The following is a 144,179-nucleotide window of genomic DNA, read 5'->3' on the forward strand; positions in this document are numbered from 1 at the left end:
TGCAGATGGTGATTGCAGACATGAAATTAAAAGACACTTGCTCCTTGGAAGGGAAGTTATGACCAACCTAGGCAGTACATTAAAAAGCAGAGACATTACTTCACCAACAAAGGTCCATCTAGTCAAGTGTATGGTTTTTCCAGTGGTCATGTATGGATGTGAAAGTTGGACTAAAGAAAGCTGATTGCAGAAGAATTGATGCTTTTCAACTGTGGTGTTGGAAAAGACTCTTGAGAGTCCCTTGGATTGCAAGGAAATCCAACCAGTCCATCCTAAAGGAGATCTGTCCTGGGTGTTCTTTGGAGGGACTGATGTTGAAGCTGAAACTCCAAAACTTTGGGCACCTGATGTGGAGAGCTGACTCATTGAAAAGACCCTGATGCTGGGAAAGATTGAGGGCAGGAGGAGAAGGGGAAGACAGAGGATGAGATGGTTGGATGGCAACACCGACACAATGGACATGGGTTCGGGTGGACTCCAGGAGTTGGTGATGGACAGGGAGGCCTGGTGTGCTGTGGTTCATGGGGTCTCAAAGATTTGGACACGACTGAGCAAGTGAACTGAACTGATTATTTACTTGAAAATGGTAACTAAAATTACAAAGAACTACTATTACAAACGTACCATATGGCAAAAATGATGATAAGTTGTAACAAATATTAGTAAAGATGTCCAGTAGTGAAGATCCTTATATTCTGCCAGTGAATATAAATGAACCAATATTTTAGAAATGCATTACACCACTTACTAACATTGGCAGTACCCTATGAATTAGCAATGAGACTTTTAGGTGAAGAAATCATCACTCTAAGTGCACCAAGATACATATACAAGAATGTTTAAAATTGTGTTCTTCATAATCAAATCTTCTCAATGCCCATATACAGAGAATATGAGGGTAAAGAAGCTGTAGTATATTCATACCAGAGTACGTTATGCAACAAGGGACATGAGCGTGATAGATGTACAAAAATATTCTAGTCAAAAATTCACAAGAAGTAAAACAGAAAAAAATCAATACTATGTACTTCCAATTATACTAAATTGAAAAATCAACACAACTAAACTATACAGTTTAAGAATGCATGCTTAGGTTGTTGACATATATAGAAAAATTTATAATTACTTTAGCTATTAATATAGAGATTATCTTTAGGAACAGTGAGAGACTGTAATGGTGAAGGAACACAACATAAGACTTGTAAGGAATGAGAAATTGTTTCTTCATCTAGAAGTTATTTTCATGAACTTTATAAAAATTGGTTATTTACCCTCTTCTGTATGAGAATTATATTTCAAAACTCAAAGAAACTATACCTGAACTAGTGGTTATATTACTTTCTTCTAATCACTTGAATCAATGTTTAAATTCTAACTATTTATTCTTATGAAAGGTAAGGTAATTTGCTTGTATTTTCTCTGGAACTGTCAACTCTTACTAATTGACCTATTTCTAATCTTCTATTTTAGAGGCAGAAAATAGTTGCTTGATTATTACACCTTGTTATTGGTCTCTTTAGCTAATTACAGGCTTAAAAAACGTGACTGTCAACCCACAATCATATTATACCCTACATATCTCATTTGAAAATTACTTTTTGGGTATGATGATGTAATTTTATGGTTAATGTTGTTTGTCTTTTCTCATACTCCTTAAGATAAATGAAGCCAGGCATTCTGATGCATATGGAATGTGTTTGGTTTTTTTGTTGTTGATACAGCTAGGTTGATTTTTCTTATTGAGCTTTTCAAATGTATGTGCTTTTTCTAGTATAGTTTATGCACTTTGGCATATTTTTGCACTTCATATTTTGGAATATGGTTCTCCCAATTCCTGCATAATTAATTGGTTATTGTCATCACATTCCATTGCCTTGGTTTCTTTTTAAGGGATATCACAACTTTTATCTTCATTCTGTGCACATTACATGCTATAACCTCTTGGGGAGAATTAATATATTTGCTATTTTACTTCTTCTGAGAAGTGGATGTCTTCGTTAGTTACTCATTATGTACTATGGTTGCCACAGGTTTTTGAAACATTTAATGCTGTAACAGATTTTAAAGTAATTAAGTTTTTGTTACCACATTAAAGACATTTTTGCACATCTGAGATTCACTAACATATTGCTTTATTAATTCCCTCAGCGCATTTTTCCTTTCTTCATATACCTCAGGTTTATTAAAATTTTATTAAAAACTTAGTCCAGGACTTCCCTCACAGTCCAGTGGTTAAGACTCGGCCCTTTTAATACAGGGGGCATGGGTTCAGTCCTTGGTCGAGAGCAAACATTCCAAAGATTCCACATGCTGCTCAGTATCTAACCTACCTGAGGTCAGTTGCAAAAGTACATGATGACACAAGTTCATTCTGCTTTATTCAACAAAATTATCTCTTCCAAAATAATCATCTGCTTCTGCCTCTTAAATGATGTGATTCCTTTCTCTTTCTTTTTCGTTGTTTTTGTAGTGATGTGTTGGGTTATTTCTTTCTTTGACTATGTGTTAGTTTACAACTACATATTCAGATATCTCTCTTTGTTTACTGTGTTTTTCTTAAAAGTTTTTTTATTACCCTAAAGTCTCTTTGTTTGTTGGCTTTGAATACCATTGATCAACAGTAAGAAAATGTCTTAGTTGTTCATTATTCAATGCCATTTTTCTGAAGTTTGAAGAAGCCTCAAGCATTACCTTACTGTTGTTAAAAGCACCAATTAGACACAGTTCCTCTACTCAGGATACTTGCAGCACAAAATTTCTAAATGTAGTAAAAATATATTTGTATATGTGTTCAATGCTAGAACTAAAGCTCTAATTTCAAGCAAATCTCAAATTGGGAAAATTCATTAAAATATTTCTCTCTGGAAGGATGTTTTCTATTTAGATACTGATTGGATTTTTTGACTAAAAAATGTATATTTTTGAATATGCTGAAAGTTTCTATTAGTATTTTTTAATACATGCTTTCTTGTGAAAACTCCTCAGTGTTTATAGACTTTAGTCAGCATCATACAGATTTTATATTTCTGATATTGATATTACTAATCTTACATAGTTTATATATCCATCAGTTATTCAGAGAAAGTAGACAAAAATAGATAAGTAACTTTAAAAAGTAAAAATATTGATTCATAAACAAATATTAGAAAGTGAAACATAACTAGAATTATAGCTTTGAATTGGTTTAGCAACCTGAAAATATTGATATATTTCATGGTGCTTGAAAATTACTGGAAATGAAGTGGTGTTTTCTGCAATTTCGCGGTCAATATGTGCTGCTAGAAGGGAAATTCTAGGCTTAAATAAATAGGACCAAACAAGAGTAACAGAAACAATTTGAAATGTCCGCATAAGAGAGCTTATTCTGTATGTGAATAGCAAACCCAAGATTTTAAGTATTTGAGGATTTGTTAAATTATCAGCATTTGAGCTTTAAAGATTGTTTTCAGTTGTAGATATTTGTTCATGTTGTAACTTCTCACCATATTATAGTTGCTAATTTAGACTAACCTAACATCTCTACAGAAGGAGCCACTAATGATCAGGATGTCTTTTGGAGAAGATCATTTTCAGGACATGGTCACGGATTTGTTTGGTCTTCACTCCATAGACGATTGGGTTGAGAAAAGGTGGAACTAAAAGGTAAATGCTAGATAAAAGGATATGAACATATGGTGGTATGTGAGAACCAAACCTGTGTGTGAAGAAAGAGAAGAAGCCAAGGAGGTAGAACTGCAGGAAGACACAAATATGAGCGATGCATGTATTAAAGGCTTTCACTCTTGCTTCCTTATGGGGTAGTTGAAAGACAGTGACAAAGATCTGAACATAGGACAAAGTGATAAAGCTGATGTCAAATCCTAAGATAGTGAAGGCAACAAACAGACCTAATATCTTGTTGATCCGTATATCTTCAGTAGCCAGCTTCACAATGGCCATGTGCTCACAGTAAGAGTGGGAGACGACTGTGGTTCGGTAGAATTTAAGACGATATTTGATAAGCACTATGCATGGTGCTACAAGAACGACAGCCCTGAGTATCACACCAATTCCAATGTAAGTCAAGAGATTTTGGGAGAAGATACTGCCATGTCTCAAGGGGTTGCAGATGGCCACATAGCGATCTAGGGCCATGGCCAGCAATACACCTGATTCAGTTGCCTGGAATGAGTGAATAAGCCACATTTGTAGAAGACAGACATCAAAGGAAATCTCTGTCAAATGAAACCAAAAGATGCCTAACATTTTGGGGAGAATACAAGTGCTAAGTGCAATGTCTGTGGCCCCCAACATGGCCAGAAAAATGTACATTGGACTATGAAGGCTGTTTTCATATTTGATTATCACTAAAATTAGAGTATTCCCAATCATCGCCATAAGGTACATGAAACAGAATGGAATCCCAATCCAACACTGCACGGACTGCAGGCCAGGAATCCTGATGAGCGTTAGCACAGAGGGCATGAAGACTGAGCCATTGGGTCTGAGCATGGTGATCTGAGTAATGGAATCAAGAAGGACTCCCTCTATGTCATCTTTTAATTCCTGTTAAGACTGCAAAATTAAAAATTCAAATGAATTATTTTGGCAAAATATACTTTAGTTAGATTAGGAGGATACCATCTTCCTTTCTCTGCCCAATGACTGCTCTCTAATTTTCCATCTCTTTCCTCAATGTCTTTAAGTAACCAATCATCAGATTTTGTTTCTGCATGCCTTTATTTTTTTTATTTCAGGCAGAAAAATTAAGTGGACTGTACGGCTTCTTTCTGGTCCACGACTACTGACAGAGATTCCCCTTAGCTTTTGCTTTTGTGCTTGCTAATCATCATTAGTGTTTTTTTTCTTTCTTGGTCACCTACCAATTGGAATTGAGGGAAAAAATCATTTAATTCAAAGTAATGACTTTGAAGACTAGACTGTACCTCGTCTGGCATAAAGGATCTATGTAGTGGTAAATCATTCTGTTTGATCATAATCGGAAAGCAAGTTTGATTAGAATATTTTTCAGTTTTGCAACTCGCTATTTTTTTTTTTCTTAAATTGGTTTCTTCTAGGCCAGATCCCTCTGAAATACACTGTCTCAGAGTGCTTTCAACTAATTATTCAGACCTTCAGTGTTTTCCCAAAATTGAGTCACACATCTTTACCTTCCTCTACTTAAGCTGTCAGAAAATAAATCCATTACTGTTAAATTCATGGGTGTTATCCCTTTAACCTTAGCAGTTCCTTTAATATTTGTTCTCACTGTGCCCTGCTATGTGCACATCACTTGTATTGAATTTCGTGTCAACTTAAGTTTTCTGTTCCTCCCCCTCTTTACCAATAGCCATTAGGTCTGAAAAGCTTGTTTTTTTTTTTTCTTAATTATTTGCGATAACATAAGAACTTGTATTAAATGTAATGTTTCCTTTACTTATAGCCTTATGCATCTAATGGCCACTCAAAATACAATTTCTGTAGTTGACATTTTTCTTTTACACAATTGTATTTCATAGGACCAGATTTATCTCCTTCTTTGTCTCTGCCCTTCACTAGTTAGTTCATTCATACCACTATTTGCTTTCAGAACCTCCTATCAGTGACTTTGTCTTATTATTTTCCAAACTCTTTGGGGTTTTCTCAGGCTGCCAATTCCCTACTATTTCTTCTGTGAATACATGTATACTGATGTGTGGTGTGCTTAACCCCAGGTAAAGCAAAATATTAATTTACTAATTAGTAAATTTTTTGACTAATTATAAAGCTCCTTTTTGGAACCATTAAAGCAAATATAAAACAAAGACTATGAGAAAGTTCTAAAACAGATTCGGAATAAGAAAAATCTCTGTTCATATTCTCTCCATCATCCTTCAAGTTGTCTCCCCTGATAAGCTAAGATTCTCTCACAGACAAAAAGATATATCTATCCTACCTGAGGTCAATTGCAAGAGCATTTGTTGCTTATTTTTCTCAAAATGTATTCCCCTATGAACAAGGCTTTCCTTTTGGACATTCATGTTTAGAAACTCTTTCTGGAGCAAATACACAATATATCAAACAGATGTTTTTCAAATCAGAAATTGACATTTGAGAAGTTTATTTCCTAGTGATTTATTAAATATATATTAATTAAGCATCCACTCTAATCAAAGTACTATTTGCACCAACTGTAGAACAAATATCAATGTATTTACTATATAACTATGAAGTACTTACACTGTGCTGAGTGCTTGAAACTCAAAAAGTACTGTCAACCATTGTTAAATATATATTATATTATTTATCTAAGTTAGTAAATTTTTAATTTTTTTTATTTTCCTCTGATGATTATATTAGCATTACCTTATTTTGTTAATGAAAAGCTGACTTGTTAATTTATAAGTAAATATTTGCTGTTGTCCAGTCGCTAAGTCATGTCTGACTCTTTGCTACCCCGTGAACTGTAGCCCTCCTCTGTCCGTGGAATTTCCCAGGGAAGTTGCACTGGAATGGGTTGCCATTTCCTCCTTCAGGAAATCTTCCAACCCAGGAATCGAACCCTCATCTCCTGCACTGAGACAGATTCTTTGCCAGTGAACCACCAGGGAAGCCCATAAGTAAATGTACTTTGTTCTAAATTATATGGGATATTGATCTAGGTAAAACAAAAAAAGTAATTTATGTCTTCTGAGATTTTACAGCTATAATTCAGTAAATAGGAGGAGATACATTCAGAGTACAGCTAACTCAGCATGGATTGTATTAAAATACACTAAAGGTTTCAATGAGATTTTTCCTCTCAGGATCTAAAAGAAGACAACTCTTAGGTTAGCTTCTTATTTACTAAATAGTTTTACTACATACATTATAGTACATGTTTGTTAGATGCTACTTGTCTGGCATAGGAACCCACTTGGAACATCATGTTATCCACATACTTGCTAACAATCCCTGTGATTTGACTCAAATACATATACTACTCTCTTTATCCAGAATATTTGAGAGATTTAACATGGCTGTATAAGGAATATTTGACCTAGAGAATCCATAAAACATGGAAGCCATAGCTCTAGGTAAGTTAATACTGTGAATAATTGCAGAAAGGTGAGCAAAAGAGAAGAGAGCAGTAAATAAATGAGCAGATACCGAAATAGAACAGTGTGCCTTCAGTGTAAAAGACAATATCGCTTATGAAAAATGCAGTTATCTTTCCAGATGATAGTTTTATATTCCTATTGAGAAAGAAAATTCTTGTTTTATGGAGAAGACAAATAATTTAAACATGAAATCATTTTCTCTGCCCTTTGACCTCTTCTCTCCCCCTAGATTGTAATGTTTATCTGTCTTAAGCGTCAGACCAAACTAACCCATGGGAAGAAATACCTTCTTCATTAGAAAGACATTCTCCTGACACCACAGCTCCTTAAAAGGTAACATTCCCTCTTCACCTTATAAGGGGTTGCAATGACCTGCCACATTGTTCTTGGAGATCTGGAATATAAAGTGTCAATAATACATCATTCCAAGTACACTTTTCTACACCCTAAAATTTATGTAACTGTGGTTTCATATCTAATAGAAAATCTAACAGATTTTTCTGAGATGTTGTTCCTGGATAATAATCTTCCATTTGGCCCAAATAAAATTCTAGATTTGTTTCTTAGATTAACTTTTTCATTGACTCTAACTCTATGAGTTCTAATGACAGTTTTCTTTTGACAGTGTTTCCTGAGCATGGGAGGTTGCTTAGTTGCTGAGTAGTGTCAGATTCCTTGTGACCTCATGGACTATGGCCCCCTAGGTCCTCTGACTACAGGATCTCTCAGGGAAGAATACTGGAGTGGGTTGCCATTGCCTTCTCCAGAGGGTCGGATCTTCCCGACCCAGGGGCTGAGCCTAGGTCTCCCACATTACGGGCAGAGTCTTTACCACTGAGCCTCCAGGGGAGCCCACTACGGTTATAGGTCAGATAAATTTTTGTTTGGGGGTAATTCTCTGCATTGTAGAGGTTTACAACATCCCTGTTTCTTACACATTAGATGTCAGTAGCTCTCTCTCATCTTGGTACTAAAAAGGTATTTGGATATCACCAAAGAGCCCATAGACGTGTAGGGAAAAACACATCACCCTAGTTGCTAAACATTGTTATACAGTTATACAGAAAAAGCACTTTTCAATTAATAAGAATGAATGATTATATTCTTTTAATCAAAATGGGCAGAATAAATTGCCAATGAAGGGGAATAATTTTTTGGTAGAAATTACCAGATAAAAGAGACTGAGACAGGCAGAGTAAGAGAAAATAGTTTGTACAAAAATCACGAGTATGTGAGATATGGTGACATTTTCTCTATATAAACATTTTTCACATACAAAACATTTCATAAGCAGAAATGATGGCTAATAGGAAATAATATCAAATGTTTGAAACCAAATAGTTTTATATTTTTGGTGGAAAGACACTTTCTTTTGAAGGTAAAGAATTCACTCTGTCAGCAGTTTGATGAATGGCTTGTAAGATGTGGCAGCTAAGTGTAAAGAGACCCAGTCAGAATGAATCTTGTGATAGTCCACACATTGCATTATGAAGTGTTATGGTATAGCAAAAGAATAACAAGGAATAAAAAAATCTGTGAGATTCATTGACTTTATGTAGCAGAAATTAAGGAGAGATGAGGCTAAAGGAGTTTTTACCTTGAGAATTTCAGCTATGAATGACAGAAGAAAAGCTGAAAGGAACTCTGTATACAAATGTAAGTAGATTTAGAAGACTGAGGTAAGGTATCTTAAGCTCTTGAAATTCCTAAGCCAGGGTAAATATACATGGATCATCTTTACCGCATAAACCATGAGTTATTAGTGTTACAACTCCAATTTTAATCAGCTGAATTTAAAGATCTAAAATATTTAAGGAATTCAGGGTTCTATCTCCACACTTTCTACAATCTCAGGAATCTTTCCTTATGAACTCTCTGACATTCACCTACCAATCTCTGCCTCAAGTCCTCATGAATGTAGAGGACTGTTTGTTTCTGAGATAGCATGCCATATTTCAGGATAGCTCCAAACTTCAAATAGATATTCTTTATATTGAGGCTTAAGTGGCTTCCCTCTTAATTTCTTCTTAAAGTCCTAAATCTCCAACCCAATGATATATATTAGCCATGGGTCATGACAGTTAACTGCCCAGGATCTGCAGTCAGCCAAGAGAGTTTCAAATCTGGATGCTACTACTTAGGTTTGCCTTCTCTGCACCCAGTTATAAAACTTTGAATTGTATCACTTTCTTTACTTCTAAAACAATGTTCATAGATAGAAACTAATTACCATGTGACTTTGATTATTATTGACAAAATCCATCTAAATAGTTGGAAGGAAACATAAAATGTATTGATCTGTCAATAAATGCCAGTTATTAATCAATGGACAGTAATCTTCTCACAAATAACTTGTGATATTTAATGACCACTTTGTCTGAATAAGTGTTTCTACTGAATTCCTCGAAGGGCAGGTTCTTCCTCCATTTTTTCCGGTGTGAATGTGAAAGTGAAAGTCGCTCAGTCGTGTCTGATTCTTTGTGACCCCATGGACTATACAGTTCATGGAATTCTCCACGCCAGAATACTGGAGTGGGCAGCCTTTCCCTTCTCTAGGGGATCATTCCAACCAAGGGATTGAACCCAGGTCTCCCGCATTGCAGGTGGATTCTTTACCAGTTAGGCCACAAGGGAAGCCCAAGAATACTGGAATGGGTAACCAATCCCTTCTCCAGTGGATCTTCCCAACCCAAGAATTGAACCGGGATCTCCTGCATTGCAGGCGAATTCTTTACCAACTGAGCTATCAGGGAAGGAAACATGTATAACTCCCTGACCTTTTAACAAATAAGTTTTCCATTAGTCTATCGGCACAGACATCAATCTCTAAATATCCTTCTTTTCTCAACCTCATCTTAAAATTTGTTACCAAGTGTGACTTAAATGATTCAGAAATGTCGTGAAAAGCATGAGACACATCTCTCTGGTGACTAAACACTTGGCTACTGTAAGATCGTATTACGTTTTTTTGTTTTGTTTTGTTTTGTTTTACATCCTGGAATTATACTGGATTGTATGACATATACATTCTTTTTGAAACCAGTCCTCCAATTTCCACACTCAGTGCAGAATCCCAAACCCAAAGACTTACCAGGGATCATCTGTGGTAATACAAATAGAAACTATAAAGCAGAAAATTTTCTGACATTTCAGATAGTGAAGGGTGAATGCTTTATACTAGAGGATGCACCTGGGGATTGGTTTTCACCAATCCCTGGTGAGCTTTCAGGTTCACTGGAGACAGGAATGAAAAAAAGACACACTATCATTTAGAGCATGTAAGATTTATCTCTAATAGCTGGTTCTGCATCTAAAAAAATTCTCAAACTTTGGTTTCACTTTAGGTCTGGGAACCAAAATGAACCTCCTGCTAAAAATTCCTAAGAGGACAGTGCTTCAAGACATCACAAAACAAGTCAGTGATACTTATTTACAAAAATAATGAGACAATAAATGTAAAACAAACATCTTGAAATATTCAAAATAATCAGCCAAGACATGCTGACAGAGAAGTAAAAAAAAAATGTTTTTGTAATCTAATTTTAGTCAGAGAAGCACTGACTTCTTGTTTAGTCCCATGGTTGGGGCTGACCTGGGAACATTCTCCTCAGAGCCTGAGTTACCAGTCATTTTCTGAGCTTCTTCTATGTAAACTTTGGGACACAAATCTATACCATATCCAAACCAGATCTCACCAAATTAGCCCAGTTATGTTCAGAATTCTTATGAAAGGATGGTATGTATTTTAAAAAAAATTTAGTGTCTAAATTTATATCAATTTTCACATGAGAGTTATTGACTTGGTTGAAAGAAAGGTTTGTACCTCACAATTGTGTTTTTAAACTTCAGTATCAAGAAGAGAAAGAAATAAACTTTGATTCACTGAAAAGAACAAAAGAGAGTGGCTAATAACCCTGGATTACCAGATGATCACACTTGAAGTCACACTGGTTTTGTCCTGTATCATTGGGTTAGGCTCTATTCATTAGTCCTGTCCCTTTTGAATGAAAAGACTTTCTGACTTTACCCTCTTATTTAACAGCCATAAAATTATCATCATCCTAGAAAAGGCTTCCCTGGTGGCTCAGACTGTACAGAATCTGCCTGCAAAGCAGGAGACCTGATTTCGATCCCCGGGTCTAGAAGATACCCTGGAGAAGGGAATGGCAACCCATTCCAGTACTCTGGCCTGGAGAATCCCATGGACAGAGGAGATTGGTGGGCTTACAGTTCTTGGGGTCGCAGAGTCAGACACAACTGAGCAGCTTCCACTTTCAGAAAAAGCAATGGTATAGGATTGTGAGCAGATAACAAGTAAACCAGCTCAGCCTGTATCAGAGTGTGTACATGCCTTCGCCACTGGGCACTCAGTGATTCACATGAGCAGATTGAAATTAGCTGTAGCTGAGCATCTGCACCAGAAATATAAAACACAAAACCCATACTTATCAGAGTGCCAATAGCCCATTGAAGTAACAGGTGAACCCATGATTAAATGAAATATTTTCAGGAAAATCAAGGTTACTACTTTTCAGATAGTACATGAAGCAGGTGCAGGTGAGGACCACAGATTCTGAAGTCTTTGCATTACTCTTTATATATATTGCAATGGCCAATATAGACCTATTATATGACTCCCTATATACTTTTTGAAAATATGCAGAAAATGTTTGAACCTGAAGCCATCCTAATGATATAGAATGTTAGAGGCATATATATTCTTATATATTACTTAGCTAAAATTTGTTAGTACAGTGGGGGAAAATATGTTTTCTAAATGATGTGATTGTTTTTTTTTTTGTTTTGTGACACATGTATTATACTTCCTTTGCACCCTGAATATCAATACGAAATTTTCCAAACCATTTTTAATAGAAATGCATACCTTTGTGAAATAAAATAAGAAACAGAGCAAATTTTCAGAAAAGGCACTTATTTCCCAATGTTTTAAAAAAACAAGCAAACAGTAAAAACAATTTAAAGGCATAACCAGTTAGAAAGTTAAGTCAAATAGGTTTACTACAGATGGCTAGTAAAACTCATCAAATAAGAAATATGATTAAATGAAATATGAAAACTAAAAATGAGGATATGAACATACCTATAGTTTTATTAGAATTGTCTGACCAAAGATGGCAGTCCTTACCATTCAGAGAGAGAAAGATCATAGAAAAGCTTATTTGGCTAGACATCTGCTTATTTGGTACAGGAGCATATTCAGGCACATCATACAATAGAATATCATTCAAGCAAAAAGGTAAATGACAGGCTTATTTATGTACAACACAAAGGAACCTTGAGAACATTATTCTAAATGTTTTCTTAGTATTATTCTTTCTTTCTTATCTTTAATTATCTTGATAGAACTGTACATTAATTGATAGGTAGATATCTTTCTTATCTTTATTTTTTCTTCTTCATTATTCTTTCTAAGAAGAAAGCCAGACATAGAAGGCCAAATATTGTTTCATTCCACTTAAACAAGATGTCCAGGATAGTAACATCACAGACACAGAAAGTCAGTGAGTAGTTGCCCTGTAATGGGGCAGGAAAATGAGAAGTAGCTGCTAAGGGGAGTGGAATATCTTTATTAAGATGGTAAAAATGTTCTGGAATTTGATAGTAGTGTTGGTTGTGCAATTTTTTGGACATATCAAAAACCAGAGATTTGTACTCTTTAAAGGGTGAGTTACATGGTATGTAAATTGTATCTCAATGAATTAAAAAAAATTTTTTTGAGTCAGTATGTTATAGAAAGAACATACTAGAAAAATTACTAGATGCATGCTTTTAAATTTAGGATACATCAAATAAGTGTGGTGACATGAACTGATGATCAAAAAGGCAGCTAAGCTCAAATGTAATTGTTAAATATTTATTCCCGGAGAAAGGTTATATGGGAACTCTGACTTTTTACCTATTTTTTTTGTAAACTTTAAACTGTTCTAAAGGGTGGCAATGAAAGATAATTTAAGAGTAGGAATAATTATTCTATTACTATGAAACTATTATATGATTAAATTATTTGGGTTTGGAACACCTCTTCTTCCACATATTTTTCAGTGCATGCCTCTTCATTCATTCAGTCACATCCTACTCTTTGCAACCCATTGGACTGCAGACTGCCTAGCTCCTCTTACCATGGAATTTTCTAGGAAATAATACTGGCATGGGTCTATATTTCCTACTCCAGGGAATCTGCCTGACCCAGGGATTGAACCTGCATCTCTTGTATCTCCTGCACTGCCAGGGGCATTCTTTACCACTGTGCCACCTGAGAAGGCTTTGTCCTCTTTAGGAAACCATGCAGATTACCTTACTGTGAAAATAAATTCTCATTATGAAATTTGTGGTAGAATTTTTGTGCATTCATTTTCTAAATGCTCAGCAATATGCATTTATTTATATTTAAAATGTGTTATGTATGTGTAGGTCAGGAGTATACATATACATTACACATGAGATCTATATGAAAAAAGAAGTTACATACAGAGAAAATGTGATACATGCTATTAAAGCTATTAAAAGAGACAGAGACAGAAAAGAAAATGGTCTAAATTCCTTAAAGAAAATGCCTAAGTTCTAAAAGCAGGAGAGCAGTCAGCAGGTAAAAAAACTACACATGTCGATATACATAAGATCAGGAATGAGATACAGATTCATCAAGTACTTTCTGTTGAAAACTCCACAGCATTTGTATGAAAAATGCCAGCAAATAAAAGATGAAAAATATATTACTTTATTCTTTATAGGCTCTTATGTAAGGTTGGAAAATGGAATAAGATCCCCTGGAGGAGGAAATGGCTACCCACACATATGCTCACCTGGAGACTTTCACGGAAAGAGGGAACTAGTAGACCACAATCTAGGGGGTTGCAAATAGTTGGACACAAGTGAACACGCTCACACAATAAAGAGAAGGTAATTTATTTGAGAATTTACTTTCGAAATAATCACTGAGACCTGCCGGGGTCTAGCCCCAGCAGGATCCAGGGGAACCGTCAGGATGAATGGCGCCGGCGAATGAGAGAGAGAGACAGACAAAGCTCGGCGGCTAAGCCTGAAGTTTATTTTTGCACGACCCCTATATACCCTTAACAACATTTTTTGGGGGAAGTGCATATCACTTACACACAGGTCATCTCAAAACATTACAGCAACTTGACCTTTAACAGAAACAGGATGTCACCCACATACTTTTCGTTCACAGGAGTCTTTCTTATCATTTGGCCTTCAGGCCTGCTAACATTTTATGGCTTGCACCTGGTATAACTTAAGCAACTTCAGTAGCCGACCCTGTTTTTCTTATAAGTAATCTATTTTTTTTTTAAATAGGCATCATCTCTATGGGAACTAGATAGGATTACGTTTTTATAGAACAGAGACGCGAAGGACTGCAAAAACAGCAGATATGGCACAAAACAGGTTCCTAGTCTAAAAGCGAACTACCTGTAAGAAGTCGCCAGCTAATCTCTCTCTAAAGTATTTTCTATGAGGCACATTTGTGGCTAAAATATTTGTGGAGCTTTTCTCACCCCGCGAAGGGGCCTATGCTTAATAGTTTCTTTTGTTAGCGTACTGTGCTTAGGATGTTTAGAACAGTCATGAGCATTTTGTGCAATGAGAGCACACATTTATCAAACAAGCCAGAATGCCAGCAAAAGGGATTGAACTGAAGCATTTCCTTCATCCCTGGCCCCTTCATAGGGTACCAGGGTCCAGGAGATTTATTAGTTAGGGTTTTAAGTTGATCTTTATTCAGTGGAAGAGGAGCAGGAGAGCTCCCGGCCGGCAACACAAGAATCCGCAGCAGGGTGAACAAGAACAACAGCAGAAAAGGGGGGAGGATACAGGGTGGGGTAGAGGCCGAGGCCAACCTGGAGGCTCCCTTGTCCTAGACGGCCTTACCTGTCAGGTTTTCTCCTCGTGACCTCGTCATGGATGGGGTCCCGGACGGCCTTGCCTGTCTGGTACTTTCTTCGTGACCTCGTCACGGGCGGGATCTCCCATAACGGCTCCCAGCAGAGATCTGTACATTTTGTAGAACTGAGGACAACAGCAAAAGCAAATGACATTTCTGGCTTGGTTGAGTGAGTAAATAATGGTAACCATTTCTAAATTGAGAATATTTTTCAAAAGTACTTGAGAAAAATACAATTTATCTCGATGTGCAATATTTTTCAAGAATAGTACAATAAACTCCCTTATACAATTTACCCAGGGTCACAAATGATTTTTCCCTTAGCCCTGTTTTGCTTTATCACTCAACAAATTCCTAGATAGATGGACTGATAGGTAGATAATTGGATAGATTATTTTTCTGAAGTTTTTTGAGTCAACAAGAGACATAATATCCCTTTACACCTAATTATTTTGTTATATATTTCCCTAGGAAGAGAATAATCTATTGTATAACTATAGTTAGTTATAGCCAATATCAGGATATTTCACACTAAAGATATACTACAACCTAAATATTAGTCCATATTCTAAGTTTGAAAATAGTTAAAAGACTTCTATACCTTTATTTTCTTGCCCCAAATTCAATTCAGATAAACAGTGCGTTTAATATTCATGTCATTTTAGACTTTTTAACCCATAGCAATTTCTTTGACTTGATAAATTTTCTCCCTTGTTTTGTTTCATTTCTGAAAATTCATTGACTTAATATTTTTAAAGTTTGTGATTAAATCTGGTATATGCACAGAAATATATTGTACAGCTTAAATAATTTTTCACAAAGCAGGCATAAATATGTAACCACCCAGTTGAAGAATACATTACTTGCACCTAGAAGACCCTTTCGGAATTGTTCATTATATCACCATTTCTGCAAGTAAAGGGAAAGATATATGCTCACAATTTCCCTCTTTTATGATTCTTACTCTCATTACCCAGGTAGAGTCCACAATCCTATTAACAGAGAATTGACATGTGCTAATAGGATTCCCTGGTGACTCAGAGGTTAAAAGCATCTGCCTCCAATGCGGGAGACCCGGGTTTGATCCCTGGGCTGGGAAGATCCCCTGGAGAAGGAAATGGTAGCCCACTCGAGTATTCTTGCCTGGAGAATCCCATGGAAGGAGGAGCCTGGTAGGCTACAGTCCACGGGGTCTCAAAGAGTCAGACACGACTGAGTGACTTCACTCACTCACTTACTCACTCAATAGGATCCTAAAACCAGCTATCATGCTGGCAGATTAAAAACAACAACAAATATAACAAACAGAAAATTCAAGAATCTCAAATTGCATGTTCTTTTATTATGTTGTGAAATATTGTTACCATTTATAAAAAGTTAAACAGCAAAGTTTTATTTATGGTGAATTTTACGAACTGAACATTTTTACCATTTGCATACGGATCTGCTTGGTCTTTGCACCATAGACAAGTGGATTGAGAAATGGAGGGACCAGCAAGTAAATGCTAAAAATGAGAATATGGATAAAAGCGGGGATGTGAGAACCAAACCTATGTGCAAAGAAGGAGAAGAAGGCAAGGAAGTAGAACTGGAGGAAGACACAGATGTGAGCGATACAAGTGTTGAATGCTTTCAACCTAGCCTCCTTCTGGGGCAAACGAAAAACTGTGATAAATATCTGTACATAGGACAATGTAATGAAAGAGAGATCAAACACTGCAATGTTGAAAGCCACCAATAAACCGTAGATTTTGTTGACCCGGATATTTCCTGCAGCCAGTTTCACAATGGCCATATGCTCACAGTAGGAGTGGGAGATGACTGTTTTGTGGTAAAATTGCAATTGGAATTTTATCAGTACTAGGCAAGGGGCTACGAGAATGGCAGCCCTGAGTGTTACTGCACTTGCTATTTGAGAAATGAGGTGGGGAGTGAAGATGGCAGCATGTCTGAGTGGATAACAGATGGCTACATAGCGGTCCAGGGCCATAGCCAGCAAGATGCCTGATTCTATGCCCTGAAACGTGTGAATGAGCCACATTTGAAACAAGCAGGAATCAAAATGTATCTCTGACATATGAAACCAGAAGACTCCAAGCATCTTGGGCACAACACTGGTAAGAAGTGCAATATCAGTTACCCCTAGCATCCCTAGGAAAATGTACATGGGCTCATGGAGAGTGGGCTCCAACGTGATGATGATCAAAAGCAAAGAATTTCCGATCATAGCAATGAGATACATAATACAGAATGGAATCCCAATCCAACATTGCACAGACTCTAGGCCTGGGATCCCTATTAGCGTGAACACAGGAAGCATGAAGACTGTGATGTTGGAAATGGACATAGTGTCCTAGGGTCTCCTGATGCGAACAAAAGAATTCCTCAGTCAGTGCTATTTCCTCTTTTAATTCCGATTTGCATCCAAAGCCACAATATTGAATGCATGATACTTGCTAGAACACTAAGATCATGTCATCCACCTCATTCAAATATAGGAGGTAAAAGGAAGATCCAGAATGACACCATTTTTTAAAGACAGACATCCGCAAGTCCTAAAAATGTGATTTGCCACTGCATTCGACAGAACCAGTCCAATTTTCGAGTAAGGGGATCAACTGCTGACTCATCTGTTATTTCACTTCAGACCTGTGGACAAAAATACTATGCTTGTTTGTTTTGTTGGCAGTTACATTTTAGGCAGAGGTTGATAGTTCGCTCCATATTCCACATTCCAATTTCTACTTTAGTGCTCTGTTATTCTGTTGTTTCTCAGTCTAAAACAATCAGTTTGGACTGGCCAAAACTCAGACTTGACCGTCACTAGTGCAGAATGCTATCCAAAAAAGAGAATAGAGCTCGATAATCTTGTCACCTGAAATAAAAATATATTTGTTTACGTAGTGATCTATATTATGTATCTCTATTGAAGACTAGATATCTTTCAGAGGAATGTGAAGCAAGAGTTTTAGAAAAGATCACTCATTGGATTTCAGTGTTGTCTGTTGTGATCTCACCCTTTTCATTTCTTATTTTGTTAATTTGGTTCTTCTCTCTTTGTTTCTTAATGAGTCTTGCTAATGGTTTGTCAATTTTGTTTATTTTTTCAAAAAACCAGCTTTTAGCTTTGTTGATTTTTGCTATGGTCTCTTTAGTTTCTTTTGCATTTATTTCTGCCCTAATTTTTAAGATTTCTTTCCTTCTGCTAACCCTGGGGTTCTTCATTTCTTCCTTCTCTAATTGCTTTAGGTGTAGAGTTAGGTTATTTATTTGGCTTTTTTCTTGTTTCTTGATGTAAGCCTGTAATGCTATGCACCTTCCCCTTAGCACTGCTTTTACAGTGTCCCATAGGTTTTGGGTTGTTGTGCTTTCATTTTCATTCGTTTCTATACATATTTTGATTTCTTTTTTGATTTCTTCTATGGAAAACAGTGTGGAGATTTCTTAAAAAACTGGAAATAGAACTGCCATATGACCCAGCAATACCACTTCTGGGCATACACACTGAGGAATCTAGATCTGAAAGAGACACGTGCACCCCAATGTTCATCGCAGCACTGTTTATAATAGCCAGGACATGGAAACAACCTAGATGCCCATCAGCAGATGAATGGATAAGGAAGCTATGGTACATATACACCATGGAATATTACTCAGCCGTTAAAAAGAATTCATTTGAATCAGTTCTAATGAGATGGATGAAACTGGAGCCCATTATACAGAGTGAGGTGAGCCAGAAAGATAAAGAACATTACAGTATACTAACACATATATACGGAATTTAGAAAGATGGTAACAATGGCCCTATATGCAGGGCAGAAGAAGAGACGCAGAAGTACAGAACAGACTTTTGAACTCTGTGGGAGAAGGGGAGGGTGGGAAGTTTCGAAAGAACAGCATGTATCAAGTGCTCGGGCCTGTTGGGCTGGGAAGATCCAGAGGAATCGGGTGGAGAGGGAGGTGGGATGGGAGACCGGGATGGGGAATTCGTGTAACTCTATGGCTGATTCACATCAATGTATAACAAAACCCACTGAAAAATAAAAAAATTAAAAAAAAAAAGAAAAAAAAGATCACTCAAAGCCAAAGTTTCTTGCCACCTTTTTACATTTCTAGTAAAACTGTATTAAATTTGCCTATATTTCCAACTGCTGAAATAACTAAGCTTTTGTCTTTAAAATAAATAAAATACATTACTGAATACACGTACAAAATAAATAGAGTAGAGGGACCTTTAGGAAACAAGAGACACAGTAGCAACTGAATAGAGAGGTAAGAGGATTCTTTCTTAATGATCTATGGATATAAGAACTTGGGTAAGTGTAAGGTTAACAGAGTCTTCTCATTTGGGTTTAAACTTTTCAGAGCTGCTATTAGCATGAGATTTGACTAATTTAAGCTCATAATACAAAATAGTCTGGAACACTTGAGCCATTTTTTCTGAGCCACTTTTCCAGGCATAAAATTCAATAGAAAATGAACAGATGGAAAGATATGCTCCTTTAAAGATGAAAGGGAAAAAAAAAAGATGTCAAATATAGAACTACACACAGGAGACAGAAAGCTCACCTCAGGATTTCAGAAATGTTTAAGAAGAGAAATTAAATCAAGTGAGAAAATGTAATCATTATTCAATTCAATGACAAATGATTTTTTTGAAAACGTCGGATCTTATCCATTATATCAAAGTTGCTAATCTGATCAAATTTATTTCCTGTTAAGTACTGCATATTTTAAATCAAGAATTTATCAAACTGAACATTAGAGAAATATTTGTAAGTTTATGAAAATAGGGTTAGTTTTTTTTTCATTCTTTCATAGACTCTCCAGTAAAGTTGTTTCATGTGAGTAAACTCATGATCAGTTAACCCTACACTGAATGTCAACAAATGGAGCAGTAATGCAGGAAGCAGCTGTGGTTCCTGCTGCCAAACCACAAATGGAAGACTCAAGAGGTCATTTTAATGCTATAACTTGTATCAGTTGACATATATTTATGATAGACTAGTCATTATAATAAACAATTGGATATCCATAGGTTTGCTCCCCAATGACTAATTTTATATCAATCCATGCATACTTTATTCTAACAATAGTCAAGTTTTTCTTTCTAAAACATAATCAAAATTAGAATGGAAATCCACAGTATTTAACTTTTTAAAGAGGTAGGGGCAATATTTGAGCATGATCTGATAATTACAGTTAGTGGAATAGCAAGTGGGAAGTGCATAATTGAGTGCAGATTTGACTGGATGAAGTGATTACTATTGAAAAAGCTGACAATGAAGCATTACAGAGGTAAACTTGGGGACAGTGAGACTTACTTGCTAATTGTTGAGTGCCCGTTCTGCTTCTGTCAGATATCTGAAAAGTGTTGTCAGCTCTTCATATTGACATCTCTCAACATTTTTAACACACTGACTCGGCTTACTCCTGAGTGTTCTGTGTTCTCAGTCCCTCTTCATTCATTTGGACTCCCTGGAACAGCACACAGTCAATGGTAGGCATACATATCCACTTGGTGCTGGGGCCATCTGGGATGAGTAGATATCTCTGGGACAGACTTTCATGTTTTTTTCTTGTCCCTATAATAGACATACTCCATCTTCCGTAGTTTGTCTGAGATCACGTTTTTGCATTCATTCTCTAATGAAACCAAAGGCAATATCTGTGTCACTTGGAGGCATAGTATCAATTTATTCAGCTTGAATTGAAGAAGAAAGCTGCTAAACATCAGTTTAGCAGTTTATTCTCTAATAAATGTGTGGAGAAAGAGGATTTATAAACATAAAATGAGGGGTTTATTAGTCACCAGTTAAATCACAAAGGACCAACCAAATTTTAGTTATGTCCTCTTGGGTTCATCCACACTTAATATCCCTGAAATTATTACTACAACTTACAGATATCTCCCGGCTCTTTTTTCCTCTTGCATAAAATTCTAAATAAGAGATATTCATATACACCAGTGTTCATTTAAAAAGCTGAGTTTTTTCTGCCTTCCTCATTTCTCAAAGGAAAAAGCAAACATAAAGTTTACTACTACTATAGACATGTTTCTTTGCCAATGAGTTCTACTCAAGTAAATAACCTGGAATACTTCCTTTCAATAAGACAATTTGGGAAGAAAAAATCTGTATCCATAACGTTCTTTTATTATGCACTTATTTCCTGCAGTCTCACTCCTTTGATTGGTATTTTATTGAGACTATTTTTGTACATTCAGTAATTTTGTTTTGGTGAATTTCTCAGAGTAATCAATTGTGGGGGACATTTCTATTTCCGACCAGTTGGAGTTCTGAGTAAATGGTTGCACACATGACTATATTTTTTCCACCCTTCCATTTATAACTTCCCCTCTGTTGCTCATCTCTTCATTCTAAAGAAGTTGTTATGTATGTCAGATATATGAAGGAATCATTCCACATTCTGTTAATGAAGAAAAGTATTTCTTCAAATTTTTGGAAATACACAGAGATGAATTAGTATAACTTTTATCATGTGTGTGAATAATAAATTCTAAGAAAGTCTTATGCATATGATACCTTTATCTTTGACATATTTTACCCAGTTTCTAGACTTTACTATATGTAACTAACCTTTAGACATACTTGATGTAATTTGGATATGTTGGCAAATTTAGGACGAATCTTTTCTGTGGGCTGGAGGAAAGTACTGACAATGGATTTCAGGGTGAATGAGAGATAGTGATAAAAAGTGAAAGATCTAAATTCTCTTTCCAGAAATTCTTCTGGGAAGGAGAATGAAAATATTATACTGACTCACGTCGAATGGAACTGATTCAGAGATTTTACTGACATCTATACTTCTATTCGACCTATTTTTTTTATTTCCTAATTTACAATTTTTTGTCCCATCTGTTCTCTTCTAATAATTGTGTTTAAATTTTGATGACTCCCAAAGTTCTTTCCTGGGTCCTGGCACTCAAACTATACAGATACAACAGTTATTTTATCTACTCAAAAGAATTCTGTTATCTCCAATATGTCATCTACTAGAACAATATTCCACACAATTGTTTTCATTTTTTTCAGTCTGTTCCTTTTATAGAAGGCTAGCATATCTTATCCAGATAATTCAACAGAGAATAGTCTTTTATACAAATAATGTTTAAACAACAGGGTAGTCATTTTGAAAAATTAATTTTCTTCTTAAAAATAGTAATAACTTGAAATTGATTATAAATCTAAATGTAAGATCTAAAATTATATAATTACTAGAGAAAATAACATTTTTTCTGATCATGTTAGGCAAAGATTTCTTAGAAAAGGCCAAAAAACATAAAACAAGAGTATAAAGTGATTAATATTAGACTTCATGAAAATCAAAAATATTGGTTAACATGCTATAGAAAGAGTAAAATAAAACCAGAGACTGGGTGGAAATATTTGCAAAATGCATGAATGTGAATGTATTAGTCACTCAGTTGTGTTCAACTCTTTGTATCCCCATGGACTGTAGCCCCAGGCTCCTCAGTCCATGGAATTCTCCAGGCAAAAATACTGGAGTAGGTTGCCATTCCCCTTTCCAGGGGGTCTTCCCAACCCAGGGATTGAACCCGCATCTCTTGCATTACAGGCAGATTCTCTACCATACGAGCTACCAGGGAAGCAAAATACATAGATAGTCTTTTTTTTTTTTTTTTTAATCCAGGATATGCTTAAACATTCACAACAGTTAAAAAGATAAATTCATTAAAAATGACTTTGTTTAATAACTCTTCAAATTTTCGCCCCTCATGAGATGGTATTGTAATACAGAAGAGAGCATAGTGTAAAGTTACAATTATTATCATAATTGAAGGAGCTAGAGATAGAAAACTAACTAAAATACATATAAACCCAGAAACCCATCCTTACTAGATAGCTGTGCTGCGCTCAGTCATGCCCAACTCTTTGTGACTCCATGGACTATGGCACACCAGGTCCTCTGTCCATGGTACTTTCCAAACAAGAATACTGGAGTGGGTTGCCATTTCCTTCTCCAGGGGATCTTCCCCACCCAAGGATCAAACCAGTTCTCCTGCATTGGCAGGTGAATTCTTTATCACTGGGCCACCAGGGAAGCCCAGAAATATTAATATATTAAGAAATATTTAGGAGTATTTCTAACAGCACATCACAGAGATTTTTAAATTACTTAACATAGACACACAAAAATACACATATGGCTTTTAAGCACTTGAAAAGAATCACAGCATCTTTATCTTTTAGAAAGAGTAATGCAAATTAGAGGATGCAAATTAAAATTGTGATCAGATGTAATTACTCACCAACTACAATAGATGAAAATTTAAAGATTGATACTGCCAATCATTGGTGATAATGAGGAACATCCAGAACTCTCATACACAGCTGATGAGAGCGTAAAATTGTACGGCCATTAGTAACAGCAGTTTGAAATTTGTTTTAAAAGCTAATCTTGTCTATAACAAGTGCCCCAGCATTTCCATGCTTAATATTTACACAAAAGAATAAAAATGCTATTGCATGTGTGAGATTTCCTCAAATAATCATATCAGAATTGTTCTTAATGACCTAAATTTTTAAATATGTAGTTTTCTTTGAAAATATATTAACATAAGACTTTTATTCCTGAACGCTAAGATCTGGCTGGAACTGCATAGCTTCTGCCTTTTTTGCACAGGGAAAAGTCTCTTCCATTGCTGTCTTCAATAGTCTCTACTGTTTCATATTTAGTGTCTTTTGCTTCTGTAAAATTTCTGCCCCAATGAGTATTTTAATTATTTCAGATTTAGATGAAAAGCATAATTTTGACATCATGTTCTCTCTGTGCCAAGAGAATATTTCAAGAATATGTCTCTCTTCTCTGACGGCAGGGTTACGAAAGTGTAGGTAGAGGGTGTCAGACTTTCAGCAGAGCTCTGCTCTTGAACTAACATCCTTCTTGCCTTCTTTCTTTCTTTCCCTCACGCCCCACCCTCTTTTCCCTCTTCTCCTCATTCTTATTCTCTTCCTTGCTTCTTTCTAAGAATTAAAAGTAAACATAAATGTGGAGGGCATAGTAACATGTTTGACTTAAGTAGATTTGGACTTTTTCTAACAATGTCAATCTGATTTCAACAATGAGAACTGATTTTTGTAAAATTGGTGCACATGTAGCATTTTTACACAGAAAAGATATATTGCAGATCCAAAGACTTAGCAGAAATATATTTAAATCACATATGCAATAAAATATTGTAAAATAGTATATTTAAAATCAATTTAGAGTTAAGGTGAAAAATATAAGATGTCAACATTAAAATATGATAATTGATACATAATTGGTTTTAAAAATTTAAGGAGTATTAGAGTGAAAATGGTTGAAGACTACTGCTCTAGAATCCCCACTCTTTCTTTAGTTAATTTATTTATTTTAATTGTAGAATAATTACTTTACAATAGTGTGATGATTTTTACCATACATCAACATAAATAGGCCACAGAATAAAATCTTTAATAAGGAAGATGCATCAATGTGTATTTGTTTGAATAAAAGTTGTTTTGTTGTTCAGTGACCAAGTTGTGTCCGACTCTTTGCAAGCCCATGGACTGCAGCACGCCAGGCCGCCCTGTCCCCCACCATCTCCCAGAGTTTGCCCAAGTTCATTTCCATTGAATTGGTGAAGCCATCCCACCATCTTCATCCTCTGTTGCCCTCTTCTCCTTCTGCCTTCAATCTTTCCCACCATCAGGGTCTTTTTCAATGAGTCAGCTGTTCGCATAATGTGGCCCAAGTATTGGAATTTCAGCTTCAGTTTCAGTCCTTCTAAAGAGTATTCAGTGTTGATTTCCTTCGAAATTGACTGGTTTGAATTTCTTGCTTTCCAGGGGACTCTCAAGAGTCTTCTCCAGCACTACAGTTTGAAAGCATCAATTCTTTGACTCTCTGCCTCATTGTCAGGCTCTCACATCCATACATGACTCCTGGAAAACCATAGCCTTGACTGTATGGACCTTTGTTGGCAAAGTGCTGTCTTTGGTTTTTAATATGCTGTCTAGGTTTGTCATAGCTTTCCTGCCAAGAAGCAATGGTCTTCTAATTTCATGGCTGCAGTCACCATTCACAGTGATTTTAGAGCTCAAGAAAAGGAAATATGTCACTGCTTCCACCTTTTCCCCTTCCATTTGCCATGAACTGATGGGACTGGATGCCACAATCTTAGCATTTTTTAAAATTAATTATTACTTTAGTTGGAGGCTATTTCTTTACAATATTGCAGTGGTTTTCACCACACATTGGCATGAATCAGCCATGACTGCACATGTGTCCCCCATCTTGAAACCCCTCCCACATCCCTCCCCACCCCATCCCTCAGGGTCGTCCCAGTGCCCTGGTCCTGAGCACCCTGGACTGGCGATCTGTTTCACATAGAACATGTTTCAGTTGTATTCTCTCAAACCATCCCACCTTCGCCTTCTCCCACAGAGTACAAAAGTCTGTTCTTTATATCTGGGTCTCTTTTGCTGTCTCACATATAGGGTCATTGTTACTTCTTTCTAAATTCCACATATATGCATTAATACACTCTATTGGTGTTTTTGTCTCTGATTTACTTCACTCTGTATAATAGACTCCAGTTTCATCCACCTCTTTAGAACTGATTCAAATGTGTTCTTTTTAATAGCTGAGTAATATTACATTGTGCATATGTACCACAGCTTTCTTATCCTTTCATCTGCTGATAGACATCTAAATTGTTTCCATGTCCTGGCTATTGTAAACAGTGTTGCGATGAGCATTGGGGAACACAGGACTCTTTCAATTCTGGTTTCCTCGGTGTGTATGCCCAGCAGTGGGATTGCTGGGTAGTATGGCAGTTCTATTTCCAGGTTTTTAAGGAATCTCCACACTGTTCTCCATAGTGGCTGTACTAGTTTGCATTCCCACCAACAGTGTAAGAGGGTTTCCTTTTCTAAGCACCCTCTCCAGCATTTATTGTTTATAGACTTTTTGATGGCAGCCATTCTGACCAGCGTGAGATGGTATCTCATGGAGGCTTTGATTTGCATTTCTCTGATAATGAATGATGTTGAGCATCTTTTCATGTGTTTGTTAGCCATCCATATATCTTTTTTGGAGAAATGTCAGTTTAGTTCTTTGGGCCATTTTTTGATTGTGTAGTTTATCTTTCTGGTATTGAGCTGCATGAGCTGCTTGTATATTTTTGAGATTAATTCTTTGTCAGTTGCTTCGTTTGTTATTATTTTCTCCCATTCTGAAGGCTGTCTTTTCACCTTGCTTATAGTTTCCTTCATTGTGCAAAAGCTTTTAAGTTCATTAGGTCCCATTTGTTTATTTTTGCTTTTATTTCCATTATTCAGGAGGTGGGTCATAGAGGATCCTGCTGTGATTTATGTCAGAGAATGTTTTGCCTATGTTTTCCTCTAGGAGTTTTATAGTTTCTGGTCTTGCATTTAGATCTTTAATCCATTTTGAGTTTATTTTTGTGTATGATGTTAGAAAGTGTTCTAAAAAGTTTCATTCTTTAACAAGTGGTTGACCAGTTTTCCCAGCACTACTTGTTAAAGAAATTGTCTTTCCTCCATTGTATACTCTTGGCTCCTTTGTCAAAGATAAGGTGTACAATGCTGCATGGTACAACCCTCACTCTTAATTGCCCCCCATTATATTGCCCATTCAGCAAACAGCAAACATGCACAAACTTATTAATAGAAGAATAAAAATTTAATCAACAATGAGAGTTCATCTTTTCATCCCTCAGACTGCAAAAGATTTAAAGTCTGATAAAGTCCAGCAGTTGTGAAGTCGTGAGTAAATAGTTTGTAAGAATGTATATTTTGGTAGGTAATTTTATTATTGGGAAGTGTATATTCAAGAGGTTTATAATTACCTGTTTTAGATAGTATAAAGGAAATTATGAATGCTAAAAAAGTATACTGTAAGGCATCTAATCATCATTTCTTAATTCTCAAAATTGTACAATTTAGGCTTGAGAACAATGTCACATGCCATTTTTTCTAATCACTTTTTGCTTAAATTTCCTCTTACTATCCCAGAAAAATCCACCTCATTCTGTCTTTAGCCATCATGATACTCACCTTCTGTATGCAACATTTTATTATTGTACCTTATTCTAAAAATTTCACAGATTACAGAAATATTAACTTAAAAACAATAATTTATTTTCTCAAATCTCACCCATTTAGTTATAACAATTTTCAACATTTGATTTAAAGTCTTCCAGGTTGCCTGGCATAAAGCTTCTACACATTTCAAATATTAATTGGTATTTCCAAATTACCTACCCAAATGTACACTTTCCCTTATTGTTAACTGAACACCATTCTGGATAGCCACCCAAATTGCTAAAACCTCCTTTGCTATGGTAGGATAAAAACTTTAGGCCATTTATTTAAGGTTGATTTTAGTATCTATTTCACAAAGAAGAGAATGTAAACTTTGATTTTTTTCCCCCTGTTGTCCCAGAGTTGTACTAAAACCTAAAGTTGAAAAAAGTCACTAAGTATTCCTAAGTTATGAATAGCTGACATGGTTTATAAATTGTATTTCTCTCTATTGCTGCTACTGATTACCATCTCTACCAGCCACCATTTCCCCATTTCCTGCTCAAATCTCAGCACTTGAGAGAGTGAGGGCAATCATGATTTGTCCTGGAGCTTCCTTATTCCCTTCTCTTGGGAGAGCAGACAGTTGTGATTTTCCACACATGAACCCAAAGGAGTCAGATTCAAAAACTTACCATGAAGATTGGACATTTCTCAAAAAAGTGAGAGCCTGACACTCTTGTCTTCTAAATATTCAATTTCCTACAAAATCTGGAGATTAATTCGTTCATGCTATTACCACTTCTCTCTCATTGCCATGTCTCTGTTTCCCTCTTGTTCACTAGGAAATAAAAAGGATACAAAGTTTACAAACTTGAGAAAATTGATCACTGTGTCAAATTTACAGCTATGCTACTACTCTGTAGCATAGTATTTATAATGGCTTAGGAATTTGATAACACTTGATGAATTAATTAACAGGAATAATTTTACGGCTTATGAGTTTACTGCTTATGAGTTTTGTGCCTATAACTTTATGAATGACCCTGCAAAATACTGAAATTTTTAGACTTCATTTTCTCATTACAAACATAAAGGTATAATTTGTTTCTTTTGTTTTTGATAAGAACAGTTAACATATACTTCCTCCATTTTTTAAAAGAAGGCCCAGATGACAAAGAAGCAAAATCAAGAACTACATTTATTGAATACCTGGATACTGCAGAACATTAAGCCTTGGGCATATCTAAATTCATTGAGAGATGCACAATTTGTGAATCTTTCCAGAGCTAGATGTTTACAAGAGTACACTCAAGCAGGTACTAAAAATATTAAAGAGAAATGTAAAGGAGAAACATTCATTACTTTCCTCCTTTATGCTTCTCCTTCTCATTACCCGTTTAGGATCCACAATCCTATTGACTACTGTCATGGGCTAATAGTCAATAGCTAACATGCTTGCAAATTGAAAAGATTTGAATAGAAAACTTGAGCAAAACTTGTTTTTGGAAAAAAACATTTCCAATAACAAGGGCTCTGCTGTTTTATCATGTTTGGGAATAGTGTTACTATGCATAAAAAGGTAAACATAAAAGTTTTTCTCATAGTAAATTTTTTTTCATTATTTTTATTAATTGGAGGCTAATCACTTTACAATATTGTAGTGGGTTTTGTCATACATTGATGTGAATCAGCCATGGATTTACATGTATTCCCCATCCCGATCCCCCCTCCCACCTCCCTCTCTACCCGCTCCCTCTGGGTCTTCCCAGTGCACCAGGCCCGAGCACTTGTCTCATGCATCCAACCTGGGCTGGTGATCTGTTTCACCCTTGATAATATACATGTTTCGATGCTGTTTTCTCTAAACATCCCACCCTCGCCTTCTCCCACAGTGTCCAAAAGTCTGTTCTGTACATCTGTGTCTCTTTTTCTGTATTGCATATGTTATCATTACCATCTTTCTAAATTCATAGTAAATTTTTTGAACAAAATATTTTTACCATATGGACACGGATCTGCTTGGTCTTTGCACCATAGACAAGTGGATTGAGAAATGGAGGGACCAGCAGATAAGTGCTAGAAAAGAGGATGTGAATATAAGGAGGGATGTGAGAATCAAATCTATGTGCAAAGAAGGAGAAGAAACCAAAGGAGTAGAACTGGAGGAAGACACAGATGTGAGCAACACAAGTGTTAAATGCTTTCAACCTGGCCTCCTTCTGAGGCAAATGAAAAACTATGATGAATATCTGTATGTAGGACAATGTGATTAATACAATGTCAAGCCCGGTAACAGTGAAGGCCACAAACAAACCATAGATTTTGTTGACCCTGATATTTTCTGCAGCCAGTTTCACAACAGCCATATGTTCACAGTAGGAATGAGAGATGACTGTTGTATGATAAAATTGTAATCGAAGCTTTATCAGTACTGGGCATGGTGCTACAAGAATGGCAGCCCTGAGTGTTACCACAGCTGCTATCTGAATGACTAAGTGGTGAGAGAAGACGGCAGCATGTCTGAGTGGATAGCAGATGGCTACATAGCGGTCCAGGGCCATGGCCAGGAGAATGCCTGACTCTGTGCACTGAAGTGTGTGGATGAGACACATTTGAAGCAGGCAGCAATCGAAATGTATCTCTGGTACATGAAACCAGAAGATTCCAAGCATCTTGGGCACAATGCTTGTGCTGAGAGCAATGTCTGTGACTCCCAGCATGCCTAGGAAAATGTACATGGGCTGATGGAGGCTGCGTTCTGTTGTGATGATGATCAGAAGCAAGGAGTTTCCAATCATAGCGATTAGGTACATAGCACAAAATGGAATCCCAATCCAGCACTGCACAGACTCTAGGCCTGGGATCCCTATTAGTGTGAACTCAGAAGGCATGAAGACTGTGGTGTTGGAAATGGATATAGTGTCCTTGGGCCTCATGATGCAAACAAAAGACATATCTCAGTCCATGCTACTTCCTTTTCTACTTCTTATTTTCATCCTAAGTCATCATATTGAGTGTGTATGATTTTGGTAGATCTCTCAGATATTATCATCCACCTCATATAATATCATATAAAATATCATATCATATCATCCATAACATATAAAAGGTAAAAGAAAGATCCACAATGACACATGTTTTTAATAATGGCATGCATAAGCCCTGTACCATCATAAAAATTGTATTAGCATGACAGTGCGACTGCATGAGAACCAACCAAATACCTGAGTTCCCAGATGGCTCTAGTGGTAAAGAACCCACCGGCCAATGCAGGAGACATAAGAGACACAGGTTCAATCCCTGGGTTGGACAGTCCCCTGGAGAGGGACAGAGCAACTCACTCCAGTATCCTTTCTTGGAAAATCCCACAGACAGAGGAGCCTGGTGGGTTACAGTCCATGGGGTTGCAATTAGTCTGACACAACTGAAGTGGCTTAGTACATACTCACAAGAACACACAAGGACTTCTTACTCAACTGCTGACGTGTCTGTCATTTCACTTCAAAGCTGTGAAAACAAAAAACTTGTTAATTTTGGTTGGCAATTATATTTTAATCAGAAGTTAATGATACTCTTCGTATTCCACATTCCATTTACTGCTTCAGCATTCTTGTTATTCTCAGTTGTCTCTCAATCAAAGCCATTCTGTTTGGACATTGAGAGTCTGGCAATATATTAGAGCAGGTTTCTCTCTAAGAAAGAGAATAAACATAGGAACACTTGTCACCTAAAAGCAAAATATATTTGTCTATGTATTGAGGATATGTATTATCTATCTCTGTGGAAGACTAGGTGTCTTTTCAGAAGAACTTGAAGGAAGTGTTTTAGAAAAGATCATTCAAGTTTGTGTACATTTGGTAAGTTTGGACCAAAGTTTCTGGGTATTTTTTTATGTTTCTAGTAAAACTGAATTGTTTTGCCTACATTTCCAACAGCTGAAATGCTTCATTTTTCTGCTGAAATTAAAATATATTCTGTAATACACATTACAAAATGTTTAGAGTCAAGAGAACTCAAGAAAGCAATATTGGCAACAGTAGCAAAATATGTAGGTATGAGGACTCATTCTTAATGACCGATGGATATAGGAACATGGGTAATTGACTGGAATAGAGTCCACACTTGGGTTTTTGCCTTTTGTTTCTCTTCTCTTCAAAGCTATTTGTAAGGCCTCCTCAGACAACCATTTTGCCTTTTTTAATTTCTTTTTCTTGGGGATGCTCTTGATCACTGCCTCCTGTACAATATCATGAACATCTGTCCATAGTTCTTCAGGCACTCTGTCTATCAGATCTAATTCCTTGAATTGATTTTTCACTTCCACTGTATAATCGTAAGGGGTTCGATTCAGATCATACCTGAATGGTCTAGTGGTTTTTCCCTACCATCTTCAATTTAAGTCTGAATTTGGCAATAAGGAGTTCATGATCTGAACCACAGCCAGTTCCCGGTCTTGTTTTTGCTGAGTGTAAAAACTTCTCCATCTTTGGCTGCACAGAATATAATCAGTCTGATTTTGGTATTGACCATCTGGTGATGTCTATGTGTAAAGTCTTCTTTTGTGTTGTTGCAAGTGGTGTTTGTCATGACCAGTGTGTTCTCTTGGCAAAACTCTATTAGCCTTTGCCCTGCTTCATTCTGTACTCCAAGGCCAAATGTGCCTCTTACTCTTGGTGCCCCTTGACTTCCTACTTTTTCATTTCAGTCCCATATCATAAAAAGGACATCTTTTTTTTTGGTGTTAGTTCTAGAAGGTCTTGTAAGTCTTCATAGAATTGGTCAACTTCAGCTTCTTCAGCATTACTGGTGGGGACAAAACTTGGATTCTCTGATATTGAATGGTTTGCCTTGGAAATGAACAGAAATCATTCTGTCATTTTGGAGTGGCATCCAAGTACTGCATTTTGGGTCTATTGTTGACTATGATGGCTACTCCATTTCTTCTAAGGGATTCTTTCCCACAGTAATAGATATAATGGTCAACTGAGTTAAATTCACCCATTCCAGTCCATCTTAGTTTGCTGATTCCTAAAATGTCAATGTTCACTCTTACCATCTCCTCTTTGACCGTTTCTAATTTGCCTTGATTCATGGAAATAATATTACAGGTTGCTACACAATATTGCTCTTTACAGCATCAGACTTTACTTCCATCACCAGTCACATTCAAAATTGGGTGTTGTTTTTGCTTTGGCTCCATTCCTTCATTCTTTCTGGAGTTATTTCTCCACTGATCTCCAGTAGCAGAAAGTTCATCTTTCAGTGTCCTATCTTTTTCCCTGTCCATACTGCTCATGAGGTTTTCAAGGCAAGAATACTGAAGTAGTTTGCTCTTCCCTTCTCCAGTGGACTACAGCTTGTCAGAAGTTTCCACAATGACCCATCTGTCTTGGTAGCTGTGAAAAGAAGAGAAGCAAAATGCAAAGAAGGAAAGGAAAGATATAGCCACTTGAATGAAGATTTCCAAAGAATAGCAAGGAGAGATTTAAAAAAAATTTTTTAAAAAGCTTTCCTAACTGAACAATGCAAAGAAATAGAGGAAAACAATAGGATGAGAAAGACTAGAGATCTCTTCGAGAAAATTGGAGATACCATGGGAACAATTCATGCAAAAAAGGGTACAATAAATGACAGAAATAGTATGGGCCTAACAGAAGCAGCAGATATTAAGAGGAGGTGACAAGAATACAGAGAATAACTATACAAAAAACATCTTCATAACCCAGATAATCATGATGGTTTGACCACTCACCTAAAGCCAGACATCCTGGAATGTGAAGTCAAATGAACCTTAGGAAGCATCGCCATAAAGAAGGCTAGTGGAGGTTATGGAATTCCAGTTGAGCTATTTCAAATCCTAAAAGATGATTCTGTGAAAGTGTTGTACTCAGTATGCCAGCAAATGTAGAAAAGTCAGCAGTGGCCACAAGACTGGACAAGGTCAATTTTCATTCCAATCCCAAAGAGAGGTAATACCAAAGAATGTTAAAACGACAGCACAATTGCACTCATCTCACACGCTAGTAAAGTAATGCTCAACATTCTCCAAGCCAGGCTTCAGCAGTACATGAACAGTGAATTTCCAGATGTTCAAGATGGTATTAGAAAAAGCAGAGGAATCAGAGATCAAATTGCCAACATCTGTTGGATCATCGAAAACGCAAGAGAGTTCCAGAAAAACATCATCTATTTCTGTTTTATTGACTATGGCAAAACTTTTGACTCTGTGGGTCAAAAGAAACTATGGAAAATTCTTCAAGAGACAGGAATACCAGACCACCTGACCTGCCCTTTGAGAAATCTGTTTGCAGGTCAAGAAGCAATTGTTAGAACTGGACATGGAACAACAGGCTGGTTCCAAATTGGGAAAGGAGTACGTCAAAGCTGTATATGGTCACCCTGCTTATTTTAACTTATATGTAGTGTACATCATGGGAAATTTTTGGATGGATGAAGCACAAGCTGGAATCAAGTTTGCTGGGAAAAATATCAATAACCTCAGATATGCAGATGATACCACCCTTATGGCAGAAAGTGAAGAACTAAATAGTCTCGTGGTGAAAGTGAAAAAGGAGAGTGAAAAAGTTGACTTAAAACTCAACATTCAGAAAACTAAGATCGTGACATACATCACTTCATGGAAAATAGATGGGGAAACAGTGACAGGTTTTATTTTGGGGGGCTCCAAAATCACTGCATATGGTGACTGCAGCCATGCAATTAAGACATTTGGTCCTTGGAAGAAAAGCTATGACCAACCTAGACATTATATTAAAAAGCAGAGACATTATTTTGCCAACAAAGGTCCATCTAGTCAAAGTCATGGCTTTTCCAGTTGTCATGTATGGATGTGAGAGTGGGCTATAAAGAAAGCTGAGCACTGAAGAACTGATGCTTTTGAACTGTGGTGTTGGAGAAGACTCTTGAGAGTCCCTTGGACAGCAAGGAGATCCCACCAGTCATCCTAAAGCAAATCAGTCCTGAATATTCATTGGAAGGACTGATGTTGAAGCTGAAAATCCAACACTTTAGCCACTTGGTGTGAAGAACTGACTCAAGATGGTGGGAAAGATTGAAGGCAGGAGGAGAAGTGGATGACAGAGGATGAGACGGTTGGATGGTATCACTGACTCAATGGACATGCATTTGAGTAAATTCCAGGAGTTGGTAATGGACAGGGAAGACTGGCCTGCTGCTGTCCATGGGGTCACAAAGAGTCGGACATGACTGAGCGACTGAACTGACTGATTCTTGGCTTTAAACTTCTCAGAGCTATCATTAGCATGAGATTTGACTAATTTAGGCTCATTAATTTTTTGTGAAAAACAAAGTCTGAAACACTTGAGTCATTTTTTTTCTGAGCTGAGACATAAGAAATTATTAGAAAATGAACTGGTAGAAAGATGTATTCCCTTAAAGAATTCAAATATAGAACTATACAGAGAAGAGAGAGACCTGACCTTGGAATTTCAGAAATATTTAGGAAGAGAAATTTACAGCAAGTTAAAAAAAATCATTACTCAATTCATTGACTTTTTGTGAAAATGTTGGAGCTTATCCATTCTATGAAAGCTGTTATCAGATCAAAAGCATTTCCTATTGCATATTTTGCACTGCATACATTGCATATATTGAAGCAAGAAATCCTCAAACCATACATTAGAGAGATATTTGTAATTCTGTGAAAATAAGGTGTTTTTTTTTTTTATTTTTTATAGATCCTCCAATAATGTTGCTACATATGAGTAAACTCATGATCAACTAACCCTACACTGCATGTCAACAAATAGGGCAGTAACACAGGAAGCAGCTGTGGTTCCTCTTGCTAAACCATAAAGGAAAGAATCAATAGGTCATTTTCATTCTGTCGCCTGTATCAGTTGACAATTATCTATGAGAGACTAGTCACTAAAGGAATCAGTTGGATATCCACTGGTTTGCTCCTCCAGGACTAATTTTATGATCAATCCATACCTCACTGACTCTAGTAATAATCATTTCTCTTTCTAAAACATAATAAGAATTAAAATAGAAATCCTTTAAAAACAACCACAGTTTCTGAGTTTTTTAAGGGGTAGGAGCAATACTTGAACTTGATCTGATAAGTACAGACAGTGGAATGTCAGGTGGAAAATACATAATTGAGTACAGGTTTGGTGGACTAGAGTGATTATTATTGAAAAATATGGCATTGAAACACTATGGAGGTAAACTTGGGAATAGTGAGACTTACGTGCTAATTGTTGCATGCTGGTTCTGCTCTCACTAGATTATCAGAAAGGTATTGTCAGTTCTTCATATTAACATCACTCAAATCTTATAACATACTGCCTCTTCTTGTTGCTTGTGTTACATGTTTTCAGTTCCTCTTCATTCTATTTGGACCCTCTGTAACAACACTCATTCAAAGTCAGGAACACAAATCCATCTTGTACGGGGTCATCTGTGGTGGGGAAACATCTCTGGGACAGCCTTTCCTGCTTTTCTCTGGTCTCTATAACAGACATCCTCCATCTTTTGTAAGTCTGTCTTAGATCATATGTCTGTGGTCACTTTCCAATAAAAACAAGGGCAAAATCTGTATTACTTGGAGGCATAACATCAATTTATTTAGCTTGAATTGAATAAGAAAGCTGTTACCCATCAGTTTATGTTCTATAATGAATGTGTGGAGGAGGATTTATAAACATAAAATGAGGGGTTTATTAACCATCAGTTAAACCACAAGGGACCCAGCAAATTATACTTATGTCCTCTTGGGTTCATCCACACCTAGTATCCCTGAAATTATTATTACAATTTACAGACACATCCCTGCTCTTCTATTTTTCTCTTGCATAAAATGAATAAGAGATATTTATATATACCTGTGTTCTTTTTATAGCTGAGTTCTTTTTCTGATCTCCTAATTTGCCAAAAAAAACCCCAAAATCTAAGCTCTACTTAAATATAGACATTTCTTTGCCAATGATTTCTCCTTGAGTAAATAACCTGTGACACTTTCTTGCAATGAGGTATTTTGAGAGGAAAAATTTATATCCATATGCTATTTTATTATGCACTTCTCATTTCCTGCAGTCTCACTCCTTTGATTTGTATTTTATTGAGACTATTTTTGTATATTCAACATTTGTTTTTTTTTTTGTTTGTTTATTTCTTAGCGTGACCAATAGTGGTTGACATTTCTAAATCCTACTAGAGTTCTGACTAAATTGTACACATGAATACATTTTTTCCATCCCTCACTTCAAAAATTTCCCTCTTTTCTTCCTCTCTTCCTTCATAAAGAAGGTATTACATGTGTTACAGATATATGAAGGTATCATTCCATGTGCTTTTAATTAAGAAAATATATTTTCAAATTTGGGGAAACAAGGAGACAAATTAGGATATCTTTCATCATGAGTGCAAATAAATTCTAAGAATGTTTTAGGCACATGATACCTTTCTCTTTGACATTTTACCCAGTTTTTAGATTTTCTTACATGTAACTAAATTTTAGATATACTTGATGTTGCTTAGACATGTTGGCAAATTTAGGACAAATCTTTTCTGTGGGCCGGAGGAGGTTATTTCCAATGGATTTCAGGGTGACTAAGAAATATGATGGAAAGGAAAAGATCCTAAATTTTCCTTCCAGAAATTCTCCTGTGGAGAATGAAAGCATTATATTGATTCATGTTGAATGGAATTGATTCAGAGGTCCAACTGACATCTATATATCTCTTCAGCCGATCTTTTATTTTCTGATTTATCATTTCGTTTTTCACCTGTTCCCTTCTACTAACTGAGTATAAATTTTGAAGTTTCCCCAAGTTCTTACCTGAGTCCTTTCACTCAAATTATACAAATATGATGGCAATTTCATCTACTTAAAATAAATCAGTTACCTTCAACATATCATCTACTAGAACAATACTCCAACACAATTTTTTTTTTTTTTCATTTTCTTCACTCTGTTCCCATTATAAAAGGCTGCTGCTGCTGCTACTGCTAATTCGCTTCAGTCTTGTCCGACTCTGTGCGACCCCATAGACGGCAGCCCACCAGGCTCCTCCGTACCTGGGATTCTCCAGGCAAGAACACTGGAGTGGGTTGCCATTTCCTTCTTCAATGCATGAGAGTGAAAAACGAAAGTGAAGTCGCTCAGTCGTGTCTGACTCTTAGCGACCCCATGGACTGCAGCCCACCAGGCTCCTCCATCCATGGGATTTTCCAGGCAAGAGCACTGGAGTGGCGTGCCATTGCCTTCTATGTTATAGAAGGCTAGCATATCTTTTTCAGATTTCAGTTCATGTTAATATATTTGGAAAACTGTCCCCAGTTAATTTTGCTCCCAGAAGGATGAATTTACTTTTTCTTTATTTTAACATTTAGAAATATCTTCATACCTAAATCAATCCTTATGCTTGTTGGGTTTGTTTTTCTTTCTTTCTTTCCTTTTCCCTTCTCTTTTCCTTGTTCATTTATTTTAGAAAGGTTACTAAATATTGCTTAACATTGATGTCATCATTTTTAATTTGTTTACCACAATTACAGATATGTATTCATTGTGAAGCAAACATCAGTCTTGCAAACTAGGTCATTAGCAGAGTAAGACCTAAGAACTCTTTTCTGACCATCTCTTATTTTAATAATATGAGTCATTGAATGACTTCTATCTCCAAAATCTGCTAAACTGCCAAAAAGCATACAGAATATGAGGTCAGTATTAATTGTTACATAAAAAATAAATTGATTCTCAAAAACAATGTTGAGATAATTCAATGGAGAATAGTCTTTTATACAAATAATATTTAAATAGCAGGATAGCCATTTTTTTTTAAAATTAGCTTTCTTTTTAACAAATGATAGTGAAATAACTTGAAATGGATTATAAAGCTAAACATAAGAACACTTTTGTTACTACATTAGGCAAAGATTCCCTAGAAAGGACCAAAAAGCATAATCCAAGAGTATAAAGAGATAAATTAGGCTTCATGAAAATAAAAAAAAAATCTGTTAACATACTATTAGATTAAGTTAAAACCTACTACTTGGAGGAAATATTTGCAAAATACATAGCCAATTTTTTTATTTAGGAAATGCAAAGATATTCACAACAATTAAAAAACTCATTAAAAATAATTCTTTTTAGTAGCTCTTAAAATTTTTGCCCTTCATGAGATGATAGCAGCAGCACAGAAGACAGTAGTGTGTAAAGTTATAATCATTATCAGATAGAAAGCTAGCTAAAATATATATAGACTCAGAAATATTAGTACATTAAGAAATATTTGGGAATATTTCTAAAGATATGTTACAGAGATTTTTAAGTTACTTCATATAAACACACAAAAAGACACATATAGCACATAAAGCACATGTAAAGAGTCACAGCATCTTTTAGAGGATACAAATTTAAATTATGATCAGATATAATTACTCATCAACTACAATTAATGAAATTAAAGATTGACATTGTCAATCACTGGTGATAATGAGGAACATCCAAAACTCTCATACACTGCTGATGGGAGTGTATAATTATATGGCCATTAGTGAGGGCTGTTTGAAATTTGGTTTAAAAGGTAACTTTTCACATAGCAAAGGCCCCAACATTCCCATCCCTAGTATTTCTGCAAGAATAAGAATATTAGCATATGCTAGAGATTTAATCAAATAATCATATCATTATTATTCTTAATAGCCTAAAATTTTACATATGTAGTTTTGTTTGAAAACACGTTAACATAAGAATTGGCTGGAACAGCAACATTTCTGCCTATTTTGTACAGGAGAAACTCTTCCATTGTTCAGTCTTCACTAGTCTCTACTGTTCCATATTTCATCTCTTTTGTTTCTATAATATTTCTACCCTAATAAGTATTTTAATTCTAGGTGGTCTAGTATTCCCATCTCTTTCAGAATCTTCCAAAGTTTATTGTGATCCACACAGTCAAAGGCTTTGGCATTGTCAATAAAGCAGAAATAGATGTTTTTCTGGAAATTTCTTGTTCTTTCTATGATACAGCAGATGTTGGCAATTTGATTTCTTGTTCCTTTGCCTTTTCTAAAACCAGCTTGAAATTACACGGATTCATGGATTGCTGAATTACAATCTGGAATTACACGGTTCATGTATTGCTGAATTACAATCTAGAATTACACGGTTCATGTATTGCTGAAGCCTGGCTTGGAGAATTTTGAGCATTACTTTACCAGCGTGTGAAATGAGTGCAATTGTGTGGTAGTTTGAGCATTCTTTGGCATTGCCTTTCTTTGGGATTGGAGTGAAAACTGAACTTTTCCAGTCCTGTGGCCACTTAATGGAGTACTTGGGTGCCATCTCAAAAATGGCAGAATGGTCTCTGCTCGTTTCCATTCAATATCACAGTAATCCAAGTCCATGCCCCAACTAGATATGCCAAAGAAGTTGAAGTTGAACAGTTCTATGATGACCTACAAGACCTCCTAGAACTAACACTAACAAAAGATATCATTTTCATCAGAGGGGACTGGAATGCAAAAGTTGGAAGTCAAGAGATACCTGGAATAACAGGCATATTTGGCCTTGGAGTACAAAATGAAGTAGGGCAAAGAATAACAGGTTTTACCAAGAGAATGCACTGACCATTGAAAATACTATGTTCCAACAACACAAGTAATGACTTGACATGGACATCACCAGATGGTCAAAACCAAAGTCAGATTGATTATATACTTTGCAGCCGAAGATGAAGAAGCACTATAGAGTCAGCAAAAACAAGACTGGTAGTGAACTGTGGCTCAGATCATGAACTCTGTATTGCAAAATCCAGACTTAAATGGAAGAAAGTGGGAAAACCACTAGACCATTCAGGTACGTCCTAAGTCAAAGCCCTTATGATTATGCAGTGGAAGTGACAAGTAGATTCAAGGGATTAGATTTGATAGAAGGAGTGCCTGAAGAACAATGGACAGAGGTTTGTGGCATTGTATGGGAGACAGTGATCAAGACCATTCCCTGGGGGCGGGGGGAGTGCAAAAAGGCAAAGTGGTTGCCTGAGCAGGTCTTACAAATAGCTGAGAAAAGAAGAGAAGTTAAAGGCAAGGAAGAAAAACAAAGATATAGCCATCTGAATGCAGAGTTCCAAAGAATAGCAAAGAGAGATAAGAAAGCCTTCCTCAGTGATCAATGCAAAGAAATATAGGAAAAAATAGAAAGGGAATGATAGAGATCTCTTCAAGAAATTTAGAGACACCAAGGAAATATGCCACTCAAAGATGGGCACAATAAAGGACAGAAATGGTATGGACCTAATAGAAGCAGAAGTTATTAAAAAGTGCCAAAAATCCACAGAAGAGATACACAAAAAGACCTTCATGATCAAGATAACCACGATAGTGTGATCACTCACCTAGAGTCAGACATCCTAGAGTGTGAAGTTAAGTGGACCTTAGGAAGGATCACTTCGAATAAAGCTAGTGGAGGTGATGGAATTTCAGATGAACTATTTTAAAGCTTAAAGATGATGCTGTTAAAGTAGTGCACTCAATATGTCAGCAAATTTGGAAACTCAGCAGTACCACAAGACTGGAAAAGGTCTGTTTTCATTCCAATCCCAAAGAAAGACAATGCCAAAAAATATTCAAACTACCTCACAATTGTACTCATCTCACACACTAACAACATACTGCTCAAAATTCTCCAAGCTAGGCTTCAACAGTATGTCAATCCAAAACTTCCAGGTGTTCAAGCTGGATTTAGAAACGTCAGAGGAACCAGAGATAAAATGGCCAACGTCCGTTGGATCACAGAAAAAGCAAGTGAGTTCCAGAAAAACACCTACTTTGGCTTCATTGATTACACAAAAGCCATTGACTGTGTGGCTCAAAACAAGCTGTGGAACATTTTTCAAGAGATGGGAATGCCAGACCACCTTACCTGCCTCCTGAGAAATCTGTATGCAGGTCAAAATGCAGCAGTTAAAACCGGTCATGGAACAATGGTTGTTTCCAAACTGGGAAAGGAGTACATCAAGGCTGTACATTGTCACCCTGTTTATTTAACTTATTTGCAGAGTACATCATGGGAAATGCCATGCTGGATGAAGCACAAGCTGAAATCAAGATTGCTAGGAGAAATACCAATAACATCAGAAATGGAGATGACACCACCCATATGGCAAAAAGCAAAAGGGAACTAAAGAGCCTTTTGATGAAGTAAAAGAGGAGAGTGAAAAAGCTGGCTTAAAACTCAGCATTCAAAAAACAAAGATCACGATATCTGGTCCCATCACTTCTTGACATGTAGATGGGGAAACAATGGAAACTATGAAAGTCTTTATTTTCTTGGCCTCCAAATCACTGCAGATGGTGACTGCAGCCCTGAAATTAAAAGACACTTGCTTCTTGGAAGAAAAGCTAAGACAAGCCTAGACAGCATATTAAAAAGCAGAGACATTACTTTGCCAACAAAGGTCTGTCTAGTCAAAGCTGTAGTTTTTCCAAGAGCCATGTATGGGTGTGAGAGTTGTATCATAAAGAAAGTTGAGAGCAGAAGAACTGATGCTTTCGGACTGTGGTGTTGGAGAAGACTCTTGAGAGTCCCTTGGACTGCAAGGAGGTCCAACCAGTCCATCCTAAAGGAGATCAGTCCTGGGTGTTCCTTGGAAGGACTGAGGCTGAAGCTGAAACTCCAATACTTGGGCCACCTGATACAAAGAACTGACTCATTGGAAAAGACCCTGATTCTGGGAAAGACTGGGGGCAGGAGAAGGGAACGACAGAGGATGAGATGGTTGGATTGCATCACCCACTCAAGGTCATGAGTTTGAGCAATCCCCGGGAGTTGGTGATCTACAGGGAAGCCTGGTGTGCTGTAGTCCATGGGGTCGCAAAAAGTCTGACATGACTGAGAGACTGAACTGAACTGAACTGAGGTTTCCTGGCAATGAAGATTGAACACATTTTAAATTTTAATTAGCATTGTCAAATTACCTGCCCTAATGTACACCTTTATTTATTGTTAATTGAAAACTGTTCTGGAATTGTTTCCCAAATTTCTAAAATCTCCTTTGCTATGATAGGATAAAAACTTTAGGTGATAAATTAAAGTTTGATTTTAGTATCCATTTCATTGGGAAAATAATACAGAATTGAATTAGATTTTTTTTCCCCTGTTTTCTCAGAATTATAGTTAAAACCTAAAGCTGAAGAAAAATTCACTAAGTTATTAATAGTTGCCATGGCTTACTAAGTTGTGTTTATCTCTACTGCTACTACTGACTATCATCACTCCTGCCCACAATTTTCCCATTTCCTGCTCAAATCTTAGCACTTGAGAGAGTGAGGGCATTCACGATTTGTCCTATAACTTCCTTATGCCCTGATCTTGGGAGAGTAGACAGTGTGCCTTTCCACACCTGGACCCAAGGGAGTCAGAACAATAAAATTCCCATGAAGACTGGACGTCTCTCACCATGTGACAGACTGACAGCCTGGGCCTCTGAGTATTTAATTTCCTACAAAATCTGGAGATTAATTTGTGCATTCTACAACCACTTCTCTCCCATTGTCATGTGTCTCTTTCCTCTCAGTCGGCTACACAGTTTACAAACTCAATATTATTAATCACTGTGTCGAGTTTGCCATTATGCTGCTATTCTGTAGCATAGTATTTATAATGGCCTAAGATTTTAATAACACTAGATGAATTAATAAAAATTAAATGATGAAAACAGCAGAAAAAGTACTGTTGTGGAAAATCAAGCACATTACTGTTCATGCTTAGTGTGCCTATAACTTCCTGAATGACCCTGAAAATATACTGAAATTTTTAGATTTTATTTTATCATTACTAACATAAAGACAGAATTTCTGTTTTGCTTTGTTTTTGATAAAAACAGTGACATACACTTCCTCCACTTTTTCCTTTTTTTTTTTTTGAAAGAAGACCCAGATGACCAAGAAACAAAATCAAGAACTAGATTTTTTGAGTACCTGGACACTGAAGAAGATTAAGCCTTGGGTGTATCTAAATTCATTGAGAGAGGCATAATTTGTGAATCTTTCCAGAGTTGGATATTTACAAGAGGACACTCAAGCAGGTAGTAGAAAAAAATGAATGAGAAATGTAAAAGAGAAACATTCACTACTTTCCTCCTTTATGTTTCTGATTCTCATTATCCAGCTAAGATCCACAATCCTATTGACTGCTGTCATGCCCTAATACTAATAACTAGCATTCTGGCAAGTGGAAGAAAATTAAATAGAAAACTTGAGCATTTCCAATAACAGGGACTTTTTGTTGTTTTATCATGTTGTGAAATAATGTTGTTCTTCACACCAAGATAAACATAAAAACTTTTATCACAGTAAATTTTATGAACAAAATATTTTTACCATATGGACACGGATCTGCTTGGTCTTTGCACCATAGACAAGTGGATTGAGAAATGGAGGGACCAGCAGATAAGTGCTAGAAAAGAGGATGTGAATATAAGGAGGGATGTGAGAACCAAATCTATGTGCAAAGAAGGAGAAGAAACCAAGGGAGTAGAACTGGAGGAAGACACAGATGTGAGCGACACAAGTGTTGAATGCTTTCAACCTGGCCTCCTTCTGGGGTAAACGGAAAACTGTGATGAATATCTGTATGTAGGACAATGTGATTAATACAATGTCAAGCCCGGCAACAGTGAAGGCCACAAACAAACCATAGATTTTGTTGACCCTGATATTTTCTGCAGCCAGTTTCACAACAGCCATATGTTCACAGTAGGAGTGAGAGATGACTGTTGTCTGATAAAACTGTAAGCGAAGCTTTATCAGTACTAGGCATGCTGTTACAAGAATGGCAGCCCTGAGTGTTACCATAGCTGCTATCTGAGTGACTAAGTGGTGAGAGAAGATGGCAGCGTGTCTGAGTGGATAACAGATGGCTACATAGCGGTCCAGGGCCATGGCCAAGAGGATGCCTGACTCTGTGCACTGAAGTGTGTGGATGAGCCACATTTGAAGCAAGCAAGAATCAAAATATATCTCTGTTATGTGAAACCAGAAGATTCCAAGCATCTTGGGCACAATGCTTGTGCTGAGAGCAATGTCTGTGACTCCCAGCATGCCTAGGAAAATATACATGGGCTGATGGAGGCTGTGTTCTGATATGATGATGATCAAAAGCAAGGAATTTCCAATCATAGCGATTAGATACATAGCACAAAATGGAATCCCAATCCAGCACTGCACAGACTCTAGGCCTGGGATCCCTATAAGGGTCAACACAGAAGGCATGAAGATTGTAACATTGGAAATGGACATAACCTTCAGTCTACTGAAGCAAACCCAAGTTTCTCATTCAGTCCTAATTTCTTTCCATCTTCCTGTTTTTGCCCAAAGTTATCATATTGAGTCTTTCTGATTTATGTGGAAATATTGGATAATATCATCAGTCTCATTTACATGTAAAGGGTAAAACCAAGGTCAACAGAGAGACATCACTGTTTTTAGGAAAGACATCCACAGCCACAGTACCATAGTTCTTGTACCACAATAAAATGCGATGTGCAGAGATGGGCAATGCTTTAAAATCTGAAAAATAACTGAATTGGGAAAGAAACTGCTGTATTGACTCTTATTCATTCCAGACCTGTGGGGAAAGAAAATAAACTTGTTTATATTGTGTGAAATTTGCATTTTAATCAGAGTTTAATGGATCTCTCCACATTACATATTTCAGTTAACAGTTTTACTAGCCTCTTTTCCTCTATTGGCTGCTTGCTAAGTCACTTCAGTCATTTCCGACTCTTTGCAACTGCAAGGACGGTGCCTATCAGGCTCCTCTGTCCACGGGAATCCACAGGCAAGAATCCTGGAGTGGTTTGCCATAACCCCCCCAGGGGATCTTCCTGACTCAGGAATAGAACCTGCATCTCTTAAGTCCCCTGCAGTGGCAGGCGGGGTCTTTACCACTAGGACCACTTGGGAAGCATCTCTTTTTCTTAGCTGTCTCTAAATCAGGCACAGTTGGCCTGGACCAGCAAATGCACAATCTCTGATCAGTATATTAGAACGAAAAAACCCTATTAAAGAAGATAGAGGTAGAAACTCTTGTCATTTAAAAGCATAATATGCACAATCTCTGATCAGTATATTAGAACGAAAAAACCCTATTAAAGAAGATAGAGGTAGAAACTCTTGTCATTTAAAAGCATAATATGTTTATCTACCAATCAATGCAATCTGTCTTTATGTAAGATTGGTAGTTCTTTATGAGAATGTGAAGGAAGAGTTGAAGGAAAGATCACTCAAATCCATGTGCATTTAGCAAATTTGGGGAAATGTTCTTTGCTACATTTTACATTTCTAACAAAACTGTACTATTTTTGCTCATATTTCTAAAAGCTGATTTACATAAAATTTATCATGTGCCTAAAAATTAAAGATTTTGAATCAAAGATTTAAAAATTTCTTTTATATGTAGTATAAGATACCTAGAGGAGAGGGAATCTCTAGGACATAAGGGAAACAGCATCATCAATGTATAGTGGCAAGAGGACTCATTCTTAATGGCTCAGGGGTATAGGGCATGGGCAAAAGTGTACCTTGACTGAAATACAGGCTGTTTCTTGGGTTTAAAATGTACATAACGGTCATTAATTTGAGAATCATCTAATTGAAGCTCATGTATTCTTCATGAAATAGATAATCTGGAATACATGGGCTTCCCTGGTAGCTCAGTTGGTAAAAAATCTGCATGCAAAGGAGGAGACCTAGATTCTATCCCTGGGTTGGGAAGAGTCCCTGGAGAAGTGAAAGGCTACCCACTCCAGTATCCTGGCCTGAGAATTTCATAAACTGTGTAGTACATGAGTTCGTAAAGAGTCTGACATGACTGAGTGACTTTCACCTAGCTGCCATTAATATGAGAATTGTCTAATTGAGGCTCATGAATTCTTCATGAAATAGGTAATCTAGAATCCTTAGTGGTCGCCGTGTAATGGTAGCATGAAAATGGGATTCATGGTCTTGTAAGGGGTCACACCGACCAGCCAAATAGTACTTGCAGATGTGAATATTGGAGACTATCAATAACACATCAATAAAGTACATCTGTTTCAAAAATTTATATAACTCTGCTTGACTTCTAATAGGGGGTACAGTTCTCGGAGCTTCCTCAGATGATGCTCCTGGTTTATAATCTTCAATTTGTTGTTCAGTCACTAAGTCATCCCCAACTCTTTACAATACCATGAACTGGAACACACCAGGCTTCCCTGTCCTTCACTATCTCCCAGAACTTGCTCAAACTCATGTCCATCGAGTCAGTGATACCATTCAACCATCTCACCCTCTGTCATCCTCTTCTCCTCCTGCCCTCCATCTTTCCCATCATCAAGGTTTTTTCCAATGAGTCAGCTCTTCACATCAGGTGGCCAAAGTATTGAAACTTCAGCTTCAGCATCAGTTCTTCCATTGAATATTCAGGGTTGATTTCCTTTAGGATTGACTGATTTGATCTCCTTGTAGTCCAAGGGACTCTCAAGAGTCTTCTCCAACATAATAATTAAAAGGTATCAGTTGTTTGGCTCTCAGCCTTCTTAATGGTCCAACTCTCATATCCATACATGACTACTGGAAAAACCATATCTTTGACTAGATGGACATTTGTTGGCAAAGTGATGTCTCTGTTCTTTAATAAGATGTCTAGGTTTGTTGTAAACTTTCTTCCAAGGAGGCAGCTGTCATTCAATTTCATGGGTGCAGTCACCATCAGCAGTGATCTTGGAGCCCAAGAAAATACGATCTGTCACTGCTTCCATTGTTTCCCACTCTATTTGCCATGAAGTGATGGGACCAGATGTCATCATCTTCATTATTTTAATGTTGAGTTTTAGGCCAGTTTTTTCACTTTCTTCTTTCACCTTCATCAAGAGGTTCTTTAGGCCCTCTTCACTTTCTGCCATTAAGGTGGTATCATCTGTGTATCAGAAGTTATTGATATTTCTCCTGGCAATCTTGACTCTAGCTTGTGTATCATCCAGCCTGGCAATCCCCATGATGTACATGCATATAAGTTACAGAAACAAGGTGACAATACACAGAATTGATGTACTCATTTTCCAGTTTTGAACCAGTGCATTGCCCCATATCTGGCTCTAAATGTTGCTTCTTGGCCAGCACACAGATTTCTCAGCAGGCAGGTAAGGTGGCCTGGTATTCTCATCTCTTGAAGAATTTTCCACAGTTTGTTGTGATCCACACAGTCAAAGGCTTTAATGGAATCAGTGAAGAAGAGTGGATGTTTCTCTGGAATTCTCTTGCTTTTTTCTATGATCCAACAGATGTTGGCAACATGATCTTTGATTCCTCTGTCTTTTCTAAATCCAGCTTGTACATTTGGAAGTTTTCACCTCACATACTGTTCATGCCTAGCTGAAGGATTTTGAGCATTACCTCGCTAGTATGTGAAATGAGCCCAGTTGTTCAATAATTTGAACACTCTTTGTCATTGCCTTTCTTTGGGATTGGAGTGAAAACTGATCTTTTCCAGCCTTGTGGCTATTGTGGACAACTCAACAAACAAAAACATTGTCAAGTTTTCCAAAATTGGGAGCATATTGAGTGCAACACTTTAATAACATCATCTTTTAGGATTTTAAATAGCTCAGCTGGAATTTCATCACCTCTACTGGCTTTGCTTGTAGTAACGCTTCCTAAGGCCCACTCAACTTCACACTGCAGGATTCTAGCTCTAGGTGAATGACCTCACCATTGTGGTTATTTGGGTCATTAAGACCTTTTTTAATATTGTTTTTCTGTGTATACTTGACATGGTTTCTTAATCTCTCCTGCTTCTGTTAGGTCCTTGCCCTTTCTATCCTTTATTGTGCCCATCTTTGCATGAAGTGTTTACTTGGCATCTCTAATTCTCTTGAGGATATCTTTACCCTTTCCCATTCTATTGTTTTCCTCTTTCTTTTCATTGTTCACTTAAGAAAGCTTTCTTATCTCTCCTTACTATTCTTTGGAACTCTGCATTCAGTTAGTTATATCTTTCTTTTTGTCCTTTGCCTTTCACTTCTCTTCTTTCCTCAGCTATTTGTAAGGCCTCCTCAGACAACCATTTTGGCTTCTTGCATTTCTTTTTCTTGGGACGGTTTTGGTCAATGCCTCCTGTACAATGTTGTGAACCTCTGTCCATAGATCTTCAGGCACTCTGTCTATGAGATCTAATCCCTGAATATATTTGTCACTTCCACTGTAAGATCATAAGTGAGATGATCTGGGTCATACCTGAATGGCCTGGTAGTTTTCCCTTACTTTCTTTGAACCTAGATCTCCAAGGGGATTTTTTTTTTTTTTTAAGATGGCATTTTTTTTTTTTTTTTTTAATCTCTTAGTCACCAGGGAAGACTTTAAGAGGTGGAGAGTGAAGAGAGGCAGGTTGTACAGGAGTGGTAAAGTGTTAGTCACTCTGTTATATGACTCTTTGTTACCCTATGGACTGTAACCTGTCAGGTTTCTCTATCCAAGTAATTCTCCAGGCAAGAATACTGAAGTGGGTAACCATTCCCTTCCCTAGGGGATCTTACCAACTCAGGGATCAACTCTGGGTCTTCTACATGGCAGGCAGATTTTTCTCCATCTGAGCTACCAGGGAACCCCAATGTTCAATTGGGCACAAATAAAATTTTCCACTTCTTAGATTATTTTTTTCATTGACACAACTTTATGAGTCCTGAAGATACTCTTCTAAGGCAGGGTTTCCTAAAGAAAAGAGAAAAGGTGAAATCACTCCGTCGTGTCTGACTCTTTGTGACCACATGAACTGTAACCCACCAGACTCCTCTGTCATGGGATTTTCCAGGCAAGCGTACTGGAGAGTACTGAAGTACTGAATTGCCATTTCCTTTTCCAAGGGATCTTCAGACCCAGGGATTGAACCTGGGTCTCCTGCATTACAGGCAGAGCCTTTACTATCTGAACCACCAGGGAAGCCCCGGGTTTGCTAATCTTGGTGCAGCTGACTTGTAGTTCAAATCAATTTTTTGTTTTGGGGTAATATTCTGCACTGTAGAAGGTTCAGCAATGTTCCTATTTCCTAAACATTGGATGTCAGTAGCTCTTTCTTGTTTTGGCAATGAAAGATATGTTCAGGTATCACCAAATATCTCCTGGATGTGAAAGGAATAGCACATCAGCACAGTTGCCAAACATTGTTGTATAATTTTATGCGGCAGAAAAAAACAGTTTTTAATGCATAAGAATTGATAGTTTCATGATTTAATCCAAATGTGCAGAATAAATTGCTTATAAAAGGGAATCATTTTCCAATAGAAATGAACCAGATAAAAGAGATGGAGAAGGGCACTCCAAGAGAGTTTGTACAATAATCACAGAAGCCTGTGAGATATGGTGAGGCTGTATATCAATAAACATTTATCATATATAAGTCAGTTCACAAGCAGAAACGATGGTTAATATAAAGGATTGACTATCACATGTGAAGTTAATATTTTAAACCATTTGATTTTTCATTCTGGGGTTGAAGAATAGGTTTCTGTGGAAAGTCAAAAAATATCATCTGCTGGGAACTTAATGGCTTGAAAAACGTGGCAGCTAAGTGTAAAGGGATCTAGTCCCAAACACACTTATGACAGTGCATAAGTATATCATAAAGTAATGCAGCACAGCAAAAGAATAATAAGAATGGAAATAGGTGAAACTCTTTATTAGCAGAAATTAGAGGAGGTGAGGTTAAAAGTGTGTGGTTTGAGATTTACAGCAATGAATGACAAAAGACAAGCTGAAAGACACTCTCCTCTGTGTTAAGAAAGGGATTAAAATTATCTTAAAGTCTTAAAATTCATAAGCCCTGGTAAATATACATTTGTGATCTTGTAGCATAAAATCTAAATTATAAGTATTCCTTATAATTCCAATTTTAAATCAAGCCAAATCCCAGGATCTAAAAGAGTCAAGGAATCCAGAACTCTAATTCCATTCTCTCTGCAATCTCAGGAATATTTCCTCTTGAAAATCTCCACTGATCTCATTCATCCACTGATTTCTGTCTCAAGTCCTCCAGTGAATACAGAGGACTCTTTGTTTTCTGAAATAGCTTATCATGTTTTAGGAAAGCTCCAGATGACAAATAGGTTTTCTTTATAATGAACCTTAAATTGCCTCTTTTTAAAAATTTTGAAGTCTCAAATATATGCTCCAATGATACAAATTAGCTATGGGTCATAGCTGTTAATTGTCCAGGATCTGAAGCCACTCAACAGAATTTAAATTCTGGATAGTCCTACTTAGCTTTGCCTGCCCTGAACTCAGTTATGAAATTTTACATTGTCTCAGTTTCTTTATTATAAAGAAGTATCATGGATAGAAACAAATTAGGATGTGACAGTACTACATGATATAGTCCATCTAAATATTTGGAAGGAATCATAAGGTGCATTGATTTGTCAATAAATGCCAGCTGTTAATCAATGCACATTTCCCTTTTTCTCACAAATATCTTGAGATATTAAATGAGTCCTTTATGTGAAAGAGCATTTCTACAGAATTACTTGATGGGCATCTTTTTTCTTGCATCTTTTCCAGTCTGAGCATGTGTAATTTCCTGACCTTTGAACAAACAGGATTTCCATTCATCTATGAACACAGACATTCTCCAAAAACTTTTCTTTTTTCAAACTTGCTTTACAGCTTGTCACCAAGGGTAGCGTTAACTGATTCAAAATGCTTTGAAAAGCATGGGACACATCTCCCTAGTGACTGAACACTCAGCTACTATAAGACTGTATTGGTTTGTTTTGTATTGTTTTGTTTTTTTTATCCTGGAATTATATTGGATCACCTGGCATATACTTGTTTTTGAAACCAACCCTCCGGTTTCCCATAATCAGTGCAGAATCTCTATCCCCAAAGACTTACCAGGGCTCATCTGTGATAATACACAGAGAAGCCATAAAGGAGAAAATGCTCTGACATTTCAGATGGTGAAGGGTGAATGTTTTATACTATAGGATGCTCCTGGGGACTGGTTTTCACAAATCTCTGGTGCATGTTAAATTTCACTGGGGACAAGGATGGAAAAGAAAGCACACTATCATTCAGAACATACGAAACCTTTTCTCTAATAGATGGTTTAGCATCTGAAAATAATTCTCAAACTTTGGTTTCATTTTAGGACTGGGAACCAAAATGAGCCTCTGTTTAAAAATTCCTAAGAGAAAACAGTGCCAAAGACCAGAAAAAACAAATCAGTGACACTTATTTACAAAAATAATGGGACAATAAAGGTAAATAAAAACAATGTGAGATATTCAGACTAGTCAGCATAGACATACTGACAGAGAACTAAAATAATATGTTTTTAATCTAATTCTATATTTCTTTTTTAAGGTCACTGTCTTTTTATTTAGGGTCATAAAAGGTGCTGACTTTGGAACATTCACCTCAGAGCCTCAGTTACAGACAATTTCTGAGCTTCTCCCATGTAAGAGCTGATTACACAAATCTTTCCAGTATCCAAATTATCTCTCTCCAAGTTGTTCCAGTCATATTCAGAATTATTATGAAAGGATTGTATATATTTTCACAAATTGATATCAACTTCCCAATCTGAAACTGTTATTTAGGGCGGGTAGTTACTAGATTGAGAGAAGACTTTGTGCCTTCCAATAGGGTTTTAAGCTTTAATATTATGAAGGGAATAAACTTTGATTCACTGACGAGTACAGGAGAGAGGCTAACAACCCTGGATTACCTGATGATCTTACTTGAAGTCACACTGATTTTGTCCTGTGTCATTGGGTCAGGCCCCATTCAGTAGTCCCATTCCTTTTGAATTAAGACTCTCTGACCACATCCTCATAGCAAACTGCCATAAACTTGTCATCCTCCTAGAGAAAACAATGGTATAGGATTGAGGGCATTTATATGAAGGAACCCAGCTCAGCCAGGATCAGGGTGTGTGCACATCTTTGCATCTGGGCACTCAGTGATTCATATCAGCAGATTGAAATCAGCCATAGTTGAGGATATAACCTCATAACCAGAAAAAATAAAGCACAAAACCAGGGCACATCATCAAATAAAAAGAAATAAATTTCATTGAAATCTGAGAAATATAAATGTAAAGGGTCTAGACATGCTTATACTTTTTATGGAATTTTTTGAATAAAGATGGACATCCTTACCATGCAGAGAGAGAAGGGGACTATGGATAAGATTTATGGCCAGAGATCTGCTTCCTGGTGCAAGAGTAGAATCAGGTACCTCATGCAATAGAATATCATTCAAGTATGAAAGTAAATGACATTCTTATTTATGCTGCAACCCAAATGAATCTTGAACACATTATTCTAAGTCAAAGAAACCAGACTCAAAGGCCAAATAGTGTTTCATTTCACTTACATAAGATGTCCAGAGATGAGAAATCACAGACACAGAAAGTCAATTACTCTGTGCCATGTAATGGGTTGAAGAATGGGGAGTGGCTGCTAAGGTGGATGGAATATCTTTATGAGGATGATGAAAATGTACTGGAATTTGATAGTAGTGATGATTGCATGGGTTTTTGGATATGTCAAAAACCAGAGATTAATACTCTCTAAAGAGTGTACTATATGGTATGCAAATTTTATCTCAATAAACCAAAAACTTACTTAGTATGGTATACGCAGACCATACAGGACAAAATATTAGATATATGCTTTTAAATTTAGGATATATCAAACAAATGTGGTGATGTGATTTTGTGACTGACATTGCAGCTTAACTCAGGTGTAATTGTTAAATATTCATTCTGCAGAGAAAGTTTATATGGGAATTCTGACTTTTCAATTTTCTGTCAACCTTAAACTCTCTAAAAAGAAAAGGAGATTAGTTGAAACTAATTTAAGAGTAGAAACAAATTTTTACTCCACAAATAGGAAAATATTAAGTGATTTTAGTTATTTCAGTTTGGAACTACTCTTCCTCCATATGTCTTCATTAGGAAACCATTTAAATTATTCTATTGTGAGAATAAATGCTCATTATGAAAATTTTGGTAGAATTTTTTATACATTTATTGTCTAAATCCTTCATGTAATATACATTTATTCATATTTAAAATGTAACATGTATGTGTAGGTCAGGAGAATACAAATAGATGACACATGTGACCTATATGTAAAAAGAAGTTACACACAGAAAATAGTTAAAGCTACTACACACAGAAAAAAAAAATAGCATGTGATGCATGCTATGAGGGCTATTAAGAGATGTAGAGAAAAAAATTAAGAAAAATGGCTAAATTTCTTAGAGGTAACATTTAACTAAATTATAAATGTTGGTTAGAATTCAGCCAGGCAAAAAATACATGTTTGCATACAAAATATTAGGAATAAGATACAGATGAATCAAGTACTTTATTTTTAAATGAAAACTGCCAGCAAATGAAAGACGAAAAACACAGTATTTTATTTTTCATAAGATCATATGTAAGACTAAAAAAAAAAAAGAATAGCTAGTGACTAATGGAGAGAAGATAAATTATTTGAGGATAATTTAAAGATAAATACTACGATCAGATGACTGGTTACGTGTACAATGTGGAATTATGGCCAACATCAAAGACAAATGATGTTTCTGGATTGGTTGACTGGATGAATAATGGCAGCCGTTTCTAAATTGAGATATTTAAAGAACTGTGCTTGATACAAACACATCTTACATTGATGTACAGAATTTGTCAAAAGTATTATAAGAAAATTCCTTAAACAATTTACCCAGATTTACATATTTTTTACATTATGCTCAATTTTGCTTTACCTCTGAACAATTTGAAAGATATATGGATAGATATATGATAGATAATTGTTATGAAGTGTTTATGAGTAAACTCAAGACACAGTGTTCCTTTGTGACTAAATATTTAAACATGCTTCCCTAGGAAAAGGACAGTCTCCTGCCTAACTGTAGTATTATAGCCATATCAGGACATTTAGCACTGAAGTGATATTATAACCTAAGCCTTAGTCCATATCCGAGGTTAAAAACAGTCCAAAGACATATGTGTTTATTTTTATTGCCTAAATTCAATTCAGGATTACACAATGCATTTTATATTCATATCTCTTTAGACTCCTTCAACCTATACCAACTTCTCAGACTTTTTGCCTTTGTCCTTTGTTTTGTTTCATTTTTGAGGATTCACTGACTTAATACTTTAAACTTTATATTAAAGTCTAATATAAGTACAGAAATGATACTTTGTACAGCTTAAGTGATTTTTTGCAAAGGAGACATAAATGTGTAACAACACAACTGAGGTTTGTAACATTATTCGCACCAAGAAGCTCCTTCCTGAATTGGTCCTTAAATCACCATTTCTGAAAGAAAAGGAAAGAACCTATGTTCACTAGTTTACTCTTTTATGTTTCTTAATTTCTTTACCCAGATACAGTACACGAATCTACATCACATAGCTGTCATGCCAGATTATGAAAACTGGTTTTTGAGTGCAAATTAAAAACAACAAAAATAAAACTTAAATAGAAAACTAAAGAATTTCAAAAACATGGATTTTTGTAGTTTTATTTTGTTTTGAAACTTTGTTACTATGCACAAAGAAAAATGCATCATTGCATTATTTATAGTAAATTTTATGAACAGAATATTTTTACCATATGCATAAGTATGTGCTTAGTCTTTGCACTAAGTAGATTGAGAAATGGAGGGAACACCAAGTAAATGCTAGAAATGAGGATGAGATGTGAGAACCAAACCTATGTCAAAGAAGGAGAAGGCAGGGAGGTAGATTTGGAGGAAGACACCAATATGAGTGATACAAGTATTGAATGCTTTCAGCCTTGCCTCCTTCTGGGTCAAAAGAAAAGCTGTGATAACTAACTATCCATAGGATGATGTAATGAATGGAAGGCCAAACCCTGCAGCAGTGAAGTTCAGTCCAGTTGCTCAGTTGTGTTCGACTCTTTGCTACCCCAAAACCGCAGCACGCCAGGCCTCCCTGTCCATCACTAACTCCCGGAGTTTACCGAAACTCATGTCCATTGAGTTGGTGATGCCATCCAACCATCTCATCCTCTGTTGCCTCCTGCTCCTGCCTTCAGTCTTTCCCAACATCAGGGTCTTTTCCAAGGAGTCAGCTCTTCACATCATGTGGCCAAACTATTGGAGTTTCAGCTTCAACATCAGTCCTTCCAATGAACACCCAGGACTGATTTCTTTTAGGATTGACTGGTTGAATCTCCTTGCAGTCAAGGGGACTCTCAAGAGTCTTCTCCAACACCACAGTTCAAAAGCATCAATTCTTCAGTGCTCAGCTTTCTTTATAGTCCAACTCTCACATCCATACATGACCACTGGAAAAACCAGAGACTTCACTAGACGGACCTTTGTTGGTAAAGTAATGTCTCTCTTTTTTAATATGCTGTCTATGTTGGTCATAACTTTCCTTTCAAAGAGTAAGCGTCTTTTAATTTCATGGCTGCAATCACTATCTGCAGTGATTTTGGAGCCCAGAAAAATAAAGTTAGCACTGTATCCACTATTTCCCCATCTATTTCCCATGAAGTGATGGGACCAGATGCTATGATCTTAGTTTTCTGAATGTTGATCTTTAAGCCAACTTTTTCACTCTCCTCTTTCAATTTCATCAAGAGGCTTTTTAGTTCTTCACTTTCTGCCATAAGGGTGGTTTCATCTGCATATCTGAGGTTATTGATATTTCTCCCGGCAATATTGGTTCCAGCTTGTGCTTCCTTCAGCCCACCTTTTCTCATGATGTACTCTGCATATAAGTTAAATAACCAGGGTGACAATATACAAACTTGACGTACTCCTCTCCCTATTTGGAACCAGTCTGTTGTTTCATGTCCAGTTCTAACTATTGCTTCCTGACCTACATACAGGTCAGGTGTTCTGATATTCCTGTCTCTTTCAGAATTTTCCACAGTTTATTGTGATCCACACAGTCAAAGGCTTTGGCATGGTCAATAAATTGGAAATAGATGTTTTCCTGAAACTCTCTTGCAACAGTGAAAGCCACAAACAAACCATAGATTCTTTTGACGCAGACATTTCCTGCAATCAGTTTCACAATGGCCGTATGCTCACATTAGGAGTGGGATATGACTCTTGCATGATAAAATTTTAACTAGAACTTTATCAGTATTAGGTACAAGAGTCTTTCCAAGTGGCACTAGTGGTAAAGAACCTGCCTGCCAATGTAGGAGATGTAAGAGAAGCGGGTTCAATTCCTGGGTTGGCAAGATCCCCTGGAGGAGGAAATGTCAACCCACTTCAGTATTCTTGCCTTGAAAATCCCATGGACAGAGGAGCCTAGCAGGCTACAGTCCATGGTGTCTCAGAGATGGACACACTGAAGCGGCTTAGAGCACATGCAGACACAGGAATGGTAGCCCTGAGTGGTACCACAGCCTTGATTTTGGGTAACTAAATGGTGGGTGAAGATGGTAATATGTCTCAGTGGATGGCGACTTAGTGGTCCACGACAAGCAGGATGCCCACCTCTATGCACTGTAATATGTGAATAAGCCACTTTTGAGGCAATCAGGAATCAAAATAAATCTGTTATGTGAAACCAGAAGGATTCCAAGCATCTTGAGCACAATGCTGGTATGAAGGGCAATATCAGTGACTACTAGCATGCCTAGGAAAATGTACATGGCCTCATGGAAACTGTGTTCTGATTTGATAATGATAAACAGCAGGAAATTTCTAATCATAGGAATGAGATACATGACACAGAATGGAATCCCAATCCAACACTGCACAGACTCTAGGCCTGGGATCCCTTTTAGGGCCAACACAGAAGGCATGAAGACTGTGGTGGTGGAAATGGACATAAATTCCCTTGGGTCTTCTGCTGCAAACAAATGTTTCTCAGTTAAAGCTACTACTTCCTTTTCTACCTTTACTTTTCACCTAAAGTCAACATATTGAGTCTTTCTGATTTTATGGAAATCCAAGATCATATCATCCATCTCATTTACATGTCTAAAGTATGAAAGAAAGACCCAAAGATATACATCAAAGTTTTTAAGAAAGATATCCCATAAGTAGAAATCCACAGTTCTTGTACCACAGTAAAATCTTCTATGCAATACTTTAAAACCAGCAAAATAACTAGGGTGGGAAATAAACTGCTGACATGACTGTTTTAATTTCATACCTTTGGACCAAAAAATAGACATCACTTTTTCTTGAAAATTTTATTTTAATCAAAGTTTGATGAACTTCTCCACATTCTACTTAATTGCTTTGCTACTGTTTTTTGTCAGTTGTCTCTAAATCAGGAAGAGTTGGTGTGGACCAACAAATCCTCAGACTCTGACCACTATGTGAGAGTGAAAAGTTTCCTATGAAAGAGAAGAGAGAGAAGTAATTGTGACCCAAAGCTTAAGATTATATATATATATAATTTTAATATATATATTTTAATGTTTTCTAATGGAATTGTGAAAAAGGAGGAGTTATAGACACAAAACGAGGCATTTACTACCCACTAGCAAATGACAGGGGTTTTAATCATGCCTCCTTGGGTTATCTGTACCTAATATCCCTGAAAGCATTGCTACAACTTTCAGATAATTCCTTACCATTCTCTACCCCTATACCACACACAGGCTAAGTACAGAGATTTATTTCTAATAGGCTAATTTTTCAATTAATTCATTTATTTTAATTGGAAGCTAATTACTTTACAATATGGTGGCTTTTGCCATACATCAACATGAATCAGCCATGGGTATATACATGTGTCCCACTGTCCTGAACCCCCCTCCCACCTCCCTCCTCACCCTGTCCCTCCCAGAGCACCATAGGCTGAATTTCTCTTCTGTTGCTCTCATTGACAAATAAGCATAAAGTTTATTTAAATGCAAACATGTTATATGCTAATGAATTCTATTTAAATAGAATTTCTTCTATGTGACGCTTCCTTTTAATGAGGCAATTCAAATATGAATTTTATGCTCCATTCACTATTGAAAATTGCTTTTGAACTCTCCTACTATTTTTGTGTGGCTGTGTATATCTCCCTTTAGTTATATCAATGCTTGCTTCACATATTTGGGGTCTCTAGTATTTATAATGTATTTTCATAGTGAATTCTCCCTTTTAATATTGCATGTCTTTGCTTTTAAGTGACTTTTTTTTTTTTTTTTTTTTTTTTTACCATGCGGTGCAGCTTACAAGATCTTAATTCTCTGCATGCATGCTTAGTTGCTCAGTTTTGTCTGACTCTTTGCTACCCCGTGGAATATAGTCTGTGGACTATAGACTAACACCATGGACTTTAGACTGCAGGCTCCCCTGTCCTTGGAATTTTCCAAACAAGAATACTGGAGCCGGGTTGCCATTTCCTCCTGTGCAGATCTTCCCAACCCAGAGATCAAACCCACATCTCCTGTGACTCCTGCATAGGCTGGAGATTCTTTACCACTGAATCACCTGGGAAGTGCTTAGCTGGGAACTAATCCCTGGAACAAAATCCCTGGCCAAAGGCAGTGAAAGTGCCAAGTCCTATCCACTGGACAGACAGGGAACTCCTGCTGACAATTTTAGCTAAAAGCTTATTTTGTCTGATAACAGCATCCCCACTCCTGCCTTTTGTTTGCCGCTGTCATGAAATTTCCTCTGTGCATTTACTTTCAGCCTCTATGTGTTCATGATTCTTAAATCCATTGACTCTCTTGTAGACCGTATATAGTTTGATTTAGTTTTTATTTAGTCATATATCTTTTACATATGTCTGATTATCCTTTAACAAGTTCTGTATTCCTTCTCTCACTGTATTTTTTTCATGTTTTGGTTCATAATTTATATTTACAGAGCTTTTTAAAGACAAATATTTTATGGGTCAAATTTATTTCTGAGAAAAAAAATTTATTTCTGCATTATTCAACAAGATGTCCTTCCACAATTTCTTCTACCTCCATATCTTTAATAGCGTGCTCCATTTGCTTTATTGTAGTAAAAGGATTCCTTGGTTTATTTCTTTCTTGAACTGTGCATCTGTCCAAAATTAGAGATGAGATGTCCCTCCCTGTCTACTTGGTTCTTCTTAAAAACTCTTCTTAGTCCTCAGTGTCAAAGTCTTGACTGAAGACAATTTAAAATTGATCTCTACCAGTGCAGCATCCTGGGAGAACATGAAGGTGTATGGGCAGAGGAATAGCAAAGAGCAAAGAAAGATCTGAAGTACATTTTTGGAAGTCAGTTTCTCCCGTGACAGATTTGATTTTAGCTCATAGTTTAAGATGATATATTCATTCATTCAAGGCATCATCTTTGTTTACATTGATAATATTGGATTAAACTCTCTATAATACAGATTTTCTGTAAGATAATGTTATATGTTATCTTAAAGCCTTCAGGTTAATTGATCTTGAATACAATTGATAAAAAACAGGGAAATGTTTAAATTGTTCATTGTACAATGCCATTTTTATTGAAGTTTTAAGATGTCTCAGGTATTGTCCTTGTTCATACAAGCGTAATAAGACAGACTTACTGTCCTCTACATACTTGCGGTAGATGTTTTTTAAACATTGGAATTTATTTGTCTATATTTTTAATTCTACAACTTAAACCTTCAAATTTGGGTAAAACTCAAATTTGGGCTAATGTATTAAAATGCCTTTTGAAGGATGTGCTCTATTTAAGTCCTATGATAATTTTGTTTCCTAAAAAAATTTTCTCTGTGAATAGACCTAATTTATTTTTATAAATCTCTTTTGTGCTATCTTTCTTATACCACTAATTCCATGACACAGAATTTAGTTTACATCATATAGGTTTTGTATTATGGTATTATTGATTTTACATTATTTTTACACCTGTATTTCAGAAAAAAGTAGACAAAAATAGATGTGATTAAAATTTTCAAAGTATAGATTCACAAGGAGATATCAGAAAATGATTCATGGCCAGAATAACAGCTAAGAGTTGGATTAACAGTTTGAAGATATGACTGTCTGACATGATCCTTAGAAGTTATCTGGGATCAACTGCTGCTTTCTATAATTTACTTATCTGTGCAGGTCTTAGTGTCACTCAAGAGAAAGTTCTATGTTGTAAGGGACAGGGCAAAAATAATAATGGAAATAATTGAAAACCACAATACAAGAGTTTCTTCGAGTAGTAAACCAAAGTTCTTAAGTATTGGATGATTTATTAACTGTCTCCTTCCATTATGAGTATCTGAGATTTAAAACATTTTTTCAGATGTAGAAATGTGTAAAAGACCTAGCTTGTAGCATATTGATGTTGCGACTTTGAACTAACCTAAATTTTCTTTAGAAAGATCCACTAGTGATTAAGATGTTTGGAGCATACAAATATTGTTAGCACATGGTCACGGATTTGTTTGGTCTTCACTCCATAGACGATTGGGTTGAGAAAAGGTGGAACTAACAGGTAAAGGTTAGATAAAAGGATATGAACATATGGTGGTATGTGAGAACCAAATCTATGTGTGAAGAAAGAGAAGAAGCCAAGGAGGTAAAACTGCAGGAAGACACAAATATGAGCGATACATGTATTAAAGGCTTTGAATCTTGCCTCCTTCTGGGGCAGTTGAAAGACAGTAATAAAGATCTGAATGTAGGACAAAGTGATAAAGATTATGTCAAATCCTAAGATAGTGAAGGCAACAAACAGACCATAGATCTTGTTGATCCGTATATCTTCAATAGCCAGCTTCACAATGGCCATGTGCTCACAGTAGGAGTGGGAGACGACTGTGGTTCGGTAGAATTTGAGACGATATTTGATTAGAACCAGGCATGGTGCTCCAAGTATGGCAGCCCTGAGTGTCACCCCAACCCCAATGTGAGTCAAGAGTTTTTGGGAGAAGATGCTGGCATGTCTCAAGGGATTACAGATGGCCACATAGCGATCTAGGGCCATCGCTAGTAGGACACCTGATTCAATTCCCTGGAATGAGTGAAGAAGCCACATTTGTAGAAGACAGGCTTCAAAAGAAATCTCTATCAAATGAAACCAGAAGATGCCTAACATTTTGGGGAGAATACAAGTGCTAAGTGCGATGTCTGTGGCCCCCAACATAGCGAGAAAAATGTACATAGGACTATGGAGGCTGTTTTCAAATTTGATTATCAGTAAAATTAGAGTATTCCCAAGTACTGCCATAAGATACATGACACAGAACGGAATCCCGATCCAGCACTGCACTGACTCCAGGCCAGGAATCCCGATGAGTGTTAATACAGAGGGCATGAAGACTGAGCCATTGGGTCTGAGCATGGCGATTTGGTCAGTAGAATCAAGTAGGGATATTGCTGTTTCATCTCCTATTCCCTGTTAAGTCTCAAAAATTAAAAATATGGATAAATTATTTAAGTCAAACATACTTTAGTTTGATTAGGAGGATACCATTTTATCGGTCCCAATGGCTCCTCTCTAATTTTCCATCTCTTTTCCCAATGTCTTTCAAATATCAATTATCAGATTCTATGTTTCAGCATGCCTTTATCATTTTCAATGAGAAAAATTAAGTGGACTGGATAACTTCTTTCTAGTCCTTGACTATTGGAACAAACAAATTCCCTTTAGCTTGTGTTGTTAATCACCCTCAGTGCTGTCTTTATGACCCGCCAATTAAAATTGAGGGAAACAATTCATTTCAGAGTAAAGAATTTTAAGAACTAAACTGTACCTAGGTTAGACATGAAGGATCTATACCAGTGGTAAATCATTCTGCTTGATTATAATCAGAAAAAAGTTTAATGAAAATATTTTTCATTTTGAAACTCACTTTTTTTTTTTTTTTGTCTAGGTTGGTCTCTTCATGATTGGATCCCTCTGCAATAGACTCTCGGGCTGCTTTAAAATCTAATTTTTCAAATTTTCAATATTTTCCCAAAGACAAGCTCTGCATCTTTACCTTCCATTTCTTAAACTCTGAAAAGATAAATCCATTACTTTTAAATTAATGGGTGTAACCCTTTATGCTTAGACAGCACTTGATGTGGTGCTGTCTTCAATCATGATGGACTTCCCTGGTGGCTCAGATGGTAAATCGTCTGCTTACAATGTGGGAGACCCGGGTTCAAACCCTGGGTTGCGAAGGTCTCCTGGAGAAGGAAATGGCAACCCACTCCAGTATCCTTGCCTGGAAAATCCCATGAGCGGAGAAGCCTGGTAGGCCCCAGTTCATGGGGTCACAACGAATCGGACAAAACTGAGCGACTTCACTTTCACTGCACCCTTTATTCTTAGCTCAGAGGAAAATCACATGTTGTTGTCCTTTCCATCATCCTTCAAGTAACCCTTTATCATTAGCTCGAAGATCGCCCTTTTAGATCTTTTCTCACTATGCCCTGTTGTGTGCATATCATTTGTATCATTCAATTTCAAGTACCAACCTATATCTCCTATGCTTCCCTTTCATTATCAATAAACATTAAGCCTGAATATTTAGTTTTTCTTAACTATTTGCAGTAACATGCAACTCTCTATGAAATTTAACGTTTCCTTTACTTAAAGCCTCGGGCATCTTATAGCCACTAAAACTACAATTTCTATACAGGTAAACTTTTTTCTTTTATACAGCTGTTTTTCATTGGAGCGGATTCATCTCTTAGTCTCTACCCTTCAGTGGTTACTTCACCCATAACTCTGTATGCTCCCAGGGCCTCCTATGAGTGGCTTTGTCTTATCATTTTCCAAAGTCTTCAGGGTTTTTCTTGCCTGCTGATGAAAGTTGCTCAGTCGTGTCTGACTCTTTATGACCCCATGGACCATACAGTCCATGGAATTCCATATCTGACTCTTTGCAACCCCATGGACTTCAGTACTCCAGGCTTCCCTGTCCTTCACTGTCTCCTGGAGTTTGTTCAAACTCATGTCCATTGAGTAAGTGATGCCATCCAATCATCTCACCCCCTGTCATCCCCTTCTCCTGCCTTCAATCTTTCCCAGCATCAGGGTATTTTCCAATGGGTCAGTTCTTCGTATCAGGAGGCCAAAGTATTGGAACTTCAGCTTCAGCATCAGTCCTTCCAATGAATATTCAGGATTGATTTCCATAGAATGGACTGGATTGATCTCCTTGCAGTCCAAGGGACTCACAAGTGTCTTCAACACCACAGTTCAAAAGCATCAATTCTTCGGCTCTCAGTCTTCTTTATAGTCCAACTCTCACATACATATGTGACTACTGGAAAAACTATAGCTTTGACTATATGGATCTTTGTCACCAAAGTAATGTCTTTGCTTTTTACCATGCCATAGCCCTTTCTATTTCTTAGATTAGTTTTTTCATTGACACTAACTTCACGAGTCCTAATAATATTCTATAGCAAGTCTTCTTTGCTGTTTTTTTTTACTGCTGCTGCTGCTGCTAAGTCACTTCAGTCTTATCTGACTCTGTGGGGCCCCAAAGACCACAGCCCACCAGGCTCTGCAGTCCCTGGAATTCTCCAGGCAAGAACACTGGAGTGGGTTGCCATTTCCTTCTGCAATGCGTGAAAGTGAAAAGTGAAAGTGAAGTCACTCAGTTGTGTCCGACTCTTAGCGACCCCATGAACTGCAGCTGACCAGGCTCCTCCATCCATGGAACTTTCCAGGCAAGAGTACTGGAGTGGGTTGCCATTGCCTTCCCCTATTTTCTTACAGGGCAGGAAAAAAAAAAAAACAAACAACCCGACAGTCTTTAATGATTAAGAATTAATGGCTATGTGCCTTTAATCAAATTGGGAGAATAAATTGCCTAGGAAGTGGAATCATTTTTCAGTGGAATGATAATCAGATAAAAGAGATGTGGGGGGCACTAAAAGAGAAAATAGTTTGTACAAAAACCACAGAAGATGGTGAGCTATGGCAGGGCTGTATATAAATAAACGTGATTCATATATAATATATTTCACCAGCAGAAATGATGGATAATAAAAAGCAAAGAATACAAAAAGTGAAGTTAATGTTTTAAACCAAATGATTTAACATTTTAGGATTTAAGATCATCTTCTTTTGGAAGGTAAAAAGTTTCATCTTCTAGCAGCTCGATGAATGGCTTGAAAGACATGGCTGCTGAGTGTTATGAGACTTGAGTGGGAGACTAAATCAGAAAGATATTTATGATAGTCCATACATTATATTATGAGGAGATGTGGTCTAGCAAAAGAATAACAAGAATGCAAAATCTGTTGGACTCATTGTCTTTATGTAACAGAAATTAGAAGGGATGAGGCTAAGAGTGTTCCTGGGTTGAGAATTATAGCAATGAATGACAAAAGACAAGCTGAATGGAACTTTACGTATATAGATGTGTCTGTTTAGAAAGAGAGGAAAGATATTTTAAACACTGTAATTCATAAACCAGGGTAAATATATTTCGGTCATCTTTATAGCATAAAAGTTGAATTACTAGTGTTACATACAGGTCCAATTTTGATTCAAGCTGAATTTCAGGATCTAAAAGATTTAAGGAATTCAGGGCTCAAAATCCACACTCCCTACAATCTCGGGAATTTTTCCTCAATGAGCTCTCTGACATTCACCCACTGAGCTCTATCTCAAGTCCTCCAGTGACAGAGGACTCTCTTTGTCTTCTCAGATAGTTTGCCACATTTCAGGTCAGCTCTGAATGTCAAACAGTTCTTCTATACAACATCCTTAAATGGGCTCCTTCTAAATTCCTTATTAAATTCCCAAATCTGCAATCCAATGATGCACATTAGTGATGAGACATGGCAGTGAATTGCACAGAATCTGAAGTCAGTCAACAGAGTTTAAATCTGACACAAACAGTTATGAAACTTTACATGGTCTCAATTTCTTTATTACTAAAGACATATTCGTGGATAGAAATATATTACAGTGTGATTGTGAGTATTATATGACATAATCCACCTAAATATTTGGAAGGAAACATAAGATGTATTGATCTGTCAATAAAGGCCAGTTTTTAATAAATGGAATTTTACCTTTTTCTCAACAATCAATTGAGATATTAAAAGAGCATTTTATCAGACAAAGGATTTCTACTGAATTACTTGAAGGGTATCTTTTCTAGTCTAAACATGTATAATTTCCTGATCTCTTAACAAATAAGCTTTCCATTCATCTATCAGCAGGGATATTATTCTCTCAGGTCCTTGATTTTATCAACCTCACTTTACAGCTTATCACCAAGCATGGTTTAATTGATTTTGAAATGTTGTGAAAAGAATAAGACACAACTATGTAGCGTTTGATCACTTAATGACTGTAAGATTATATTTTTTTTATCCTGGAATTATATGATCAAAATGTGTGTGTGTGTGTGTGTGTGTGTGTGTGCATATAAATTTAATGAAACCAAGCCTCCAGTTTCCCACACTTAGTGCAGAATTTCAAGCCCAAAGACTTACCAGGAATCATCTGTGGTGATACAGGTCGAAACCATAAAGCAGAAAATGATCTGACATTTCAGATAGTGAAGGATGAATGTTTTATACTATAGCATGCACCTGGGAGATTGGTTTTTACCAATCCCTGATGAGCTTTCAGGTTCACTGGAGACAAGAATGAAAAAGGCACACTGTTGTTCAGAACATACAAGATTTATTCTCTAATGGTTTTCCATCTAAAAAAATTCCTCAAACTCTGGTTTCACTTTGGGACTAGGAAGTAAAATGAGCCTCCTTTTAAAAATTCCTAAGAGAAGACAGTGCCCCAAGACCACACACAAAAAAATCAATGATGTGTATTTACAAAAATAATGAAGTAATAAAGGTAGACAATAACATCTTGAGATATTCAGATTGATCAGTGTAGACATGCTGGCAGAGAAGTGAAAATATGTATTTTTATAATTTAATTCTAGTTGGGGTACCAGTATTTCTTATTTCGGCACATGGTTGAGGCTGACTAGGAAAGTTCACCTCAGAGCCTCAGTTAGCCTCAGAAGATCAGTCAGTTTCTGATCTTCTTCTGGGCAAAATATGGTGACACAAATCCTTTCTGATTCCAAACCATCTCTCTCCAAATTGTCCCAGTTATGTTCAGAGTGGTCATGAAAAAAATAGTATACATTTTCAAAAATTTTAATGTCCTTCTAAAATTGATATCAATTTCCCAACCTGAAACTGTTATTTATGTCAGGTTCTATACTTACTTGGTTTAATCAAGGTTTATGACTCACAATAGGGATTTTAAACTTTAGCATCAAAAGGAGGAAGGAAAACATTTCAATTTTCTGAAAAGTACAAGAGAGAAGTTATCAACCCTGGATTACCTAAAGGACTTAATTAAAATCACACTGGTTTTGCCCTATATCATTGGGTCAGGCCCTATTTAGAAGCTCTATTCCTCTTGAATTAAGAGACTCATTGACCACATCCTCTTATTAAACTGCATAAAATCATCATCATCTTAGAAAAAACAATGGTGTAGGATTGAAGGCAGATTCACAGATAGGCCAGCTCAGCCTGGATCAGGGTATGTGCAAGTCTTCACACCTGGACACTCAGTGATTCACATCAGCAGATTGAAGTCAGCCACAGCTGACTATTTGCACTGGAGAAATAAAACCCCAAACCAGTGCACATAATCCAATAAAAGGAAATAAGTTTAAATGAAATGTGAGAAATAAAACAAGCCTGGACAGCACTTGTGGAATTTTCTGAGTGAAAATGGATGTCATTACCAGGCAGAGAGAGAGGGATCATAGAAAAACTTATTTGGAGAGAGATCTGCTTCCTTGGTGCAAGAGTAGACTCAGGTATCTCAGGCATTAGAATATCATTCAAATATGAAAATAAATGAAACTCTTATTTATGCTCCAATCCAAATGAACCCTAAGAACATTACTCTAAGGGAAAGCAGCCAGTCATAAAAGGTCAAATATTCTTTCATTCCACTTACATGAGATGTCCAGAGAAGTGAAATCACACACAGAGAAAGTCAATTAAAGTGTGCCATGAAATGGGGGCAGGAGAATGGGGAATGGCTGCTAAGGGGGATGGAATATCTTTATTGGGATGATGAAAATGTTCAGGAATTTGATAATAGTGATGAATGTCCAATTTTTTGGACATATCAAAAACCAGAGTCTTATACTCTTAAAAGATTGTGCTACATGATATATAAATTATATCTCAATAAATTTAAAAAATGATTCATTATAGTATACAGACACCATACTAAAAAAATTATTAGATATATGCTTTTAAATTTAGAATACATAAAATAAATGTGGTGATGTGGTTTAATGATCAAGATGGCAGCTAAGATCAAATATAGTTGTTAAATATTTATTCTGGGGAGAAAGTTTATATTGTAATTCGACATTCCACTCAACTTTTTTGTAAACACCTTAAATTGTTCTAAAAATAAATTAAAAATAAAAAGCAGGAAATATCATTTTATAGCTGTGACAATAATTAAGTTTTTTGACTTTAGGACACCTCTTCCTCTAAATTCCCTCATTAGGAAATCATGTAAATTATTGTCATTATTACTGTTCTGGGAATAAATGCTTATTATGAAAATTTGGTAGAATTTTTATGCATTTATTTTCTGAATGCTCCATTCATTATGTATTTATTGATAATTAAAATGACTCCTGTATGTGTAGGTCATGAATATACAAATAAATTAGACGTGTGATCTGTATTATGCAAAGCATGAGTGTTACTAAATAGGGTAGAGAAAAAAAAGGAAAATGGCTCAACTCCTTAAAGGAAATGCTGAACTAGAATCTAAAAGCAGGAAAGCAGTCAGGTAGGGGGAAACAATAAATACACGTTTCCATATGTAATATTAGGAATAAGATATAGAATCAACAAATTTTGTACTTCACGTTGAAAATACAGCAGTGTTTATATGAAAATGCCAGGTGCTTTCCTGGTGACTCAGCAGTAAAGAACCCTCTTACAACGCAGGAGACACATAGGAGACGCATATTCAGCTCCTGGGTCCGGATTCCCTGGAGAAGGAAATGTCAACCTACTCCAGTATTCTTGCCTGGGGAATCTCATGGACGAGGAGCTTGATGGGCTACAGTCCATGGTGTCACAAAGAGTTAGACATGATTTAGTGAGTTAGCAACAAAAATCCCAAGCAAATGGAAGATGAGAAAGAAACCATTTTATCTGTCATAAGATTGAGACAGGGAAAGTGAAGTATTTGTTGCTCAGTCCTTTTGTGACCCCATGGACTATAGCCCACAAGGCACCTTTGTCCATGGAATTTTCCAGGCATGAATACTGGAGTAGGTTGCCATTTCCTTCTGCAGACAAATAGTCTAACTGTCCAAAATCCAATTCAGGATCAACACAGTGCATTTAATATTCATCTCTTTAAACTTCTTTGACCTACAGGAATTCCTCAGACTTTCTTTTATCTTTTGTTTTGTTTTCATTTCTAAGGATTTATTCTCTTACTACTTTAAAACTTTATGCTGCCTCCTGTGTCAAAGATAAGGTGTCCATAGGTTCGTGGATTTATCTCTGGGCTTTCTATTCTGTTCCATTGATCTATATTTCTGTCTTTGTGCCAGTACCATACTGTCTTGATGACTGTGGCTTTGTAGTAGAGTCTGAAGTCAGGCAGGTTGATTCCTCCAGTTCCATTCTTCTTTCTCAAGATTACTTTGGCTATTCGAGGCTTTTTGTTTTTCCATACAAATTGTGAAATTATTTGTTCTAGTTCTGTGAAAAATACCGTTGGTAGCTTGATAGGGATTGCATTGAATCTATAGATTGCTTTGGGTAGAATAGCCATTTTGACAATATTGATTCTTCCAATCCATGAACACGGTATGTTTCTCCATCTGTTTGTGTCCTCTTTGATTTCTTTCATCATGCTATCCAAAAGTCTACAAGTAATAAATGCTGGAGAGGGTGTGGAGAAAAGGGAACCCTCTTACACTGTTGCTGGGAATGCAAACTAGTACAGCCACTATGGAAAACAGTGTGGAGATTTCTTAAAAAACTGGAAATAGAACTACCATATGACCCAGGAATACCACTTCTGGGCATACACACTGAGGAATCCAGATCTGAAAGAGACACGTGCACCCCAATGTTCACCACAGCACTGTTTATAATAGCCAGGACATGGAAGCAACCTAGATGCCCATCAGCAGATGAATGGATAAGGAAGCTGTGGTACATATACACCATGGAATATTACTCAGCCATTAAAAACAATTCATTTGAATCAGTTCTAATGAGATGGATGAAACTGGAGCCCATTATACAGAGTGAGGTAAGCCAAAAAGATAAAGAACATTACAGTATACTAACACATATATACGGAATTTAGAAAGATGGTAACGATGGCCCTATATGCAGGGCAGAAGAAGAGACGCAGAAGTACAGAACAGACTTTTGAACTCTGTGGGAGAAGGGGAGGGTGGGATGTTTCGAAAGAACAGCATGTATATTATCTATGGTGAAACAGACCACCAGCCCAGGTGGGAGGCATGAGTCAAGTGCTCGGGCCTGTTGGGCTGGGAAGATCCAGAGGAATCAGGTGGAGAGGGAGGTGGGATGGGAGACCGGGATGGGGAATTCGTGTAACTCTATGGCTGATTCACATCAATGTATGGCAAAACCCACTGAAAAAAAAAGTATATATATAAATACAAGTGAAAAATCTAAAAAAAAAAAAAAAAAAAAAACAAAACTTTATGCTGAAGTTTAACATATGTACACAAATCATCTGTTTTAAAGCTTAAATGATTTTTCACAATGCAAGCATAAATATGTAACAATCCATTTGAGTAATATAACATTATTTGCACCTACAAACCCCTTCCTGAATTTTTCATTACATCATAATTTCTGCAAGAAAAGGAAAAGACATACACTCACTATTGTATTGTTTTATGCTTCTTATTCTCATTAACCAAATGGAGCCCACAATCCTTCTGACAGATAGTTGTCATGGGCAAATAGAATCTGGAAACCAGCTTATTTGCTGGCAAATTAAAAATAACATTAAAAAAAAATAATTAGAAAATTCTGGAATCACAAATAACATGGATTTTTGTTATTTTGTTTTGAAAGATTGTTACTATTTCACAAAGGATAAACCTGAAAGTATTATTTATGGTAAAGTTTATAAACAGAACATTTTTACCATATGGATACAGATCTGTTTGGTCTTTGCACCATAGACAAGTGGATTGAAAAATGGAGGGACCAACAGATAAGTGCTAGGAAAGAGGATGTGAATATAAGGTGGGGTGTGAGAACCAAATCTATGTGCAAAGAATGAGAAACCAAGGAGGTAGAACTGGAGAAAGACGCAGATGTGAGAGAAGCAAATACTGAATGCATTCAACCTGGCCTCCTTTTGGGGAAATTGAAAAACTGTGAAAAATATCTGTATATAGGACAATGTAATGAATGTGAGATCAAACACTGCAATGTTGAAAGCCACAAGCATACTATAGATGTTGTTGACCTGGATGTTTTCTGCAGGCAGTTTCACGATGGCCATATGCTCACAGTAGGAGTGGGAGATGACCGCTGTGTAATAGAACTGAAACTGGGACTTTATCAGTACTAGGGATGGGTGACAAGAACGGCAGCCCTGAGTGTTACTGCAGCTGCTATTTGAGTGACTAAAAGAGGGGCAAAATGGCAGCATGTCTGAGTGGATAACAGATGACTACATAGTGGTCCAGGGCCATGGCCAGCAAGATGCCTAATTCTATGCCCTGAAATGTGTGAATGAGCCACATTCGAAGCAGAAAAAAATCGAAATATATTTCTGGTACATGAAACCAGAAGATTCCAAGCATCTTGGGCACAATGCTGGTAAGAAATACAATGTCTGTGACTCCTAGCATGCCTGGAAAAATATACGTGGGCTCATGGAGGCTGGGATCTAATTTGATGGTGATCAGAAGCAAGACATTTCAGATCATAGCAATGAGATACAGGACACAGAATGGAATCCCAATCTAACACTGCACAGACTCTAGGCCTGGCACCCAGAAGGCATGAAGACTGTGATGTTGGAAGTGGGCTTAGTGTCCTTGGGTCTCCTGATGCAAACAAAAAACATTTCTCTGTCAGGGCTACTCCTTCTTCTACTTCCTATTTTCATCCAAAGTCATCGTACTGAGTATGTATGATTTTGGTAAAGCTCAGAACATATCATCCACCTCATCCATATATAGAAGGTAGAAGAAAGATCCATAAAGACACATCATTTTTTTTTTTTAAGAAAGGCATCCACAAGACCTAAAAATGTGTGTGCAACTGTGTTACATAGAACCCGCTAAATTCCTAAGTAAGGGAATCAACTGCTGACTTGTCTGTTATTTCATTTCAGAACTGTGGACCAAAAAAGTATACTTGTTTATTTTAGTTGGCAATTATGTTTTAGTCTGAGGTTGATGATTCTCTCCATATTTCACATTCCAGTCACTGCTTCAGTATTCTGCTATTCTCAGTTGTCTCTCAGTCAAAAACAGTTGGTTTGGACTAGTAAGAGTTCTACCATTACATTAGTGCAGAATGCTCTCTAAGAAAGTGAGGAAACATACAAACATTTTGTTACTGGAAAGCAAAATATTTTTGTCTATGTATGGATCTATGTTGTCTGCCTCTGTGTCAGACTAGATGTCTTTTCAGTAGAATGTGAAGAAGAGTTTTAGGAAAGGTCGTTCAAATCTGTGTACGTTTGCAGAATCTGGGTCAAGACTTCTTGCTACCTTTGTTACTTTTCTAATAAAACTGTGGTAAGTTTTGGCTATGTTTCTAATAGTGGAAATACTTAAATTTCTGTGACTAAAATAAATAAAATAAATTCTGTAATACACATAACAAGATAATTAGAGTGGAGGGAGCTTCAGGAAACAAGAGCAGACAAATGCAGAGGTAAGGAGGGACTCATTCTTTATACTGAAGGATATGGGAATATCTGTTGTGTGTGTGCTAGTTGTTCTGTCGTGTCTGACTCTTTGGTATCCCATAGACTGTAACCCACCAAGCTCCTCTCTCCAAGGAATTCTCCAGGCAAGAAGACTAGAGTGGTTTGCCATTCCTTTCTCCAGCAGATCTTCCTGATCCAAAGATTGAACACAGGTCTCTCATAATGTAGGCAGATTCTTGATGTCCCAGCCAAGAGGGAAGTCAAGAAGCATCAGTAAATGGGTAAATTAATCAGAATAGAGACTTTGTTCTTGCATTTAAACTTTCCAGAACTATCATTACCATGAGACTTGATTAATTTAGGCTCATTAATTCTTAATGAGAAATAGATAACCTGGAACATGGGTCATTTTTGTGGGCTCTGGCATAAGAAATTTATAGAAAATGAAGGCTTGGAGAGACATGTTCCTTAAAAGAAATCAAATATAGAACTATAAATGGAAGACAGAGAGCTGATAGGGGGATTACAGAAATGTTTAAGAAGATAAATTTAAAGTAAGCAAAAATATTTAATCATACTCAATTCACTGATAATTGAATTTTTTCTGAAAGCTTTTGATCTTATGTGTTACATGAAAGTTATCTGATCAAAATCATTACCCATTAACCATTATATATTTTGAAGTAATAAATTCTCAAACCATATGTTAGAGAAATATTAGTAAAGCTGTTAAAAGAAGGTTAGGTTATTTCCTTCTTTCATAGCCTTTTCAGTAAATTTGGTTTATGTCAGTAAACTCATGATCAGCTAACCCTATACTGAGTGTCAATAAATAGGGCAGCAGTGGAGGAAGCAGCTGTGGTTCGTGGTTCTTAACCTCATGTGAAAGAAACAAGTCAGCCAGCCAGAATCACTTTAATGCAGGAAGTCTGTATGAGCTGCTATGTATTTTAGGATAGGTTGGTCACTAAACTAAGCTGTCGGATACCTGTAGGTTAGCACCCCAATGACTCATTTTATGGTAAATTCATACATCATTGACTCTAACAGTAGTAAAAATTTTTCTGTCTCAAAGATAATCAGGAATAGGGTAGGAATCCTTTAAGAGTTATCAGGATGTCTAAATTTTTCAAGAGGAGGGAGCAACATTTGAGCATGGTCTGACAAGTACAGATAGTGGGGTTGCAGGTGGGAAGTACAGAAGTGAGCACAGGGTTGATAGGATGCAGTGATTATAGCTGGTGATGAAAAGTCACTGAGGTAAACTTGGGAATAGTGAGGCTTATTTGTCAAAACTCGGAAACTGGTTCTGCTCTTACCAGATATCTGAAGAGCACTTCATATCAACCTCACTCAACTCTTATCAAACACCAACTCTTCATAATATTTTTGTATTATATATTCTGCAATGCTTTCTATCTGGACCATCTGGAACAGCACTTGGCCAAGGTCAAAATTCACATCTATTTGGTGCTGGAAGAGCTTTTCATGCTTTTCTCTTGTCTCTGTAATACAGACCTTCTTCACCTTTTATACATTTGTCTGAGAACATGTTTTTGTGGTCATTCTCCAAAAAACCGTATTATTTGGAGGCATAGCATCAATTTATTCAGTTTGAATTGAAGAAGAATACTGCTAGCTATCAATTTAATATGTTTAATGAATGTGTGGAGAAAGATGATTTATGGCATTAAGTGAGGGATTTGTTAACCAGCAGTCAAACCACAAGAGACCAAGCAGATTTTAGTTATGTCATCTTGGGTTCACCCACACCTATTATCCCTGAAATCATTACCACAACTTGCAGACATCTCCTTACTCTTCTCTTTCCTAAAAGGCTAAATAAGAGACATTTATATACACCAGTTTTCTTTGTATAAGTTGAGTTCCTTTTCTACTGTTTTCATTAACAAAAAAATATCTAAAGTCTAATTAAATATAGACATGCTCCTTTGCCAATGAATTCAGTTTTTAAATGTTTTAAATTAAATTTAATCAAAATAAATGTTTTTCATTTTTCTTAAATATTTTAAATATTTGACTCTTCCTTTCAATGAAGGAATTCTGGAAAGAAAAATCTGAACCTATAATGTTCTTTTGTTACATGTGTGCATGCATGCTAACAGTCATATCCTACTCTTGAGATATTATGGTCTGTAGCCCACCAGTCCCCTCTGTACATGAAGTTCTACAGGCAAGAATACAGGAGTGGGTTGCCATGTCCTCCTCCAGGAGATCTTATCGACCCAAGGAATAAACCCCCATCTCCTGCATTGCAGGCGGATACTTTATCACTGAACCAACAGGGAAGCCCAATCAATCTCTCTCTGTCTCTAAATCCATCAATAAACCTATCTATCCATCTAATCCTATTGGTTCTGCTACTCTGGAGAATCTTCACTAATCCAGTGGTTTAAAAGAACTCAATTAGAAATTAAAAGCTATGATAAGATTCTGATAAAGAGCTATAACTCTTATGTTATGAATTGATGTGCTCAGTGGTTAAGTCATGTCTGACTGTTTGCGACCCCAAGGACCGTAGCCCACCAGGGTTAGACTCTGTCCTTGGGATTTCTCTGGCAAGAATACTAGAATGTGTTCATAACTCCCAGAAAAATAGAATAGTGGATCAGAGAATGGTAATATTTTCATTTGTGTGCAAGGCTGACACACATAATGCCAAATTTATACTTTATTTGTAATGGGCACAATTTTTAATTGGAAAAGTCTTAAAGAGTATATTAATAAAGGTAACGGCCTTTGTCATAAGTGATATTAACAAGGTTATCCGATATAAGGTTCATATGAAAAGTGTTTTGTATCATATAATTGTTATATAATAATTCTTGTTCCTGGAAAAAATAATTGGAAAGTAAAAAATAATAATTAGTTATAGAGAATAAAAACATGTTACATTAAGATACATTCCTATGTACGACAAAATAAAACACAAAATTCTGTACTGAAAATTACAAACATTGTTGACAGACAGTAGACAAGAACTAAAGCAACAGAGAGCTATGTCACCTAAATATATTGAAATATTGTTAAGATGTCAGTTCCTTTAAATTTATCCTATAAGAATACTAACATATATTTTACCAATAATTCAGAAACTGATTTGATATTTTATAAGGAAACTCAAGGTGATGGATCCAAAGTAATCTTTAAAGAAGTATAAGTTTTGAGTATTACAATATCTTCAATTAGTACTCAATATAGAACCATAATTTTGAGGTCATCATCGATATAAGTTTAGATTAGTGATTCAGAATGGAAGAAAACCCACATTTACATAATCAGCTGATATTCTACAAAGTTGATAAGAAAAGGCAAACATAAACTAAGGAGTAGAAAATGAAGGTCTTCCTCTGAAGTGCTGGGAATAACATTGTTATGTGTTTATCTAAACCTTTAACATTTGTCATTTTATGATCATTTATCATTTAATCATTTATCTAAACCTTTATCACTTATCATTTTTAACAACTAAAGGATATAGGAACATGGGTAAATGTGTTACTTGATTGGAACATAGCCGTCTTTCTTCTTTATTCACAGTTACCATTGCCATAAGATCTGGCTAATTAAGGCTCATCAATTCTTAATGAAATAGATAATCTGGAATACTTGCATCATTTTTTTGTGAACCCAGACATAAGAAATTAACAGTGAAGGGGTGAAAGAGTGAAGGGGTGAAAGGACATGTTCCTTAAAGGGAGTTAAACATAGAATTGGAAATGGAAGACAGAGGGCTGACATTGGGACACCAGAGGTAATTCAGCAATGCCTACAGAGGAACTGAGGAAATTTTCATCATTTCTCAGTTTGCTGAGAACTAATTTTTCTGAGAACCTGGACTCATGCCTTATATTAATGTTCTTTTCTAATTGAAAGCATCAGTTGTTAAATATTATGTAATTAGAATCAGGACATTCTCAAAATAATACACTAGAGACATGTTCGTAATTCTGTAAATATAAGCTTAGGTTATTTCATTCTTTCAGAGATTCTCCTCTAAAGTTTCTGTAAGTCAGCAATCTCATGACAAAATAATCCTATATTGAAAGTCAACAGATAGGGCAGTAATGCAGGAAGAAGTTGTGGTTCATGATGCTAAATCTCAAGTAAAAGAATGAAGAGATAATTTTAATGTAAGATCCCCGTATTTGTTTTCATATTTAGAATAGACTAGTCATTAAAGTAAGCTGTTAAATACCCATAGTTTTGCTCCCCAGTGACTAATTTTATGATCAAGCTTTACATCACTGACTCTAATAGTAGTCAAATTTTCTTTCTTAGGTAATCAGACAAAAAGGATAATCAGAATTAGAACAGGAGTCCTTTGAGACAAACACTGTGTCTGACTTTTTCAAGTCAGGAACAAATTTTGAGCATAATCAGACAAGCAGAGAGAGTTGGGTATCAGGTGGAAAGTACATAAGTGAGTCAAGGTTGATGAGATGGGGTGATTATTATTTTAAAAACTGGTCATGAAAAGTTATGGGGATAAACCTGAGAATAGTGAGACTCACTTGCCAATTGTTGGGAGCTGGTTCTGCTCTTACCAGATGCCTGAAGCGTGCAGTCAGCTGCATATCACTATCAACTATGGTTTAGAATTCTTAATTCTTTTTATTCCTTTCCATTACGAGTCCTGAAATGCCCCTTATTTCTATCTGCACGTTCTGTAACAGACCCAGTCAGTGTCAGGAACTCTAAATCATGTGGTACTGGGCTATCTGCAATGGATGGATATCAGTGAGATAAATCTTTCATGCCTTTCTCTTGTCTGTGCATTACAGACATTCTTCATCTTTTACAAGTCTATGTGAGATCATGCTTTTGTGTTCATTCTCTAACAAAAATCACAATAAGATCTGTATTATTCTGGAGCATAGCCTCAATTTACTCAGCTTAAATAGAAGAAAGTTGCCAGCCACCAATTTTAATATTTCCTAATGGATTTGTGGAGGAGTTATGAACACAAAATGGGAGAATTATTAGATACTAGCCAAACCCAAAGGGTCCTACAAGTTTTGATTATACTCTCCTGGGTTCATCCACACTAATATCCCTGAAATCCTCAGTACAACTTCCTTGTTCTTTTTTCCCCCACAGGCTAAATATGGAAATAATTATATACACCAATTTTTTATAGACTGAGTTTCTCTTCTTCTCTTCTCATTGACAAATAAGTCAAAAGTCTACTTAAATGTAAACATGTTCCAGTGCCAATAAATTCTATTAAATAAATACCCCATGACTCTTCCTTTCAATGAGGCAATTCTGATATGAGTTATTTGTTCTATCTACTATTAAAACTGGGGTATTGAACACCCCTACTATTTCTGTGTTGCTATTTATTTCTCCTTTTAGTAACATTAATGTTTGCTTTGTATATTTGACACTCTAATATTTATAATATATTTTCATATGAATTCAACCTTTAAATGTTGCATGATATCTTTGCTTTCTGTGACAATTTTTTTTTTTTTTTGCAACATCATGGGGCTTGCAGAATCCTAGTGTCCTGACCTGACCCACAACAGTGAAAACACTGAGTCCTAACCCCTGACCTGCCAGGGAATTCCCAGTGACAGTTTAATTGAAAGCCTACTTGACTAATAAAAGTACATCTACTACTCCCTTTTTGTAGTACCATTGGATTGAAATTTCTTCTATTTCTTACTTTCAGACTCTACATGTGTTTTAAGTCTTAAATCCTATGGCATTCTTGTAGACTACATATACTTTACTTTTTATTTAGTTACTTATATATTTTACATATGACTAATTATCCTTTAAAAGTTTTTTTTTTAATTATTATTATTCATTCTCTTCCTGGATTTTTTCATGTCTTTTGCTGTTGTTGTTCAGTTGCTCAGTCATGTCCTACTCTTTGCAGCCCCATGGGCTGCAGAATGCCAGGCTTCCATGTCCCTCACCATCTCCCAGAGCTCGCTCAAACTCATGCCCCATTGAGTCAGTGCTATCGTCCAACCATTTCATCCTCTGTTGTCCCCTAGTCCTCTTGCCTTCAATCAACTGTTGTTTTCTGTCATCCCTTATCTATGCAGGTTTAAGTGTTGTTAGAGAGAATGCTCTATATTTTAAAGCGAAAGTTAAAGTCACTCAGTGGTGTCGGATGGAATTCTCTAAGCCAGAATACTAGAGGGGATAACCTTTCCCTTCTCCAGGGGATCTTACCAACCCAGGGATCGAACCCAGGTCTCCCACATTGCAGGGGGATTCTTTACCACCTGAGCCACAGTGGAAGCCCAAGAATATTGGAGTGGGTAACCTATCCCTTCTCCAGCGAATCTTCCCGACCCAGGAATCTAACCAGGGTCTCCTGCATTGCAGGCGGATTCTTTTCCAACTGAGTTAGTAGGGAAGTCCCAAGTGAAAGTGAAAGTCACTCAGCCATGTCCCGACTCTTTGTGACCCCATGGACTATATAGTCCGTGGAATTCTCCAGGCCAGAATATTGGAGTGGGTAGCCTTTCCCTTCTCCAGGGGATCTTCCCAACCCAGGGATTGAACCCAGGTCTCCTGCATTGGTGGCAGATTCTTTGCCAGCTGAGCCACAAGGGAAGTCCAGTCTAAAATCAGAAGAATAATGGCAACCAAAGTATGAACCTAAATGAATTTTACTTCTTCTAAGAATAGTAAGCTAAAGCTTTTAGTATTTGATGACTTGTAAATATCCCCTTCAACTATGACCATCTGTGATTTAAAGCTTTTTTTGAGCATAGAAGTTTGTACAATATCTATCTTTTATCATATTGAAATTCCTACTTAGAACTAGCCTAAATTCTCTTTAGAAAGATCCACTGTGATCAAGATATTTGGGGTATACAACTATTGTCAATACATGGTCACAGATTTATTTGGTCTTCACTCCATAGATGATTGGGTTGATAAAAGGTGGAACAATAGGTAAAGTTTAGATAAAAGGATATGAACATATGGCAGTGTGTAAAAACCAAACCTGTGTGTGAAGAAAGAAAAGGCAAGGAGATAGAGCTGTAGGAAGACACAAATTTGGGCAATGAATATAGTAAAGGCTTTGAATCTTGCCTTTACTTGCCTATCTTCCTTGCCTTCAGGAAAAATTGAAAGATAGTGATAAAGATTTGAATATAGAACAACATAAAGATTATGTCAAATCCTAAGATACAGAAGGCAACAAATAGGTCATGTATCTTATTGATCCTTACATCATCTGTAGCCAGCTTCACAATGGCCATGTGCTCACAATTAGCATGGGAGATGACTGCTGTTCAGCAGAATCTGTCAATATTTGATAAGCTCTGTGCATGGTGCTATAAGAATGGTAACCCTGAGTGTCACCCCAACTCTAATGTGAGTTGAGTTGTTGGCAGAAGACATTGACATGTCTCAAGTAGTTACAGATGGCCACATAGTGGTCTAGGGCCATCACCAGTAAGACGCCTGATTCAATTCCCTGGAATGAATGAAGAAATTAATTTTCTTTTTTCTCATGGCTGAATAAACTAATTATTCAGAAAATGCAAGTCAAAATCATAGATATCACCTCACATCTTCTAAAAGATCTTCCATCAATAAAAGAGCTTCCAACAACAGATAACAAGTGTCAGTAAAGGTGGAGATAATAGCGAAGCTTTGCACAGTTTGGTGAATATGCAAATTTGTTTAGCCTATGAAAAACAATTTGGAAGTTCCTAAAAAATTCAGAAAAATTTCTATCATGTGACCCAATAATTCCACATTTGTGTGTATGTCTAAAGGAAGTAAAAACATGATGTTGATGAGATACATGCACACCTAGCACATCCTTGTTTACTGAAGCAATATTTATAATAGTCAAGATATGGAAATAACCTTAGTACCTGTCAATAAATAAATGGATAAAGCAGATATATATATATATATACATATATGATGAAATTTATATCTTATTGTTTCTATTTTGACTACTCTTTTCTAATTTTCTATCTCTGTTGAATGCTTAGGATTCAAAAGTAGTATAAAATATTTAGTTAAACACACACATACATATATAATTAATTAATGTACATATATATACATGTAATATGTTGCTCAGTAGTAAAGAATATGTCTGCCAATACAGGAAATGTGTGTCTGATCCCTGGATTGAGACGCTCCCCTAGAGGAAATACCAGTCCACTCCAGTATTCTTGCCTGAAAAATCCCATGGACAGAGGATTCTAGTGGGCTACAGTTGACAGGCTTAAAAAAAACTGGGCACTATTTAATGACTAAACAACAAATATATATATAAACATGTAATTAATCTAATAAGATATTTAAATGTTTTAAATTGTGTTTTTTACCTTACCTAACTGATATTCTTCTAGAGCTGAGTCTCATTCACAGCAAAATCGGTAATTCAGATGAGATAAATTTTGTGTTGTGGGCCAACTTTCTATGCTGTAGAAATTTTAGCAGCATTCTTAGATCCTACCCATTAGATGACAGCTGCCTTCTCTTGACATGATGAACAAAAATGTCTTCCGATATTGCCTAGTATCCCCTAGATATGGGAGGTGAGGTACATCACTCCTGGTAGCTAACTATTATTCTAGAGTCTAAACATTGGGAAGGATATTTCAAAAAGAAAGAATTAGTACAAAATTACATAAATGAAATGGTGAAACTGTGAATCAATTAATAGCCTTCACAGAAAAATTGAGTCTTAAACAGAAATGATGATTGTAGAAGGTATTGAAACAGGAAGAATATCAAATGTAAAGTTACTATTGTAAGCATACTTTCAAAATTTCAGGTGGCAAGTGAGTTCTTTTGCCTTTTAAAAGTTCAATTTGATAGCATCTTGATGAATGGCTTAAAAGGATGAAAGCTAAGCATAAGGAAATAAGATAGGAAGATACATGTGGTAGTAAGTGAATGGTGTCACAGTACCAGAGGAGTAACAAAGAAGGAGACTACGTGAGGCTTCATTACTTAACATTAGGAAATTGAGAGAAATGAGGATAAAAATGTTTTGGATTTAAGAATTATAGCACTAATGTTCAAAAGACAAGGTAGACTACATCCGTCTATATGTTTAAAAGAGGGAAGAAAGATACCTTCCTTTTTTAAAATCATAGGCCATGGAAACATTATCTCATGTGCAGAATAAACCTTGAAACACTAGTATTACAGCTCTAATTCTACTCAGATTGATTACAATAAAAGTTTTCAGGAATTTGGGGGATTTAAATCCAAACTACAAACACCTCACAAATATTCTCCTTCTATGAATTCTCTGACATTCCCCCATTGAGCTCAAGTCCTCCATTGATAGAGAACTGTGTTTTCTGAGATAGCTTGCCACATGGCAGGAGCTCCAAATATCAGTATCACATGGACTGTCTTTACATTGAGTACCAAAATGGCTCCTTAATTTTTCATAAAAATCCAGAATCTATCTTCCAAAAATACCCTCAACCATGGATCATGATGATTTATTGCACAGGATCTGAAATCAGTCAAGAGAGTTGAAATCCTGGATGCCACTACTTAGTTTGCATACTCTATAGCCGGTTATAGAACTTAACTTCAAATTGTCTGTATTTTTTTCTTGCTCAAACAATTTTCACAGATAGAAATACATTCTAATGCAGTTACAAGGAATCAATGATTTAGTTCATGTAAATAATTTTTAAAATATATAAAATGTATTTTTCTGTCACTAAATGTCAGATGTTAATCCACAGAAGTTCATCCTCTCCTTTCCATAACTTTAGATACCTGAGGAGCATGTCACATGAATGACTTGAAGTCCTCATTCCCCATGAATCTTTCCTGGTCTAAATGGGTATTATTTGCTAACCTGTTAACAAATAAGCTTTTCATCCATTTATCTGCCCAGAATATTCTCTGGAGGTCCTCCCAGTTGTCAACCTCATTAAAATGTAACACCCATTATGTCATTAACTGATTTAGAAATATTCTGGAAATCAGGAGATTAAGTCATCCTAGTGTTTGAATGCTCAACTGAACTGTAAGATTCTACAGATATTTTAAAATCATCTTGGCATTTTATTGGATTACATGGTATATGTGTTCTCGATTTCCCCACACTCAGTGCGGTTTCAAGCCCAAAGACTTACCAGATATCACCTGTGGTAATACCCATAGAAGTAATAGAGTTGGAAACTTTTTGCTGTTTCAGCTAGTGAAGATGACTATTTCATAGTACATGGTGTACCTGCACAATTGGTTTTCAAAAATTCCTGGTGAGTTTTTAGGTTCACCTATGTAAAGGGTGAAAAAAAGAAAAGCATCTTATTGTTCAGAATATACAAGATTCATTATGTAACAGTGTTTGCGTCTCTAAAAAAGAAATTCTTAAACTTTGCTTTCACTTTGGAACTGGGAACCAAAATGATTCTCCTTTTAAAAATTCCTAAAAGAACACAGTGCCCCAAGAGAGGACAAAACAAGTCAATGGCACTTATTTATAAAAATGATAAACCAATATAGGAACATAAAAACATCTTGAGACATATGGATTACTCAGTATAGATCTGCTGACTGAGAAAAAAGGAATATTTCTGTAATTGAATTTCAATCTGAGAAGCACTCATTTTTAAATTTTAGGCCTTTGAAAGGTGCTGACTTGTGAAATTTCACCTCAGAACCTCAGTCATCTGTCACTTTCTGAGCATCTTCCCTGTGAATTTGTTGAAACAAGTCTTTCCTATATCCAACCAGCCCTCATCCAATTGCCTCAGTTATGTTCAGAATCCTCATGAAATGTTGATATACATTTTAAAGGATTTTAATACCTTTCACAATATCTATAATAACTTCCCATTGGGATCTACTGTTCATGGCAGGTATTTATTTAGTTGAGTTAAGGAACAAAAGAGTGTGCCTTATATAAAGGATTTTAAGATTTAGTAGCTAGAAAATTAAGGGGAAAATCTCCCCTTCTTTTTTTCATACAAGGAAAAGTCTCACAAGACTGTGTTATTTGCCTTTACCTGAGGGTCAGTGTGATTTTTCTTGAAGTCACACTGGTTTTGTTCTGTGTAATTGGGTCTGGCCTTGTTTCATAGTCCATGTTCTATTTTCACTGACAAATGCTCTGACCCCATCTTATCCATAGTCCATCCCTGAAATAGTGTAGCATTGAGAACATTTACCTGTGAGGCTAGCTCACTGTGCATTAGGAGAACTGGTTCTGTGCATCTTTTCCCAGCTGGGCTGGAGGTGATTCAGGTCAGCTGATTGATATCAGCGAACAGGAAAAAAAACAATGTGTATCAGCGTGTCAACCACCCGCCAAAGTGACAGAGTTGCCCTTAGAAATAACTAAATTCAAAAGTTTTTGCCACTTTATCAAGAATTTAAAATTTGAAATTTTACTTAAATTAAGATTTTGCTTCTCATTACTTATTTTGGTGGAAATATTTCCCTTTGTCCTTAGTATTTTTACAAAAGTGGGTTAGAAGTGTAAACATTTAGACATGAGGCCTTTTTAAGTATTAAATTTGTTTTTATGTGAAAGTAAGTGATATGAATCTTTGTGGTTTTTCCTCTTACCTCAGCACTGTGTAGGGATATGCATTGAAAAAAGCAGTTGATCTCAGGAGTTCAACAAATAGACAAAGCAATGAATAAATGACAAATGTTACATGGGAATCTGATTTTAATAGAAAAGGATTATTACACCAAAAGTAATGCGAAGGTAGGAAAAATAGCTGTGGGAAGCACAGTGTAACAATGAGAAAGGAGGCATACAGAGGATGGGTGATGTGTGCAGTAAATGGTCACGCTAATGTTAACAAATCAGTCTGTCAAGTCTTTCCTTAAGAGTTTCCTCCTCCTACAGGTAGGGGCCCTAAAATAATACAGGAATTCTAATACTATCAGAAGATAAAGTAAAAGTTAATGACAGTTGCCTAAGAACAATGTAAGCCCTGACTTAAACATTATTGTATATTACCCTCTAACACCTCAGGAGACACTATCTCAGGAATGATTCCATAGAAGATCAGAGTTTTATGACTTACTTAAGTTTTCAGAGTTATATGGAGTCAAGATGGACTATCAGATCAGGTGTTTAGATCTGAATCTCATGGTTTTTATGACTGTTAGAGTTAATTCATCCATATACAAATTTTTGCTATTATGGGCAATCATTATATATTCAGGTAGAACTTGATCTCTATTGTGACCTCCTGTCATGTGAACTGACTACTGTCCTTAACCACAGGCTGAGTTCATCTCAAATAGTCTTGTCAAAGTCCATCTAGACTCTCATTGTGAGAAATTGTTTGATTATAATGTTTCTGTATGCAGATGAATGATAGTTGTTTGCCTCTGGATTTGGCTGAAAACAGCAAATTTGAAACCATAAAATATCAAGTCTCAAAAGTCAAATGATTTCACTTACTCTGATGTAGAAACTGTTCTGTAACAGTTTTATTATGGTTCTTTACTATGATAGGATGGAAATTTTAAGGCTGATATTAGTGTCTATTGCATATACAAGAGAGTGTAGAATTAGCACCTTCCTGATGTCTCCTCATAGTTTTGTTTTTTGAAGAATTCTAATATAGTTTTTGGGCAATTTTAGAAATTATACATAGAAATGGTAGATGGAAGACCAAATGTTATCTGAATTTTTATTGAAGTACAATTGACATATAATAAATACTCTGGTGTACAATTTAGTGATTTGACATTTAAATGCATAATGAAATGACCTCCATGATAAATCTAGTAATCATCTGTCCCCATATAAATTTATTAAAGTGCTATTGATTATACTCCTTACACTGCATATTACATCCCATGACTGCATTCATTTTATAACTGGATGTTTCTATCTCATAATTCCCTTTACCTAGTTCATCCAGCCCCCTAACCCATCTCCTCTGGCAACCACCAGTTTATTCTCTGTATCTATGAGTGAGTCTGTTATTGTTTCGTTCTGTTTGTACATTTCTGATGCTTTTTTGATTCCACATATGAATGAAATTATATAGTAGGTCTCTTTTTCTGTTACTGTTTTTCACCTAACATAATATTCTCTGGGCCCATCCATGTTGTCACAATTAGCGAAATCGCATTTGTTTTTCATCTGTATCTTTATACTGTTTAAGTGTAAGGATACAGCTTAGTATGAAAGCAAAATGGACCTGCTCACTAAATCCCAAATGAGGCTGATTTTCCCATCAAACCAAGATGAAACGAATGTCAGGACAACTCTCCCACATGGAGTACAGACCACTCCAAGAGGGTCAGCACAAAAGATCTGAAGCCTGTGGATGGTTCTCTATCAAGAAGAAGGAAAAGAGGGAGGAGACATGCCAAATATTATTGTTCCCAAACTGAACATTTAGCTAAGGAACTGTGAATAGCCAGAAGGCTCAATGGATTTTGCTACCTCACCTGAAAGCCACCACCAAATGACAGAAGAGTCAATTCCTGCCACTGATGCCTGAAAAATTACCACCATCAGATCTCATCCTCTATCTGAAGTCACTCCTACTAGAAAATACCCAGGATCTACAAGAAAGTTTGTCTCTTGAGGAGTCCTGAGTAACAAAGCCCTTAAAAATATTAATACCAATTACAAATTCATGAAACTGAAGCACAGTGTAAATTGACCATTATGCCACTGTTCTCTAGCATAATACTTATCATATGGGAGGTATTGGATAATCCAGTGAATTAAAAGATAACCTTAGAGGGCTCAGAAAAATGATTGATATGTAAAATAGAGCCCCTGAGTTTTCATGGTTTTTGTCACTCCTGAGTAACTCTGGAAATTTATGGAAATTTTAGACATCATCATCTCATCATAAAATTTGTTTTTATGTTTTTGGTAAAGAATATGTTAATGTACACTTTCTCTGACTCTTTATGGCCAGCATCTTCAAGAAACAAGAGTAGACAACTTGTTTTCACTGAGTACCTAGACACTACAGGACACTAATACTTGAGTATATTTAAATTCTGTGAGAAATGCATAATTTTTGAATTATTTGGAGAAGAACTCTTAGAGGAGGAACCTTAGCCAGAGTCTAAAAAGCAAAAACAAGAAAAAAAGAAAAGGAAGTGAAATGTTGTTCATTATTTTGCACTTTCTACACTTCTCATTCTCACTACCCTGATAGAATCCATAATCCTATTCATTGATAATTTTCATGGGCTGTGAGGATTTGAGAACTAGCTGTCATCCTGACAGATTTCACAAGACAACTTTTGGGAAAACTTAAGCATCTCAAATTACATGATTTTGCTTTATTTTTATTTGAAGTAACTATTGTATAAAGAGGAAACAACAAAACTATAAATCATGGTGGATTTTAAAAAGAGAACATTTTTATGACATGAATGCGAATCTGCTTGGTTTTTGCACCATAGACAAGTGGGTTGAGAAATGGAGGGACCAGCAAGTAAATGCTAGCAAAGAGGATGTGGATGTAAGGGGGGATGTAAGAACCAAACCTATGTGCGAAGAAAGAGAAGAAGGCAAGGAGGTAGAACTGGAGGAAGACACAGATGTGAGCAATGCAGGTATTGAATGCTTTCAACCTAGCTTCCTTCTGGGGCAAACGAAAAACTGTGATAAATATCTGTACATAGGACAATGTGATGCATGTGAGGTCAAGTCCTGCAACAGTAAAAGCCACAAACAAACCATAGATTTTGTTGACCCTGACATCTTCTGCAGCCAGTTTCACAATGGCCATATGCTCACAGTAGCAGTGGGAGATAACTTTTGTATAATAAAAGTGCAACCGGCATTTTATCAGTACTAGGGTGGGGGTCACAAGAATGGCAGCCCTGAGTGTTACCATAGCTGCTACTTGGGTGACTAGCTGGGGGGTGAAGATGGCCGCATGTCTGAGTGGATAACAGATGGCCACATAGCGGTCCAGGGCCATGGCCAGGAGGAAGCCTGACTCTAACCCTTCAAATGTGTGAATGAGCCACATTTGAAGCAGGCAAGAGTCAAAATATATCTCTGGTGTATGAAACCAGAAGATTGTAAGCATTTTGGGCACAATGCTGGTGCTAAGAGCAATATCTGTGACTCCTAGCATACCTAGGAAAACGTACATGGGTTCATGCAGGCTGGGCTCCGATTTGATGATGATCAGAAGCAAGGCATTTCCGATCATAGCAATGAGATACATGACACAGAATGGAATCCCAATCCAGCACTGCACAGACTCTAGGCCTGGGATCCCTATTAGAGTGAACAGAGAAGGCATGAAGACTGTGATGTTGGAAATGGACATAGTGTCTTTGCATTTCCAGATGCGAACAAATTAGTCTGTGATATTGTACAATTTATATGCCAAGTTTTCATATTTTCTGATTTTAGCTGAACTCTGAGATCACATCATCCATCTCCTTCATACAATTGAAGGGAAAACACAGATTCATAAGCCACATCACTGTTCAGGAAGCGCACCCACAAACAGTGGACCACAATAAGACGTTATGTTCACGGCCAGCCAACCTCAGTAGCACCAACCAAATCACATGGGTAATGGAATAAATTGCTGACTTGTTTTTTTTTCTTTCCAAACCTGTGGACAAAGAAAAAAAATAGACTTGTTTATGTTGCTTGTAGATTGCATTTCAATCAGTTTGATGAATCCCTCCATAGTGTACATTCTAGCTACTGCTCAATCATTCTATTATTCTCAATTGTCTTTAAGTCAGAAACAGTTTGCATGAACAGATTCTCAGACTCTGGTTAGTATTCTACTTTAAATGGCTCCTTATGAAACAAAATAGATATAAAAACAGATGACATCAATGAGCATAAAGTCCTTATTTATGTTATCCCTTCTGTATAAGACTGGATGATTTTTCAAAAGAATGTAAAGTAAGACTTAGAAAAGATCATTGAAATCCACATATATGTGGCAAGCCTGGTCAAATTTCCTTGCTACTTTCTACATTTCTCATAAAGCTGTGTTATATTTTGCTTATATTTCTTCAGCTGAAATCATTAAAATTAGTTGTGTGCTCAAAATAGTTTAAGTTCCGTAATACATATTAATGCAGAAGGAGGAATCTCTGGGATTCAAGAAAATTAACAGCAGAAATAGTAGAGACAGGAGGACGCATTCTTGACTGAAAGATATGGGGAAATGAATAAATGTGTAACATAGCCAAATTGAGGCTAATTTCTTGGGTTTACACTGGTCAGAGCTCCCATAAGCATGAGATTTGTCCACTTTAAGTTCATTAACTCTTAATGCAGTATAGATAACTTGGAAGAGGAGTCATTTTTTTTTTTAGTTCACGCAAAATATATTAATTAGAAAATAAAGGATGAAAGAACAGATTTTTTTTAAAGAGTCAAATGTAAAGCTAGTTACTTTATGTCAGCACGCTCTTAAGGTATCATCTAACTATATACTTAACATCAATAAACATACCAGTAAATGTAAGGACAGCAGTGATTTATGTTGCTAAACATCAAGTGAAAGAATGAAGTCAGCCAGGCCATTTCATGGCAGGAACCGTGTATAGGCTGACAAATAGCTGGAATAGACTTAATGAATAAACTACTTTGAGTTTGGCATGCTTGATCCCCAATGCTTAGTTCAGTGACTCTCCAACCCACAGATGGCTGACTCCTTTCTAATAAGGGTAAAGTTTTTCTTTAGAAATGATCAGAATGATAATAGGACTCCTTTAAGTATAGACACAGTATCTGACTTTTTCAGAGGTAAGGAAGCGACATGTGAGCATCACATTATAGTATAGACAGTGGGATGGCTGGTGGGTGTACATAAGTGAGTACAGGACTGATGGGATGGAGTGATTATTGTGAAAAAGTTGATAATGGAATATTTTTTAAATATTAAATTAAATAAATCAATTAAATTAAATTATTAAAATAAATAAATTTAAATTATTAATTTAAATTAATTAATTAATTTAATTAAATTACAGAGTTTAATTTAGGAATAGGAGGACTTACTTGTCAATAGCTATTGGGAGCCGTCGCTGCTCTTACCTGATACCCGAAAAGTAATGTTGGTTCTTCATTCACTATTTCTCACTGCTCAACTCTTTCCTCCGCCTGAGATCGCAGTCTCATGCCCTCGTGTTCTGTTCTGCAGTGCCTCTTTATATCTGTCCCCTCTACACCAGCACACAGTAAATGTCATGCGTTCTAATCCATTTGGTGCTGGGGCCATATGTAACCTGTGAAAAACTCTGGAATATTTCTTCATATCTTATTTTCACTCTGCATACAGACACTCTTCTCCATTTCTGCCTGAGATAATGTTCGTGTGCTCATTGCCCAACAAAACTCGGAGTTATTCTTGGGTACAGCATAAATTTATTGGTTCAAATTGAGGAGGAAAATTGCTAGCTACCAATTTTAATATCCCCTAATGAATGTTTGGAGAAAGCAGAGCTGGGGACTTGGAATCAGGGATGTATTAGCCACGAGACTAAATCACAAGGGACCCAACAGATTTTAATTAAATCCTCTTGGGTTCATTCACATGTAATATTCCTTAAAATCATTTCTAAAACTTGCTGATAAGATACCTTCTCGCTCCCCTCTTTTCTCTCACAGCTAAATACAAAAAAATTTATATACACAAGTTTTCTTTCAATTCACTGACTTTCTTTCTGATGTCCTCATTTGCAAATTAACCTCAAGTCTACTTAAATGTAGACATGTTGATATTTTTATAGATTATATACCATGCCATAATTTTATAAAATATTAATGATATTGCCTGTGCTGTAATTTATGTCCTCGTGCTTTTTCATTTTATATCCGGTACTTGGTGTCTCTTCATCGCCTTCATTTATTCCACCCTCATCTATTTTGTACTCCCTACAGTTCTATCCTGAGTCCTGTTCAGCCTCAAACTATGCAAACATGCTTGCAATTCTATCTACTTGAGATAATTTATTTATCACCTTCATTATGCCAATTAATCTAACAATTTCTCCAGCTCAGATGTTCTCACTCTGTCCAGGTCCATAGGCCTGAAATTTCATATTGAAATATTAATTCATGTTATGATAAACTGTTCCTGGGCATGTCACTTAACTCCAAGATGGGTTTTAAAAAAAAGCTATTTCCAACTTTACTGTAACATTTGCAAATATCTTCACACCTAGGTCTATACCTATCTATATTTTGGGGGTGATTAAGGGGTAGTTAGGCCACTGGATATTTTTTAAAGGATTATAAATTCTCATTTGTTTACCAAAAGTATAGATATGCATTCATTATAAGCATACACCAATCTAGCAGTCTTGGGCTTCAGCAGAGCAAAACCAATTAGACTTATTTTCTGGTCAGATAGAGCTTTTGTCAAATTTATGACTTCTATTGTGATATTACTGAACCTAAAAATCAGAATATATAGGCATTGTGAATTTTGGCTGTGTGATTCACAGACTTTTATCAGATTTGGTGGGAAAGTAATGACTATAATAAAGTTTAAGTACTTTTTGAGCAAATTCTACCAGAAATTATGCTTACTGCTTTACATGAGTCATTTAATCTTTAAGCCATCAAAGCTAAACTGTTTTATCCTTTGTTCACAAATGAGAAAAATTAAATTCAAACAGGTCAAGTCACTAGCAACATTCCATAGATATTAATAGTGAGAAAACTAGTTTTTGGACTTCCGTCTGATTCAACTGTTTAACACAAAATTGCAGACTTGGTTTTGGCGAGAACAATTTTTCATTGTGTGGCTTTGAAAAATTTACATAAAATATCTTAGATTCTTAATTTGTATAATGAGATTGATAGTATCTAATTTATGGGATTATAATGGGGATTACCAATATTTACTACTATGGAATGTCTTTTCAACTACGTTGAAAATTTAAGGACTAAGCTATTAAAAATATCCTATTCCATTTTTATGATTTCACTGAATTGAGTACTTTTAAAGAGATATTTGAAAAATGGGAAACAATACATTGAGTAAAGTATACAAAAGCAGAAAATATACATATATAAATGATGCCACATGTCACCTTTTACACTTATCTTTTGTTATAAGACAGTAACCTCTCTTAACTGACTGGTTATCATTCAAGACTGAATGATTTATGTGGGTATTCACTGTAGTTTGTGGAAAGTCTAAATCATCTAGGGGGAAAAATATAAAAGCTGAGTCATACAGGCCCTGCCTTAGGGGACTGCATCAGCTTGTTTCTTCTCTACATGCCTTCCTGTGGATAAGGAGTAGGTCTACCGCTAAATTGGAGCAGGAAATGGAAACCTACTCCAGTATTTTGACCTGGAAAACTCCATGGACTGAGGAGCCTGGCGGGCTGCAGCCTGTGGGGTGGCAAAGAGTCAGAGGTGACTGAGGACACACACCCTACTACTAAATAATTCAGGTGCACAAATCCACTCTCTCTGCCATGCTTCAGGAGTAAGCAAGCCTGTGTGCACTTGCTCCTCAAGACCAGAGTCCAGGCTTCCCGCAGCCATCCTCTTAGTCCCACCAGCCCTCCAGCCAGCCAAAGGGACTTGGCTTTCTCCTGGTGACAGACTTCAAGGGTGCAGTTGGCAGTGTCCAATATAAGACTCAAGCCACTCACTCCCCACTGATAACTTCTACCCATGTAATCCCCCTCCTCCTCCATGTCCCCTCACAGTGACACAGGTCCTGACCTGATCTCATCTCTCCTCCCTTATTACCCACTTCCATACTTCCATGAAATTTTTCTGACAGCCTCAGTAGCTACAAGAGTCTTTCTACCAGTCTGTAGTTAGTTTTCAGCAAGAATTGCTCCACATGTAGATATATTTTTTATTTCTTTGTGAGAGAGAAGTGAATTTTGTTTTTCCCACTCCACCATCATGATAGGAATCCTCCATTAGTATATATTTTTTTAATTATTACAAAAATTGCAAACATACAGAGTAAACAGACTATTGTAATGAACTTTCATCTACCCATCAACCAGCTTCAACAAGTTTTCATTGTTATATTAACAATATACCATTCTCATATCTTCCATAATTTCACCCACTGTGCAACCCAATTATTATTGCTATTATCTTTTTATCATTATTATCTAGAGGTTTGCAAGTAATTTTGACATATACTGAAATGCACAAAGCTTAGTTTAGCTATACCATTTTTACAAATGAGTACACTCATATAATTTATACAGAACATAACATAGAACATGTATATCTTCCCAGAGATTTCATCATGTTTCCCCAGCCATTTTCTCACCTCTACATCCATCAGAAGTAACCACTGTTCTGATTTTCTTTACATTAAGTTAGTTATACTTATTCTAAAGCTTTCTATAAATCAAATAATACAATACATACTCTTATGTCTTGATTCTTTTCACTCACAAAACATCACTAGATTGCATGTACCGGGAAACAAACAAACAAAATTCCTAGTACGTATCTACCTATTTCCAGGGAGAAAAACAAATGAATAAAATATTCAAGGATTCAACAGTAAAATGATGTCCTCACAGGAAAAAAAAGACATACCCATATCCCGTGCTTCCTTCTGTAGGTATACTTCAGAGTAATGATATTCTCTATTCTCAGGAGGAAGGAGTCGAGCCATTTCTCTTCATCTACTAAAGTTTATAGTTCACGCACAAGAAATCATAAACTATATAATTTTCCCATTTGAAAGTCTGATATTCAGGCAATAGCTCTGATCCAAGTTCCTGTGTTTTCAGAGTATCCTCTGAGATACCACACTCCTCTTTTTAGACAGTGTACGAACAGTGCTCCTGCGAATTTCTTTGGTTTTGATGCTATAAACGATGGGGTTGGCCACAGGTGGGAAGAAAAGATAGACCTTGGCCATGACTGTCTGGAGGAGTAGAGGTAAATGATGCCCAAAGTGATATATCAGGGAAAGGCTGACAACGGGCGCATGGTACACAAGCAGAGCTGAGGTGTGTGACACATAGGTGTTCATAGTCCTCCACCGCCCTGCCCCAGAAGCAATACCCAGTACCGTGTGAAGAATCAGTATGTAAGAAATCACTGTGAGCAATGAGTCCAGCCCAAATGTGAAAGAAATGACAAAGAGACCACAGATGCTATTGGGGCAGGTTATCTCCACAGGGCAACTTGATCAGATCTGAGTGGAGGCAGTAAGTGTGTGAGGGTATGGTGGCTGCAGAAGGGCAGATGCTTCAGCAGAAGAAGCAGTGGGAACATGAGCACCACACTGCGCGAGGCAATGGTGACACCCATCCAGCTGATGCGGGGAATTGTCAGAATGGTGGTATATCGCAGTGGGCTGTGTATGGCCACAAAGCGGTCTACAGACATGGCCAGAAGGACGCCTGATTCCATGAGGGCAAAAGAATGCATGGAAAGCATCTGTAGCAGACAACCACCAAAACTTATATCATTAATGCCAAAAGGAAAATGCCCAACACAGTAGGCAGGGTGGAAACAGAGACGCCAAGTTCCACAAAGGCCAACATGGCCAGAAAGAAGTACATGGGTTGGTGCAAAGCAGGATCAAACCGGACGATGTGAAGAATGATGCCATTTCCTAGGAAAATGATGGTGTACATCAGGCAGAATGGTATAGATATCCAGATGTGCTCTGCTTCCAGCCCTGGGATGCCAACAAGTGTGAATGTTGCAGGTGTGAATTCAATGGAACTATTGTAAATGTCATGATGAGACTTCATCCAAGGGTACTGAGAAACACGTGGACACTGGAAAATAAGTTGTTAGTTATTATACATCAAATCCTGAGCTCCTGACAGTCATACTGAGGATATTTTCTTACAAAAGAGATGGAAAACTTATTTCTAAAACAAGAGCATATGCAAAGCACAGTATATGGAAGAGAAATCTGATTAGATGTGTGGAAGAATGGCCCTACATAAACTACAAGCCAAACACTTCTTTGTTTAATAGAAATCTATGCATTAATAGAAATATCAAGCTGGATTAATTATGGTGGTGAAAGGCAATGATAATAAGCATTGAGATGACAGCTTCATGTGGAAATTGATAATTGAAGGATCAGTTAGGTTTCTGAAGTTCGAGCAAGATTGAATTAGCAGCAAAATTAATGCAAGAAAATAATAAAGATAATTCATAGTTCTTTTAATAGACTTATGGCCTTGGGAAAGTCACTTAAGTTATCTGAGATCCAAGATTGCGATATAAACACAATAATAATAATACATAATATATGTTGTTTACTATTATATTTGGAACATAGTAAATGACTCAGATGATAATGAATCTGCCTGAAAAGCAGGAGACCTGGGTTTCATACCTAGTCAAGAAGATCCCCTGGAGAAGGGAATGGTTATCCAACCCAATATTCTTGCCTGGAGAATTCCATGGACAGAGGAACCTGGAGGGCTACAGTCCATGGGGTTGCAAAGTGTTGGACATGACTGAGTGACTAACACTTTTACTTTTCAAATATTCAACACATGAAATAAAAACAATTTAATATATTAGAAAAGAGGGACAGTTTCTTCCAGTTTTTAATATTTTCCAATGTCTTTTTTTAAACTTACCAGTTCACTCTTTGTCCACCTGCTATCCATGGACAATGGGGAGCACTTCTCTGTATTTTGCAGGAGGGTCAGTGTCTCTTGTTGAAATCTGGGATCGAAGTTGAGAATATCACCAAAGCCATCAGGCTATCACAAGCTGAATGTGATGATGGTACTAGGGCTCAGGACCAGGGTTCTTTATCTGGGAACAAGTTTATACACACTAAATTCTACTCACTTGTAACAGAGCGTTGTGTATTAAGATAGGGGTCAAAGATAGATTTCAGGATTGGCTCAAGTATGGGTGTGGTGACTGAGGATGAAGTCTTCCTATCCTATTGAGCTAGCACTTTTTGTAAAGTATGACCACTTGAGTGATGGTAAATGTTTACCAATCAGTTCTCTGAATAAAAATGACTTGACCTGTACTCATTGCCAACTTCTTTGAATACTCCCATGCTGAGCAGTTTCAAGCAACCAACTGATACCACTGAATGCAAAGCCGATAGGTGATATGTTTATAATCAGTTTCCTCAAACTAGTAAAAACCAGAACCGGGACAACATTGGGCTTAACTACAGCTGGTCCTACATACCAGGTACTTACGCAGGTGGAACTGAGAGCAGGCACATGAATCCATGCATCCCTCTCCTGCTGTTTCCTTCCCACTGGACTGTGGGTATAGTTGCTACCTCTCCTTATATGTGCTTAATTGATTGGCAGGGGAGGCAAGATGAGTCGGGACTCTCCCAGGAGCAATTAACCAAGCATGACTATTCTCAGAAACATCAGATATGTATTTCAATACATATTTAATTAGGCTTACATTACATTGAATTTATAGGTCATTTCGAAGAGAATTGCTAACCTAATAATAAATAATATACAATGAGCACAGGGTCATTCAAAAATTCCAGGACAATATTTCAGAGATGAATTTAGGAGACAACCACAGACAACAATATCCTAATTCCTTCTAGCATTTACAAACACCCAAACCCTCAAGCTGAAAGTTTCTTTAATATTGAAATATTGATTCAAGTGTTTTCTTTGAAAATTCTTATCATATTTCATACATTCTAGATGTGAAATTGGCATTTTCTTATTTCTCCACTGCTGTAATCATGTATAAAGAAGTCTTGTGTTTTAAGATTTATGCCACTTAAGTATTTTGTCATCATGCTGACATCTGTTTATTCTCTTCCTGCCCTTCATTCCTTGAAGAACTTTCCCCTGAATCAGAAGTGTCTTTGCTGCAACTCTTGTCAAGATTTTATTTAATGTCATTTTCTGTGAAGTCATTTTGCTATAGATTATCGGCAGTAGGGCTAGACCCAGTTTGTTGAATTGGGTTTTTAGTGTCTATATTCATAACAATCATTATCATTCTCCAAATTAAAAAAAAAATAAATGCTATATCCCATATATGGCATATTTATTTAATTATCAAACAAATAAGAAAGATTCCAAAATATCATCCCTAAAATATACTCCCTTGCTGAAATTAAAGTGAATATAATCTATGTCAAATCATAATTCAGGACTTCAAAGGTCAAGGAAACATCCTTTCATTTCTTATGTTGACTCCTTTATATAGGTGTGTTACAGAAAAAGAGAAAAAAAATGTGAAAATTTGCAAATATTCAAAAGAATGACTCAAAGCTTTTATTTATTTAAGTGTGAAATTGAAAAAAAAATGTGAAAGTGTTAGTTGGTTAGTCATCTCTGACTCTTTTTGACCCCATGGACTGTAGCCCACCAGGCTCCTCTGTCCATGGGCTTCTCCAGGCAAGAATACTGGAGTAAGTAGCCATTCCCTTCTCCAGGGGATCTTCCCTATCTAGGGGAGGAACCCAGGTCTCCTGCATTGCAGGCAGATTCTTTACTGTCTGAGCCACAAGGGAAGCCCCAAGTAATGTCAAATTTCACATTCTCATGACAGGATATTGGGCCTTGAAAAAACAGAAACTATAAAAATGTTTAATGAAAATGAAGGAATTAGGTGAAATCTAGACATAGTTTATAGATAACTACATTTAGTATGTTTAAAGCCTTTTTTATACAAGATTTGGGGTAAATATTCTGATCTTTAATTGACTTTGATTTTTTTTTTGCCCTGAGTATAAACCTTTCCAATCTTCTAGTCTCTCCATGAAAACTTCATTGATGATTTGGGCCTAAAATCCCCAATATATAGAAAAAAAATTAACTCAAAATATACCATGTACCTATTTTTTATAGTAGACTTTATAGGATATTAGTAAATTAGAAAATATATGATTTCAGAACTCATATTTTAACTTAAGAAATAGGTACAGACAAAAATAACTATAATATGGAGGCTTCATGCCACTCATCCAAGTATTTGCTAACTTAAGCAGGAATGATTTGTATTTCAGCTGAATTTATTTTATCAGAATTTCAGCAGAATGTTTATAAAAAATGTACAGACTCTCACCCCTCCTACTCCCCCGATCTATACAGGAAAATTCCATTTGGGTTGAGTCCTAAAATATATTTCTCTTTTTCACTGTTATCTTTATGTGTCCTTAAGAATAAGTTAAAAGACATAATAATAGAATGTTTAGCTAGGAGAATTGAAAATGACATTAATTTAAAATATTCTTTTCTAAAATCTTTAAGAACTTTAGGAAAAATGCACTGGCATTGGCATTTTTTGGCAGATCCTAACAGTTTTTCGTGTGTTTTCATATTTTTGTGAATTTCAATTTTTCCCATTTCTCACTGAAACAGATATTTAGGCAGTGAGTGTTTTATTCAGAAATACCCAATATTTAGCCTTATTTTAACAACATATGCTGATGGGGGAGAAAAATAAAATCACTCGGTCCTGAATCTGTTTGGTTTTTACCCCATAGATAATGGGGTTGAGCATTGGGGGCACTACCACATAGAGGTTTGCTACTAAGATATGGATGTGATGAGGAATGGTTTTACCCCCAAAGCGATGAGCAAAAAAGGAAAAGAATGCTGGAGCATAGAACATAAGTATGGCACAGATGTGGGAACCACATGTGCTAAGGGCCTTAATTCTCGCAGTCCAGGAAGGTATCTGAAACACTGTGCAAAGGATCATTGTGTAGGACATAATGATGAGCATTATATCCAGTCCTGTAGACAGCAGGGCCACAGTCAAGCCATAAATGATGTTGACATTGATATTGTCACAAGCCAATCTGGCAATGCCCATGTGCTCACAGTAGGAATGGGGAATGATGTTTCTCCCACAGTATGTAAGTCGATGTACCAGAAAGATGAATGGAAAACATATGATAAAGCTCCTAACCACAGCTGCTGTGCCAATCTTCCCAATGGCTGAGGAGGTTAAAATTGCAGTGTATCTCAGTGGATGACAGATGGCAACATAGCGGTCAAATGCCATGGCCAGGAGAATAGCAGATTCTGCCACAAAGATGAAATGTATGAAGAACATCTGGGATACACAGCTACCAAAGGATATATTCACGGAGTGGAACCAGAAGATGGCCAGCATCTTGGGGACTGCGGATGTGGTGAGCAGGACATCAGCTAAAGCCAGCATGGAAAGGAAGAGATACATGGGCTCATGGAGACGCTGCTCGGTCACAATCAGGAAGATCAAGAAGAGGTTACCTACAGTAGCAACAATGTACATAAAACAGATGGGGATGGAGATCCAGCTGTGCACATCTTCTAGTCCTGGGATTCCAATCAGGACGTACCACATATCCTGAGGACTGGTGTAATTGTAAGAGGAATGAGCCATCTGTGACTGCTTATCCCAGACCCAGGACCTTCAGGGAAAGACCATAGGGCAGAGTTAAGGTTCAGGTGCCACCTTAGTCCATGTGATGTCTGATCAGATTTCTTTTCTGATGTGTTATTGTGAAAGGACAGTAAGATAGATTAACAAGCCTAAAATTGTACTCTTAGTTCCCTCCATGGAATAATTGAATCTTGTATCCTGGAAAAGATATTAGTTAGTTAATGTTTAGTAAAAGTGTAATATGTGTCATAATACTTCATGTATATGAACTTGTTACATATATTAACCTGTTGAAAATACCTTTATGATAATCCATAACATGGCTACTGTCGTTATCCCTATAAGATGAAAAAAAAAAATTTCCAAAGCTTTTAGACTCTTGCTCTAGGTCCCACTGGATTTAAAATCAGCCAGAGTGAATTTGAAAGCTTTGAACTAAACCACCATCTAACACAATCTATCAAAATAAAACTAATTACAAAAGCATGTTATCAAAATTTTCACTGATTATATCCCTAAGTAAAATAGATACATGAAAAATTGAAGTATATAGCTTATGAAAAAGGGAAGGAATTAGAGTTTAACAAAATAGGTTTCAAGGTATATGCCCTCTTCAACATTAATGAACCACCAACTTGATGCTAAGCCCTATGCCAGGCATTGAGGAGACACAAGTGAATCAGATTGATCCTGATCCTTCACTACATTTCTTAAAATTGTAGGATGCACCCTGAAAACTTAAACTATGTACAATGCCAGACTGAGTTGGCTGCTTAGATGGATTTGCCTAGCATTCGGTAAAGGGAAAAAATATTCTATCTCACTTCTATCACTGATTGAAAATTAGACTATATATTTTGTTTCTAAATATCACCACAGCAGCAAATCACAATGATTTCACATTATAAAGCAAGGGTCCACAGTCCTTCAGAAAAAGAGAAGGGTGTTATTTGTTGATCAAAATTGTCTTTAGTTCCAAAGGAATGTGGATAGAAGCAAGGAAGATGCTGAGTAAAAAGGCAGGCTGGGAGATACAGTGCGTGTGTGTGTGTGTGTGTGTGTGTGTGTGTGTATACACATAGACAAATAGTTGCAAGTATAGTTATAGACATATGTACAAAATAAGTGTATTACATTCTCCCCTAGTCTCTATTCTCAAATAAAAGTTAGTTAAATTTCTTATTTTCTGAGAAGGCATGTGAGCTTTAGAAACAGATGCCTCTTCACCCCTTAATTCTACTACAGTTCAGAATATTAATCATTGTACAGTACACTTTACTATGTTTATTTTTTATTAAGTATTCAATATCTTGACCTATCATTTTATTCTATTGGAATGTTCCAATTTAAACTATTGGACTTCCCTGGTAGTTCAGATGGTAAAGAATCCGCCTGCAATGTGGGACACCTCAGTTCAATCCCTGGGTTGGGAAGATCCCCTGGAGAAGGGAATGGCTACCCACTCCAGTATTTTTGCCTGGAGAATCCCATGGACAGAGGAGCCTAGCTGGCTACAATCCATGGAATCTCAAAGAGCTGGATATGACTGAGAAACTTTGTGACTGACTGATTAGAATGTTCAGACTTCTGTTTCTTGAGTTACAATTTAAAATATAAAATACTCAAATAGTCATCCCATTAGGCTTTTTCTTAACTGATATGTGATTCTTTAAAAATGCTGGAATAAAATTGAGATTTTTATGTCTATGGATCTACTTTTTAATTACATAAACCACTTATTCAATCATTTAGCATATAGCCAAAATTAACTGCTTGAAATTTCTTTTAAAATACATTTTTATATTTCAGAGCATTAGTAAAGGTTAATTTTGGAGTGTGTCTGGCACATATCTATGCCAGGGCCATGTACATGAGTGAAATGTAGTTACGCGGTGGAGGCTTAGAGCTGCTTCATCAGGACACTAGGGATGGGGGAGAGAAGAGTAATGTAATTGAAGGAAACATAGAAATGAAGATGGGAAGGAAGGAAAACAAATTTTCCTATCTTTCTTCTAATGCACTGGTGATCTTTGGGGACGTCCATGATCTGCTTTGTTTTAGCTGTAGCCTTATAACCTGCAGTTATTAATTTGTAGGTCTGGAGATTATGGTATTATTTTGTAATATTACTGATGGCATAATCTGACTGAGCCTGAACATGTGCACACAGGCAGCTTGTGATGAATAAAAACAGTGTAGTTCTAGGGCCGCATAGAATTGTATTCAAGTACTGGTGAAGTCATATTTTAACTACATGGCTATTCAAAATTTATTTAATTTGAAGTTTAGTAAGATATCTACAAATAAACATCAATTAAAATATGAGTCAATCACAGACACAGAAAATTTATGATTACCTAAGGGGAATGAAGGGATAAATTACTAGTTTGGGAATAACATATACAGAATACTATATATAAAATAGGTAAACCAAAAAGACCTACTGTGTAGGACAGGGAACTATATTCAATATCTTGTAATAACCTATGATGGAAAAGAATATGAAATATATATGTTTATGCATATAAAACTGAATCACTTCACAGTCCACTTAAAAATAATACAGCATTGTAAATGAACTATACTTCAATTTTAAAAATGTGAATTAATTCTGTGGTTAGTGTTTTATGGTGGTTGATATATAACTCAGATATATTTTTATCCTCAAAATATGAAACTAGGGCACATGCAAACTTATCATCACTAAGACCAAGACAATTGTCACTTTGAAGAATCTTAATTTTCTAGACTTCAGTCTTATGATCCACTAAACAGCTACTGAACTGACTTAAGGTATCCAGAAAGGCCACGACATATTTTCTTATACTAGACATGTGGTCTCAACTGGTAATTTTCACTCCAAATCTGGCATTTTACTTTTATAAGGTGAAGGTAGTCCAGCATAGTCATGAACACCTGGGCTTAGAAATGGAGTCTTATTAAAAAAAAAGAAAAGAAAAAGAAATGGAGTCTTATTCTTGTTCCATCAGTGATGCAACATCTTCGTTACATATAGAAAGCAGTTATAGTCTCTCTTTCAGTTTATTAATCTGCCTAGCCCAGAACCTGACATATATTACATATTCACTAAATTCTATGGGAAAATCCATGCATATATTTACATGCATGTGCATATATACACATTAGATTTAATTACTAAGCTTGTTTAACTACTGAACCTTGTTTCTAACTTTTAGAATATAAGCTTAAACTTCTAAACACAACATTCAAATCTTCATTTCAAAGAAAAATGACATCAACAGACTTTAAAAGAAAAAAGAATTATTTCTGTTCTTTACAGAGTGCCCATTTAATGAAAAAACATAAAGAAACTGCAATTGCAGGTCACATGCAATTAATGTCTAATACTTCATAGGTCAGAGTTGAAAGAAATGCAAGATATTTAAGTTCTGGAAAAAATGAGCTGTTTCTGCACTTTCCTGACATTTTCTTCCCTACTATGTTTTTCTACATGTTTTCACTGAACATTACTCAGTTTACTTACCTATGCTTTCTAAGCTTCTGAAGATATTTAACTAGTTGAGTTGCCCCAAACCTAAGTAGGAAATCTGGAACTGTCTATTCATATCTCCTTCTAAGTATCTCTCAGACCCAAGATCATCACCCCCGGGGGACTGAATTTAACTCCTCTCACAGAGATAGTTTAGAGCTGGCTCTGGTACATAACCCTCAGGGAGAAACACTTATTTTCTCTCCCTTTACACTTTGTGTGGCTTTTGCTCTGGTGAGAACTCTTGGACACCCTAGTTAAAATATACTGCTAAATATCCAAGTTTCCTTTATGTATCAGAGACTCAGACCACAGCAATGATATCTTGTCTCCACGGAGTCATCTGAAAATTTGAGTTGTCAATGCCACATATTGAAGAACTATACACTTTTGAGAAGGCATTTAAAATAGGATTTTGTCATCTTGTTTACCTTGAAAATTGAAGGCTCTTTGGCTTCGCCCCTTTTTCATTGGTCACATGGTATTATTTGTCAGCATCACAGGGAATCTGCTGGCATCACAGGTTGAGAAATACTATTCAGCTATTGCAGAGATCCCTTTCATCCTTTGAGGGATCCAGATGGAGGAAAGAAGAGGTGACAACAAATTCCTTGATAGATGGGAATCAAAACTGACCTCATGCAGATGAAAGATATTTGTGGAGGAAGATGTTTTCTCATTACCTTCTTCAAGTGGATCTTTCCAAATAGCCATTATATACTGATACTTAGCAAGGACTCCCAGGAAACATTTTTTACCTATATAAGCGTAACTTTCCTAAAGATACGATGCCTGACCATTAGCTGACTTTGATTGGACAATCAATGCTAATCTAGTACCTGAATCAGTTACCCAGACATTTTGTGCTCACTGTTTAAGAGAGGCTATATCTTATTCAGTCATTCAGTTCAGTCACTCAGCTGTGTCCAACTCTTTGAGACTCAATGGACTGCAGCAAGACAGCCTTCCCTGTCCAACACCAACTCCCAGGGCTTACTCGAACGCCTGTCCATTGAGTCGGTGATGCCATCCAACCATTTCATCTTCTGTCATCCCCTTCTCCTCCCGCCTTCAACCTTTCCCAGCATAAGGGTCTTTTCCAATGAGTCAGTTCTTTGCATTAGGCAGCAAAAGTATTGGAGTTTTAGGTTCAGCATCCATCCTTCCAATGAAAACTCAGGACTGATTTCCTTTAGGATTGACTAGTTTGCATTCCTTGCAGTCCAAGAGTCTCTCAAGAGTCTTCTCCAACACCACAGTTCAAAAGCATCAGTTCTTTGGTGCTCATCTTTCATTTTTTTTTTTTAATTTTGTGAATTCAAACTTTACTTAATAATATTGCATCACATGTTATTTCCTGTTTTTTTAATTTATTTATTTTTATTAGTTGGAGGCTAATTACTTTACAATATTGTAGTGGTTTTTGCCATACATTGACATGAATCAGTCATAGATTCACATGTATTCCCCATCCTGATCCTCCCTCCCCTTCCCATTTCTCTGGGTCTTTCCAGTGCACCAGCTCCAAGCACTAGTCTCATGCATCCAACCTGGGCTGGTGATCTGTTTCACCCTTGATAATATACATGTTTTGATGCTGTTCTCTCAGAATATCCCACCCTCGCCTTCTCCCACAGAGTCCAAAAGTCTGTTCTGTACATCTGTGTCTCATTTTCTGTTTTGCATATAGTGTTATCATTACCATCTTTCTAAATTTCATATATATGCATTAGTATACTGTATTGGTCTTTATCTTTCTGGCTTACTTCACTCTGTATAATGGGCTCCAGTTTCATCCATCTCATTAGAACTGAGTCAAATAAATTCTTTTTGATGGCTGAGTAATATTCCATGGTGTATATGTACCACAGCTTCCTTACCCATTCATCTGCTGATGGGCATCTAGGTTGCTTCCATGTCCTGGCTATTATAAACAGTGCTGAGATGAACACTGGGGTGCACGTGTCTCTTTCAGATCTGGTTTCTTCGGTGTGTATGCCCAGAAGTGGGATTGCTGGGTCATATGGCAGTTCTATTTCCAATTTTTTAAGAAATCTCCACAATGTTCTGCATAGTGGCTATACTAGTTTGCATTCCCACCAACAGTGTAAGAGGGTTCCCTTTTCTCCACACCGTCTCCAGCATTTATTGCTTGTAGACTTTTGGATAGCAGCCATCCTGACTGGCATGTAATGGTACCTCATTGTGGTTTTTGATTTGCATTTCTCTGATAATGAATGATGTTGAGCATCTTTTCATGTATTTGTTAGCCAGATGTATGTCTTCTTTGGAGAAATGTTTGTTTAGTGCTTTGGCCCATTTTTTGATTGGGTCATTTATTTTTCTGGAATTGAGCTTCAGGAGTTGCTTGTATATTTTTGAGATTAATCCTTTGTCTGTTGCCTCATTTGCTACTATTTTCTCCCATTCTGAGGGCTGTCTTTTCACCTTGCTTATAGTTTCCTTTGTTGTGCAAAAGCTTTTCAGTTTCATTAGGTCCCATTTGTTTATTTTCGCTTTTATTTCCAATATTCTGGGAGGTGGGTCATAGAGGATCCTCCTGTTATTTATGTCAGAGAGTGATTTGCCTAACTGTAATCAGAAATCTTCCAGCAAACAAAAGCCCAGGACCAGATGGCTTCCCAGCTGAATTCTACCAACAATTTAGAGAAGAGCTAACACCTATCTTACTCAAACTCTTCCAGAAAATTGCAGAAGGAGGTAAACTTTCAAACTCATTCTATGAGGCTACCATCACCCTAATTCCAAAACCAGACAAAGATGCACAAAAAAAGGAAACTATAGGCCAATATCACTGATGAACATAGATGCAAAAATCCTTAACAAAATTCTAGCAAACAGAACCCAACAACATATTTAAAACAAATCATACACCATGACCAAGTAGGCTTTATCCCAGGAATGCAAGGATTCTTTAATATCCACAAATCAATCAATGTAATACACCACATTAACAAATTGAAAGATAAAAACAATATGATTATCTCAATAGATGCAGAAAAAGCCTTTGACAAATTCAACACCCATTTATGATTAAAACTCTCCAGAAAGCAGGAATAAAAGGAACATACCTCAACATAATAAAAGCTATATATGACAAACCCACAGCAAGCATTACCTTCAATGGTGAAAAATTGAAAGCATTTCCCCTCAAATCAGGGACAAGACAAGGGTGCCCGCTCTCAACACCACTATTAAACATAGTTTTGGAAGTTTTGGTCACAGCAATCAGAGCAGAAAAAGAAGTAAAAGGAATCCAGATAGGAAAAGAAGAAATGAAACTCTCACTGTTTGCAGATGACATGATCTTCTACATAGAAAATCCTAAAGACTCTACCAGAAAATTACTAGAGCTAATCAATGAATATAGTAAAGTTGCAGGATATAAAATTAACACACTAACAATGAGAAAAGAGAAAGAGAAATTAAGGAAACAATAACATTCACCATTGCAACAAAAAGAATAAAATACTTAGGAGTATATCTACCTAAAGAAACAAAAGACCTTTACATAGAAAACTATAAAACACTGATGAAAGAAATCAAAGAGGACACAAACAGATAGATAAATATACCGTGTTCATGGATTGGAAGAATCAATATTGTCAAAATGACTATACTACCCAAAGCAATCTATAGATTCAATGCAACCCCTATCAAGCTACCAAAGGTATTTTTCACAGAACTAGAACAAATAATTTCACAATTTGTATGGAAATACAAAAAAACTTGAATAGCCAAAGTAATCTTGAGAAAGAAGAATGGAACTGGAGAAATCAACCTGCCTGACTTCAGACTATACTACAAAGCCACAGTCATCAAGACAGTATGGTACTGGCACAAAGACAGAAATATAGATCAATGGAACAGAATTGAAAGTCCAGAGGTAAATCCACGAACCTATGGACACCTTATCTTCGACAAAGAAGGCAAGAATATACAATGGAAAAAAAGACAACCTCTTTAACAAGTGGTGCTGGGAAAACTGGTCAACCACTTGTAAAATGAAACTAGAACACTTTCTAACACCATACACAAAAATAAACCCAAAATGGATTAAAGATCTAAATGTAAGACCAGAAACTATAAAACTCCTAGAGGAGAACATCAACTTTCTTTATAGTCCAGTTCTCACATCCATACATGACTACTGGAAAAACCATAGCTTTGACTAGATGAACCTTTGTAGGCAAAGTAATGTCTCTGCTTTTTAGGATGCTGTCTAGGTTGTTAATAGCTTTTCTTCCAAGGCACAAGCATCTTTTAATTTCATGGCTGCAGTCACCATCTGCAGTGATTTTGGAACCCCCCCAAATAAAATCCCTCACTGTTTGCATTTTTCCCCATCTATTTGTCATGGGATGATGGTACCATATCCATGATCTTAGTTTTCTGAATGTTGAGTTTTAAGCCAGCTTTTTCACTCTCTTCTTTCACTTTCATCAAGAGACTCTGTAGTTCTTCACTTTCTTCCATAACGATGGTGTCATCTGCACATGTCAGATTATTGATATTTCTCCCAGAAATCTTGATTCCAGCTTGTACTTGAAAATAATATCTTATTACACAAGTGTAAATGCTGTTTGGAAGGACAGACACTCAATGTTCCCTGCATTTCAAATACTTTCCATCCAAAGGTTTTGAAACCATAAATGATGGTTAACAGAATAGTTTCTCCTTGAGGGTTTGGATATAAACAAAGAACAGTACTTATCTGCCCACTTTCCCTTGGAAAACCAGTTAAGGGAACCAAAGCATGTTAAAGCAAAGGAGATTGAGGAAGAACAACGAGGAATTAGGTGGCCATAGGAATTGGCCTCTGAATCTGAGTATCTGGTTGTGATCAGAAGAACAAAGATTATAATCCAGTGTAGGAGGCTATAGGCTCTACTGATAGCTCATTTTAATATTTCCAAAATTTGGAAATACATAGCTCTAGTTGTCCCATTTACCTGAAAAGTTATGCATTTTTGACCATATGTTTTTGTTAAATAATGATTTCAGAGATATATAATCTCAAAATAGCAGTGAGCCTTTACTAGTTTAAAATCCATTTCCACTAATATCCTACACAGATGAATGAATCATTATTCATGACCCTCAGTGTGTCCAATCTCTCATAGATATCTATGTGGCTTCCCTGGTGGTTCAGTGGTAAAGAATTCACCTGCAATGCAGGAGACATGGAGAAGCAGGTTTGATCCCTGGGTCAGGAAGATCCTCTGAAGAAGGAAACGGCAATGCAGTCCAATATTCTTGCCTAGAAAATCCCAAGGACAGAGGAGTCTGGTGGGTTCATGTCCATGGAATCCCAAAGAGTCGGACACAATGAGCAACTGAGCACTCACACACAGATATCTATAGTTACCTGAAATCTTGGGGACATGTGAGCACTCACACACAGATATTTATAGTTACCTGAAATCTTGGGGACATGTGTTTTAGGAAAATAATTTTACAGAGTTTAGAAAAGTTACAAGATCATATTCTTGATGTTAGATAATTATATCATTGGGATCTTGATGATTTCTTCATAATTCAATAGGTTGACATTATTTCAAAGAGCCTATGAATATTTAGCTATGCAGGATAAATAAAGATGATAATATCCTTACATCAGTTCACGTCAGATTTTGCCATCACTTTGGATCAAGTCGTGCAGTCAAACTTCAGATCAAACTTCTGTGGATTTCAAGGGACATATAAGATACTACGGTTTTGTAACTATGATAGTGATAGAAATTTGTTGAGCTTAAGCTTTCTATATGTTGATATTGAACTGATGGGGATTTTAGCTCTAAATCTGTTTTAGCATTTAAGAGTATCAAAGCTGTCTCTGGGGAGCTGTTTGATAGGCAAGATAGAGTCCTGAATGCTAATTCTTCAGTTAGAAATTGAGAGAATTCTCATTAAGCTTTCAGTTTCCTATAGGACCTAAAAAGAGAACAGTTAGAAAGGAACCCCAGAGAGTCCTTATTTGGGACCGCTAATTTGGACATAACTGGATGCTTTCCTTCTTTTCATTCTTAAGACAATGCTGCTGGGAAATTGTATTAGACAAGAAAGCATAACTATTTCCTTTTCATTAATAGGATGTATCATTTCTCAGTGATTGGGAGGAGTAATTCTGAAGTCTTAAACTTTTCTCAAAGTAATTTGTTCTGCCACATTGAAAAATATGTTTAGTGACAGCAACTATTCTGTCCACTTGTTCTCTGTAAATCACTTTTGTGAGGATCTTTATCTGGGAAGAATCACTAATGTAGTATCTCTTAGATTTGCTACTATAAGGAACTTAAGGTTATTAGGTAACTTGTTCTGAGGAAAAATATATAAGGACTATATGTAAGGCTTAAAGAGGTTTGTGCTTTTTCTAATATATTGTAAAATTTGGGCTTTACATAGACAAACTAGCATAGGGGCCAGTGCAACTGCTTATATTAAAAAGAACAAATTTCAATCCTTTATTTTGCCTTTTTTTAATTCAGTATGTTTTATTAGATTTTGTTTAATTAAAAGTGTGATGCATGCTCATTATAACAAATCAAATGTAAGATACTTAAAGCAAATGTTAGTCATTTTTTTTCCTCCTTCCGATGATATCCAATGTGATCAGGATGGAGTCATTTTACCCCTTTGTCTGTGCTTAGAGACATGAAAACTTTATCTAAGTATGTTACCCCAGTTGGGAGATACTACATGTCTTATTTAGCATCTTATTTTCTCACAGAAGAAATCATAGATTTCAATTAAGAAATCATTGAATCCCTAAATCAACGAATATTGATCTATATCCTTGTTTGTAACAGTTATATAATAATAAGTAGATGGATGTATGGATAATTTATGCCATACATAGATTATTTACTATTTGTCTTTCCTTGAACGCAAGTTTTCCTGACTCTGCTCCTAGATGCTAACTAACCATGTCCCGTCCCAAGCAACTCAGGGCTCTGAGACACTTGGGCCTGCTTTTATTTCCACGTGGCCTCACATCCAGAATGGTAGGGTTCAATATGGTGACATCCACCTCTGTATGAGAATGTTCCTTTCCCTTTTTCCCTTTTGCTTAAGCAAAGGAAGCAGATAGAGGAGAGTCTGAGCCTTTGATCCTCCATAACTGCTCACTTTTAAGCAAAATGAGGGCATCCCTGGTGGCTCAGTTGGTAAAGAATCTGCCTGCAGTGCAGAACTGGGTTCGATCCCTGGGTTGGGAAGATCCCCTGGAGAGGGAACAGCTACCCATTCCAGTATTCTGGCCTGAAGAATTCCAAGGACTGTATAATCCATGCGGTTGCAAGTAGTCAGACATGACTGAGTGACTTTCACTTCACTTGTCTTTCCTTGAGTATTCAGATTTGAATGAGGGAAAGTTATCAGGGGAGAAAGATGTAATGAAATACATTGGTGGCTGTTTTTCAGTAGCAAGATAAGATAGATTGACATGGTAATAGGTGGAGAATGAAGATTACAGCTAAAAAAAATGCATTCATTAAGTAATGCAGCATATAAAATGTATTTGATTAGTAGTTTTTCAAATTTATAGCAGTGTGTTCATATAGCATGGAAAATAATTGTTATGTTATTTGGTAGAAATAAATACATAAAACTTATGAACAAAACATGACTTGATATGACATAGGAAGATGCATAAACACCAGAAACAAACTGTAATCTGATATAATGAGGTTTATTGACTCACTGCAAAGAGGAAGACAGCATATCAGAAGAACCAGAGGGCATTTCTCTAAGAAAATAATAAAGTCATTATAGATTCTGGGGAAAGTTGAGACATAACTAAAATTTAAATACATCAATTTTTTACAGTTTTATTAAGGTACAGTTGCTATACAAAAACTTCACATATTTAATGTTTGCAGTTTTACAACATGGTGTTTTATGCCTAAGAAGGTAAATCTCATGTTGTATTCTTATAACAAAATGAACAAATAAACATACATAAAAGACACAAAGAAACTTTTGGAGGTGACAGGCATGTCTAGTACCTTGACTGTGGTGATAGTATCACTGGTGTATGATATATATCCAAACTCATCAAAAAAAGCCATATTTTAATAGGCAAAAGCAAGTACTCATACAGATTCTGATACAGTAGGAAGACTAGAGCCCAAGATTCCACATTTCTTATGAGCTCCCGAATGGTGCTGAGTTTACAGGATTAGAAACCACACTTTTGGTAGAAAAGTTTTTAAGATATAAATTCCCACTGTAAAAGAGCTCTTGGCTGAATTGGTAGTATTTTTAAAGTGTTTATCAGAAACATTCTAGAAAATGATGTAATTTCATTTTCTTCCTCTGGAAGTCTCTATTTATTACTCTATCAGATTCTTCCTTTTTCAAGTAATTGTCACAGAAATTCCAGGGAAAAGAAAAATAGCCTTCGGTAGGAAATCCTTTGTATATTTAACAAGAACATTTTAGGAAAATTAGGAGGTATAGTATACAGTGAGTATCTGATTATGAATTTGTTATAGCAGATTATTTCTTTTTACTAAAATCACAGTTCTAATCCATGGCCATGTTCTGTCATTTGTAAGAATCACTGATCTCTCCCATTGGACCTTAACTTTTTCATATGAGAGCTAAATGAATACCAGCTGAGCTAAGACTTTCTAATTTCCTGCACCCTACTTCTGCCACCACACCCCAGCTCTTTTAGTTTTCTCATTATTTGTTATGATTTCATTTTAAGGAGCCGTGTGCAATGACGTCGGAGAAGGCAATGGCACCCCACTCCAGTACTCTTGCCTGGAAAATCCCATGGACAGAGGAGCCTTGTAGGCTGCAGTCCATGGGGTCGCAAAGAGTTGGACATGGCTGAGCGACTTCACTTTCACTTTTCACTTTTATGCATTAGAGAAGGAAATGGCAACCCCCTCCAGTGTTCTTGCCTGGAGAATCCCAGGGATGGGGTCGCACAGAGTCGGACACGACTGAAGTGACTTAGCAGCAGCAGTAGCAGTGCAATGACATGGCAGTCTACCTATAACAGAAGGAAAAAATAAGAGAACCTATGTTTTTATAAACTCATTGTGACTGTTTTAGAAGTATTTCTTACCCAAACTGGATTATATCTTTTAGGGTTTATAATAAAGTCATGTCAGCTCCCAAAAGGTCATTATTTCTCATTGTCTCTTCAGGCCACCAGACTGACAACAGCCCCAGGGACTGCTTAATTCATAGATGACAGATTTTTTAGACCTTGGAAGCTGGATTTCTAGATTCTATGGAATAATGGCTGTATCGATCCCTCCTAAGAGATTATAGAATTATTGAGCTAATTATCCTCTTTGTCCCTGCACAGATATCTAAGTGACTCTTGTGTTCCTTCTTTTGAAAACATAACTAAATTCTTTAGAAGGGAACCTGTGTTAATTTACATTTGAACTCAGAATCAGTGGTAAACAGTTTCAGATTCACCTCTTTAGGTTTAAAAGATAAAATAAATTGGCTTCTAGCCCAAAGGCAGTGAAGTCTACATATAAAATGTAGCAAGTAAGTCTGCATATAAAAATAACAAGTGTTATATAAAATATAACAATTTAAATTAGATTCCCTGAAAGTTAAATCCAAAGTCATATTTTGTTATATGCCCTCTTTACATTCTAATATCTACACTGTTTAATGCAGTAGCCACTACATTGTCCAATGTAATGGCCTTTTAACATTTAAATGTATATAAAACACAATAAAATGGGGCTTCTCCAATAGCTCAGCAGGTAAAGACCCACCTGCAACCCAGGAGACACAAGAAACATGAATTCAATCCGTGAGTCAGGAAGATTTCCTGGAGTAGGGAATGGCAACGCAATTCCAGTATTCTTGACTGGAGAATTCCATGGACTGAGGAGCCTGGTGGGCTACAGTCCTAAGGGTTGCACAGTCAGACACAACTAAGCGATTAAGCACATTAACCACAATAAAACAGAGTTGAAAATGTAGCTGCGCAGTTGTACTACCTACATTTCAAGTGTTCAGTAGCCATATGCAGCAAGCAATCTACGTTGGTACTTACTACTCTATTTTAGAGAACAACTTTATCATTTTAGAAAAATTATTGTTGTTATTCAGTCACTAAGTCATGTCTGGCCCTTCACTGCCCTATAAACTGTAGTACGCCAGACTTCCCTGTCCTTTGCCATCTCCCAGAGTTGGCCCAAATTCATGTCCATTGCATCAGTGATGTCATCCAACCATCTCATCCTCTGTTGCCCTCTTCTCCTCCTGCCTTCAATATTTTCCAGCATCAGGGTATTTTCCAACGAGTCAACAGCTTGAAGCAGGTAGTCAAATTATTGGAGCTTCAGCATCAGTCCTTCCAAAGAGTATTCAGGGTTGATTTCCTCCAACGTTGATTGGTTTGATCCCCTTGCATGCCAAGGGTCTCTCAAGAGTCTTCTCCAGCACCACAGTCTGAAAGTATCAATTCCTTGGCACTCTGCCTTCTTTATGGTCCAGTTCTCACAACCATACATGGCTATCGGAAAGACCATAACCTTGACTATACGAACCTTTGTTGGCAAAGTGATGTCCTTGCTTTTCAACACACTGTCTAAGTTTGTCATAGCTTTCCTGCCAAGAAGCAATCATCTTCAAATTTCATGGTGTCTAATTTCATGGTGTCTTCTAATTACTGCTGTCACCATCTGCAGTAATTTTAGACCCCAAGAAGAGAAAATCTGTCACTACTTCCATCTCCTCCCCCTCTATTCACTATGAAAAACACTAGTGGACAAATCTGGCCCAGACAATCATCACAAAATTTCTGTCAGTTGGGTATCTTCCCCATTTTAAAGATTAAGTAACTGAATCTCAGATAATCGAAAATGCTTCAAGTTACCCACTTTTGAAACTAAAAGACCAAGTATTTAAATCTTACTTTGTTTCTGTGCAAAAAAACTGCTCAAAAAGCTATTCTGGCCATGTTAAATAGGTTTATACATTTTTTAATATGGTTACAATTATGGCATTACCTATGTCTGTCTTGTTTACACAAATTTAGAAGGAATCCATGGAATGCTTCAGATAGAATCTCCCTCCTCCATCCCTAAAAACAGCTGACTTCCAAGATATAGGCTAGAATGGGACTTGTTCGAGGTGATTCTCTACATTTAAAGTGTGTTTTAAAATCAAAGATCATGGGTTCAGGGCTAAAGTCTTAATTCCAACAAAGTGTATTTTTGTATTGATATTCACTTGTTTATTTTTATCGCTGCTATTTTGTTTCTTGAACACTGGAATATCTCAACATATTTTTAGAGAAAAGAGTCTGAGGATTCTGCTACGAATCTGTTGGATCTTGACACTGTAGATGATAGGGTTCATCAAAGGTGGAAAAAGGATGTAGATGTTGCCCATAAGGACGTGGACCACTGGGGAGAGATGCTTGCCAAATCGGTGCACCATTGTAAGGCTAATGATAGGAATGTAGAATACCAGGACAGCACAAATGTGAGAGATGCATGTCTGAAATGACTTACGCTGTTCCTCCCGAGAAGCGATTGCCAGCACTGACTTAAGAATCAGGACATAGGAGAAGAGGATAAGTACAGCATCCAACAATAGTGTGCAAATAACCAGCATCAGGGCATAGTAGCTGTTGAATCGAATGTCTGAGCAGGCTAGGCGGAGAAGGTCTTGGTGCAGGCAGAATGAGTGAGAGAGGATGTGGGGACGGCAGTAGTGGAAGTATTTCAAACGGATGATAGGGGGTGTAATAAAGAAGAAACTCCTACCTAAAATGGTGAGCCCGATTTTGATAATTCTGGGATTAGTCAGGATGGAGGAATAACGCAGTGGATTGCAAATTGCAATGTACCGGTCAAAGGCCATAGTCAGGAGAACAGAGGATTCCATGAAGGACAGACCATGGATGAAATAGGCCTGGGTAATGCAGGAATCCAGGCTGATCTCTTGAATCAACCCCAACAGGATCCCCTGCACTGTGTTCACTGTGGACACTCCCATGCACAAATCAGTGATGGCCAGCATGGCCAGGAAGTAGAACATGGGTTGGTGCAGGCTAGGTTCAGTCCAGATTACACAGAGCACCAAGCAGTTACCCAAAAGAACAACAGCATAAATGGTGGAGAAGGGAACAGAGATCCAGGGATATTGCTGCTCCAGACCAGAAAATCCAGTAAGAAGGAAGGAGGAGGAGTTCATGTTAGGGCTTACTAAAGCTATCATTCTGGATCTGAGATAATTTTTTTAGGCAGCAAGAAAGTATTTTTCAAAGAGAATGCTCTGATTTCAGATGAGGTAGAATTTCTAAGTCAACAAAATTATGCTAAAAGTTAACTAACTTTACATAATGTAGTCAAGCAACTCTGTCCTTTAGAGGCATATTATCTGTTGGCTGGAAGAGAATGGTGCTCTCCTAATGTCATTTAAGTGTCATTATCCATCCACTGGCAGAGATACCTTAGAAGACACCTGTAATGATGAACAGACTGGAGCAGGAAACTAATTTTGGGGAAGGATATGTTGCCTGGGACATTTTCCCAGGGATGCTGGTGAGATGGTATACCTGTAAAATTGAGAGAGAAGATTCTCGAAATGATGCTTAGTTTCCTCCTTCCAACTCATAAAGCATTTAGAATGAAGAGTACTATTTGACCTTTAAGTTTCCAAAATCCATTTAAGTAGCCACTCTGCACCCATACTTTTCCATCTGTGTTGTTTCCAAGCATATTTTCCTCCAAATAGTACTTAGTGAAAATGTTTCTGTTTTCTCCCACTGACATAGCCAGCAATTAGTTTTTCAACCTTAGTGATAAGCCAAGAGGAATATTTATGCCTGAGACCTATGGCAAGTGATTTCCCATGGGAGCTCTTACCCTCTGGGATATTCAACCCATGAGTGTTCCTGTGACTTGGAGACTCAGGTTAAAAACACTTTGCCTCTGACATCAACCCAGAGTTCTGCACCCACTTATTCATTCATGTCATCCGTTGGCTAAGGATTCATTTAATAGGCACTTGTTGAAAGGATGAGCAATTATTTTCCCTTCCTTAGAAACTGCCATTCTAAAGATCAGAAGGTCAATGTTGAATAACTAAGACTAAAGGCCTCTTTGCAGCAGAATTGATTGGCTTGTTTTTCACATTATTATCCTGATTTGAATTCTGGCCCTGGAAGTCATTACAAAGATTTAATGGCTCATATCATGTAGGCAGGTGTTTAAAACTTTATACTGACTTTCATATTTGATTATGAAACATGTTGATTAGTCCAACGTGTTAAAGTGGCTTCGGATTCTGGCTTCCATCTGTAGCCTATCCTTCATCTTTATCATACCAGTCTCATCAGGCAGCTTCTTCTAGGAGCCTATCCATTTTTATTTCTTGCTCTGAGCTTCCCCCATGTCTCAGTGGGTAAAGAATCCACCTGCAGTGCAGGAGACACAGGAGATGTGGTTTCAGTCCCTGGATTGGGAAGATCCTCTGGAGAAAGAAATGGCAACCCACTCCAGTATTCCTGCCCAAAAATCCCGTGGACACAGGAGCCTGGTGGGCTACAGTCCAAAGGGTTGTAAAGAGTTATACACAACTGAGCAACTATGCACAGGCACAAGCAAGCCCCTCTCAACATTAGATAACTTAGTTCACTATTTTTAGCACATTTTCTTCATTGAGTGCTTGGACTTTCTTCGAACACATTTATTTTTCAAAACCATCACTGCTCTTTTTTCACAAGATTTTTCTCCTGATGTTCTCTCTGCCAAGATGTGTTTCTCCATCTTCTACCCAACCTCTTTATTCTCTTTTTCAAACAATGCTGCATTTTTCCTCTTCATCTGAAACATCACTTTTCAGGAAGCCCCTTAACTTGGACAGATTTTCTCCAGGTACCTATTATTTTGGTAACATACATTCATCTTTATATAACTCATTCAATTTATAATTTGATAGTCATTAGATGACTTATTTCACTAAGGTTTCTGTTACACAGTAAACTGTAAGTTTCCTGAAGGTGAAGAGAGTGTCAGTTTTTACTCACTATAGCACCCTGAAATATACAAGGCTAAGCTTTCACCCCTTCTGTGACTTTAGACTCATGGATATAATTGTCTCCTTGATAGCTCCACTTTGGTATTTAATCTAAAAATTATAATTATGGAAATTAAGTACTTCATTCTCCCTCCCCCAAATAATTCTCTCCCTATTTCCTCCGAATATCACAAAATGACTCCCTCAACCTACTGCTTATAAAAACTCTAGAACCGTTCTTGCTATTCCTCCCCTCTCCATCAAATCCTTTATCAGTTTCTATCATTTCTACCCTAAAACATACCCTGAACCTGCTCACTTTTCACCCGTAGACCTGTATATTCCCAATATCTTGGTTCATAACATCATCATCTTTTCCGTGGTTATTATAATAATTTGCTATCCAGTTTAATTTTTTTTGCACTTGTCTCTAAAAAAGCAGAGGAGCCAGACTGCTTTCCTACAAAACTCTACTAGATAGCATAAGCCTTTCTTAAAAAAAAAAAAAATTCTGATGGATTCTTATGCTCTTAAAATAAAATGCCAATTATTTATCATGGTATCATGATCAGAAAACTTAACATGACCTGACCCATCCACATCTATGTCTACATCATAGACCATTGTAGGCTTCACTTCCTAATCTCTAGGCATCTTTCTCTTTCTCAAAGCAAATTAAGAGTATTCATGTTTCAGTATCTTTGACCTTGATCTTTTATCTGCTTAGAATTATTTAATTCAAGTTCTTTGCACAAAATCTCCTTTAATCATTCAGGCTTTAGCTCAAGGTTGCTTCTTTAGGGTGACTTTTGTAACCCTGCCATTATTGGTTGCATTTTCTCAAAGAAGTCACTCTCATTGCTATATCCTGCTTGGTATTTACACTATTTGTTATATGCTGATTGTCCATTAGATCTACTGGAAGTTCTAGAAGACCAGGAGTTATGTGGGTTTTTTTGTTTTTTTTGTCACTGATATATAAAATGAGATTTAGAATAGAGTGAGCATTTATCAAACAAATATTGTATTAATGAATTTTGTTACCTTCAGTCCAGTTCAGTCACTCAGTCCTGTCCGACTCTTTCCAACCCCAATTGCAGCATGCCAGACCTCCATGTCCATCACCAACTCCCAGAGTTTACTCAAACTCATGTCCATCGAGTTGATGATGCCATCCAGCCATCTCATCCTCTGTCGTCCCCTTCTCCTCTTGCCCCCAATCCCTCCCAGCATCAGGGTCTTTTCCAATGAGTCAAATCTTCTCATGAGGTGGCCAAAGTATTGGAGTTTCAGCTTCAGCATCAGTCCTTCCAATAAACACCCAGGACTGATCTCCTTTAGGATGGACTGGTTGGATCTCCTTGCAGTCCAAGGGACTCTCAAGAAACTTCTCCAACACCACAGTTCAAAATTCTTCACAGTCCAACTCTCACATCCATACATGACTACTGGAAAAACCATAGCCTTGACTAGATGGACCTTTGTTGGCAAAGTAATGTCCCTGCTTTTTAATACGCTATCTAGGTTGGTCAGAAATTTCCATCCAAAGAGTAAGTGTCTTTTAATTTCATGGCTGCAGTCACCATCTGCACTGATTTTGGAGCCCAAAAATATAAAGTCTGACATTGTTTCCACTGTCTCCCCATCTATTTCCCATAAGGTGATGGGACCAGATTCCGTGATCTTAGTTTTCTGAATGTTGAGCTTTAAGCCAACTTTTTCACTCTCCTCTTTCACTTTCATCAAGAGGCTTTTTAGTTTCTCTTCACTTTTTGCCATAAGGGTGGTGTCATCTGCATATCTGAGGTTATTAATATTTCTCCCGGCAATCTTGATTCCAGTTTGTGCTTCTTCCAGCCCAGCGTTTCTCATGATGTGCTCTGAATATAAGTTAAAGAAGCTGGGTGACAATATGCAGCCTTGATGTACTCCTTTTCCTATTTAGAACCAGTCTGTTGTTTCATGTCCAGTTTTAACTGTTGCTTCCTGATCTGCATATTACAGAATTATAAAAACAAGACAAGCTTGCAAATAGTTGCCATGTGGCCTAAGCACTCATATCTTAAGGTACTCATATCTAATCCCTGTTGGCCACACATTTTCAATCTTGGGTCATCATATGTAAAATTTATATGATATTTAAAACAAATGTCATCCTAGAAATTCTTGCTGATCTTGGTCATAAAATACAAAATTTGAGTATGATTCCTATCGTGCCCAGCATGATCCAGATATATAGGCTCGACCCTGGGATTGATGCCAAAAGATGCAACTATTCTATGAATGTAGGCCTGCACTGAAAGAACATACTTTACTTCAACTTCTTCAGACAAACCGTGAATGTTAATGGTACTGTCAAAGAGAAAATCAACATTACAGCAACAGGAGAGTAATAAATATTGGAATCTTTTTTTTAATTCTGTTTTGAGATGTAGGATGTGAGTAAGGAAAATACAGTGTTGATGAGAACAATAAATGAAAATTTCACGGGGAAAGTATTCAGAGACGTCAGATGCTTCACCTGTACCAAGAAGGAAAAGAGACCAATTATTTCCCCAAACATCATGCTGTGTTATGTGACCACCACAGTCAGGGTACAGAATACTTCTTTCTGAATTTTGGGCAACCAGAATAATGTCTGACATAAAATAAACAACTGGAGAGGGCAAGCATAGGTGAGTTTCCATCCAATGCAATGATAGGGTCATGATCTTCCTCTGTGCACTTTGTCTGGAATGCTGATTTGGAAGCATATCTGGAACCAATTAAACAGAAAACTTTTTTCAGGGCAGTCTTTTCTTATATTCTACAGTTTAAACTGACTTATGTGTTCAGACACCTATGGTATTTTTTTTCCTGTCCTTTGGAAATGATTCCCTATGTGACTACTTCATGACTTTTTTTGGAATAGGTAATGACCAACAATCCTTGCTTAACCTAAAGGCATAAGAAGTGTTAGTTGCTGAGTCGTATCTGACTTTTTGCAACCCCGTGGACTGTAGCCTGCCAGGCTCCTCTGTCGATGGGATTTTCCAGGCAAGAATATTTGAGTGGGTTGCCATTTGCTACCCCAGGGGATCTTCCCAACCCAGAGATGGAACCCAGGTCTCTTGTGTCTCCTGCATTGGCAGACAGATTCTTTACCACCTGGAAAGTCAAAGGCACAGAGGGAGAGTAGAGTGTTAAGTCTAAAAGTCAGTATCTTTATAATTACATTGAATAAAAAAAACCTCTGTATTCCAGGACAATCCAGATTTTTGCTTGTACTTCAGCATAATTATTTAATAGCACCCACACTGGACCTGCCTTGAAAAATTCATGATAGTGTCACCCTTAAATAGATGATTCTTCTCATGATGCTATATGGGAACCAGCAGGGGGCAGGAACAGGCTGTGAAATTTTCCCTTTCTTCAAAGATGCTTAATGTGCTTAGTAGCTCAGTCCTGTAAAACTCTTTGTGACCCCCATGGACTGTAGCCTGCCAGGCTCCTCTGTCCATGGGGATTCCCCAGGCAAGAGTATTGTACTGGATTGCCATGCCCCACTCCAGGGCATCTTCCCAGGTCTTTTCCAATGATCGAACTCAGGTCTCCCACATTGCAGGCAGATTCTTTGCCATCTGAGCCACCAGGGAAGCCCAAAAGATAAATAAGATGCATAACGCTGTTCCGAATTGAGCGGATACAGGTGAGGTCAAGTATTTAAGAGTTTTGGAATGATTGAAAAGATAAGAACCCTTTATAAGCCTAGTCTAGAGAACTAGATGTTCGAGGGTTGTAAATACATTTGCATCAGAGACAGCTTATTTGCCACAAACCTAGAATAGTCTTAAAATCACAGTTTACGTGAATGGCTGTAACTATTCATTTCTTGAATGTTATCCTTTATTATGTACTATCTTTATGTATGTTTACATATCTATATGCATGTTTACATATATTTATGGTAGTTCAGCTGGTAAAGAACCCACCTGTAATGCAGGAGACTCGGTTCCATTCCTGGGTTGAGAAGATCCCCTGCAGAAGGACACGGCAACCCACTCCAGTATTCTTGCCTGGAGAATCGCCATGGACAGAGGAGCCTGGTGGGCTACAGTCCATGGGGTCAAAGAGTCGGACATGACTGAGTGACTAAGCACAGCACATTATTTTACTTACTATGTATTGTACAAGACATCTATAAATAATATTCTTATAATGAATGAGTATTGAAAAATGACTATCCTTTTTGATAGTCATGATAAAAAATTATGTTGCAGGGTGCATCTAACTGTGGTCACCTGGGTGTTTGAGAAGTACCCATCAGGATTTATATGATTTGATTAGACTGTAGCATAAATAAGCATCCATGCTCTTATAAAGCATCCTTGAAAATACTCAGCAACAGCAAAATAAAAAAGAGGGCATTTGATGGTCTATGCATCAGCCAACTGATTGACATTTTTATATTATTTGATATCTTTGTCTCTTTTTTGTGCTCTGTGTTATTTCAACTGGACTGTTCTCAAACTGCTTCTTACCATCAAACATTTTCATCTCTGATTTGAACCCTAAAACCTTTGACCTAAAATTGAGAGACTTTTCTTTAACTTGTTGATTCCAGACATTCATAGTAATTCAGCTTTCTTCTAGACATGGATGCTGCTAGCATGGATGCCTTGTTGTTAAGGTCCATTAAGAAAAAGACCCCCAAATTCCCTACTCTTCAATATTGCCACCCCAGCCTAAGATCTTTTGCACTTAGGAAGAGATGTTAAATGAGTCAGCCTACTCTTTGTAAATTCTCTCCTGACATTAACTTTTGTTAAAAGTCAAAGTAGGGAATTGTGTTGAGACTTTTTTTTTTTCCATTTTCCTGCAAAATGTTAAGACGACATGTTTATATATACATTGACAGCTGATTTTTCACAAGGTCAGAAATAAAAAGTAGTAATTTTTTTTTCAGTCCTGGCTGTATGATTTCAAAATGATGTTCTAAAGTGTTAAACTATCTTACTTTACTTGTCGATTGGCAGTGCAAACATCTCGTGAGTAATGACTGAAATGTATCCTCTTGTTTATGAATTTTTGACTTTAAGAATACCCTCCACAGTGTTCACCAAAATGTATAATCTATTCTATTCTATCTCAGGCAGTTTTGCTTCAGTTGTCCTTCCTGTTTACCTGAAATTTTCAGAATACACAAACACATTATTCATCAGTGATTTGGCCTATGCTAGCCTCCTTTTCTTTTCTGACTTTTGTCTTCTTGTCTTTTGGACAATTGTCTATACTACTTATCTTTACCACCCATTTTATACCAAGGGCTTCATCCTCAGATCTCATAAAAGCCTTGCATACTCATTTACAGTCACTTGTTAGGTGCATTACTTTCAGAAACTACCCAACTAGATTCAGAATAGGGAAAGGAGTAGGTCAAGGCTGTGTATTGTCACCCTTTTATTTAACTTCTATGACAAGTACATTATGCAAAATGTGGGACTGGATGAAGCACAAGCTGACATCAAGATTGCTGTGAGAAATATCAATAACCTCAGATATGCAGATGACATCATCCTTATGGAAGAAAGCAAAGAGAAGCTAAAGAGCCTCTTGATGAAAGTGAAAGAGGAGAGTGAAAGAGCTGGCTTAAAAGTCAGCATTCAAAAAACTAAGACCATGGCATCTTGTGCCATCACTTGATGGCACGTATATGGGGAAGAAATGGAAATAGTGAAAGACTGTATTTGGGGAGGCTCCAAAGTCACTGAAGATGGTGACTCTGGCCTTGAAATTAAAAAACGCTTTCTTGTTGGAAGACAAGCTATGATAAATCTAGAAGCATATTAAAAAGCAGAGACACTACTTTGCTAACAAATGTCCATCTAGTCAAACCTATGATTTTTCCAGTAGTCATGTGTGGATGTGAGAGTTGGACAATAAAGAAAGCTGACCACTGAAGAATTGATGGTTTTGAACTGTGATATTGAAGAAACTCTCGAGAGTCCCTTGGACTGCAAGGAGATCAAACCAGTCAAGCCTGAAGGATATCAGTCCTGAATATTCAATGGACGGACTGATGCTGAAGCTGAAGTTTCAACACTTTGGCCACCTGATGTGAAGAACTGACTCTTTGGAAAAGACCCTGATGCTGGGAAAGATTGAAGGCAAGAGAAGGGGACAACAGAGGATGAGATGGTTGGATGGCATCACCAACTCAATGGACGTGAATTTGAGCAAGCTCCAGGAGTTGGTGATGGACAGGAAAGCTTGGCATGCTGCAGTCCATGGGGTCACAGAGAATCGTACACAATTGAGTCACTGAAATGAACTGAACCGAGATTCAGAATTAGGATGCAAGAGGGAGCAAGGATTACTAAAAATTCACACATCATTTCCAGAATCAAGTGTCCGGGTAAGTGGTTATTGAAGGAGAGGATTAAATTGGCATATGTTGCTTCTGGTAACACTATGCTAAAGACTACAAAGGCAGAGGAGCCACCAGAGACTGGATAAAGAAGAGGGCAGACCTCTAGTCACTTCCGTGATGTAGATGATAAAGCATCCTGAGGAGAATGGAATTCTATTTAGTGGAATCCCATGAAAGGATTGCAAGACAGCAGTGACTATCAAGTCACAAAAGTCCCTTTTTACATTCTTGTCAATCCAATATTTATCACAATAATATAATACAAGCAAAGAGAGACCAAAACTACCTCCCCCCTGCAGTCCTTGGGATCGCAAAGAATCATACACAACTGAGCCACTGAACTGAACTGAGATTCAGAATTAGGATGCAAGAGGGAATAAAAATTACTCAAAATGTATATGTCGTTTTCAGAATCCAGGCCAGAAGGTTCTGTCCTTCTTGTAGTTCTTTATAAGATGACAGAGATAACTAGGATAAAAAGAGGTCAGGGGAGAAAGAGCAATGGGGACAGTAAAATGCCTAAAAAACATTTTAAACAGTGGTGTCCATAGGCAGAAGAACTTAATGGATTTTAGTGAAGTTCTTTACAATTAAAGAGAGAGGAGACATTTAAAAGAAATGTGAAATAACATAATTGATTTAAATAAAACATACCAATGATCTAACTCCCAAATCAAGCTTCAACTTCAATTCACTAAGGAAAAGTAAGACTAAGGGGCAGAGTCTGTTTTCCACTAACATCAGCTATTTACAACCACTCCTGTCATGGGGTCCAAGATACTGATATATTTCCTCAAGGTCTCAACTTAGCCATTCATTTCTTTATGTCTTCAGTGCTTTGCCCTCCTGTGTGCCCATCTGAATAAGAGACAGTGAAACAATTTAAATACACCAGTGCAATGAAAATAAAAGTTTTTATTAAGCAGAGGCCAGATGCTCAAAACACTTCATAATTTTTCCATATTCAGTTTTTGGGCTCTGAGGATGAAAAGACCTTTCCTGGAAATCAGGAAGAGCAACTTAGTGATATCTGTGGGCCAGGGCATTGGCAACACCGGTCACCACCTTCTGAAAGCTAGCCTGCAACTCCGGGGTGAATTCACCGCCGAAGCGGCGAGCCAGCACAACCACCAGCACATTGCCCAGGAGCTGTGTGGAAAACACATTAAGCAAGGGCAGGGTTAGTGCAGGTACCAAGGTTAGATTCAGAGTATTTCAGACTCATCCCAAGCTGTACCCCTAGGATATTAGCACAAAGATGACTAAAGTATAGATGCTACTACTGATGTGAAGGTACCCATATCAGCCTGAATTTATATTTAGAAATGTTTCTCTCCTACTTTTATACAGAACTTGTTATCATTTTTATTATTTTCAATCATTTCAAAAAGCAATACAACATTTTATCCCTTGAAAGGAACAGATCAGAGGAAAATATTAGATATCATTTTTAAGGTAGATAAAAGAAGAAATCTTTTTTCAAATTGAACATTCAAAGAGTATAATTAAAAAGAAAAGACATTGCAGACAACAGAGAATAAGAATGAATCAGAGGAAATGATGGTTGTGAGCAAAGAGGTTAAAAGAATCTAGACGGTTCTGAGAAGTCATTAGCATTCTAACCAGAATACATCTCCATTCTAAACTGCGTCCTGCCATTCAGACCTCTCCCCATGACACAAACTTCACCATAAAAAGAAGGAGGAGAGCACTAAGGATTCCACAAACTCACCCTGAAGTTCTCAGGATCCACGTGCAGCTTATCACAGTGCAGCTCACTTAGCTTAGCAAAGGCACCCTTGAGGTCGTCAAGATGCTTCAGGCCCTCACTAAAGGACTCAAGTACCTTCTTGCCATGGGCCTTCACCTGAGGGTTGCCCATAACAGCATCAGCAGTGGACAAGTCCCCAAAGTGCTCAAAGAACCTCTGAGTCCAGGGGTAGACAACCAGCAGCCTAGGGGGTGAAAAGGGCACAAGGTCAGAGGAACTCAGCAGCTTTCAGAATCTCAGGGGACGGCTCTGTCCTCACACGCCCAGGTGCCATTCACTCTCCTTAAACCTGTCTTGGAAACGGGATACCTACCTGCCCAGGGCCTCTCCACCAACTTCATCCACTTTCACCTTGCCAAATAGGGCGGTTACAGAAGACTTCTCCTCAGCAGTCAGCATGGTGTCTGTCTGTGTAGTTGCTAGTGAACACAGTTGTGTCAGAAGCAAGTGTAAGCAGCAGCTGGCCCAGCTCTTCCTTTTATGCCCAGCCCTGCCTCCTGACCTCTCTGCTTCTGTGAGCAGATTGGCTCAGGCCAAGGTGTGGTTCCACAGGGTGAGGCTTGAATGATGATAGTCATACCTCTCCTTAGTCTTCCTGACACTGACTTCAGACCTTCAGCCCTCTTTCTGGGCATCTCTAGGTCTCAGTCATTCCAGCAATACAAATTGCTACTAAAATCATCTTCCTTAGCAAGTTTGCTTGTAGAGATTTTAGAATCACAACAAGGTAATCTCTTGGAAACCACCTCTTCAATTTTGTTATTACACAAATGAAGAATCCAGGGTCCAGAAAGTGGAAAGGATTTGTCCACTATGATTCAACTTAAGACTATGTGGATGGATCATCTCCTGTGCCTTCAGAATATGCAAAAGAATTACAAGGACAGCATGGATAAAACCTCTGCCGCTCTTCCAAATATGCATCTATTTTGTTCGCTTGTTTGGGATTAAATCGTTCTGGTATGAAAACAAATATTCATTTGCTTATCTACTCATTCATTTTTTTATTAATTTAATTTATGACCAAATAAGTAATGATAGAAAAATAGAATAAGTATGGATCAAGAGGTCCTGTGAAATGTTTACTCCATTAATCCGTATGTGAAAACATAGAGACCTCTCCAAGTAGTAAGAAATACAAAGAAGTAAAAAATCAATCAAACCCCCAAAGTTTCAATAACCCTGAGAGGCAATGTGTTCAAAGACTGGACTGAGGCTTATAAATTGTTTCCTCATGGACTGACCTGATAAAGTGTCTTGAAGAACTGAGAAGTTTCTCCATGATTTAAAAGGAGGGATAAAATTGTGGAAGACATTCCAGTTTGAATCAGATTATTTGTTTTTCTCCTGTAAACCTCTAAGAGTAATGTGTGCTTAAGAATTTCTTCTATTTCAATTCATCTTTAATTCTGTTTGCTTTATATACTTTGTTTATATCTTCTTCTACTAAAATTTATCCTTCCTTATCTACAGCTTTTCATATATTTCTTCTCTCTCTGCCCCTCCTCCCACCCATGTAATAAATCCTGTTACCTTCTTAGGGAAGAAAAACTTATGAAGTATAGAGGTCTGCTATGTACTAGAAGATTCAATGAAAAAGCAAAACCAGCAAGCATTTCTGAGCTTAGCATAAGGTCTCAGAGTTTCATGAGGATCCCCAACTTTCTATCATCTCTACTTTCTTCATCTTCCTTTCTTCTTGAATTTCCACTTCCTTTCAGTAAGGGTAGGAGCATATATATTTACTTCCCTTCTCTCACCTTAGAACCTTACCCTTATTCAGGCACCTTAATGTCTAGAATCACCTCTCTCTCACTTTTGCCATCACTGTCAAAACATGTTTTTAAAAATATCTCATTCTTTCAGCTCTATGTCTCTGTAACTCCAAGTAATATATTTTTAGCTGAACTAAAAGGAAAGGGCTTCTGCATTTCTAGTTGTTACAAAGAAATTCATAAATGTCCAGCTTTCGTTACTCCATCCTCAAAAATATTTTTTCCGTCATTGCTAGGTAAATGAAGATTCCTCACCACTTTGACCTGGCCCATTCCCCATCAAGTACTTGTGAACAAATTCATTCTGATATTTTCAGACATGTAAAAAAGTCTTGGCTCTTGCCTGGCTCTCTGGAAGTTAGGGTAGGATTATATGCCCACAAGATTATAGGGGAAAAAAATATAGAGTTTAAACATTTTCAATTTATATTCACTCTTTTCTGCAACCTTCAAAGAAAGAGGCTTTAACTATTGGTCTAAACTTAGAAAAAAAATTCCACATGTTGACTTTTGGGAAAAGAGATCTTTCAAATGTTTTAAATGTTAAAAACAAAAAACAACAAAAACATACATTTGGTTTGACCTTTAGTTTTGTTTCAATTGATTAAATTGAAATCTCCATTAGCTTTATCATTGTTTTATATTTGTACTCTTTAAATGACCCTATTTTACACCTCTGATATCAGAGGTCAGGCATATGTGAGTTAAAGGACTTCTTCTGGAAAACTTTGGACATATCTTCTCATGAAGTCTGTGTTATGGAAAATTCACAAAGCTTACTAAATAATAGTATATTCTAGTCTTATATTTTCTTGTGCAGAAGCCAAATAATCAGGGCTACAATTTTGCTGCCTGAACTGACAGAAATTAACATGTACTTAAAGACTTCCCCCATCATTTTATGTTTTCAGAGATGATTTCCATAATTCACTTTATTAGAATTAATTATTTTTGAATATTTGATCTATAATATTATATTAGCTTCAGGTATACAACATAGTGATTCAATATTTCTAAGGACTATGCACCTTTTCAAGTTGCAATAACTTATTGACTATGTTTTCTATTCTGTGCAATGTATCCTTGTTGCTAATCTATTTTGTACATGGTAATTTGTATCTTTTAATCCCCTACCCCTATCCTGACCCTCCCCTCTTCCCTCTCCCCATGGCTAACCACTAGTTTATTCTCTGTATCTGTGAGTTTATTTCTGCTTTGTTATATTAATTTGTTTGTTTTGCTTTCTATGTTTCACATATAAGTCACAATTAACAGGATTTTGTGTTTATTTGTCTGACATTTCACCAAGCATAATATCCTACAGGTTCATCCAAGTTGTTGCAACTGGCAAAATGTCATTCTTTTTTATACCTGAGTAGTATTCACAAATAATTCTACTGTGTCTTCCTTTTTAAGTCTTCCTTTGCCCTGAATGGTCTATGAGCCCCTCTTTGGTACTGACTGCTGCGGCCACCATCATGCGAGTCTCAGGGCAAGAGTTGTTGTCTCCACCATTGCTACTTGGTATGATTAAAGAGTGAAACATGTTTTTCTTTCTATTACCATAACTCTGCAGGGACAAGGCTACGAGTTGTTAGGAGACAATCAAAAGTTCAGGCAAAAATAAGGAAAAGTGAATAGTTATATAGGTAGGGTTATGTTCAGAGCCTAAAGTGCAAATCCAGGTTGCCACTAAGAAGGTTTTGGTATGCTTCTTAGACCTACTACCATCTTCACCATCATGAGCTTTCTTATACTCTGTGAAGGGATCCACAGCATGTCTGCTCTACTTTGATTCCAGCCCCACTGAGCACTGAACATACACACACAAGAACACAGTCATACAAGTCCACAGAGAGAGAAACAGACAGTTTTTTTGTTGTTGTTTTTTCCCCTTTATTCCATTCTGGCAAGGTCACATAATTCCTAAAGTTCTATACCAGGATGGGCCTAATCTGAGTATAATTATGTGGGTGAATATTGACTTTCTTCAAGAGAATTGAGACATTCATCCAGAGATGTGTGGTTTCATCATTTGGTTGAAAAATCTCACTCAACTAGAATTCTTTTGTACTTGCTTTGACGTTCAATTTTTAATTACCCAAGTAGAATATTTCACCAAACTCATCTGTATTTTTCTGGGTAAAGTAGCTATTTATTTGATTATTTTCCATTAAAGTTTATTACAAGATAAAGCAGCTGTTATTTACTCCACTTCCCTAGATATACAATATCTTAGTTACCTCAGTTTTAGCATTGCTTCAAAAATAAAGTAAAATAAAATAAAACAAAAAAATAAAATGAAGTAAATTCTTCTTGAAGAGCAGAACTCATAGAAACAGAGGTCATAAACAGAATAGTTTAGAAATGGTGCAATTTAACTCATGTTTTTAAAAGTCATTTTTTTTCTATAAACAGTAAAATCAATATAGCAATAACATTGATAAAATATATCCTAAATATTACAGGACAGTTAATGTCTCAGTTTTATCAATTGCATATTAATATTTCCTCCACTGGGCTCAGGTTTTAATTCATTCAGAATTAGCTTTTATTTACCTCAAAAGTGGGCTATGGTACTGATTTATCAAGAACAAAGGGGCAGTCTTTCTCAAGTGAAATTTGAAGCTGTATACCTGGAAAGGCAGAATCATGGCTTCAGTCTGGGCACCCTTGACAAATATATAAGGCATTAATTCCAATGCCAACATTCAGGGCACTTCTCTGAGGCTTAAGAGATGGAAAATCTAGAATAGCATCCTAAATTCCCATGACATTCAATTGACTGATTTTAAAATCATTATGGAAATCAATGTACAACGTTGCTTACTTCTCGCTCTCTCTCCTCTCCTTTCTCCCCCCACTTCTTCCCTCCCTTTCTCTCTCTCTCCTCTCCTTTCTCCACCCTCCCTTCCTTCTTCCCTCCCTTTCTCTCTCTCTGACTCTGTGTTTCCCTCTCTCTCACTATCCTTCTCTCCTTGCCTATGGTCTCTTTCCATCTTTCTTTCTTCCACACATACCCCATCTGAATTAACACACACTGAACACGATCTATAAAGCAACATGATAGGAAGGAACTAGAAGTAACTATTGGGTAAATTATCAAATAAAATCAAATATTAAGGAATTAATTTTACTCTTAGACTTTTACAGAAGCTCTGCTTTAACAAAGAATTAAAACAGATAACAAGCTGCAAAGTCTCTTTCCTTCCTTTGAGTTCCTCACTCCCAACGTGGAGACACCAACACCAACGATACAGCAAATGTTGGAACTTTATCCAAGTCCCACCCCAGTGATGTTCTCTTGAATTCTCCAGTATTGGGATTTTCAGTCCTCTACTCCCAGGAGTTTTGGGGCAAGAAATAATTGTTCATTCATTGATTACTTCACTTAATAAGCATACACTTACTGTCTATGGTGGATCTGCTATAGAAGACATGGTAATCATGTAGAATAGTACAAAAGGCAGAAACCCTTATACAGCACACAGGGTGTGCTAGACAGGAAGTATGCTAGACAGGAAGAAATGTGAAAAGTTTGGAGTGGGAGAGTTTAGAAGAATTTCCTTAGGCAATACTGGAAATTTCACTGATGCCAGGTCAAAAGATTCAAGCAAGTGTTATGTAAGCCCTGATCTTTACCTGAAATCGGAGGTTGAGGTTAATTTTGGAGGTGTTTTGGGGCAAGTGAGAGAGGGAGATTATACATTAGAGTGGGAACACCTGATGTAACATGGCCTTGTGGCCTAAAATGTGCAGGCAAGGGATATATGAAAAAAGGAAACGTTAATAACAGTCTCTTGAGCAATCATTATCTCTCTGATTGAGCACATTATTTCTTGAATAATTAGTGGGTATGGATCAGAGTGTTAGCCTGACGTCTCTGTTTAGATTTGAAGTTTCCCATGAGCCCCTGTAATGCTAGTATCCTCACTATATTTTAAACCTTCTTATATTTCTTATGCTTTGAGACAGGAATGTCATCTATTGTTGACTGTGTGTGGTCCCCTTACTTTTCTCATTTCCCTTGTTCCTTCTGTATAAGACACAAAGGCTCTCTACCTGTAGACCCTCAGGGACTTTCCCATCCATATCCTTAGTGCAAAGGAAAAAAAATAATGAGTAAAATGAATCAGGAAATTGAGCTGAAAGTTCTTTATTAGGAAGAAGTCATATCATTGAGGGTGGACATTATTTCCCCAAGTTCAGAAGATAAAATCTGGGGAAATACTGGGACTTCCATGACAGTCTAGTGTTTAAGACTTGTTCTAATGCAGGGGGTGAGAGTTCTATTTCTGTTCAGGGAGCTAAGATCAGACATGCCTTGTGGCCTAAAACCTGCAACATAAAAAACAACAGAAACAATATTGTAACTCAAAAATGACTTTAAAAAATTTGAGTTGTTAAAAAATAGAAGAATGTAGGGAAATAGGATCTTCCAGTTGAGAGAGTGAATGGTTAGATAGATTGATAAGGAGTCTGGGGACTTCAATGGGTCTGGAGCTCTTGAGGAGGAGAAAAGGACAAACTTTTTTTCTACATTATATTGTCTTAGTCACATAAGAAATTTTTTTCTTAAACTTTGAGTTGCTTTGACAACAATCTTGAAGATTAACTTTATTTAAGCCCAGAGATAATGATGAAACAACAAAACAATTAATTTTGCTCAAAGATATGTTTTTCTTCAAACTTTGTACTAATGATTATATAAAAACAATGGATGTTGCTTGAGGACACGGTTCTCCTTCTTAAGAACCTTCTGACTGATCCTGTTATTTTATGATTTAGGGAGAGGGTTTGATAAGACCTTTCTATTGTTAGTAACCAGTTGAAAAATTATATAAGGTCTTAATAAGACTAGCTAGTGGGGCACTTTCCTGTTTCCCTTCTGATGTCTATGTCAGAAACTTTCTCTGTCTTTTTTGCATTGTAATAAAACTTCTGCACATAAGCTCTGAATTGTCAAGTTTTGTTTCTGACCCTGGTTGGAAACTGTCTCCTCTGGAAGACAAAAATCTGACACCCTTCAACATAAGCTATCACAATGGCCATCAACTAAAAATGGGAGCTCTGTAACAACCTAGAGGGGTGGGAATGGGCCAGAGGTGGGAGGGAGATTCAGGTGGGAGGGGAAGTATATACACCTATGGTTAATTCATATTAATGTATGATAGTAATGAAACCCATATTGTAAACCAATCATCAATCAATTAAAAATAAATATTCCTTTGGGGTGGAAAAAATAGGACAGGATCTCAATGGTATTTGTAGGTGAGGGCATTAGTCACATCAGACACCAGCTTCTGACAGGCAGCCTGCAACTCTGGGGTGAATTCCTTGTCAAACTTTCAAGCCAGTGTACTCACCAGTATGTTCCCCAAGAGCTGTGTGGTAGAGATAAAAAAACAAGGACACTGTTAGCAGAGGCACCCAATTTGGACTTAGTATTTCAGCCTCATCCCAAGCTGTGCCCCTAGACTATAAGCAGAAAGATGGCTGAAGTGTAGATGTTACTACTGATGTGAAGCCACCCATATCAGCCTGAATTTATATTTACAGATGTTTCTCTCTTTCTGTCTTAATTCAGAACTTGCTATCATTTTTTTTTATTTTTTTGAACTCTTTCAAGAAGCAATACATCATTTTGTCTTCCTTGAAAGGAAGATATAAGGGGAAATCATGAGACAAAATTTTTAAGTGACTTAAAAGAAGAAAGCCTTAATAAACAAACACTCAAAATGTTTGAATATAAAGAAGATCCTGCATAGAACAAACAGAGAAAAGCAAGAATGAATAAGAGGAAACGATGCCTGGAAACAAGGCAAAGCATTGCCCATAAATCAGCAAAGGACAAGTCCCCAAAACAGGCAAAGAACCTCTGAGTCCAAGGGTAGACAACCAGCAGCCTAGGGGGTGAAAACAGCATAAGGACAGAGGGAGTCAGTACCTGCCAGAATCTCAGGCCACGGCTCTGTCCCCACTCGCCCAGCTGACACTCACTCTCCTTCAGGCTGCCTTGTAAGCTGAATACCTGCCTGCCTAGGGTTTCAACACCAACTTCATCCACCCTCATCTTGCTCCATTGGGCAGTGACAAGTAGCCTTCTCCTCAAGAGTCAGATGCACCATGATATGTTTGTGCAGTTGCAAGTTGTATCAGAAGCAGCTGTAAGCAGCAGGGGCCCTGGTCTTCCTTGTGAGCCCCACCCAGCCTCCTGCCCTCTCTGCTTCTGAGAGCAGATTAGCCCAGGGCACAACACAAGTTCATTGGTTTGGGGGAATGTAAGATGCACTCTTATTCCTCAGTGCCCTTCATCTGTGATTGGCTGATCCAGTGTGTCTAGACTCAGAAACTCTACTCTCCCTGTCTTTATCTCTTAGCTTCATTTCCTTCATCCATCCATTGCCTCTACAAATACATTCCCAGTCTCATTTATGCATAAATATTTTAGTCTGATATTATGTAATGTATCTTACAGTTTAAACCTATGAATTACATTTTATCTTTTAACTTTTTAATCTATTTTATCTATTTAACTTTTTAAATTCATAGATAAGAAAACTAAGACTTAGAAAGTAAAAATTTTATTAAGTTGATTTTATACGGAGCTTCACCCTGTTTCTGGAAATATTTGTAGGTGGTTGAAATGGATAAATATTTTGTCTTAGATTTAACTTGCTGCTTTCCCCTTGTATAAATACTTTGGACCAAAAAATTTGATTTTCACTCATCCTGTCATTGAAATAAAGCTTTATCAAGTTAATGAAAAATAATAAATATTGTCTTTCTAGAAGCTACTGAACAAGGTTTATGGAGCATGGATGATAATGGGAACAATTTAATAAGAAATAAAGAAAAATATCTGATACTCATGGTATGACTGTAGAGAAAATGCAGAGGAATTGCAAACAAGATTTATCTTATTCAGCTTGATAAAGTCTGACAGGATTTCTGGGAAAACACCAACTGCAGAAATTTCCACATCTGCCTTCTCAGGAAAAAAAGTGAAAATGGACCCAGAAATGAAGATTCAAATCAAATTTCATTCTTCTCAGTTCAAATAATACTACAAAGATATACAAATATATACCCACCAGCATACCTGGAAAGAAGGAAGGAAGAAAAGAAGAAGAAAGAGAGGAAGGAAGGAAGAATGGATGGAAGAAGGGCCTAGGAGAAGGTAAAATAATGTAATGAAAGGGAAGGAAGAGGAAAAGAATATAAAGAACAGGAGAGCTTGACATTTCCAAACTTCTACAAACCTGTAGATAAAGAAAAATGTTCATACTTTGCTAGTGATAACGTAAAACAGTATAATTGATTTTGAAAATATTTTATGGTGTCTGCTGAAGCAGAGGGGCTTCCCTGTTAGCTCAGCTGGTAAAGAATCCTCCTGCAATGCAGGAGACTCCAGTTCAATTCCTGGGTGGGAAGATCCTCTAGAGAAGGGAAAGGCTACCTACTCCAGTATTCTGGCCTGGAGAATTCCATGGACTGTATAGCCCTTGGGATCACAAAGAGTCAGACACAGCTAAGCAACATTCACTCATAAAGGATTGCAAGACAGCAGTGACTACCAAGCCACAAAAGTCCCTTTTTGGGTTCTTGTCAGTCCTATATTTATCACAGTATTATAATACAAGCAAAGAGGGAGCAAAGCTACCTCCCCCTGGTTTCTTTCCTTCATGTAGATCTTTATAAGATGGCAGTGATAACTAGGATAAAAAGATGTTAGGGGAGGAGGAGCAACAGGGACAGTAAAATGCATAATCTTAGAACAGTGGTGTCCTTAGGCAGAAAAACTTAATGGATTTAAGTGAGGTTCGGGACAATTAAAGAGTGAGAAGACATTTACAAGAAAGGCTAAATAACATAATTTATTTAAATAAAACATACCAATGATCCAACTCCCAAATCAAGCTGCAACTTGAATTCTTTAAGAGAAAGTAAGACTAAGGAGCAGTCTGTTTTCCACTAACATCAGCTGATTACAGCCATTCCTGTCATGGGGTCCAAGATACTGATATAGTTTCTCAAGGTCTCAATTAGCCCTTCATTTCTTTTTGTCTTCAATACTTTGCTCTCCCATGTTCCCATCAGAGTGAGAGACAGTGAAATAACTTAAATACACCAATGCAATGAAAATAAATCTTTGTATTATGCAGAGGCCAAATGCTCAAAATTCTTCATAATTTTTCCATATTTGGTTTTTGGGCTCTGAAGATGAAAGGACCTTTCCTGGAAATCAATTAGGGGTGCTTATTGGTATCTGTGGGCCAAGGCATTTGCCACACCAGCCACCACCTTGTGAAAGGCAGCCTGAATTTCTGGGATGAAAATCTTGCTAAAGTAATAAGCCAGCACAATTATCAGTAGGCAGCCCAAGAGCTATGTGGAAAAGATGAGAAGCAAGGGCACAGTTAGTGCAGGTACCCAGGTTAGATTCAAAGTATTTCAGTCTCATCTCAAGCTGTGCCCCTAGGATATTAGCACAAAGATGGTAGAAGTGTAGATGTTACCACTGACGTAAAGCCATCCATATCAGCCTGACTTTATATTTTAAAATGTTACTCTCTTTCTAACTTAATCCAGAATTTGTTATCATTTTTACTCTTTTGGATTATTTCAAGAAGTGATACAACATTTTTTCCTTTGAAAGGAACAGATAAGGGGAAAGTATTAGACAACAACTTTTAAAGTGAATAGGGAAAGGTTGTTTTTTTTTTTTTTGGCACACTCAAAAAGAATAATTTTTAAAAAAGAGAAGACATTGCAGAGAACAAGCAGAGGAGTGAGCAAAGAGATTAAAAGAAACTAAATGATCCTGAAGAGTCAGTCCCTAGTACCGTAATCAGAATACCTCTTTTCCATTCTAAACTGTGTTGTGCCATTTATCTCTCTCGCCATGAGAAAAATCTGGCCAAAAAAGAGAAGAACATTGAGGGTCCGATAAACTTATCCTGAAGTACTCAGAATCCACACACAACTTATCACAGTGCATCTCACTCAGCACAGCAAAGGTGCCCTTGAGGTTGTTGAGATGTCTTATGCCTTCACCAAAGGAGTCTAGCATCTTCTTGCCATGGGCCTTCATCTTAACGTTGCCCATAGTATCATCAGCAGAGGACAAGTCCCCAAAGAACTCAAAGAGCTTCTGAGTCCGGGGGTAGGCAACTAGCAGCCTAAGGGGTGAAAATAACACAAGGTCAGAGGGAGTCACCACCTCCTAGAATCTCAGGGGACGGCTCTGTCCCCACACTCCCAGCTGCCATTCACTCTCCTTAACCCAAGGTAGGTAAGCTGAATAACTGCCTGCCTAGGGTTTCAACACCAACTTCATCCACCCTCATCTTGCTCTACAAGAACATGAAAGAAAACTTCTCCTTACAAGTCAGTTTAATCAAAATGCCTGTTTGTGTAGTTGTAAGTTGTGTCAGAAGCAAGTATAAGCAGCAGGGATCTGCTCTTTCTTTGAGCCCTGCCCAGCTTCCTGCCCTCCCTACTTCTCAAAGCAGATTAGCCCAGGTCATAACGCAAGTTCATTAGTTTGGGGGAAAGTAATATGCATTCCTGTTCCTCGTGCCCTTCATCTGTGATTGGCTGATCCAGTGTGTCTAGACTCAGAAACTCTGCTCTCCCTGTTCTTATCTCCCAAATTGATTTCCTTCATCAATTGCTTCTACAAATTTATTCCCAGTCTTATTTATGTGTCAATAGTTTAGTATGATTTTGTACAATGTGTCTCTTATAGTTTAAATCTATGAATTATAGTTTAAACCTATGAACTGCAGAATTACTTACAGAAAGTAAGACTCAGAAAGCAAAAAAATTATCAAACTGTTTCTACAGGGAGTTACACTTTGTTTCTAGAGATATTTGTAAGAGGTTGGAATGAATAACTATTTTGTCATAGATTTAACTTGCTTTCTTTCTCCTTGTATAAATACTTTGGGTCACAAAATTCTATTTCTCCCCATCCTTTCTTGAAATAAATGTCCATTAAATAAGTGAAAAAGAAGAAATGATGTCTTTCTACCAACTACTGAAATGGACTTAATGAACATGGATTTTATAGGGAAAAAATAAATGAGAAATAAAGAAAATATAGCTATGATATGACTATAAAGAGAATGCAGAGGAATTACAAACAAGATTTATCTTATTCAGCCTAATAAAGTCTGACAGGGTTTCTGGGAAAACAAAAAGTGCAGAAATTTCCATAGCTGGGTCCTCAGGAAAAAAAAAAAAAAGGTGTAATTGGACCCAGGAATGAAGATTCAAAGTTATTTTCACTGTCCTCAACTCAAAATAATACTACAACTATATACAAATATATTCCAGGATAGCTGGAAGAAAGAGATGGAGGGAGGAGGGAAAGATGGAAGAAGAGAAGGAGGGTCTAAGAGGAGAGAAAATAATGTAATGAAAGGGAAGGAGAAAGGAAATAACATAAAGAAGTGATTGACAATTTCAAAATATTGCAAGGTTGTAGATAAAAATTTTATACTTTGCTTGGAAGAGAGTTCCAGAAAGACATCTATTTCTGCTTTATTGACTATGCCAAAGCCTTCAACTGTGTGGATCACGATAAACCAGATGGGAATACCCAGAGATAGGAATACCAGACCACCTGACCCACCTCTCGAGAAACCTATATGCAGGTCAGGAAGCAACAGTTAGAACTGGACATGGAACAACAGACTGGTTCCAAATAGGAAAAGGAGTACATCAAGGTTGTAAATTGTCACCCTGCTTATTTAACTTATATGCAGAGTACATCATGAGAAATGCTGGGCTGGATGAAGCCCAAACTGGAATCAAGATTGCTGGGAGAAATAATAACCTCAGATATGCAGATGACACCACCCTTGTGGCAGAAAGTGAAGAGGAAATAAAAAGCCTCTTGATGAAATTGAAAGAGGAGAATGAAAAAGTTGGCTTAAAGCTTAGCATTCAGAAAACTAAGAACATGGCATCTGGTCCCATCACCTTATGGGAAATAGATGGGGAGACAGTGGAAACAATGTCAGACTTTATTTTTGGGGGCTCCAAAATCAGTGAAGATGGTGACTGCAGCCATGAAATTAAAAGACACTTACTCTTGGAAGGAAAGTTATGACCAACCTAAATAGCATATTAAATACCAGAGACATTACTTTGCCAACAAATGTCTGTCTGGTCAAGGCTATGGTTTCTCCAGTGGTCATGTATGGATGTGAGAGTTGGACTGTGAAGAAAGCTGAGTGCCAAAAAACTGATGCTTTTGAACTGTGGTGTTGGAGAAGACTCTTGAGAGTCCCTTAGACTTCAAGGAGATCCAAACAGTCCATCCTAAAGGAGATCAGTCTTGGGTGTTCATTGGAAGGAGTGATGCTGAACCTGAAACTCCAGTACTTTGGCTACCTCATGCGAAGAATTGACTCATTGGAAAAGACCCTGATGCTGGGAGGGATTGGGGGCAGGAGGAGAAGGGGACAACAGAAGATGAGATGGCTGGATGGCATCACCGACTCTATGGGCATGAGTTTAAGAAACTCTGGGAGTTGGTGATGGACAGGGAGGCCTGGTGTGCAGTGATTCATGGGGTCTCAAAGAGTTGGACACGACTGAGCAACTGAACTGACTGACTGAGTGAGTGATAAAGTGTGGCAACTGCGCAGCCTTGGAGCTTTGGCAGCGTGGCACTGGAGCGACTGTGAGGAGATACCCCACATCCAAGAGCAAAGGAGAAGCCCCAGCAAGACTGTAGGAAGGGTGAAATCGCATTTAAAATCAACCCCACACCCATCAGAGATGCTCAGAGGGCTCACACATACCTTGTGCGTGCCAGGACCCAGAGACCCCACAGAGACTGAGACAGAACTGTGTTTGAGCATCTCCTGTGGAGGTATGGGTCAGCAGTGGACTGATCAGGGGCAGGGACTCTGGGTGCTGTAGATCTGTGTATGGCATAAGCCCTCTTGGAGGAGGTCACCATTAACCCCACCAGAGGGCCACCAGAACTTACACAGAAAGACCCTTGGATGGCACAAACAAAACCTTGTGCATGCCAGGACCCAGGAGAAAGGAGCAGTGACCCTACAAGAGATTACCCCAGACTTGCCTTTGAGTGTCCAAAAGTCGCCGGTGGAGGTGTGGGTCAGTGGGGGCCCGCTGCAGGACTGGCAGCACTGAGCGTAGTAGTGCGTTCAGGGGACATTTTGAAGGAGGTCGCCATTATATTCATTACCTCCACCATAGTTTGGCCTCAGGTCAAATAACAGTGAGGGAACACTGCAGATCCAACAAAAAATTGGATTAAAGTTTTACTGAAAGTGGCCCTGCCATTAGAACAAGACCCAGTTTTCCCCTCAGTCAGTCTTTCAAATCAGGAAGCTTCCATAAGCCTCTTGTCCTTCTCCATCAAAGGGCAGACAGACTGAAAACCACAATCATAGAAAACTAACCAATCTGATCACATGGACCACACCCTTGCCTAACTAAATGAAACTATGAGCCATGCCATGTAGAAGGCATGACCCAAAATGGATGAATCATGGGGAGATTTCTGACAAAAAGTGGTCCACTGGAGAAGGGAATGGCAAACCACTTCAGTATTCTTGCCTTGAGAGCCCTATGAACAGTATGAAAAGGCAAAAAGGTATAAAAATGAAAGATGAACTCCCCAGGTCGGTAGGTGCCCAATATGCTACTGGAGAAGAGTGGAGAATAATTCCAGAAAGAATGAAGAGATGGAGACAAAGCAAAAGCAATGCCCAGTTGTGGATGTGACTGGTGATGGAAGTAAAGCCCAATGCTGTAAAGAGCAATATTGCATGGGAAACTGGAATGCTAGGTTCATGAATCAGGGGCAAATTGGAAGTGGACAAACAGGAGATGGCAAGCATGAACACCGGTATTTTAGTAATCAGTGAACTAAAATGGACTGGAGAGGGTGAATTTAACTCAGATGGTCATTATATCTACCATGGGGGCAAGAATCCCTTAGAAGAAATGCAGTAGCCATCATACCCCACCAGTAATGCTGAAGAAGCTGAAGTTGAATGGTTCTATGAAGACCTACAAGACCTTCTAGAACTAACACCCCAAAAAGATGTCCTTTTCATTGTAGGGTACTGGAATGCAAAAGTAGGAAGTCAAGAAACAGCAAGAGTAACAGGCAAATTTGGCCTTGGAGTACAGAAAGAAGCAGGGCAAAGGCTAATAGAGTCCTGCAAAGATAATGCACTGGTCATAGCAAACACTCTCTTCCAACAACATAAGAGAAGACTCTACACATGGACATCACCAGATGGTCAACACCAAAATCAGATTGATTATATTCTTTGCAGTCAAAGATGGGGAAGCCCTATAGAGTCAGCAAAAACAAGACAGGGAGTTGACTGTGGCTCAGATCATGAAAGCGTTATTGGCAAATTCAGACTTAAATTGAAGAAAGTAGGAAAAACCACTAGACCATTCAGACATGACCTACATCAAATCCTTTATGATTATACAGTGGAAGTGAGAAATAGATTCAAGGGATTAGATCTGAGAGACAGAGTGCCTGAAGAACTATGGGCAGAGTATCGTGACATTGTACTGAATGCAGTGATCAAGACCATTCCCCAAAAAAAAAGAAATGCAAAAAGGCAAAATGATTGTCTAAGAGGCCTTACAAATAGCTGTGAAAGGAAGAGAAGCAAAAGGCAGAGGAGAAAAGGAAAAATATACTCCTTTGAATGCAGAGTTCCAAGGACTATCAAAGAGAGATAAGAAAGCTTTAATCAATGCAAAGAAATAGAGGAAAACAATAGAATGGGAAAAACTAGAGATTTCTTCAAGAAAATTAGAGATACCAAGGGAACATTTCATGCAAATATGGGCACAATAAATGACAGAAATGGTATGGATCTAACAGAAGCAAAAGATATTAAGAAGAAGTGGCAAGAATACACAGAAGAACTAGACAAAAAAGATCTTCATGACCCAGATAACCACCATGGTGTGACCCCTCACCTAGAGCCAGACATCCTGAATGCGAAGTCAAGTGGGTCTTAGGAAGCATCACTACAAACAAAGCTAGTGGAGATGATGGAATTCCAGTTGAGCTACTTCAAATCCCAAAAGATGATGCTGTGAAAATGTTGCACTCAATATGCCAGCAAATTTGGAAACTCAACAATGGCCACAGAACTGGAAAAGGTCAGTTTTTATTCCAATCCAAAAGAAAGACAATGCCAAAGAGTGTTAAAAAGACCGCAAAATTGCATTCATCTCACACCCTAGTAAAGTAATGCTCAAAATTCTCAAAACCAGTCTTCGACAGCACATGATCCATGAACTTCGAGGTGTTCAAGCTGGATTTAGAAAAGACAGAGGAACCAGAGATCAAATTGCCAGCATCTATTTGAACATCAAAAAGCTAGAGAGTTCAAGAAAAGCATCTATTTCTGCTTTATTGACTATGTCAAAGCCTTTGACTGTGTGGATCACAACAAACTGTGGAAAATTCTTAAGAAGATGAGAATTCCATACCACCTGACCTGCCTCCTGAGAAATCTGTATGCAGGTGAAAAAGCAACAGTTAGAACTCAACATGGAACAATAGACTGGTTTCAAATCAGTAAAGGAGTACTTCAAGGCTGTATTTTGTCACCCTGCTTATTTAACTTCTATGCAGAGTAGTACACCATGAGAAATGCTGGAATGGAAGAAGCACAAGCTGGAATGGGGATTGCCTGGGGTTTGCCAGGGGATTGCCACATCAATAGCCTCAGATATGCAGATGACATCACCCTTACGGCAGAAAATGATGATGAACTAAAGAACCTCTTGATGAAAGTGAAAGAGGAGAGTGAAAAAGTTGGTTTAAAACTCAGCATTCAGAAAACTAAGATCATGTCATCTGGTCCCATCACTTCATGGCAAATAGATGGAGAAACAGTGGAAACAGTGAGAGACTTTATTTTTTGGGGCTCCCAAATCACTGTCAATGGTGACTGCAGCCATGAAATTAAAAGACCCTTACTCCTTTGGAGAAAAGTTATGACCAACATAGACAGCATATTAAAAAGCAGTGACATTACTTTGCCAACAAAGATCTGTCTAGTCAAAGCTATGGTTTTTCTGACTCTTTGCAACCCCATGGACTACAGCCTGTCAGGCTCCTCTGTCCATGGGATTCTCCAGGCAAGAGGACTTGAGTGGGTTGCCATTTCCTTCTCTTCTGTATTCTAGCAGATTCTATAATTTTATACTACCCCACTGTTCTTAAAGAGCCAATTTATCTTCCTTGAATTGGACCTGACAGGATGGATTTTGAATTTGTCATATTTCCTCATAAATGGCCATTATCTCTGCCAAAGGCTTGATAGAATTAAAAATGTGTTCCAGGTCGCAGAGCTCACATGTAATATAGCATTAGTACCATGGCATGGCAGCCCACGCCAGTATCATTGCCCAGAGAATCCCATGGACAGATTACTGTAACCTGGCAGGTTACAGTCCATTGGGTGGCAGAGTCAGACATGACTGCAGCGTCTAAGCACGCACCATTGAAGATGCAAGGAAAAAGTTAAGAGCAGAGCCCTTGACTGGGTGTCTAAAAATATCACCTTCATTGCACTTATAGCTACTAAAAATATGACTCATATTAAGTAAAAGTGGCCCAGAAAGAGCTCTATCCAGCATTTATACAAATAACAGACTATACAGGTCCCTTACTTTGTGTCCTAACAGCTCGCTATTAGGACAGCTCGCTATTTTGCATCTCTCAGGAGTAACTTCATTTCTTTCCTCTTTCTAAAGACCTTCTCCATTTCAGGAGTCTAATTTCCCCTCCTAGACTAACTACACACTGAAGTCACTTTTACAGAATCCTGTTAGGGTTCCTTCTATAACCTTCCCAAACTCTCAATCTCCAGTATTCCCAGTTCCAATAGGAATGCTTTTGTGTGTGTGTATGCTGAATCAACTTATAAAAGATAAAAACAAAGAGAAAATACAGACCATTCATTATAGACTGTGACTTTTATTTCATTTGTATTATATTGGACTTGTGTCTGGAATCAGAGCTCTCTCCCTCTGTCTTCAGGAGATGAGCTGCTGGGACACTGGGCCCTCAGATAGGCACTGACATGGCTGGCCAGGCAACTAGTGGTACTTGTGGGCCAGAGCGTTAGCCACAGCATTTGTCAGCTTCTGCCAGGCAGCCTGCATCTGCGGGGTAAATTCCTTGCTGAAGTGGGTTGCCAAGACAATCAATATCATGTTGCCTAGGAGCTGGGAATAAAAAGAAGATAGTACATACAAAGGGAAGGTCTCAAGCTGCCCTTCCAGCAAATAGATGCAACATCCATTTCCTTCTTCATAAAGATTGAGCAGCTCTCAAGGCCATGTTCCCACAAAAGTGCATCATTACAGACCTGACATTGGCTTCAGTGACTCCCAGTCTGAACCCCCACTGTGTTATATCCTTCTCCCATTTTCTCTGTCAACTTCCAAACCCAGAGCATTCCTATGGATTACTTCTCTCCTTTATTTTAAAAGTTAACTTATGAAATGGAAGCAACCTAGATGCCCACCAGCAGGCGAATGGATAAGGAAGCTGTGGTACATATATACCATGGAATATTACTCAGCCATTAAAAGAATTCATTTGAATCAGTTCTAATGAGATGGATGAAACTGGAGCCCATTATACAGAGTGAAGCAAGACAGAAAGATGAAGACAAGTACAGAATACTAACACATATATATGGAATTTAAAAAGATGGTAATGATAACCCAATATGTAAAACAGAAAAAGAGACATAGATGTACAGAACAGGCTTTGGGACTCTGTGGGAGAAGGTGAGGGTGGGATTTTCTGAGAGAATAGCATTGAAACAAGTATACTATCAAGGGTGAAACAGACCACCAGCCCAGGTTGGATGCATGAGACAAGTGCTCAGGGCTGGTGCAACCCAGGGATGGGATGGGGAGGGAGGAGGGAGGAGGGCTCAGGATGGGGAACACATGTAAATCCATGGCTGATTCATGTCAATGTATGGCAAAAATCACTACACTATTGTAAAGTAATTAGCCTCCAACTAATAAAAATAAATGAAAAAAAAATAAATAAATAAAATCACACACACACAAAAATTAAAGTTAACTTATAGTGCTGAAAGGGGACTTGATATGCATATTGTGTCTTCAGATATTGCACACATTCAGATTGTTTGGACATCCATTTGACAAAGAATCAAGCACCTTGTATACAAAAACATTTCATCTTTGCTAGAGATGAGAGGAGGAAGCACAGATCGTGAAGAGTTGCTCTTGTTTTGCCCTGTTTAGTCCTGATTCAAAACTCAGAAATCATAAAGAAATGTATTCATCAATTTTCATAGAAAATTTCAATTATCAGAGGCAAGATATTCTTTTGCTTGGCTCAGTTTGTATTCTCCAGGTGAAAACACATAGCTCAAGTTAGGTTAGTGTTCTTCACAGCATTTTTTCTTTTTACAGAATTATCAGATGACCAGTGACCTCCACTAGTAATAGAGTAGTTACGAGGTCTTACCTTGGACCTCTGGAACAATCTATCAAAATCAAGCCGTTCTATAAAATATTACCTCCAGAAAATACTTCTACAGCACAAGACTTAAGTCAGTGTTCGCTATTATAACCACAGCACAGAAACCTGGATGAAAGAATAAAGCACAGACATGCCCAGACTCACCCGGAAGTTCTCAGGATCCACGTGCAACTTGTCACAGTGCAGCTCGCTTAGATCTGCAAAGGTGCCCTTGAGGTCATCCATGTGCTTAATGGCATTTCCAAAGGAGTTCAGCACCTTCCTGCCGTGGGCCTTGACCTTGGGGTTGCCCATTATTGCAGACTCAGAGTATAAGTTACCAAAACTGTCAAAGAACCTCTGGGTCCATGGGTAGACAATCAGGAGCCTATGGTACGATCATAGTCACAGAACAGATGAGAAGTCAGAGTATGTAAGAAAGCTAACCAGTCCCTTTCCTGGAACACTTTCTGCCTTTCTACATCCTGTCCAACCTGTGTCCAGTACTTACCTTGCCAAGCTCTCACCGCCGACCACCTCCACATTCACCTTGGCCCACAGGCTAGCAACAGCAGCCTTCTCCTCGGTAGTAAAATGCACCATGGTGTCTGGGAGCTTACTGGTGAGCCTAATGGGCCAGAAGCAAGTCCGTGCTGCTGCTTCACTGCGTGGCCTTTTATTCCTCATCTCCTGTCCCCAGGCCCTTCCTTCTTCCAATAAAATGAGACTATTGGTCAAAAGAGGGTGGCCACCGCCAGGGGTGGAACTTGGGCAAGGGAGGGTCAGCAAGATGGACATTTGTGTCTCTGATAGTGTTGGTGGCTCTATCAGGGCTATTCTGCTGTTTTCCCCCCTACCCTCTACTGCACAATTCATATCTCAAAGTCCCCATCACTGTTCCTGAAGTGACCAGTAGGCTGCCCATGAAGCATAACTAGAATTAGGAAGAGCAACATTTAGAACTCTGGTGAGCACCGTGTCAG

General features: G+C 37.2%; 10 protein-coding genes and 3 pseudogenes across 10 annotated transcripts; all 13 read right to left on the minus strand.

Annotated features, from left to right (window-relative positions):
- Window positions 1-3,534: 3,534 nt before the first annotated feature.
- LOC136175833 (olfactory receptor 52A5-like) lies at window positions 3,535-4,491 on the minus strand. The gene has a single exon (XM_065946039.1). The coding sequence runs from the start codon at window positions 4,489-4,491 to the stop codon at window positions 3,535-3,537; it is 957 nt and encodes a 318-aa protein (XP_065802111.1).
- Window positions 4,492-16,387: 11,896 nt separating this feature from the next.
- LOC136175012 (olfactory receptor 52A1-like) lies at window positions 16,388-17,326 on the minus strand. Its single transcript, XM_065945305.1, has one exon. It carries the CDS (start codon window positions 17,324-17,326, stop codon window positions 16,388-16,390), a length of 939 nt encoding a protein of 312 aa, XP_065801377.1.
- Window positions 17,327-29,002: 11,676 nt separating this feature from the next.
- LOC136175834 (olfactory receptor 52A1-like) lies at window positions 29,003-29,971 on the minus strand. The gene has a single exon (XM_065946040.1). The coding sequence runs from the start codon at window positions 29,969-29,971 to the stop codon at window positions 29,003-29,005; it is 969 nt and encodes a 322-aa protein (XP_065802112.1).
- A 13,408-nt stretch (window positions 29,972-43,379) lies between these two features.
- Window positions 43,380-44,318, minus strand: LOC136175005 (olfactory receptor 52A1-like). Its single transcript, XM_065945298.1, has one exon. The coding sequence runs from the start codon at window positions 44,316-44,318 to the stop codon at window positions 43,380-43,382; it is 939 nt and encodes a 312-aa protein (XP_065801370.1).
- Window positions 44,319-54,661: 10,343 nt separating this feature from the next.
- Window positions 54,662-56,887, minus strand: LOC136175835 (olfactory receptor 52A1-like; annotated as a pseudogene).
- Window positions 56,888-60,353: 3,466 nt separating this feature from the next.
- Window positions 60,354-62,562, minus strand: LOC136175836 (olfactory receptor 52A5-like). The gene is made up of 3 exons (XM_065946042.1): window positions 62,547-62,562; window positions 61,951-61,967; window positions 60,354-61,364 (listed from the first exon to the last, which is right to left on the minus strand). The coding sequence occupies exons 1-3, from the start codon at window positions 62,560-62,562 to the stop codon at window positions 60,354-60,356; spliced, it is 1,044 nt and encodes a 347-aa protein (XP_065802114.1).
- A 7,550-nt stretch (window positions 62,563-70,112) lies between these two features.
- On the minus strand, window positions 70,113-71,066 carry LOC136175837 (olfactory receptor 52A1-like; annotated as a pseudogene).
- A 15,149-nt stretch (window positions 71,067-86,215) lies between these two features.
- LOC136175838 (olfactory receptor 52A1-like) lies at window positions 86,216-87,154 on the minus strand. Its single transcript, XM_065946044.1, has one exon. It carries the CDS (start codon window positions 87,152-87,154, stop codon window positions 86,216-86,218), a length of 939 nt encoding a protein of 312 aa, XP_065802116.1.
- A 5,427-nt stretch (window positions 87,155-92,581) lies between these two features.
- Window positions 92,582-93,560, minus strand: LOC136175839 (olfactory receptor 51I2-like; annotated as a pseudogene).
- Window positions 93,561-97,194: 3,634 nt separating this feature from the next.
- On the minus strand, window positions 97,195-98,154 carry LOC136174580 (olfactory receptor 52Z1P-like). Its single transcript, XM_065944754.1, has one exon. It carries the CDS (start codon window positions 98,152-98,154, stop codon window positions 97,195-97,197), a length of 960 nt encoding a protein of 319 aa, XP_065800826.1.
- Window positions 98,155-112,951: 14,797 nt separating this feature from the next.
- OR51V1 (olfactory receptor family 51 subfamily V member 1) lies at window positions 112,952-113,905 on the minus strand. The gene has a single exon (XM_065946045.1). The coding sequence runs from the start codon at window positions 113,894-113,896 to the stop codon at window positions 112,952-112,954; it is 945 nt and encodes a 314-aa protein (XP_065802117.1). The 5' UTR covers window positions 113,897-113,905.
- A 9,223-nt stretch (window positions 113,906-123,128) lies between these two features.
- Window positions 123,129-124,278, minus strand: LOC136174249 (hemoglobin fetal subunit beta). The gene is made up of 3 exons (XM_065944263.1): window positions 124,193-124,278; window positions 123,841-124,063; window positions 123,129-123,257 (listed from the first exon to the last, which is right to left on the minus strand). The coding sequence occupies exons 1-3, from the start codon at window positions 124,276-124,278 to the stop codon at window positions 123,129-123,131; spliced, it is 438 nt and encodes a 145-aa protein (XP_065800335.1).
- Window positions 124,279-141,788: 17,510 nt separating this feature from the next.
- On the minus strand, window positions 141,789-143,799 carry LOC136174211 (hemoglobin subunit epsilon-4). The gene is made up of 3 exons (XM_065944197.1): window positions 143,708-143,799; window positions 143,362-143,584; window positions 141,789-141,917 (listed from the first exon to the last, which is right to left on the minus strand). Exons 1-3 carry the CDS (start codon window positions 143,797-143,799, stop codon window positions 141,789-141,791), a joined length of 444 nt encoding a protein of 147 aa, XP_065800269.1.
- Window positions 143,800-144,179: the final 380 nt, after the last annotated feature.

The sequence above is a fragment of the Muntiacus reevesi genome, chromosome 9 (assembly GCF_963930625.1).
Source record: "Muntiacus reevesi chromosome 9, mMunRee1.1, whole genome shotgun sequence".
NCBI classification, from domain to species: Eukaryota; Metazoa; Chordata; class Mammalia; order Artiodactyla; family Cervidae; genus Muntiacus; species Muntiacus reevesi.

What these genes read in the sequence shown, in the direction of transcription:
- LOC136174580 (XM_065944754.1), bottom strand. Translation starts at nt 98,154, where the DNA reads ATGGCTCATTCCTCTTACAATTACACCAGTCCTCAGGATATGTGGTAC.
- LOC136175838 (XM_065946044.1), bottom strand. Translation starts at nt 87,154, where the DNA reads ATGTCCATTTCCAACATCACAGTCTTCATGCCTTCTCTGTTCACTCTA.
- OR51V1 (XM_065946045.1), bottom strand. Translation starts at nt 113,896, where the DNA reads ATGATAGCTTTAGTAAGCCCTAACATGAACTCCTCCTCCTTCCTTCTT.
- LOC136174249 (XM_065944263.1), bottom strand. Translation starts at nt 124,278, where the DNA reads ATGCTGACTGCTGAGGAGAAGTCTTCTGTAACCGCCCTATTTGGCAAG. An exon ending in GGTGGAGAGGCCCTGGGCAG is followed by an intron (nt 124,064 to 124,192) that starts GTAGGTATCCCG and finishes TTCACCCCCTAG; the next exon opens with GCTGCTGGTTGTCTACCCCT. An exon ending in TGGATCCTGAGAACTTCAGG is followed by an intron (nt 123,258 to 123,840) that starts GTGAGTTTGTGG and finishes TTTTCCACACAG; the next exon opens with CTCCTGGGCAATGTGCTGGT.
- LOC136175012 (XM_065945305.1), bottom strand. Translation starts at nt 17,326, where the DNA reads ATGTCCATTTCCAACATCACAGTCTTCATGCTTCCTGTGTTCACGCTA.
- LOC136175833 (XM_065946039.1), bottom strand. Translation starts at nt 4,491, where the DNA reads ATGCTCAGACCCAATGGCTCAGTCTTCATGCCCTCTGTGCTAACGCTC.
- LOC136174211 (XM_065944197.1), bottom strand. Translation starts at nt 143,799, where the DNA reads ATGGTGCATTTTACTACCGAGGAGAAGGCTGCTGTTGCTAGCCTGTGG. An exon ending in GGCGGTGAGAGCTTGGCAAG is followed by an intron (nt 143,585 to 143,707) that starts GTAAGTACTGGA and finishes ATCGTACCATAG; the next exon opens with GCTCCTGATTGTCTACCCAT. An exon ending in TGGATCCTGAGAACTTCCGG is followed by an intron (nt 141,918 to 143,361) that starts GTGAGTCTGGGC and finishes TTTTATTCCCAG; the next exon opens with CTCCTAGGCAACATGATATT.
- LOC136175834 (XM_065946040.1), bottom strand. Translation starts at nt 29,971, where the DNA reads ATGAGGCCCAAGGACACTATATCCATTTCCAACACCACAGTCTTCATG.
- LOC136175005 (XM_065945298.1), bottom strand. Translation starts at nt 44,318, where the DNA reads ATGTCCATTTCCAATGTTACAATCTTCATGCCTTCTGTGTTGACCCTT.